The 127,773-nt window shown below is 49.7% G+C and overlaps 2 protein-coding genes across 8 annotated transcripts in view; both read right to left on the reverse strand.

The window, feature by feature from the left end:
* trim66 (tripartite motif containing 66) overlaps positions 1–1,576 on the reverse strand; it is a 29,124-nt gene extending 27,548 nt beyond the window's left edge. For 2 of the 3 annotated variants that reach the window (XM_002942863.5, XM_004913327.4), the window contains exon 1: positions 776–1,575. The gene's annotated coding sequence lies outside the window, so the exon portion shown is untranslated. Of the gene's footprint in view, positions 1–775 lie in introns of all 3 variants that reach the window. The other variant, XM_004913328.4, reaches the window with a different exon arrangement.
* A 9,160-nt stretch (positions 1,577–10,736) lies between these two features.
* dennd2b (DENN domain containing 2B) lies at positions 10,737–121,360 on the reverse strand. 5 transcript variants are annotated; one of them, XM_031899913.1, is made up of 22 exons: positions 121,209–121,360; positions 103,903–103,987; positions 71,420–71,524; positions 52,263–53,411; positions 48,850–48,986; positions 43,224–43,346; positions 38,456–38,592; positions 38,002–38,217; positions 36,883–36,979; positions 36,643–36,687; positions 36,375–36,559; positions 35,428–35,537; positions 34,984–35,053; positions 26,350–26,427; positions 24,829–24,969; positions 24,487–24,635; positions 16,608–16,785; positions 16,430–16,471; positions 13,773–13,884; positions 13,266–13,505; positions 11,703–11,789; positions 10,737–11,270 (listed from the first exon to the last, which is right to left on the reverse strand). In XM_031899913.1, exons 2-22 carry the CDS (start codon positions 103,929–103,931, stop codon positions 11,236–11,238), a joined length of 3,465 nt encoding a protein of 1,154 aa, XP_031755773.1. In that variant the 5' UTR covers positions 103,932–103,987; positions 121,209–121,360; the 3' UTR covers positions 10,737–11,235.
* Positions 121,361–127,773: the final 6,413 nt, after the last annotated feature.

Below are 127,773 nucleotides of genomic sequence, written 5' to 3' on the forward strand. Positions count from 1 at the left end.
CAGAATTGTAAAACTGATTTACTTTTTCTCTGTAATATTAAAACAGTACCTGTACTTGATCCCAACTAAGATATAATTACCCCTTATTGGGGCAGAACAGCCCTATTGGGTTTATTTCATGGTTAAATGATTCCCTTTTCTCTGTAATAATAAAACAGTACCTGTACTTGATCCCAACTAAGATATAATTACCCCTTATTGGGGCAGAACAGCCCTATTGGGTTTATTTAATGGTTAAATGATTCCCTTTTCTCTGTAATAATAAAACAGTACCTGTACTTGATCCCAACTAAGATATAATTACCCCTTATTGGGGGCAGAACAGCCCTATTGGGTTTATTTAATGGTTAAATGATTCCCTTTTCTCTGTAATAATAAAACAGTACCTGTACTTGATCCCAACTAAGATATAATTACCCCTTATTGGGGCAGAACAGCCCTATTGGGTTTATTTAATGGTTAAATGATTCCCTTTTCTCTGTAATAATAAAACAGTACCTGTACTTGATCCCAACTAAGATATAATTACCCCTTATTGGGGCAGAACAGCCCTATTGGGTTTATTTAATGTTTTATTGATTCTTTAGTAGACTTAAGGTATGGAGATTCAAATTATGGAAAGACCCCTTATCCGGAATACCCTTGGTCCCGAGCATTCTGGATAACGGGTCCTAAACCTGTATATGTTTCCTATTACTCGTCCCCCAGATGCCCAAGGTTTGCCCTACCTTAACCCTATCCTGCCCCTGTGCCTCTGTACAAGATTCCACCTTACCTGGGTCTCTCTGGATAATGGATCTTCCTCTTCCTCTCCTTGTTACAATGTATCACATGTGCCAGTTACAGCGCTACGATGTATCCCATTCCAGTAACGAGTCCCTGCCAGTCCCAGGTCGCCCTTTGCCCACTCGTTGGCCCTTTGCCCGCTCGTTAGCCCACTCGTTAGCCCCGGCAGCTTGCACCCAGCGCCTCTCCCAGCTCGGAGCGGTATCAGGCTGCCAGTAAGGGGGCCGGGAGTTGCCAGGCTGCTCCCCAGCGACAAGCTGTTTATACGAAATTGTGCCTGATGCAACCCTGGTATCCAAATAGCGACCCAGGGGGAAAACTCACGGCTTTGGGGAACTGGGGACCTGACAGCACTAGAACTAACAAAGTCAAACAAAGGCCCCCAAGAGCAGGAGAGGGTTAATTCTACCAGATGTCCCCCCCCCCAGCAGCTGCCACTTTCCCAACAGGAGGAGGTGTAAGTGCCACCAGTCAGCAGGCAGATAGGAGGCTTCAGCCTATTCTCTATCCGACCTTGGCAGCACCTACAGCAACAACAAGAGCGAGAGGCGCACGGTTTAACCCCTTCCATCCCGGCTGGAAGCGACAGCACCGCGCAGAATCCAGCACCCCCACTTTAAAGGGGTTTGTTTAGCTTTGAGTACTATGTACAGAGTGATATTCTGAGACCATTCGAAATTGGTTGCTAGGGTACAAATGAACTTAGCGACCAGGCATTGGACGACTGAGACTGATATATTTATAGGAGAGGGCCTAAAGAGAAAGAAAATTAATTAAAAAAAAAGTAACAATAATAATTTGAAAGCTGCAAAGAGACTGAAGAAGGCAAATAATTTAAAAACTATAAGAAATAAATAATGAAGACCAATTGAAAGGTTGCTTAGAATTGGCCATTCTATAACATTCAACTCCTGCCCCTTTGCCTCCTGCTGTTCTACTACAACTCCCAGCACACTGTACCCCTGCCCCTTTGCCTCCTACTGTTCTACTACAACTCCCAGCACACTGTACCCCTGCCCCTTTGCCTCCTACTGTTCTACTACAACTCCCAGCACACTGTACCCCTGCCCCTTTGCCTCCTACTGTTCTACTACAACTCCCAGCACACTGTACCCCTGCCCCTTTACCTCCTACTGTTCTACTACAACTCCCAGCACACTGTACCCCTGCCCCTTTGCCTCCTACTGTTCTACTACAACTCCCAGCACACTGTACTCCTGCCCCTTTGCCTCCTACTGTTCTACTACAACTCCCAGCACACTGTACTCTTGCCCCTTTGCCTCCTACTGTTCTACTACAACTCCCCGCACACTGTACTCCTGCCCCTTTGCCTCCTACTGTTCTACTACACCTCCCAGCACACTGTACCCCTGCCCCTTTGCCTCCTACTGTTCTACTACAACTCCCAGCACACTGTACCCCTGCCCCTTTGCCTCCTACTGTTCTACTACAACTCCCAGCACACTGTACCCCTGCCCCTTTGCCTCCTACTGTTCTACTACAACTCCCAGCACACTGTACCCCTGCCCCTTTGCCTCCTACTGTTCTACTACAACTCCCAGCACACTGTACCCCTGCCCCTTTGCCTCCTACTGTTCTACTACAACTCCCAGCACACTGTACCCCTGCCCCTTTGCCTCCTACTGTTCTACTACAACTCCCAGCACACTGTACCCCTGCCCCTTTGCCTCCTACTGTTCTACTACACCTCCCAGCACACTGTACCCCTGCCCCTTTGCCTCCTACTGTTCTACTACACCTCCCAGCACACTGTACCCCTGCCCCTTTGCCTCCTACTGTTCTACTACAACTCCCTGCACACTGCACTCCTGCCCCTTTGCCTCCTACTGTTCTACTACAACTCCCAGCACACTGTACTCCTGCCCCTTTGCCTCCTACTGTTCTACTACAACTCCCCGCACACTGTACTCCTACCACCCTGCCAGGGGTGTAACTACAGAGGAAGCAGATCCTACGGGTTTAGGGGGGCCCAGGGATGTAGGGGGACTGGTAAGGCCCAAATTACTGAACAATTTCAATGTAGCCCCAAATTGAATTTGCTGGGGGGCCCAGTAACATCTAATTGTGCCACCGCCCCTGTATATGCCTCCTATTGGGGTTCAGCAGAGAACCTGGCATTTCTGAGCTAAGTATCTGGTATAGTTTCATACAGTAACTTGCATTTCCCCATAGAATCCAGTAGGTTCCTATCCGAGCATCTAACCCTCTCCTGCCCGAGTCACTGCTTTTATTAACTAGTTGGCTGCCTGACCTACTGTAGGTATCTCCTGCAATGGCAATGTCTCCTTATACCGCTGCTGAGGGGTTAAATTGCATTGTTTTGCTAGTAGCATCTCCCATGGGTGCCAAACACTGTCAGACAAGTGAATTTTGCACCCGTTCCTTACAGACCAAATAAGAAGGATCCCGGTGTAACTACAATCCCAGTAATACTGCCCGGCCCATTCCTACTCCCAGAATCCTTTGTTACTTGCCGGGAACCAGCCGGATAATTACCCTCCCTGAGTATTTTTATTTTTTTTTGCTCTCTGCTTGCGACAATGATTCTCCGCACCCCCGGGACCCAATTAGAAATAGCAAGAATATATCTGAAAGTATCTAATCCAGAGAGAGATAAAATCATGCCGTAAATATTGTGAATTTTATTTAGATGCTTATTTCCAAATATGTGGGGAGGTTTGCACAGGGGATGGGGGCAGGCACGGGGGGCTTCAGTCTGGGTTCCCAGTCTCACAGAAAATATATTCATTTTATCTAATGTTAATAATGGCAAGAAGGGTTCCATTTATTATTTGGGTATATAGCGGGGTGACTGTTACCCCAATGTTTCTATATATCTGTAACCTTGTTATGGGCTAAGGGGGCCCAGCCTGAAGGCCAGTTAGGGGGGGATTTGGGGTGAGTGCTTATTTGTGCCCTGGGTACCCCTGGAACTATAGCGGGGTGACTGTTACCCCAATGTTTCTATATATCTGTAACCTTGTTATGGGCTAAGGGGGCCCAGCCTGAAGGCCAGTTAGGGGGGGATTTGGGGTGAGTGCTTATTTGTGCCCTGGGTACCCCTGGAACTATAGCGGGGTGACTGTTACCCCAATGTTTCTATATATCAGTAACCTTGTTATGGGCTAAGGGGGCCCAGCCTGAAGGCCAGTTAGGGGGGGATTTGGGGTGAGTGCTTATTTGTGCCCTGGGTACCCCTGGAACTATAGCGGGGTGACTGTTACCCCAATGTTTCTATATATCTGTAACCTTGTTATGGGCTAAGGGGGCCCAGCCTGAAGGCCAGTTAGGGGGGATTTGGGGTGAGTGCTTATTTGTGCCCTGGGTACCCCTGGAACTATAGCAGGGTGACTGTTACCCCAATGTTTCTATATATCTGTAACCTTGTTATGGGCTAAGGGGGCCCAGCCTGAAGGCCAGTTAGGGGGGGATTTGGGGTGAGTGCTTATTTGTGCCCTGGGTACCCCTGGAACTATACCATCTGTAACCTTATTATATAGTAAGGGGGTGAAAGAGGGCCAATAAGGTCACTGCTACAGAGAATACACTTGCCTGTATATAAGGCACTGCAGTATGTGTTGTGGCCGTGGAACAAATGAATATAATAATAATATGAATAATTAATAAATAAAGTAGTGCCAGCATTTGGCTCATAAAGGTTCTATTTATTAAATGTGAATTTGTTGCCACATGTTACATCATTAGCCCCAGGGTGGTTTCCGCTCCATACAGTTCAGGGGGCTGGGAGGACAATAGATTAATGTCTGGGGTAAATCTTGTGGGACCAACCTCTCCCCCCTGAGAATTCCTGTATCTGAAATAATAAACTTATTCACACACATGGGTCGGACCCTGGTAAAATCGCAGTTTGTGAACCGAGATACTTGGGGTACATAAGAAATTGCCCCTGTACAATATCCATCTGTAGGGGCTTTATTATTATCCATCTGCGGCCAAAGGGACATAATAACTGGCGGCGCTAAAACTGACAATTACTGAGAGATTTGTGCCTTTCTGCACTGACAGCCCTGTATCTCTGGGCTAATTAGTGGCAAATACTTTGCTGCATAGAAACCGGCTCTGTCCATACAGATTCCAAATTATTATCCCTTTTCTACTGAAATTGTAATGTATTTGTTGGAGGTCCCTGATCCCAGCAACCAAAAATATAACATTTTATATATAGTGACCCCCCCCCCTTAACTGCCCCTTCCCCAGTGTAACCAATCCCAACTGGGCCAGCCTTTCCCCATAACTGAGCCCATTCCCTTTATCAGCTTAGTCGCTCTTCCCTGTACTTTCTCTATTTCATTACTGCCCCCCCTTATATATTTATATATAGTGACCCCCCCTTAACTGCCCCCCCCCCCCAGTGTAACCAATCCAACTGGGCCAGCCTTTCCCCATAACTGAGCCCATTCCCTTTATCAGCTTAGTCGCTCTTCCCTGTACTTTCTCTATTTCATTACTGCCCCCCCTTATATATTTATATATAGTGATCCTACCCCCCTTAACTGCCCCCCCCCCCCCCCAGTGTAACCAATCCCAACTGGGCCAGCCTTTCCCCATAACTGAGCCCATTCCCTTTATCAGCTTAGTCGCTCTTCCCTGTACTTTCTCTATTTCATTACTGCCCCCCCTTATATATTTATATATAGTGACCCCCCCTTAACTGCCCCCCCCCCCCCAGTGTAACCAATCCCAACTGGGCCAGCCTTTCCCCATAACTGAGCCCATTCCCTTTATCAGCTTAGTCGCTCTTCCCTGTACTTTCTCTATTTCATTACTGCCCCCCCTTATATATTTATATATAGTGATCCTACCCCCCCTTAACTGCCCCCCCCCCCCCCCAGTGTAACCAATCCCAACTGGGCCAGCCTTTCCCCATAACTGAGCCCATTCCCTTTATCAGCTTAGTCGCTCTTCCCTGTACTTTCTCTATTTCATTACTGCCCCCCCTTATATATTTATATATAGTGATCCTACCCCCCCTTAACTGCCCCCCCCCCCCCCAGTGTAACCAATCCCAACTGGGCCAGCCTTTCCCCATAACTGAGCCCATTCCCTTTATCAGCTTAGTCGCTCTTCCCTGTACTTTCCCTATTTCATTACTGCCCCCCCCTTATATATTTATATATAGTGACCCCCCCTTAACTGCCCCTTCCCCAGTGTAACCAATCCCAACTGGGCCAGCCTTTCCCCATAACTGAGCCCATTCCCTTTATCAGCTTAGTCGCTCTTCCCTGTACTTTCCCTATTTCATTACTGCCCCCCCCTTATATATTTATATATAGTGACCCCCCCCCCTTAACTGCCCCTTCCCCAGTGTAACCAATCCCAACTGGGCCAGCCTTTCCCCATAACTGAGCCCATTCCCTTTATCAGCTTAGTCGCTCTTCCCTGTACTTTCTCTATTTCATTACTGCCCCCCCTTATATATTTATATATAGTGACCCCCCCTTAACTGCCCCCCCCCCCAGTGTAACCAATCCCAACTGGGCCAGCCTTTCCCCATAACTGAGCCCATTCCCTTTATCAGCTTAGTCGCTCTTCCCTGTACTTTCTCTATTTCATTACTGCCCCCCCTTATATATTTATATATAGTGACCCCCCCCCCTTAACTGCCCCCCCCAGTGTAACCAATACCAACTGGGCCAGCCTTTCCCCATAACTGAGCCCATTCCCTTTATCAGCTTAGTCGCTCTTCTCTGTACTCCGGTTCAGAAGCCCCCACATATTCTGCCCCCCCAAACACACACACAGAGGGCAGATATTTGTAGTTACCCTGGTTGGTAGTTTGTACCCCACTGGGAGGTAAGGGCAGCGCTGGACCTGCCACAGAAGGAGGGGAGACAGGGGAACAGCAGAGAATCCCTCTCTAGTCAGGGGGCCCAGACCCTCGGCCATATCCAGGGAGATATTATAGATACTGGTTTGCACTTTAATTGTAGTTTAATATCATGTTTACAATTTGCTCCAATCTAAATTCATTGCACATTCATTTGGCAAAAAGTATCCTTTCCTCACCCCAAAATCTGCTTTTGTTTGTGACGGTGAGTTCTCTCCCAGTACCTGAGGCGTTTATGTTATGTTTGTGCAAGAGCACTTCCTGTGTGATAGTGAGAGCACTTCCTGTGTGATGGTGAGAGCACTTCCTGTGTGATGGTGAGAGCACTTCCTGTGTGATAGTGAGAGCACTTCCTGTGTGATAGTGAGAGCACTTCCTGTGTAATGGTGAGAGCACTTCCTGTGTGATAGTGAGAGCACTTCCTGTGTGATAGTGAGAGCACTTCCTGTGTAATGGTGAGAGCACTTCCTGTGTAATAGTGAGAGCACTTCCTGTGTGATAGTGAGAGCACTTCCTGTGTAATGGTGAGAGCACTTCCTGTGTGATAGTGAGAGCACTTCCTGTGTGATAGTGAGAGCACTTCCTGTGTGATAGTGAGAGCACTTCCTGTGTGATAGTGAGAGCACTTCCTGTGTAATGGTGAGAGCACTTCCTGTGTGATAGTGAGAGCACTTTCTGTGTGATAGTGAGAGCACTTCCTGTGTAATGGTGAGAGCACTTCCTGTGTGATAGTGAGAGCACTTCCTGTGTGATAGTGAGAGCACATACTGCCCAACTGTCCCGCTTTCCGCGGGACAGTCCCGGTTTTGGCAGCGCGTCCCGCTGTCCCGGATAGTTCCATGAATGTCCCGCATTTCTGTAATGGGGGACATTCATGGAGCTATCCCGACAGCGGGACGCACTGGCTGCAGTCAGGCATTCCCCCAGTGGCTCCTCTCTATATGCGGCTCCTTGTTCTGTGGAGCCAGGCCCTTTTATAAGGTTGCGCCCGTGCGTATTGACGTCACACGCACACACGCACACACGCACACACGGGCGCAACCTTATAAAAGGGCCTGGCTCCACAGAACAAGGAGCCGCATATAGAGAGGGGACGCCGAAGAAGAAGCTGCAGCATCGGCAGCATGTATGGAGGCACTGTATGGGGGGCACCTGTGTATGGGGGGGGCTACTCTGTATGGGGGGGCACCTGTGTATGGGGGGACACTGTGGGGGGGGGCTACTCTGTATGGGGGGCACCTGTGTATGGGGGGGCTACTCTGTATGGGGGGGCACCTGTGTATGGGGGGACACTGTGGGGGGGGCTACTCTGTATGGGGGGCACCTGTGTATGGGGGGGCTACTCTGTATGGGGGGCACCTGTGTATGGGGGGGGCTACTCTGTATGGGGGGGCACCTGTGTATGGGGGGACACTGTGGGGGGGGCTACTCTGTATGGGGGGGCTACTCTGTATGGGGGGCACCTGTGTATGGGGGGCTACTCTGTATGGGGGGCACCTGTGTATGGGGGGGGGCTACTCTGTATGGGGGGGCTACTCTGTATGGGGGGCACCTGTGTATGGGGGGGGCTACTCTGTATGGGGGGGCACCTGTGTATGGGGGCTAATGTGTATGGGGGACACTGTGGGGGGGGCACCTGTGTATGGGGGCTAATGTGTATGGGGGGGACACTGTGGGGGGGGCTACTCTGTATGGGGGGGCACCTGTGTATGGGGGCTAATGTGTATGGGGGGACACCTCTGTATGGGGGGGCTACTCTGTATGGGGGGCACCTGTGTATGGGGGGGGCTACTCTGTATGGGGGGGCACCTGTGTATGGGGGGACACTGTGGGGGGGGGCTACTGTGTATGGGGGGGGCTACTCTGTATGGGGGGACACTGTGGGGGGGGGGCTACTCTGTATGGGGGGCACCTGTGTATGGGGGGGGCTACTCTGTATGGGGGGCACCTGTGTATGGGGGGGCTACTCTGTATGGGGGGACACTGTGGGGGGGGCTACTCTGTATGGGGGGCACCTGTGTATGGGGGCTAATGTGTATGGGGGGACACTGTGGGGGGGGCTACTCTGTATGGGGGGGGCACCTGCGTATGGGGGGACACTGTGGGGGGGGGGCTACTCTGTATGGGGGGGCACCTGTGTATGGGGGCTAATGTGTATGGGGGGACACTGTGGGGGGGGCTACTCTGTATGGGGGGGCACCTGTGTATGGGGGGCTAATGTGTATGGGGGGGACACTGTGGGGGGGGCTACTCTGTATGGGGGGGCACCTGTGTATGGGGGCTAATGTGTATGGGGGGACACCTCTGTATGGGGGGGCTACTCTGTATGGGGGGGCTACTCTGTATGGGTGGGGAACCTGTGTATGGGGGGGGCTACTGTGTATGGGGGGGCTACTGTGTGGGGGGGCTACTGTGTGGGGGGGCTACTGTGTATGGGGGGGCTACTGTGTGGGGGGGCTACTGTGTATGGGGGGGCTACTGTGTGGGGGGGCTACTGTGTATGGGGGGGACTACTGTGTATGGGGGACACTGTGTGGGGGGCTACTATGTATGGGGGGCTACTGTTTATGGGGGGGTACTGTGTATGGGGGGGCAAAACTGGTAGATAGTTAGAACTCACTTATGCCTTCTCTCTATATTTGTATTTTATATGTAGGAGTTGCTATATGGTTTTCCTTAGGTAGTACAGTATGAGGGTATAGCACATTTGCGTCTAATCCCGCCATTTCAACTATATAAAAGGAGTATTTTTTTTAAAAAATGGGGAGTGGCAATTGGGGCGTGGCCACACAAAGTGGGCGTGGTCAAAAAATTTGGCGAGCTGCGCGCGCTAAATATTTTTGTCCCTCTTTCCTTTTTCAAATGTTGGGAGGTATGAGAGCACTTCCTGTGTGATAGTGAGAGCACTTCCTGTGTAATAGTGAGAGCACTTCCTGTCCCCACAGACATTTACATGTACACAAACCACCATGCAGTTACATGAGATTCATTTTCTTCTTGTTTATATTCACTTGTCTGAAACTGAGCGCAAATATTTCCCCCGGTTAGAGATTTTTGTAATGCTGGAGCCATCTGCTGTATTGTACTACAGGCTATGGGCAAACTTAGGGGGCTGTTCCTGCTGAATTGTGCTTAGTACAGGAGAATCCCTATGTGCCATAGTTTTATGGTATCTCTCTGTACAGGCTATGGGCAAACTTAGGGGGCTGTTCCTGCTGAATTGTGCTTAGTACAGGGGAATCCCTATGTGCCATAGTTTTATGGTATCTCTCTGTACAGGCTATGGGCAAACTTAGGGGGCTGTTCCTGCTGAATTGTGCTTAGTACAGGGGAATCCCTATGTGCCATAGTTTTATGGTATCTCTCTGTACAGGCTATGAGCAAACTTAGGGGGCTGTTCCTGCTGAATTGTGCTTAGTACAGGGGAATCCCTATGTGCCATAGTTTTATGGTATCTCTCTGTACAGGCTATGAGCAAATTTAGGGGGCTGTTCCTGCTGAATTGTGCTTAGTACAGGGGAATCCCTATGTGCCATAGTTTTATGGTATCTCTCTGTACAGGCTATGGGCAAACTTAGGGGGCTGTTCCTGCTGAATTGTGCTTAGTACAGGGGAATCCCTATGTGCCATATTTTTATGGTATCTCTCTGTACAGCCTATGAGCAAACTTAGGGGGCTGTTCCTGCTGAACTGTACTGTATGATAAGCCAGTAGTTCCATAGGATAAATGGGAATGTCGGAGGAGTGTTGGCAGGAAGATAATATCTGTATATTCCCAGCGCTCACACTTTCTCCCGTTGCTCTGTGAGACTCTAAGCAACCCTCATTCAATGCTAGAGAGAGGCCTGCGCAAGTCTCAACCACCCACAATTCACAGTGTCATCTGGCCCCTCCTCCTGCGCACAAATGGGGGTCAGCCAGCCGGTTGCACATCAGCTTGGGGCCCCAGTTCTGTAACCCCCGGCCCAGAAAATATGCTAAAGGTTCAGCTATTAAAGGGCAAGTATAACAAAAATGAAATACCTGCAAAAAAAAAGTGCACATTTTTTTACCCACAATGCAACTGAGCAGCAAACGAGGGGAGTTTCTGTACACGGTTTATTGAAGGGTTGTACCTATTCATTGGCAGCACGGGGGGGACCGCACAATCATCGTCTCTGGGGGTATTTGGCGCAGTCCTAGTGCAGAAGGGGCAGAATACAGTTTACTGACCATAAAAAAAAAAAAAAAAAAGGCAAATTAACGACCTTCTTCATTAACAAGTGTAATTAGAGGCGGAGCCAAAGACAATCTAAATAACACGTATCCCTTCCATCGTCTGTTCCTCGGCGCAGTCGCTTCACATTCGCGCTTTCCGCAAAACCGACACGTTCACCACAGATTCCATAGAAAAAGCCTACGGCGCATTATTTACAATATGTATAAAGATCCGGCGGGGGCCTCAGTGATTCGCTCTTCCGAGGAGCTTTAACAGTGGTTTTAATTGGGGGCGGGACGTCCGGGACCCCCTGTCCGACCCCCACAGCTCTGTGCATAGTGCTATTAAGAGTCATTAGAACGGCCAGGAGGGGGCGCACTTCTCAGTTTTTCTTGTGAAGAAACTTCATTTTGTTGCCTGCAGGGAAGATAGAAAAAGTATCAGCTGCGGGGGCAACAGGCCACAATAGGGCTGTTCTGCCCCAATAAGGGGTAATTATATCTTAGTTGGGATCAAGTACAGGTACTGTTTTATTATTACAGAGAAAAGGGAATCATTTAACCATTAAATAAACCCAATAGGGCTGTTCTGCCCCCAATAAGGGGTAATTATATCTTAGTTGGGATCAAGTACAGGTACTGTTTTATTATTACAGAGAAAAGGGAATCATTTAACCATTAAATAAACCCAATAGGGCTGTTCTGCCCCAATAAGGGGTAATTATATCTTAGTTGGGATCAAGTACAGGTACTGTTTTATTATTACAGAGAAAAGGGAATCATTTAACCATGAAATAAACCCAATAGGGCTGTTCTGCCCCCAATAAGGGGCAATTTTATTCCGACTCACCAAGTCCTCTCCAAAACTTATTCACTCCACTCTGTTCTGTGTCCGGCAGCTCCTCCAAGTACTGCTCCACCCGCTGCTCAAAGAGACCTGCAATGAGAAAGGGAAATAAGAACCAGGTCCCAAAACGCTGATAAAAAAAACACAGGGCTAATGCTTTAACTGGGTTTAAATATGTGCCCAGTGGGACAGAATGCTCTGTTATACAGATAGCTAGAATCTCAGCCATAAAGCAGGGCAGGACTGCTGCTTACAATGGGGGGATCAGATAGGATCTGTGCCACTGTGACAGAATGCTCTGTTATACAGATAGCTAGAATCTCAGCCATAAAGCAGGGCAGGACTGCTGCTTACAATGGGGGGATCAGATAGGATCTGTGCCACTGTGACAGAATGCTCTGTTATACAGATAGCTAGAATCTCAGCCATAAAGCAGGGCAGGACTGCTGCTTACAATGGGGGGATCAGATAGGATCTGTGCCACTGTGACAGAATGCTCTGTTATACAGATAGCTAGAATCTCAGCCATAAAGCAGGGCAGGACTGCTGCTTACAATGGGGGGATCAGATAGGATCTGTGCCACTGTGACAGAATGCTCTGTTATACAGATAGCTAGAATCTCAGCCATAAAGCAGGGCAGGACTGCTGCTTACAATGGGGGGGGGATCAGATAGGATCTGTGCCACTGTGACAGAATGCTCTGTTATACAGATAGCTAGAATCTCAGCCATAAAGCAGGGCAGGACTGCTGCTTACAATGGGGGGGGATAGGATCTGTGCCACTGTGACAGAATGCTCTGTTATACAGATAGCTAGAATCTCAGCCATAAAGCAGGGCCGGGCTGCTGCTTACAATGGGGGGATCAGATAGGATCTGTGCCACTGTGACAGAATGCTCTGTTATACAGATAGCTAGAATCTCAGCCATAAAGCAGGGCAGGACTGCTGCTTACAATGGGGGGATCAGATTGGATCTGTGCCACTGTGACAGAATGCTCTGTTATACAGATAGCTAGAATCTCAGCCATAAAGCAGGGCCGGGCTGCTGCTTACAATGGGGGGATCAGATAGGATCTGTGCCACTGTGACAGAATGCTCTGTTATACAGATAGCTAGAATCTCAGCCATAAAGCAGGGCAGGACTGCTGCTTACAATGGGGGGATCAGATAGGATCTGTGCCACTGTGACAGAATGCTCTGTTATACAGATAGCTAGAATCTCAGCCATAAAGCAGGGCAGGACTGCTGCTTACAATGGGGGGATCAGATAGGATCTGTGCCACTGTGACAGAATGCTCTGTTATACAGATAGCTAGAATCTCAGCCATAAAGCAGAGCAGGACTGCTGCTTACAATGGGGGGATCAGATAGGATCTGTGCCACTGTGACAGAATGCTCTGTTATACAGATAGCTAGAATCTCAGCCATAAAGCAGGGCAGGACTGCTGCTTACAATGGGGGGATCAGATAGGATCTGTGCCACTGTGACAGAATGCTCTGTTATACAGATAGCTAGAATCTCAGCCATAAAGCAGGGCAGGACTGCCGGCAATTTAATGACTTACCTTTCGCCCGGCACTTTCGCAGTTCTCTATCCTGGATAAACCCAGTGAACATCTGAGACTCCATGAAGACCTCCAGGAAGCGGCGGATGCTCTTGGAGGCCACAGACTTGCGGAAAGTTTCCCTCTGAAAGACTCGCTCCCCTCTCTCGTTCTGCACCAGGAACAGGGAGTAATGGCCGATGGTCTCCACGAAGAAGCGGATAAAGACCTCTGAGACCAGGGCATTGAGGGAGTTGTACTCTGTATAGAGGGGAAGGGACACAGCGATGGGTTTGGGGGAAAAAAGATGAATTCAGTGAAACATGAGAATCCTATTCCCTCTGCAGCTTGTTGCTATGGTCAGTGACCCCGGCTACAGGAAAGCAGAATAACAAAGAAACCCCTAATGCATTTCTTGTGAATTTCCTATTTGAGAACCCCACAGTGCTTCCCTTGTACCGACAGGCCCTGGGACAGAGACATTTCCCATAATGCTTTACTGCTGCATTCTATGGAACAGACCCACACCTTCATCAGAGTCACTGTCAGAGTCCTGATTGATCAGATCATTTTTCCGCTCCAGGGCTTGTTCCAGGGCCGCTTGTAGCTTCCGGGGTAACAGGGAGTCTTCATCGTCCATCTGTCAGGGAGGAAGCACATAGAGCTGAGACTGAGATGCTTTATAGCACCACCTGCTGTCTGAGGGAGGCATTGCAACTAGCATTCTCTATCACTAAATTAAACCAGGGGGTTTTCACTATGTTTTGATTGAAGCCCCCATTTGGGGTCTAAATATAGATACACTGGGGTGAAAGTCACCCTGCTATAGTTCCAGGGGTACCCAGGGCACAAATAAGCACTCACCCCAAATCCTCCCCTAACTGGCCTTCAGGCTGGGCCCCCTTAGCCCATAACAAGGTTACAGATATATAGAAACATTGGGGTAACAGTCACCCTGCTATAGTTCCAGGGGTACCCAGGGCACAAATAAGCACTCACCCCAAATCCCCCCCTAACTGGCCTTCAGGCTGGGCCCCCTTAACCCACAACAAGGTTACAGATATATAGAAACATTGGGGTAACAAGTCACCCCGCTATAGTTCCAGGGGTACCCAGGGCACAAATAAGCACTCACCCCAAATCCCCCCCTAACTGGCCTTCAGACTGGGCCCCCTTAGCCCATAACAAGGTTACAGATATATAGAAACATTGGGGTAACAGTCACCCCGCTATAGTTCCAGGGGTACCCAGGGCACAAATAAGCACTCACCCCAAATCCCCCCCTAACTGGCCTTCAGGCTGGGCCCCCTTAGCCCATAACCAGGTTACAGATATATAGAAACATTGGGGTAACAGTCACCCCGCTATAGTTCCAGGGGTACCCAGGGCACAAATAAGCACTCACCCCAAATCCCCCCCTAACTGGCCTTCAGGCTGGGCCCCCTTAGCCCATAACAAGGTTACAGATATATAGAAACATTGGGGTAACAGTCACCCCGCTATAGTTCCAGGGGTACCCAGGGCACAAATAAGCACTCACCCCAAATCCCCCCCTAACTGGCCTTCAGGCTGGGCCCCCTTAGCCCATAACAAGGTTACAGATATATAGAAACATTGGGGTAACAGTCACCCCGCTATAGTTCCAGGGGTACCCAGGGCACAAATAAGCACTCACCCCAAATCCCCCCCTAACTGGCCTTCAGGCTGGGCCCCCTTAGCCCATAACAAGGTTACAGATATATAGAAACATTGGGGTAACAGTCCCCCTGCTATAGTTCCAGGGGTACCCAGGGCACAAATAAGCACTCACCCCAAATCCCCCCCTAACTGGCCTTCAGGCTGGGCCCCCTTAGCCCATAACAAGGTTACAGATATATAGAAACATTGGGGTAACAGTCACCCCGCTATAGTTCCAGGGGTACCCAGGGCACAAATAAGCACTCACCCCCAAATCCCCCCCTAACTGGCCTTCAGGCTGGGCCCCCTTAGCCCATAACAAGGTTACAGATATATAGAAACATTGGGGTAACAGTCACCCCGCTATAGTTCCAGGGGTACCCAGGGCACAAATAAGCACTCACCCCAAATCCCCCCCTAACTGGCCTTCAGGCTGGGCCCCCTTAGCCCATAACAAGGTTACAGATATATAGAAACATTGGGGGTAACAGTCACCCTGCTATAGTTCCAGGGGTACCCAGGGCACAAATAAGCACTCACCCCAAATCCCTCCCTAACTGGCCTTCAGGCTGGGCCCCCTTAGCCCATAACAAGGTTACAGATATATAGAAACATTGGGGTAACAGTCACCCCGCTATAGTTCCAGGGGTACCCAGGGCACAAATAAGCACTCACCCCAAATCCCCCCCTAACTGGCCTTCAGGCTGGGCCCCCTTAGCCCATAACAAGGTTACAGATATATAGAAACATTGGGGTAACAGTCACCCCGCTATAGTTCCAGGGGTACCCAGGGCACAAATAAGCACTCACCCCAAATCCCCCCTAACTGGCCTTCAGGCTGGGCCCCCTTAGCCCATAACAAGGTTACAGATATATAGAAACATTGGGGTAACAGTCACCCCGCTATAGTTCCAGGGGTACCCAGGGCACAAATAAGCACTCACCCCAAATCCCCCCCTAACTGGCCTTCAGGCTGGGCCCCCTTAGCCCATAACAAGGTTACAGATATATAGAAACATTGGGGTAACAGTCACCCCGCTATAGTTCCAGGGGTACCCAGGGCACAAATAAGCACTCACCCCAAATCCCCCCCTAACTGGCCTTCAGGCTGGGCCCCCTTAGCCCATAACAAGGTTACAGATATATAGAAACATTGGGGTAACAGTCACCCCGCTATAGTTCCAGGGGTACCCAGGGCACAAATAAGCACTCACCCCAAATCCCCCCCTAACTGGCCTTCAGGCTGGGCCCCCTTAGCCCATAACAAGGTTACAGATATATAGAAACATTGGAGTAACAGTCACCCCGCTATAGTTCCAGGGGTACCCAGGGCACAAATAAGCACTCACCCCAAATCCCCCCCTAACTGGCCCCACTGTTCCCTTTATCTCCATATTCCTCACGCCAATATAAGATAGTTACCCTTTAAGGGGAGGAGCTATAAGGAAGCAGGAGGGATAATAAAGCAGATAATATGACATTTTATCCCTATCATTAAATCCACTTACCTGCCGTAGAAAACGGTCAGAGCCCAAGTCCACCATCAAGGCCTTAAAGGGGAACAAATACAAAATCACTGTGTAACAGATAAATAGAAGGATTTCCTCCAAATACAGAAGAGTTGGTAGAATTTCTACAATATCTGAACCATCAGCGGAAAGAAGTGACTTTCCGCCCAGTACTCACCTCTTCCACGGGCAGCTCCTTCAGTTTGGGCAGAGAGCTGGACAACAGGCCGACCAGGAACGGCGTGGGGCAGCAGACGATGTCAATCATAGAGGAGGGCAGGACGGGTATGAAGGTATGTTGCCAGGAAAAGGGGTACAGCAGGGCCACGATGGCGTGGGAGCAGCTAGACAGGGTGCTGGGGGGCAAAACAGGAGGGTGAGCCTGTAGGTGGCGCTGAATAGCCCTGGGGGGGCAGCGATAGGGGGGAGAGGGCAGAGGGTCATACAACTTGTGCCCCCCAAGATGCATCTCTTTTCCCAAAGTCACCTTCGAATTAGCGTTTAGTATAATATAGAATTCTAAGCAACTATTCAATTGGTCATTATCTTTCCAACTTTCAAAATGGGGGTCACTGACCCCGGCAGCCAAACCCTATTGCTCTGTGAGGCTCCAGTTTTATTGTTATTGTTACTTTTTATTCCTTATCTTTCTATTCAGCCCCTCCCCTATTCATATTCCTGTGTCTCATTCAAATCACTCTGTGGTTGCTAAGGTAATTGGAGCCCTAGCAACAGGATAACTGACCCCGGCAGCCAAACCCTATTGCTCTGTGAGGCTCCAGTTTTATTGTTATTGTTACTTTTTATTCCTTATCTTTCTATTCAGCCCCTCCCCTATTCATATTCCTGTGTCTCACCCAAACCACTCCCTGGTTACTAAGGTAATATCGACCCTAGCAACCAGAAAGCTGCTAAAACTCCATACTAGAGAGCTGCTGAACAAAAATTGAAATAACTAAATAATGAAGACCAATTGCAAACTGTCATAATATTACTCTCTACATCATATACTTAAAGTTAACTCAAAGGTGAACAGCCCCTTGACTCTCGAGCAGCTGAAAGGGTTAATTAATGAGTCTCGGCCCCTCGGACTCGGGAGACAGGAGACGCGGCTAATGGGCCTCCAGCTGATTTTCTGGCACCGACGCTCGGCCCAGAGGAAGGAACGTTGCACTGGAACAAGCTGACTAAATATCCGCGTCCGTGGGTCAGGGAATGTGCTAGCTCTGCTCCAGAACTCACAGGCCCAGAACCGCAGGGCGGGCACCGGGGAATCCAAACACCATTTGTGGTCCGGAGCAACGATGGAAACCTGGCGCCGGAACCATGAGACACCAGGTGTGTAAATAAGCGCTGTATCCCCCCACTTCTCCCATAGCGGGGCGATCTGGCTCCGTCTGTACTCAGCCATAACCCCACTCATGTATTATATGGGATAATGTACCCCCTACTGTAAATGATAAGGATATTAGCAGTCACTGAGGGGTTCTGTGCCCCCCATATAAAGGCACAAGGCTGCAGGCTGAGTTATACAGGGAACTCTGAGTATCACTCATGTATTATAAGGGATAATGTACCCCCTACTGTAAATGATAAGGATATTAGCAGTCACTGAGGGGTTCTGTGCCCCCCATATAAAGGCACAAGGCTGCAGGCTGAGTTATACAGGGAACTCTGAGTATCACTCATGTATTATAAGGGATAATGTACCCCCTACTGTAAATGATAAGGATATTAGCAGTCACTGAGGGGTTCTGTGCCCCCCATATAAAGGCACAAGGCTGCAGGCTGAGTTATACAGGGAACTCTGAGTATCACTCATGTATTATAAGGGATAATGTACCCCCTACTGTAAATGATAAGGATATTAGCAGTCACTGAGGGGTTCTGTGCCCCCCATATAAAGGCACAAGGCTGCAGGCTGAGTTATACAGGGAACTCTGAGTATCACTCATGTATTATAAGGGATAATGTACCCCCTACTGTAAATGATAAGGATATTAGCAGTCACTGAGGGGTTCTGTGCCCATATAAAGGCACAAGGCTGCAGGCTGAGTTATACAGGGAACTCTGAGTATCACTCATGTATTATAAGGGATACTGTACCCCCTACTGTAAATGATAAGGATATTAGCAGTTACTGAGGGGTTCTGTGCCCCCCATATAAAGGCACAAGGCTGCAGGCTGAGTTATACAGGGAACTCTGAGTATCACTCATGTATTATAAGGGATAATGTACCCCCTACTGTAAATGATAAGGATATTAGCAGTCACTGAGGGGTTCTGTGCCCCCCATATAAAGGCACAAGGCTGCAGGCTGAGTTATACAGGGAACTCTGAGTATCACTCATGTATTATAAGGGATACTGTACCCCCTACTGTAAATGATAAGGATATTAGCAGTTACTGAGGGGTTCTGTGCCCCCCATATAAAGGCACAAGGCTGCAGGCTGAGTTATACAGGGAACTCTGAGTATCACTCATGTATTATAAGGGATACTGTACCCCCTACTGTAAATGATAAGGATATTAGAAATAGTGGAAATAGTGACACTGCATTAAACCCAATGGTGACGTGATTCTGCCGCTCGATGACCCGCGTGTGACTTTGCAGATTCCTACTGACTGTATATAAAACTCCCACTTATAAGTCTGGAGATAATTCTGTGGTTTTGACCACTTCCTACAGGAAGTGCAGTCGCCTTGGGAGGTTCCACCCACAAATGAACTGTTTTTATCCAGTACAAATTTCCCAGATTAAAGTTAATTTGTACAGAGAAAGGAGCTCAGGTAATGTTTAGCCACTGCAGCATAGGGATACCCCTGTATTAAGCACAATTCAGCAGGAACTGCCCCCTAAGTTTGCCCATAGCCTGTACAGAGAGATACCATAAAACTATGGCACATAGGGATTCCCCTGTACTAAGCACAATTCAGCAGGAACAGCCCCCTAAGTTTGCTCATAGTCTGTACAGAGAGATACCATAAAACTATGACACATAGGGATTCCCCTGTACTAAGCACAATTCAGCAGGAACAGCCCCCTAAGTTTGCTCATAGCCTGTACAGAGAGATACCATAAAACTATGGCACATAGGGATTCCCCTGTACTAAGCACAATTCAGCAGGAACAGCCCCCTAAGTTTACCCATAGCCTGTACAGAGAGATACCATAAAACTATGGCACATAGGGATTCCCCAGTACTAAGCACAATTCAGCAGGAACAGCCCCCTAAGTTTGCTCATAGCCTGTACAGAGAGATACCATAAAACTATGGCACATAGGGATTCCCCTGTACTAAGCACAATTCAGCAGGAACAGCCCCCTAAGTTTGCTCATAGCCTGTACAGAGAGATACCATAAAACTATGGCACATAGGGATTCCCCTGTACTAAGCACAATTCAGCAGGAACAGCCCCCTAAGTTTGCCCATAGCCTGTACAGAGAGATACCATAAAACTATGGCACATAGGGATTCCCCTGTACTAAGCACAATTCAGCAGGAACAGCCCCCTAAGTTTGCCCATAGCCTGTACAGAGAGATACCATAAAACTATGGCACATAGGGATTCCCCTGTACTAAGCACAATTCAGCAGGAACAGCCCCCTAAGTTTGCCCATAGCCTGTACAGAGAGATACCATAAAACTATGGCACATAGGGATTCCCCTGTACTAAGCACAATTCAGCAGGAACAGCCCCCTAAGTTTGCCCATAGCCTGTACAGAGAGATACCATAAAACTATGGAACATAGGGATTCCCCTGTACTAAGCACAATTCAGCAGGAACAGCCCCTAAGTTTGCCCATAGCCTGTACAGAGAGATACCATAAAACTATGGCACATAGGGATTCCCCTGTACTAAGCACAATTCAGCAGGAACAGCCCCCTAAGTTTGCTCATAGCCTGTACAGAGAGATACCATAAACCTATGGCACATAGGGATTCCCCTGTACTAAGCACAATTCAGCAGGAACAGCCCCCTAAGTTTGCCCATAGCCTGTACAGAGAGATACCATAAACCTATGGCACATAGGGATTCCCCTGTACTAAGCACAATTCAGCAGGAACAGCCCCCTAAGTTTGCTCATAGCCTGTACAGAGAGATACCATAAAACTATGGCACATAGGGATTCCCCTGTACTAAGCACAATTCAGCAGGAACAGCCCCCTAAGTTTGCTCATAGCCTGTACAGAGAGATACCATAAAACTATGGCACATAGGGATTCCCCTGTACGAAGCATGAGAGTTGCCCAGGAGTTTATGGGTGGTCAGTTTGGGGGTTGCTAGGGCGGAAGAATGTAACATTTGACCTAATGCTGACGCTCATCTGCTCGGAATGTGGGAGGAATGTAGCTCCCTGTCAGTCACTGATTCAGGACGGGGCGGCAGTGAGACAATGGGGGACGGGGCGGCAGTGAGACAATGGGGGACGGGGGGCAGTGAGACAATGGGCGACGGGGGGGCAGTGAGACAATGTGGGACGGGGCGGCAGTGAGACAATGGGGGACGGGGGCAGTGAGACAATGTGGGACGGGGCGGCAGTGAGACAATGGGGGACGGGGGGCAGTGAGACAATGGGGGACGGGGCGGCAGTGAGACAATGGGGGACGGGGCGGCAGTGAGACTATGGGGGACGGGGCGGCAGTGAGACAATGGGGGACGGGGCGGCAGTGAGACAATGGGGGACAGGGGGCAGTGAGACAATGGGGGACGGGGGGCAGCGAGACAATGGGGGACGGGGGGCAGCGAGACAATGGGGGACGGGGCGGCAGCGAGACAATGGGGGACGGGGCGGCAGCGAGACAATGGGGGACGGGGCGGCAGCGAGACAATGGGGGACGGGGCGGCAGCGAGACAATGGGGGACGGGGGGCAGTGAGACAATGGGGGACGGGGGGCAGTGAGACAATGGGGGACGGGGGGCAGTGAGACAATGGGGGACGGGGGGCAGTGAGACAATGGGGGACGGGGGGCAGTGAGACAATGGGGGACGGGGGGCAGTGAGACAATGTGGGACGGGGCGGCAGTGAGACAATGGGGGACGGGGGGCAGTGAGACAATGGGGGACGGGGCGGCAGTGAGACAATGGGGGACGGGGGGGCAGTGAGACAATGTGGGACGGGGCGGCAGTGAGACAATGGGGGACGGGGGGCAGTGAGACAATGGGGGACGGGGCGGCAGTGAGACAATGGGGGACGGGGCGGCAGTTAGACAATGGGGGACGGGGCGGCAGTGAGACAATGGGGGACGGGGCGGCAGTGAGACAATGGGGGACGGGGCGGCAGTGAGACAATGGGGGACGGGGGGCAGTGAGACAATGGGGGACGGGGGGCAGTGAGACAATGGGCGACGGGGGGCAGTGAGACAATGGGGGACGGGGCGGCAGTGAGACAATGGGGGACGGGGCGGCAGTGAGACAATGGGGGAACGGGGCGGCAGTGAGACAATGGGGGACGGGGCGGCAGTGAGACATTGGGGGACAGGGGGGCAGTGAGACAATGGGGGACGGGGGGCAGTGAGACAATGGGGGACGGGGGGCAGTGAGACAATGGGGGACGGGGCGGCAGTGAGACAATGGGGGACGGGGCGGCAGTGAGACAATGGGGGACGGGGCGGCAGTGAGACAATGGGGGACGGGGGGCAGTGAGACAATGGGGGACGGGGGGCAGTGAGACAATGGGGGACGGGGGGCAGTGAGACAATGGGGGACGGGGGGCAGTGAGACAATGGGGGACGGGGGGCAGTGAGACAATGGGGGACGGGGGGCAGTGAGACAATGGGGGACGGGGCGGCAGTGAGACAATGGGGGACGGGGCGGCAGTGAGACAATGGGGGACGGGGCGGCAGTGAGACAATGGGGGACGGGGCGGCAGTGAGACAATGGGGGACGGGGCGGCAGTGAGACAATGGGGGACGGGGGGCAGTGAGACAATGGGGGACGGGGGGCAGTGAGACAATGGGGGACGGGGCGGCAGTGAGACAATGGGGGACGGGGCGGCAGTGAGACAATGGGGGACGGGGCGGCAGTGAGACAATGGGGGACGGGGGGCAGTGAGACAATGGGGGACGGGGGGCAGTGAGACAATGGGGGACGGGGGGCAGTGAGACAATGGGGGACGGGGGGCAGTGAGACAATGGGGGACGGGGCGGCAGTGAGACAATGGGGGACGGGGCGGCAGTGAGACAATGGGGGACGGGGCGGCAGTGAGACAATGGGGGACGGGGGGCAGTGAGACAATGGGGGACGGGGGGCAGTGAGACAATGGGGGACGGGGGGCAGTGAGACAATGGGGGACGGGGGGCAGTGAGACAATGGGGGACGGGGGGCAGTGAGACAATGGGGGACACTTCTAGCCGCGCTGTCACTAATGGAGACAGATGGGTTTTGGTTACAGAGGGTGAAGGTTCCCTGACTGAGGCTTTTCCCACGTTCCAGGGGAGTGAGATCAGAGGGGAAAAGCTCAAGGCGGGGGGGCACTATGTCTATGTACCCCAATATGTCTGTACTTGGGGTGGGGGGCAAGTAGGTCAATACCACAAGGTACAAAGGTTGAAGGGGCTCAGGGCCTTTGTACCCACTATGCCAATGTACCCCACTATGCCAATGTACCCCACTATGCCAACGATCCCCACTATGCCAATGTACCCCACTATGCCAATGATCCCCACTATGCCAACGAACCCCACTATGCCAATGTACCCCACTATGCCAACGATCCCCACTATGCCAACGATCCCCACTATGCCAACGATCCCCACTATGCCAATGTACCCCACTATGCCAATGAACCCCACTATGCCAATGTACCCCACTATGCCAATGTACCCCACTATGCCAATGAACCCCACTATGCCAATGAACCCCACTATGCCAATGATCCCCACCATGCCAAAGTACCCCACTATGCCAACGATCCCCACTATGCCAATGTACCCCACTGTGCCAAAGTACCCCACTGTGCCAACGATCCCCACTATGCCAATGTACCCCACTATGCCGATGTACCCCACTATGCCAATGTGCCCCACTATGCCAATGTACCCCACTATGCCAATGATCCCCACTATGCCAACGATCCCCACTATGCAAATGTACCCCACTATGCCAATGAACCCCACTATGCCAATGTACCCCACTATGCCAACGATCCCCACTATGCCAATGTACCCCACTATGCCGATGTACCCCACTATGCCAATGTGCCCCACTATGCCAATGTACCCCACTATGCCAATGATCCCCACTATGCCAATGAACCCCACTATGCAAATGTACCCCACTATGCCAATGAACCCCACTATGCCAATGAACCCCACTATGCCAATGAACCCCACTATGCCAATGAACCCCACTATGCCAATGAACCCCACTATGCCAATGAATGGCGTAACCATTCTTTGCCAAACTGGCACAGATTACAGTAACCAGTACAAAAGCGGAGCAAACAATGTTCCCCATAAACGGGTTCCGTGCCCCCCGCGCCCCACTGGGGCCCCAATAAAAGCGGAGACTGTGAATTTTACTGAGTCACCAAATCCCATTCTCTTTCCTGTTGTGATTGAGATAAAGCCGAGCCAAAGAGGGCGGCCAAGGAGAAATATTGACTTTACCCCTCGTGGGGGCTACTAGCGGGCCGGCGGGGGGGGGGATACTGGGCCTCTGGCTGATAAAATCATCCCAGCAATGCAGTAAGGAGATACTCAGGCATCGCCCCGAAAGTAAACAGGCGCTTCCAGCGGATGCCGTGTTGTCTGTCTGCTGTAATTAGTGCCCAGCTTCTGTCCTGCCATGGGCTAAGGGCCCCCAGGGGCCCCACTGAAGAATAACAAAGTACAAAGGAACGCTCAACCTGCATTGCAAATTCCCATCATCCCACTGAGAAGCGAGTATTGCCCCTTCCCATAAGGCCCCACTTTATCAGCTGGAGGGCCCCACTGGGGCATTTATATCAGTTGTTGCCATGACTTGCAGTACCACTTGCCGCCAGCGAATCCTTTCCATAGGCAGCAATGGAACTGCGCCACCACTTATTTTCCCCATTTCGGGGCCCTACCTTAGCTTTTCTGCCACGAAGATGACGCGGCGCTCCAGGAGCAGCGAGGCGAAGATGCGGATGATTTGCCGGACGCTGAGGCACCTGAAAAGGCACTCGAAGTCGACGTGTTCTAGTCGCGAGTCCATCGGCCGCCGCAGCTCGATCACCTTGAACAGAAAACGGTTTCTATGTATAATAAAAAAACCAGAGCAGGGGGTGCCGCCTTCCCAGAATGCCTAGCGATGAGCGAATCTGTCCTATTTTACTTTGCCGAAAAATGTGCGAAACGTTGCGTCCATTTCGCAAAAAAATCCGCCAATGGAGAAATGCGGAAATTCGCCCCGAATCCATAACTCTCACCTCATTTCCTGCGCCGGGCAGGAACGTCTTCACGCGAATGGTCTTCCCCGGCGCCGGGAATGGAGACTCCATTAAACTCCGCATGAACGGGTACACGAGCGCCGCCGAAATCCCGCGCCTTCGCTCCACCTCATCCAGGATCTGAGAAGAACAGATAAAAAAAAGTGCAGTTGATTGGCCCGTTCCCTGCCGTAAGGGCAATGGCGAGCGATTCCTGATTGGCGGACAAATGCCCCGAAGCTGCGCCCTGTTGTGGCCGGTAAAAACCCAAAGGGAAACAGCAGAACTGAATGCTCTGGCAAGGAAAGGGTTAAAGCAAGAGTTTCCATTCTAATGTCAATAAATGGGCTTTATTTATATATATATATATATTAGGGATGCACCGAACCCACTTTTTTGGGTCGAACCCCCAAACCCACCCTGGCGAATTCTGCCGAATCCGGGATTCGGGGCATCCCTAGTATATATATATATATATATATACAGACCCCCAACTGCCACCCTAGGCACAGGCCCCCCTGGCACAGTTACCCCCCCCCCCCATAGACGTTGCACCTAAATACCCCTCCCAGCAGAGTGCAGGGGCAGTGAGACCACGGAGCGGCCCCAAATGGGTCCTCATACACCAATCAGGGCGACCCCTTTGGATGTTGCTGGACTGCAACTCCCAGAATCCCCTTCTGGAAGCAGTTTAAATGGCAGGAGCGATAACCATTTAACCCTTTTGTGGGGGTCTGTAATGTCACAGGGATACACTGATAACAAGATGCCGACGTACATGGGACTCTGGTTAAAGGGTTCACGTTCAAATTAAGCAACTTGTCAGTTGGTCTTCATTATTTATTTTGAATAGTATAATAGCAGCTTTCAAATGGGGGTCACTGACCCCGGCAGCCAAACCCTATTGCTCTGTGAGGCTCCAGTTTTATTGTTATTGTTACTGTTTATTCCTTATCTTTCTATTCAGCCCCTCCCCTATTCATATTCCTGTGTCTCATTCAAACCACTCTGTGGTTGCTAAGGTAATTGGAGCCCTAGCAACAGGATAACTGACCCCGGCAGCCAAACCCTATTGCTCTGTGAGGCTCCAGTTTTATTGTTATTGTTACTTTTTATAACTTATCTTTCTATTCAGCCCCTCCCCTATTCATATACCAGCCTCTTATTCAAACCACTCCCTGGTTGCTAAGGTAATTTGGACCCTAGCAACCAGAGAACTCCAAACGGGAGAGCTGTGGAACAAAAATTGAAATGATTGACAAACTACAAATAATAAAAAATGAAGACCAATTGCAATTATTCTCTACACCATAATAAAAGTTAACCCAAACCCCATTAAAGGAATAAACCAATCGCCATTACCCATGAGCCCCCCTGGAACCATGTATGAAATGGCTCATTAGAATCAGGGCAGCGTGTGTCTAATTAATCACTGCTAATTAGCCGACAGGGTGCGTTTGCTGTAGGGTTGAGTGGGCCCCTACTCTCTGTATATGGGATATATATATATACGGTACTTACCTTGGAAAAGAGGTCGAAGCAGCCAAGGCGGCTAATGACACAATAGACTTCTGGTAGTCGCGGCCCTTTCCCACTTGGCTTGAAAGAGAAACGGCAACTGTCAGTTTATTTACCCATTAAAGCGCCAATAATAAGCCCCTCCCCCTATAAAGAGATGTTTGCCAGATTGGGCCAATCAGGTGGGGCTGATACAGTTGTGTGACCCCCAAGCCAAGTATCATAGTAAGGCAATATGGTGCCAGGAGAATGGGCTGTAACTATAACATATAGGGGCTGATTTACTAACCCACGAATCCGACCCGAATTGGAAAAGTTCCGACTTGAAAACGAACATTTTGCGACTTTTTCGTATGTTTTGCGATTTTTTCGGATTCTGTACGAATTTTTCGTTACCAATACGTTTTTTGCGTAAAAACGCGAGTTTTTCGTATCCATTACGAAAGTTGCGTAAAAAGTTGCGCATTTTTCGTAGCGTTAAAACTTACGCGAAAAGTTGCGCATTTTTCGTAGCGTTAAAACTTAACGCTACGAAAAATGCGCAACTTTTTACGCAACTTTCGTAATGGATAGGAAAACTCGCGTTTTTACGCAAAAATCGTATTGGTAACGAAAAATTCGTAAAGAATCCGAAAAAATCGCAAAACATACGAAAAAATCGCAAAATACCGATCATTACGAAAAAAACGCAATCGGACTCCATTCGACCCGTTCGTGGGTAAGTAAATCAGCCCCATAGTGTGTGTAGTAAGGCAAGCTTGTGTTGGAGTAGCTATAACTTAGGGATAATGTGTGTAGTAAGGCAAGATAGTGTTGGGGGAGTAGCTATAACTTAGGGATAATGTGTGTAGTAAGGCAAGATAGTGTTGGGGGAGTAGCTATAACTGTGGGACAGTGTGTGTAGTAAGGCAAGATAGTGTTGGAGGAGTAGCTATAACTGGGATAGTGTGTGTAGTAAGGCAAGATAGTGTTGGAGGAGTAGCTATAACTGTGGGACAGTGTGTGTAGTAAGGCAAGATAGTGTTGGAGGAGTAGCTATAACTGGGATAGTGTGTGTAGTAAGGCAAGATAGTGTTGGAGGAGTAGCTATAACTGTGGGACAGTGTGTGTAGTAAGGCAAGATAGTGTTGGGGGAGTAGCTATAACTGGGATAGTGTGTGTAGTAAGGCAAGATAGTGTTGGGGGAGTAGCTATAACTGGGATAGTGTGTGTAGTAAGGCAAGATAGTGTTGGAGGAGTAGCTATAACTGTGGGACAGTGTGTGTAGTAAGGCAAGATAGTGTTGGAGGAGTAGCTATAACTGTGGGACAGTGTGTGTAGTAAGGCAAGATAGTGTTGGGGGAGTAGCTATAACTGGGATAGTGTGTGTAGTAAGGCAAGATAGTGTTGGAGGAGTAGCTATAACTGTGGGACAGTGTGTGTAGTAAGGCAAGATAGTGTTGGGGGAGTAGCTATAACTGGGATAGTGTGTGTAGTAAGGCAAGATAGTGTTGGGGGAGTAGCTATAACTGGGACAGTGTGTGTAGTAAGGCAAGATAGTGTTGGAGGAGTAGCTATAACTGGGATAGTGTGTGTAGTAAGGCAAGATAGTGTTGGAGGAGTAGCTATAACTGTGGGACAGTGTGTGTAGTAAGGCAAGATAGTGTTGGGGGAGTAGCTATAACTGGGATAGTGTGTGTAGTAAGGCAAGATAGTGTTGGGGGAGTAGCTATAACTGGGATAGTGTGTGTAGTAAGGCAAGATAGTGTTGGGGGAGTAGCTATAACTGGGATAGTGTGTGTAGTAAGGCAAGATAGTGTTGGGGGAGTAGCTATAACTGTGGGACAGTGTGTGTAGTAAGGCAAGATAGTGTTGGGGGAGTAGCTATAACTGGGATAGTGTGTGTAGTAAGGCAAGATAGTGTTGGGGGAGTAGCTATAACTGGGATAGTGTGTGTAGTAAGGCAAGATAGTGTTGGGGGAAGGAGTTGTAACTGTGGAACTGGGTGTATAGTAAGGCTCATATCACAGAGGGAAACTGCCATATTTGTTTCTAAGGGCCATTGGGGATTCTGGGAGCTGTAGTTCAGCAACAGCTGCATGCACTCCCTTCTCTATGGGAACTATAGCGCCACACCCCTGGCCCTGACTCCGACACTGGCTCGGGCGCAGGTAAGGAATCCAATCTCCATGGATACAAGCCCGATCCTATTGTGATCCCCCCCCCCGGTGCCTCGCAGGGACCCTGCTTTTGCCCATATTAGGCCGGGGAGCCGACAATTCAATCCACTTTGTTGTATTTTGGTTCAAAAGCCCACGGTTGTGTCAGAGCTGCAGGAATGCGGAGAGAGCGCCAGGGCCTTGGAGCGTCCCCAGGAACGAGATCTCGCCCAGCGCCAGATCCCCCGGTCACATTAAAGTGCAACAGAGACTATAAGCGCTCCGAGCTGGAACCCCACTCCGACCGGGGGCGTCTCCCCACATACAGGAATTAGGGGGGGGGGGGAAGTGCAAAATACATTTGCTACTGACTGCGACCTGAAATGAACACCAGGGGGCACTGCAGCCTCACATTCATTGTAATAGGACTGTAAAACTGCTAATCTCCTGAAAACTAGAAATGTAATGTAATGAATGGAGGTTGGGAAGAGCAGTAATTACATTCATTTCTTTGGAGGGTTTACTTGGCCTTTAATAGATACAAGGGATGGGCTGGAGCAGAACAAGAGGGGGGAAAAAACTGGGGCAGGGGAGGAATGCCCCGGGGCAAATCCTCTCACAAAGGGAATCTAAACAGCTCTCATAGACAGAGACTGGGGGCGGCAGATGTTTCTGTGCATCACCCCAGATACAGGAATTTGGGGGGGGAAATTGCCTACTGACTGTGACCTGAAATGAACACCAGGGGGCGCTGCAGCCTCACATTCATTATAATAGGACTGTAAAACTGCTAATCTCCTGAAAACTAGAAATGTAATGTAATGAATGGAGGTTGGGAAGAGCTTCGGAGGGTTTACTTTGCCTTTAATAGATACAAGGAATGGGCTGAACTAGAACAAGAGGGGCGGGGGGAATGCCCCGGGGCAAATCCTCTCACAAAGGGAGTCTAAACAGCTCTCATAGACAGGCACTGGGGCACGGGGCGAATGTCTCTCTGGCACCGACTTGTGAGAATTGGGATAAATCAGCGCTTTAAAAAACCGCCGACATCGGGAAATGGAATTCCAAAGAACGTCAGAAAAATCCCCCAGAAGTGGTTCTTGCGCTTGGCCAATCCGATGTCTCTGTTACACGTGTGACTTACGGTTTTACTGAGATTGGGCAATTTATATGACAGTTATGTGACCACTTGCCAGGGCAATAAAATCCCTTCCCCTGGCACCGAGACAGCACCGTGACGCACGGGAATAACCGAAACCTGTCTCTGCCTGTCCTACAGTCACAGCGCTCTATAGTTATACAGAGAGGGAATGTTCTGGGCACACAATAAGCTGTACCCCCATACTGTACTGTCTAAGGGAAACACTATGGCACCTCCTACCCATATGTATAAATACAAATATACAGAGAAGGAATGTTCTGGGCACACAATAAGCTGTACCCCCATACTGTACTGTCTAAGGGAAACACTATGGCACCCCCTACCCATATGTATAAATACAAATATACAGAGAGGGAATGTTCTGGGCACACAATAAGCTGTACCCCCATACTGTACTGTCTAAGGGAAACACTATGGCACCCCCTACCCATATGTATAAATACAAATATACAGAGAGGGAATGTTCTGGGCACACAATAAGCTGTACCCCCATACTGTACTGTCTAAGGGAAACACTATGGCACCCCCTACCCATATGTATAAATACAAATATACAGAGAAGGAATGTTCTGGGCACATAATAAGCTGTATCCCCATACTGTACTGTCTAAGGGAAACACTATGGCACCCCCTACCCATATGTATAAATACAAATATACAGAGAGGGAATGTTCTGGGCACACAATAAGCTGTACCCCCATACTGTACTGTCTAAGGGAAACACTATGGCACCCCCTACCCATATGTATAAATACAAATATACAGAGAAGGAATGTTCTGGGCACACAATAAGCTGTACCCCCATACTGTACTGTCTAAGGGAAACACTATGGCACCCCCTACCCATATGTATAAATACAAATATACAGAGAGGGAATGTTCTGGGCACACAATAAGCTGTACCCCCATACTGTACTGTCTAAGGGAAACACTATGGCACCTCCTACCCATATGTATAAATACAAATATACAGAGAAGGAATGTTCTGGGCACACAATAAGCTGTACCCCCATACTGTACTGTCTAAGGGAAACACTATGGCACCCCCTACCCATATGTATAAATACAAATATACAGAGAAGGAATGTTCTGGGCACACAATAAGCTGTACCCCCATACTGTACTGTCTAAGGGAAACACTATGGCACCTCCTACCCATATGTATAAATACAAATATACAGAGAAGGAATGTTCTGGGCACACAATAAGCTGTACCCCCATACTGTACTGTCTAAGGGAAACACTATGGCACCTCCTACCCATATGTATAAATACAAATATACAGAGAAGGAAATGTTCTGGGCACACAATAAGCTGTACCCCCATACTGTACTGTCTAAGGGAAACACTATGGCACCCCCTACCCATATGTATAAATACAAATATACAGAGAAGGAATGTTCTGGGCACACAATAAGCTGTACCCCCATACTGAACTGTCTAAGGGAAACACTATGGCACCCCCTACCCATATGTATAAATACAAATATACAGAGAGGGAATGTTCTGGGCACACAATAAGCTGTACCCCCATACTGTACTGTCTAAGGGAAACACTATGGCACCTCCTACCCATATGTATAAATACAAATATACAGAGAAGGAATGTTCTGGGCACACAATAAGCTGTACCCCCATACTGTACTGTCTAAGGGAAACACTATGGCACCCCCTACCCATATGTATAAATACAAATATACAGAGAAGGAATGTTCTGGGCACACAATAAGCTGTACCCCCATACTGTACTGTCTAAGGGAAACACTATGGCACCCCCTACCCATATGTATAAATACAAATATACAGAGAAGGAATGTTCTGGGCACACAATAAGCTGTACCCCCATACTGTACTGTCAAAGGGAAACACTATGGCACCTCCTACCCATAAGTATGAATACAAATATACAGAGAAGGAATGCTCTGGCACACAATAAGCTGTACCCCCATACTGTACTGTCTAAGGGAAACACTATGGCACCCCCTACCCATATGTATAAATACAAATATACAGAGAAGGAATGTTCTGGGCACACAATAAGCTGTACCCCCATACTGTACTGTCTAAGGGAAACACTATGGCACCCCCTACCCATATGTATAAATACAAATATACAGAGAAGGAATGTTCTGGGCACACAATAAGCTGTACCCCCATACTGTACTGTCTAAGGGAAACACTATGGCACCCCCTACCCATATGTATAAATACAAATATACAGAGAAGGAATGTTCTGGGCACACAATAAGCTGTACCCCCATACTGTACTGTCTAAGGGAAACACTATGGCACCTCCTACCCATATGTATGAATACAAATATACAGAGAGGGAATGTTCTGGGCACACTGATGCCTTTGGAGCAGTTAAGAGTAAAGAGTAGAAAGACAAACAAGTTGGGGCCCTGGGGGGGGGGATAAAATAAAAGTTTGAACTGTTTTGGTAGCTGAAATACAAACACTAATTGGGCCCAGTAACTGCCGGACACGCCCAGTGAGCGCTGTTTATTTCAGTGATTGGCGCACTCAGTAATTAATCAGAGAGTCACAGACACAATCGCATCACTGAATCTATTTCCCATTCCTCACACCACTAGGTGGCACTGTATAGAGCGAGGGAGAAGCAGTTCCCAGTTCTCACCACTGGGGGGTGGTATTGGGGAGAACTTTTTCCAATGCACCTCAAGTTGTTACTTACAGGCACAAGTCTCATCTGCACTGGGAAACAGATTCTCACGTGTTTGTACCAAAGCCGAGTCTGAATGAGCTCATCCCCCCCCCCCCCGGCATCACATGGTACAGCCCTATAAATATAATGCACCTGGGCAAGTGTGTGTCCTGAGGAACAGGAGGGCACCCCCAAACCGACAGAATGGGGAGACACAGAGGGACCCTGCCCAGACAGAGGGGAAGGTGAGGGGCACATACAGAATGGGGAGCCACAGAGGGACCCTGCCCAGACAGAGGGGGGGGCACATACAGAATGGGGAGACACAGAGGGACCCTGCCCAGACAGAGGGGGGGCACATACAGAATAGGGAGACACAGAGGGACCCTGCCCAGACAGAGGGGAAGGTGAGGGGCACATACAGAATGGGGAGACACAGAGGGACCCTGCCCAGACAGAGGGGAAGGTGAGGGGCACATACAGAATGGGGAGACACAGAGGGACCTTGCCCAGACAGAGGGGAAGGTGAGGGGCACATACAGAATGGGGAGACACAGAGGGACCCTGCCCAGACAGAGGGGAACATACAGAATGGGGAGACACAGAGGGACCCTGCCCAGACAGAGGGGCACATACAGAATGGGGAGACACAGAGGGACCCTGCCCAGACAGAGGGGAACATACAGAATGGGGAGACACAGAGGGACCCTGCCCAGACAGAGGGGAAGGTGAGGGGCACATACAGAATGGGGAGACACAGAGGGACCCTGCCCAGACAGAGGGGAAGGTGAGGGGCACATACAGAATGGGGAGACACAGAGGGACCCTGCACAGACAGAGGGGAAGGTGAGGGGCACATACAGAATGGGGAGACACAGAGGGACCCTGCCCAGACAGAGGGGAAGGTGAGGGGCACATACAGAATGGGGAGCCACAGAGGGACCCTGCCCAGACAGAGGGGAACATACAGAATGGGGAGACACAGAGGGACCCTGCCCAGACAGAGGGGCACATACAGAATGGGGAGACACAGAGGGACCCTGCCCAGACAGAGGGGAACATACAGAATGGGGAGACACAGAGGGACCCTGCCCAGACAGAGGGGAAGGTGAGGGGCACATACAGAATGGGGAGACACAGAGGGACCCTGCCCAGACAGAGGGGAAGGTGAGGGGCACATACAGAATGGGGAGACACAGAGGGACCCTGCCCAGACAGAGGGGAAGGTGAGGGGCACATACAGAATGGGGAGCCACAGAGGGAACCTGCCCAGACAGAGGGGAAGGTGGGGGGCACATACAGAATGGGGAGACACAGAGGGACCCTGCCCAGACAGAGGGGAAGGTGAGGGGCACATACAGAATGGGGAGACACAGAGGGACCCTGCCCAGACAGAGGGGGGGGCACATACAGAATGGGGAGACACAGAGGGACCCTGCCCAGACAGAGGGGAAGGTGAGGGGCACATACAGAATGGGGAGACACAGAGGGACCCTGCCCAGACAGAGGGGGGGGGCACATACAGAATGGGGAGACACAGAGGGACCCTGCCCAGACAGAGGGGGGGGCACATACAGAATGGGGAGACACAGAGGGACCCTGCCCAGACAGAGGGGAAGGTGAGGGGCACATACAGAATGGGGAGACACAGAGGGACCCTGCCCAGACAGAGGGGAAGGTGAGGGGCACATACAGAATGGGGAGACACAGAGGGACCCTGCCCAGACAGAGGGGAAGGTGAGGGGCACATACAGAATGGGGAGACACAGAGGGACCCTGCCCAGACAGAGGGGAAGGTGAGGGGCACATACAGAATGGGGAGACACAGAGGGACCCTGCACAGACAGAGGGGGGGGCACATACAGAATGGGGAGACACAGAGGGACCCTGCCCAGACAGAGGGGAAGGGGAGGGGCACATACAGAATGGGGAGACACAGAGGGACCCTGCCCAGACAGAGGGGGGGGCACATACAGAATGGGGAGACACAGAGGGACCCTGCCCAGACAGAGGGAAGGTGAGGGGCACATACAGAATGGGGAGACACAGAGGGACCCTGCCCAGACAGAGGGGAAGGTGAGGGGCACATACAGAATGGGGAGACACAGAGGGACCCTGCCCAGACAGAGGGGAAGGTGAGGGGCACATACAGAATGGGGAGACACAGAGGGACCCTGCCCAGACAGAGGGGAAGGTGAGGGGCACATACAGAATGGGGAGACACAGAGGGACCCTGCCCAGACAGAGGGGAAGGTGAGGGGCACATACAGAATGGGGAGACACAGAGGGACCCTGCCCAGACAGAGGGGAAGGTGAGGGGCACATACAGAATGGGGAGACACAGAGGGACCCTGCCCAGACAGAGGGGAAGGTGAGGGGCACATACAGAATGGGGAGACACAGAGGGACCCTGCCCAGACAGAGGGGAAGGTGAGGGGCACATACAGAATGGGGAGACACAGAGGGACCCTGCCCAGACAGAGGGGAAGGTGAGGGGCACATACAGAATGGGGAGACACAGAGGGACCCTGCCCAGACAGAGGGGGGGCACATACAGAATGGGGAGACACAGAGGGACCCTGCCCAGACAGAGGGGAAGGTGAGGGGCACATACAGAATGGGGAGACACAGAGGGACCCCGGCTGAATCAAATGTTTTCATCTCAGACTCACCAACAATCGCCGGCAGTATCCGAATCTCCGGCTGCCATCTTCCCCAGTGAGCATGAAGGAAAAGGTCTCGCTGTAAGGAGGAAGCAAATGATTGGTCAGTGATTTGCAGCTCAGTAACCAATAGGATAATTCCATCATTTGTGCCCTTCCTATGTGCTCTGGCTGGGGGGGGGGGGTAATAATGTACATTTCTCAGTATGTGGAACCAATAAACACAGTGCAAGGGGTACAGACTGGGGTAAGTGATCAACTGACTGATTGGAACTTGTGTTCTGGGCCGGGATTGGCTCCCGTACTGCGCATATTTCCATTGCTCGGCCAGACAATTGCTTCCAAGATTCCTGGCAAATAGGAACCAGCTGGGGCAGAAATATTCTACTGCTCGACGGCTGCACCGGGGGGGGGGGGGGGGGGGGTAGGTGGGCAGGGCTGAAAACTACTTACCTGTTATATTCCGACACCGGCGTCCAATCCCGCGCGTCGGGGAAACAGAACTGGGGGATGGCTTTGAGGCGTTCCTCCGCCTCTCGCACCTGCTTCGTCTGCCTCTCTAACTATGAGTAAGGAACACTCGCTTAGTAATATATAATAGCTATAGTACCTGGGGGCGGGGCCTGAGCGGGTAAAGGGGAACTAAACCCAAAGATTAAATGAAAGAAAATGCAAGTCTAAGTGGCGTTTTTGCATTGTAAATGTCATTGCTACTGATAGGGGATCTGCCTCTCTAACTATGAGTAAGGAACACTCGCTTAGTAATATATAATAGCTATAGTACCTGGGGGCGGGGCCTGAGCAGGTAAAGGGGAAGTAAACCCAACGATAAGATGAAAGAATAAAATCAGCACAAGTGTTGGTTATACGGCACCTTAGTAATATATAATAGATATAGCACCTGGGGGCGGGGCCTGAGCGGGTAAAGGGGAAGTAAACCCAAAGATTAAATGAAAAAAATGCAGGTCTAAGTGGCATTTTTGCATTGTAAATGTCATTGCTACTGATAGGGGATCTGCCTCTCTAACTATGAGTAACAAACACTCACTTAGTAATATATAATAGCTATAGTACCTGGGGGCGGGGCCTGAGCAGGTAAAGGGGAACTAAACCCAACGATAAGATGAAAGAATAAAATCAGTACAAGTGTTGGTTATACTGCACCTTAGTAATATATAATAGATATAGTACCTGGGGGCGGGGCCTGGAGCAGGTAAAGGGGAACTAAACCCAAAGATTAAATGAAAGAATAAAGTCAGTACAAGTGTTGGTTATACTGCACCTTAGTAATATATAATAGATATAGCACCTGGGGGCGTGGCCTGGAGAAGGTAAAGGGGAACTAAACCCAAAGATTAAATGAAAGAATAAAGTCAGTAGAAGTGTTGGTTATACGGCACCTTGGGGAACTGATACGTCACTTCGGGGATATACGTGTTTTTCATGGGTTTCTTCTTCATCGACACGACCACGAAATACTCGAACAGCTCCCGCTCCTGCCACTCGATGAGCTCCAGCTCCAGGGTGCGGTAACTGGGCGCCCGCTTCAGCATGGACTGGATGTGGACCAGGCGCTGTGTGTGCGCTGGAGGAGACAGCGGTCACATTGTGACTCTACATTCTATTAAGGTTAACTTGCCCTTTAAACACGGACCCCCATTGTCTCACCTTTGAACCTGTCGTCGGAGTCACTTTCGCTCTCGCTGTTTTCGTCTGCGCAGAAAGACAGGGTTACATTATGGGAAGCAGCGAAAAGGATGGGGGGCAATGTTTGGGGGCGCAACTGGGACTGAACCCCAAAACAAAAGCCACAGCATTTCTAGTTTAAATATCACAATCATGTGACTCTTGTTGGGACACCCGGGGACACGGCATGAGCCCCATGTTTCGGGGGGCTGGTCACTGTACCTCGCAAGGACGCCGTCTCCAGGTTGGACATAGACAGTTTCTTGAGTCGCTTCTTGCCCCGCTTGGCGCTGTAGATGGAGTTGATCCTCTGCACCAGCTTTGGGAGAGAGACATTTGCAGGAGTCAGAATCGGCAGCGACTTCAGTACCTCCTTCTGATTGGCTCTAGGAAGGGAGGGGTCTCGGCCACAGCTGAGTGGCCCCCCCATGCAATAGGGAAACGATAGGGGCCCCAGTTTAATTAAATAGATGAGACAGGAGGAGGGGCAACTCAAGCAGTGGGTGGAGCATGATGGCAGCTTACAGGGGGAGGGGCAGGGAGTCTGTGACCGAAGCAGTGGGTGGAGCTAGAACACTCTAATGGCAGCCTACTGGGGGAGGGGCAGGGAGTCTGTGACTGAAGCACTGGGTGGAGCTAGAACACTCTAATGGAAGCTTACAGGGGGAGGGGCAGGGAGTCTGTGACTCAAGCAGTGGGTGGGACTAGAACACTCTGATGGAAGCTTACAGGGGGAGGGGCAGGGAGTCTGTGACTGAAGCAGTGGGTGGAGCTAGAACACTCTAATGGCAGCTTACAGACGGAGGGGCAGGGAGTCTGTAACTCAAGAAGTGGGTGGAGCTAGAAAACTCTCATGGCAGCTTACAGACGGAGGGGCAGGGAGTCTGTAACTCAAGAAGTGGGTGGGACTAGAACACTCTAATGGCAGCTTACAGACGGAGGGGCAGGGAGACTGTGACTGAAGCACTGGGTGGAGCTAGAACAGTCTAATAGAAACTTACAGGGGGTGGGACAGGGAGTCTGTGACAGAAGCACTGGGTGGAGCTAGAACACTGTAATGGCAGCTTACAGGGGAACAGGCAGGGAGTCTGTGACAGAAGCACTGGGTGGAGCTACAACAATCTAATGGCAGCTTACAGGGGAACAGGCAGGGAGTCTGTGACTAAAGCAGTGGGTGGAGCTAGAACACTGTAATGGCAGCTTACAGGGGAGGGGCAGGGAGTCTATGACTGAAGCAGTGGGTGGAGCTAGAACACTCTAATGGCAGCTTCCTGGATATAGGAATACAAATCATGCATAAGGCAATGTATTGAATGTTGGGGGTCCCTGGTTGTGTTTTACCTTGGGGATCCTCCGTGACCTGCGAGTGGAGAGCATCCCGCTGGTGGTACTCAGACTGTCTTCATTCAGGCTGGATGGAGATGGCGGGATGGCGAGCTGGGCCAGTAGCAACATGTCGTCGTGGCTGTGGCGCTTGGGCAATCGCGGCACGTGGCGACTCTTTCGCTCCGACTGGCTTCCCACCCGTAAGGACTGGCTACTGCCCTTGTTGGGGAGCTTGTGGGGGGGAAACAGAGAGAGGTATCAGTACCTCTATGGGCCGCAGCATCAGCACCAAATGTGGTTAAAGGGTTAATCAGGGGGGCAACTAGCGCAGCCGTGGGTGGGAACGTAGGGGCTAATTAATAGGGAAAATATTCAGTATATACTGGGACTAATTAACCCCTGGAAGTTATGGGAGGCCCGAAAACTAATCTGCTGCGGGGCCCAGTGGCTCCTGGGAGTGGGGTCCTACCTGGGTGGGGGAGGTGTACATCCGCCACATCCTGCTGGGGGGCTCCGAGCAACTGTCAGGGGACGGCTGCGACTTCCGACTCACAAGCCTCCCCTTCGGATCCACATCTTCGTAGGGGTTCTCCTTGGGGGGGTCCCCTGATTTGTGCGGCAAAAAGGGACAAATAAACCGGCGTTTGGGTTTAAAGAAACCAGAATCTTGTGAAATAAACGAGAGCCGAGAGCGAAGATTCCACACTGACTCATTCTCCGTCTGTACATGGAATCTGGCAGCGACCCCCCAGCTCCCGTCTCTCCCCTCTCTCCCCTCTCTCCCCTCTCCCCTCTCTCCCCTCTTCCCTCTCTCCCCTCTCCCTCTCTCCCCTCTCTCCCCTCTCTCCCCTCTCCCCTCTCTCCCCTCTTCCCTCTTCCCTCTCTCCCCTCTCCCCTCTCCCTCCCCTCTCTCCCCTCTCTCCCCTCTCCCCCTCTCTCCCCTCTCCCCTCTCTCCCTCTCTCCCCTCTCCCCTCTCTCCCCTCTCTCCCCTCTCCCCTCTCTCCCCTCTCTCCCCTCTCTCCCTCTCCCCTCTCCCTCTCTCCCCTCTCTCCCCTCTCCCCTCTCCCCTCTCCCCTCTCCCCTCCCCTCTCCCCTCTTCCCTCTTCCTCTCTCCCCTCTCCCCTCTCTCCCCTCTCTCCCCTCTCCCCTCTCCCCTCTCTCCCCTCCTCTCCCCTCTCTCCCCTCTCCCCTCTCTCCCCTCTCTCCCTCTCCCCTCTCTCCCCTCTCTCCCCTCTCTCCTCTCTCCCCTCTCCCCTCTCTCCCCTCTCTCCCCTCTCCCCAGCTCCCCTCTCCCCTCTCTCCCCTCTCCCCTCTCTCCCCTCTCCCTTCTCTCCCCTCTCCCCTCTCTCCTCTCTCCCCTCTCTCCCCTCTCCCCTCTCTCCCCTCTCCCCTCTCTCCCCCTCTCTCCCCTCTCCCCAGCTCCCCTCTCCCCTCTCCCCTCTCCCCTCTCTCCCCTCTCTCCTCTCTCCCCTCTCCCCAGCTCCCCTCTCTCCCCTCTCCCCTCTCTCCCCTCTCTCCCCTCTCCCCTCTCTCCCCTCTCTCCCCTCTCCCCTCTCCCCCTCTCTCCCCTCTCTCAAATACACACGCATGGCAGGCTCACAGACTGGCCCCACCCACCGGGGACAGACACGCACAGGGCATGCTGGGAGATGTAGTTTAACCAAAACTGAGGGGGGGGCTAGTTGAGACTGGAAGTGAGATAGAAATATCACTCCCCCTACTATACCTGCTATCCCACAGCCCCAGTCCCTTCCCAGAGGCTATTATCCCCCCACTGTTACTATAGGCACCATCTCTCCCTACTATACCTGCTATCCCACAGCCCCAGTCCCTTCCCAGAGGCTATTATCCCCCCACTGCTACTATAGGCACCATCTCTCCCTACTATACCTGCTATCCCACAGCCCCAGTCCCTTCCCAGAGGCTATTATCCCCCCACTGCTACTATAGGCACCATCTCTCCCTACTATACCTGCTATCCCACAGCCCCAGTCCCTTCCCAGAGGCTATTATCCCCCCACTGCTACTATAGGCACCATCTCTCCCTACTATACCTGCTATCCCACAGCCCCAGTCCTTCCCAGAGGCTATTATCCCACTGCTACTATAGGCACCATCTCTCCCTACTATACCTGCTATCCCACAGCCCCAGTCCCTTCCCAGAGGCTATTATCCCCCCCACTGCTACTATAGGCACCATCTCTCCCTACTATACCTTGCTATCCCACAGCCCCAGTCCCTTCCCAGAGGCTATTATCCCCCCACTGCTACTATAGGCACCATCTCTCCTACTATACCTGCTATCCCACAGCCCCAGTCCCTTCCCAGAGGCTATTATCCCCCACTGCTACTATAGGCACCATCTTTCCCTACTATACCTGCTATCCCACAGCCCCAGTCCCTTCCCAGAGGCTATTATCCCCCACTGCTACTATAGGCACCATCTCTCCCTACTATACCTGCTATCCCACAAGCCCCAGTCCCTTCCCAGAGGCTATTATCCCCACTGCTACTATAGGCACCATCTCTCCCTACTATACCTGCTATCCCACAGCCCCAGTCCCTTCCCAGAGGCTATTATCCCCCCCACTGCTACTATAGGCACCATCTCTCCCTACTATACCTGCTATCCCACAGCCCCAGTCCCTTCCCAGAGGCTATTATCCCCCCACTGCTACTATAGGCACCATCTCTCCCTACTATACCTGCTATCCCACAGCCCCAGTCCCTTCCCAGAGGCTATTATCCCCCCACTGCTACTATAGGCACCATCTCTCCCTACTATACCTGCTATCCCACAGCCCCAGTCCTTCCCAGAGGCTATTATCCCCCACTGTTACTATAGGCACCATCTCTCCCTACTATACCTGCTATCCCACAGCCCCAGTCCCTTCCCAGAGGCTATTATCCCACTGCTACTATAGGCACCATCTCTCCCTACTATACCTGCTATCCCACAGCCCCAGTCCCTTCCCAGAGGCTATTATCCCCCACTGCTACTATAGGCACCATCTCTCCCTACTATACCTGCTATCCCACAGCCCCAGTCCCTTCCCAGAGGCTATTATCCCCCACTGCTACTATAGGCACCATCTCTCCCTACTATACCTGTTATCCCACAGCCCCAGTCCCTTCCCAGAGGCTATTATCCCCCCACTGCTACTATAGGCACCATCTCTCCCTACTATACCTGCTATCCCACAGCCCCAGTCCCTTCCCAGAGGCTATTATCCCCTCACTGCTACTATAGGCACCATCTCTCCCTACTATACCTGCTATCCCACAGCCCCAGTCCCTTCCCAGAGGCTATTATCCCCCCACTGCTACTATAGGCACCATCTCTCCCTACTATACCTGCTATCCCACAGCCCCAGTCCCTTCCCAGAGGCTATTATCCCCTCACTGCTACTATAGGCACCATCTCTCCCTACTATACCTGCTATCCCACAGCCCCAGTCCCTTCCCAGAGGCTATTATCCCACTGCTACTATAGGCACCATCTCTCCCTACTATACCTGCTATCCCACAGCCCCAGTCCCTTCCCAGAGGCTATTATCCCACTGCTACTATAGGCACCATCTCTCCCTACTATACCTGCTATCCCACAGCCCCAGTCCCTTCCCAGAGGCTATTATCCCCTCACTGCTACTATAGGCACCATCTCTCCCTACTATACCTGCTATCCCACAGCCCCAGTCCCTTCCCAGAGGCTATTATCCCACTGCTACTATAGGCACCATCTCTCCCTACTATACCTGCTATCCCACAGCCCCAGTCCCTTCCCAGAGGCTATTATCCCCCCACTGCTACTATAGGCACCATCTCTCCCTACTATACCTGCTATCCCACAGCCCCAGTCCCCTCCCAGAGGCTATTATCCCCCCACTGCTACTATAGGCACCATCTCTCCCTACTATACCTGCTATCCCACAGCCCCAGTCCCTTCCCAGAGGCTATTGTCCCACTGCTACTATAGGAACCATCTCTCCCTACTATACCTGCTATCCCACAGCCCCAGTCCCTTCCCAGAGGCTATTGTCCCACTGCTACTATAGGCACCATCTCTCCCTACTATACCTGCTATCCCACAGCCCCAGTCCCTTCCCAGAGGCTATTATCCCCCCACTGCTACTATAGGCACCATCTCTCCCTACTATACCTGCTATCCCACAGCCCCAGTCCCTTCCCAGAGGCTATTATCCCCCCACTGCTACTATAGGCCCCATCTCTCCCTACTATACCTGCTATCCCACAGCCCCAGTCCCTTCCCAGAGGCTATTATCCCACTGCTACTATAGGCACCATCTCTCCCTACTATACCTGCTATCCCACAGCCCCAGTCCCTTCCCAGAGGCTATTATCCCACTGCTACTATAGGCACCATCTCTCCCTACTATACCTGCTATCCCACAGCCCCAGTCCCTTCCCAGAGGCTATTATCCCACTGCTACTATAGGCACCATCTCTCCCTACTATACCTGCTATCCCACAGCCCCAGTCCCTTCCCAGAGGCTATTATCCCCCCACTGTTACTATAGGCACCATCTCTCCCTACTATACCTGCTATCCCACAGCCCCAGTCCCTTCCCAGAGGCTATTATCCCACTGCTACTATAGGCACCATCTCTCCCTACTATACCTGCTATCCCACAGCCCCAGTCCCTTCCCAGAGGCTATTATCCCCCCACTGTTACTATAGGCACCATCTCTCCCTACTATACCTGCTATCCCACAGCCCCAGTCCCTTCCCAGAGGCTATTATCCCCCCACTGCTACTATAGGCACCATCTCTCCCTACTATACCTGCTATCACACAGCCCCAGTCCCTTCCCAGAGGCTATTGTCCCACTGCTACTATAGGCACCATCTCTCCCTACTATACCTGCTATCCCACAGCCCCAGTCCCTTCCCAGAGGCTATTATCCCCCCACTGCTACTATAGGCACCATCTCTCCCTACTATACCTGCTATCCCACAGCCCCAGTCCCTTCCCAGAGGCTATTATCCCCCCACTGCTACTATAGGCACCATCTCTCCCTACTATACCTGCTATCCCACAGCCCCAGTCCCTTCCCAGAGGCTATTATCCCCCCACTGCTACTATAGGCACCATCTCTCCCTACTATAGGCACTATATCGCACTACCTATATTTGCTGAATTGGGGGGGTTCAGATTAGGGGTCGCAGTGGATTTATTTGGGGAGGGGGCAGCAGTCTAATGACAGGCGTTTCTCACCCGGCGCTCTAACAATAGGAAGAGACAGGCAGAGGGAGTACTTGGCCGCACTGCTGCGCTCCATATGGATATCGTTTGTTTCGATACATTGCGGCTCCAGTTGTTTCAGTCTGTTGGAAGCAACTGCCAAAAGTGAAGAGGAATTTTTGAGATTCCCCAAAAAAATTTGACCCTTTGCAGCCTCCTTACACGCGGTTGTTTGGGTTGTGAGTTGGGGGGCAGAGCAATGGAAGGAGGGGGCGGAGCTTCAGTTTAATATGGGCCATGACTGCACCAGTACGTTAATGGACCAGTTCCAGCCCCAGACTTACACCTGGACCCACAATACTCTATGGGACCTGACACACAACAGATTTACCCCCCAACATAAACCTACAAGTGCCTTCATTATAACCCCTAGGGTCACACTTTATGGCACGCTGCAAAGAAAGTCTGATGGCTTCTGTTAACTGCCAATCAGGGGAGATTTCCTGGGGTGCAACACCTCTTACACCCCAAATACATACCCATTATCTGCCCATTTGGACAGTAGCTACCAGTTGCAGTATTTACTCCTGCTTAGTCACTGCCAATTAGAAGGAACTTTTCCTCAGACTAGTAGCTTCCACTAACTACTAATAACTGGTAACTCCCAACATAACTCCCACTGAGTAGTATTTGCCACTTACCAGTAACTCTTGCTGAGACTGAGTACTGTGCACTCACTGTTTAACAGCTACCAACGACTAGTAACTCTCTCAGGTTAGTAACTACTTAGGGTAATTTTCACTCATACTGGAAACTAATTAATTTGTATTAGTAACTCCGACTGACAACTTACACTGACTCAGGCTAGTAACTACTACCAGCTAGTAATTCTCTCTTGTAATAGTAACTCCGACTGACTAGTAACACTGACTCAGACTAGTAACTACTACCAGCTAGTAATACTCCCTTGTATTAGTAACTTTCACTGACTAGTAACACAGACTCAGACTAGTAACTACTACCAGCTAGTAATACTCCCTTGTATTAGTAACTTTCACTGATTAGTAACACTGACTCAGACTAGTAAATACAACCAGCTAGTAATTCTCTCTTGTATTAGTAACTCCGACTGACTAGTAACACTGACTCAGACTAGTAACTACTACCAGCTAGTAATACTCCCTTGTATTAGTAACTTTCACTGACTAGTAACACAGACTCAGAGTAGTAACTACTACCAGCTAGTAATTTACTCTTGTAATAGTAACTCCCACTGATTAGTAACACTGACTCAGACTAGTAAATACAACCAGCTAGTAATTCTCTCTGGTATTAGTAACTCCTACTGACTAGTAACACTGACTCAGACTAGTAACTACTACAGGCTAGTAATTCTCCCTTGTATTAGTAACTCCCACTGACTAGTAACACTGACTCAGACTAGTAACTACTACAGGCTAGTAATTCTCCCTTGTATTAGTAACTCCCACTGACTAGTAACACTGACTCAGACTAGTAACTACTACAGGCTAGTAATTCTCCCTTGTATTAGTAACTCCCACTGACTAGTACCACTGACTCAGACTAGTAACTACTACAGGCTAGTAATTCTCCCTTGTATTAGTAACTGCCACTGACTAGTAACTCTGACTCAGACTAGTAACTACTACCGGCTAGTAATTCCCCCTTGTATTAGTAACTCCCACTGACTAGTAACACTGACTCAGACTAGTAACTACTACAGGCTAGTAATTCCCCCTTGTATTAGCAACTCCCACTGATACTTTTTGGTGTAATGTAAGAAGTGAAACACTAAGACAATTTGCAATTGGTCCTCATTTATTACTTCTTGGGGTTATTTGCTTAGAATAGGTCTATCCATCCCATAATAACAGTAGAAACAATGAGTGTAAAGGCAAACTTCCCCTTTAAAGAAACACCTATGTGACCTACCCGTGCAGGTATGTGGCACAGTGGCCAACCCAAACGACTGTAGAACCGGCTGAGACATAACAAAGAGCAGAGAAGGGCCCCGCCCTGAGTAAATACACCTGTGTCCCGGCACCTTAATCCCACGGGGAGTGCGGAGCTGCCATTCGTCTAACTGCCACCCCTGCCCCTGTGCACATACCAACTGCCCCACTGGGTGTAGATTCAGCAGAAGGGGGGCCCCCCGAGGCAGAACTATAGACAATAAATGGGCAGAGGGGCCACAGCATAGAATCCTGTATGGCAGCACCTCCCCCTCCCACGTAGCCCCCCGTATCCCCTTACAGCCCCAGGCAGGGGGATATTTCAGGCATGACTCACCTGGCCCACGGACCCCTGGCCGGAGGCTCATTTCTTTCCTACTGGGGTGATTCATCATTTTGGGTTAATTTGTAAATATTTGGGCCTGTAGGTCAGGGGCCCACGGGGGTTAAGGGCAATTGTTCTTTCATCTGTAATTATACCCCTCCCTTTCTCCTCAAAGTGCCCCCAGTAGCAAAGCCGGATCATATATAGGGGAAAGTGGGGCAATTAACAATAAGGGGTTCTTTTTCTGCCCAGTGCCCGAGCCTTCAGCAGTGAGGGGGGGGGCGGGAGTTGCACTTCAGCCTCTACAGAGGGACAATGATATAAACTGTCAATCAATGTGCTGCCAACTGCCATCTCTCCTACTGTCTGTACTTACTCTTCTGCCCTAGTGTCTCCATCTTACCCTACTGTCTCCATTTTGTCCTACTGTCCCCATCTTGCCCTACTGTCTCCATCTTGTCCTACTGTCTCCATTTTGTCCTACTGTCCCCATCTTGCCCTACTGTCTCCATCTTGCCCTACTGTCTCCATCTTGCCCTACTGTCTCCATCTTGCCCTACTGTCCCCATCTTGCCCTACTGTCTCCATCTTGTCCTACTGTCTCCATCTTGCCCTACTGTCTCCATCTTGCCCTACTGTCCCCATCTTGCCCTACTGTCTCCATCTTGTCCTACTGTCTCCATCTTGCCCTACTGTCTCCATCTTGCCCTACTGTCTCCATCTTGCCCTACTGTCCCCATCTTGCCCTACTGTCTCCATCTTGTCCTACTGTCTCCATCTTGCCCTACTGTCCCCATCTTGCCCTACTGTCTCCATTTTGTCCTACTGTCTCCATCTTGTCCTACTGTCTCCATCTTGCCCTACTGTCCCCATCTTGCCCTACTGTCCCCATCTTGCCCTACTGTCTCCATCTTGTCCTACTGTCTCCATCTTGTCCTACTGTCTCCATCTTGTCCTACTGTCTCCATCTTGTCCTACTGTCTCCATCTTGTCCTACTGTCTCCATCTTGTCCTACTGTCCCCATCTTGCCCTACTGTCCCCATCTTGCCCTACTGTCTCCATCTTGTCCTACTGTCTCCATCTTGTCCTACTGTCTCCATTTTGTCCTACTGTCCCCATCTTGCCCTACTGTCTCCATCTTGTCCTACTGTCTCCATCTTGTCCTACTGTCTCCATCTTGTCCTACTGTCCCCATCTTGTCTTACTGTCTCCATCTTGCCCTACTGTCTCCATCTTGCCCTACTGTCTCCATCTTGTCCTACTGTCTCCATCTTGCCCTACTGTCCCCATCTTGCCCTACTGTCCCCATCTTGCCCTACTGTCTCCATCTTGCCCTACTGTCTCCATCTTGCCCTACTGTCCCCATCTTGTCCTACTGTCTCCATCTTGCCCTAATGTCTCCATCTTGCCCTACCGTCCCCATCTTGCCCTACCGTCTCCATCTTGCCCTACTGTCCCCATCTTGCCCTACTGTCTCCATCTTGTCCTACTGTCTCCATCTTGCCCTACTATCTCCAGCTTGCCCTACTGTCCCCATCTTGCCCTACTGTCTCCCTCTTGCCCTACTGTCTCCATCTTGCCCTACTGTCCCCATCTTGCCCTACTGTCTCCATCTTGTCCTACTGTCTCCATCTTGCCCTACTGTCTCCATCTTGCCCTACTGTCTCCATCTTGCCCTACTGTCTCCATCTTGTCCTACTGTCTCCATCTTGCCCTACTGTCTCCATCTTGTCCTACTGTCTCCATCTTGTCCTACTGTCCCCATCTTGCCCTACTGTCTCCATCTTGTCCTACTGTCTCCATCTTGTCCTACTGTCTCCATCTTGTCCTACTGTCCCCATCTTGTCTTACTGTCTCCATCTTGCCCTACTGTCTCCATCTTGCCCTACTGTCTCCATCTTGCCCTACTGTCTCCATCTTGTCCTACTGTCCCCATCTTGTCTTACTGTCTCCATCTTGCCCTACTGTCTCCATCTTGCCCTACTGTCTCCATCTTGTCCTACTGTCTCCATCTTGCCCTACTGTCTCCATCTTGCCCTACTGTCTCCATCTTGCCCTACTGTCCCCATCTTGTCCTACTGTCTCCATCTTGCCCTAATGTCTCCATCTTGCCCTACCGTCCCCATCTTGCCCTACCGTCTCCATCTTGCCCTACTGTCCCCATCTTGCCCTACTGTCTCCATCTTGTCCTACTGTCTCCATCTTGCCCTACTATCTCCAGCTTGCCCTACTGTCCCCATCTTGCCCTACTGTCTCCCTCTTGCCCTACTGTCTCCATCTTGCCCTACTGTCCCCATCTTGCCCTACTGTCTCCATCTTGTCCTACTGTCTCCATCTTGCCCTACTGTCTCCATCTTGCCCTACTGTCTCCATCTTGCCCTACTGTCCCCATCTTGCCCTACTGTCTCCATCTTGCCCTACTGTCTCCATCTTGCCCTACTGTCTCCATCTTGCCCTACTGTCCCCATCTTGCCCTACTGTCTCCATCTTGTCCTACTGTCTCCATCTTGCCCTACTGTCTCCATCTTGCCCTACTGTCTCCATCTTGCCCTACTGTCCCCATCTTGCCCTACTGTCTCCATCTTGCCCTACTGTCTCCATCTTGTCCTACTGTCCCCATCTTGCCCTACTGTCTCCATCTTGCCCTACTGTCTCCATCTTGCCCTACTCTCTCCATCTTGCCCTACTGTCTCCATCTTGCCCTACTCTCTCCATCTTGCCCTACTGTCTCCATCTTGCCCTACTGTCTCCATCTTGCCCTACTCTCTCCATCTTGCCCTACTGTCTCCATCTTGCCCTACTGTCTCCATCTTGCCCTACTCTCTCCATCTTGCCCTACTGTCTCCATCTTGTCCTACTGTCCCCATCTTGTCCTACTGTCTCCATCTTGCCCTACTGTCTCCATCTTGCCCTACTGTCTCCATCTTGTCCTACTGTCTCCATCTTGCCCTACTGTCTCCAACAGCCAATGGCACACTCCCGCCCTACATTACGCTATTTTATTGCCCCGAGAACCCTTACTTGGTGGTCGCCATCTTGGAAATGTTATGAAGGCCTCTTCCAGGCTGAGAAAGGCTCATGTTATAATGTATTTGAGCTGCGACGCCCACATTATATGGATAAGGGATCTGTCATTCCAGACAAGGGGTCTTTCCAGAATAAAGCACAGCCCATTTTAAAGGGGAAGCAAACATTTTCCATAACACCTAGTTTTATTCTGCGCAACTTCCCGATATACACTGATTAAACATTTTTAGTTCCCACAATCCCTTGTTCGGACTCTTGAAACAACCAATCAGGAGTCAGCACCCCTCCAGCCAAGACCCATTTCCCACAATGCCTTGGGCTATCAGTACCTACCGACGATGTCTTCGTAGGCGTTCTCTTCTAAAGTGCTTTTGGGCCCGGAGCGGCGCTGCTTCTCGGTACCGTTCTCTACGGGGGGCGTTGGGCTCAGGGACTGGACACTCGAGGCGTCCTCCAACTCCAGGGATTTCCTGCAAAGCCCCCAAAAGGTTCCGGAGAGTAACGGGTTAATAGGGGCCGAAGAGCAAGTCATAAACCATATGTAGATACCAAGGTGAGGACTGTGAGCCCCCAACAGATATAATAAGGAAATGAATAGATCCACACAGTCTGCGGTTGGTTGTTGGGGTCACTGACCCCCAGGCAGAACTTCATATAAATTCATTGGACGTAGAAGTGAACTTCCCCTTGACTATCATAAAGCGAGAGCCCCTTATATATCAGATGTCTCAGCCCCCCCCGTAGCCAGGAGACAGCATGGAATCTTCCGGTTACTTACCCCCGACTTATACTATGGTATAACCCCATATGTAGCTCCCCCCCAAAGCGAATTGGGTATGTGGAGTCTTCCTTGTAGTGTGTATTTACCTGGGGGGGCGGGGCAAGAGCAGGAGAGGTGGGACCAAGAGTCAGAGGGTGCCCCCCTGTCTGCCCAGTGCTGTGTGGTCTCCTGTATGGCAGTTATTGGGGCATAATGAGATGGGGTCGGGGCAGGATCCTACCCTGGGGCACAATATAGAGAGGGTAATTAGTGAGCAGCCTTAACTGCCCAGAGGCGACTCAGTGGGGTAAGAGCCACAAGCCTTGGACCCGAGTGGCACCGAGTGTGAGTTCTGCTGCCCAGAGAGCCTGGAATTCAATCATTTGCTGCAGCCCCAGTACACCTGGCAGTATAAATATAGTGGCAATGGGACGTTTATTGCCCCAGTACACCTGGCAGTATAAATATAGTGGCAATGGGACGTTTATTGCCCCAGTACACCTGGCAGTATAAATATAGTGGCAATGGGACGTTTATTGCCCCAGTACACCTGGCAGTATAAATATAGTGGCAATGGGACGTTTATTGCCCCAGTACACCTGGCAGTATAAATATAGTGGCAATGGGACGTTTATTGCCCCAGTACACCTGGCAGTATAAATATAGTGGCAATGGGACGTTTATTGCCCCAGTACACCTGGCAGTATAAATATAGTAACAATGGGACGTTATTGCCCCAGTACACCTGGCAGTATAAATATAGTGGCAATGGACGTTTATTGCCCCAGTACACCTGGCAGTATAAATATAGTGGCAATGGGACGTTTATTGCCCCAGTACACCTGGCAGTATAAATATAGTGGCAATGGGACGTTTATTGCCCCAGTACACCCTGGCAGTATAATATAGTGGCAATGGGACGTTTATGCCCCAGTACACCTGGCAGTTAAATATAGTGGCAATGGATGTTTATTGCCCCAGTACACCTGCCAGTATAAATATAGTGGCAATGGGATGTTTATTGCCCCAGTACACCTGGCTGTATAAATATAGTGGCAATGGGACGTTTATTGCCCCAGTACACCTGGCAGTATAAATATAGTGGCAATGGGACGTTTATTGCCCCAGTACACCTGGCAGTATAAATATAGTGGCAATGGGACGTTTATTGCCCCAGTACACCTGGCAGTATAAATATAGTGGCAATGGGATGTTTATTGCCCCAGTACACCTGGCAGTATAAATATAGTGGCAATGGGATGTTTATTGCCCCCAGTACACCTGGCTGTATAAATATAGTGGCAATGGGATGTTTATTGCCCCAGTACACCTGGCAGTATAAATATAGTGGCAATGGGACGTTTATTGCCCCAGTACACCTGGCAGTATAAATATAGTGGCAATGGGACGTTTATTGCCCCAGTACACCTGGCAGTATAAATATAGTGGCAATGGGACGTTTATTGCCCCAGTACACCTGGCAGTATAAATATAGTGGCAATGGGATGTTTATTGCCCCCAGTACACCTGGCAGTATAAATATAGTGGCAATGGGATGTTTATTGCCCCCAGTACACCTGGCTGTATAAATATAGTGGCAATGGGATGTTTATTGCCCCAGTACACCTGGCAGTATAAATATAGTGGCAATGGGATGTTTATTGCCCCAGTACACCTGCCAGTATAAATATAGTGGCAATGGGATGTTTATTGCCCCCAGTACACCTGCCAGTATAAATATAGTGGCAATGGGATGTTTATTGCCCCAGTACACCTGGCAGTATAAATATAGTGGCAATGGGATGTTTATTGCCCCAGTACACCTGGCAGTATAAATATAGTGGCAATGGGATGTTTATTGCCCCAGTACACCTGGCAGTATAAATATAGTGGCAATGGGATGTTTATTGCCCCAGTACACCTGGCAGTATAAATATAGTGGCAATGGGATGTTTATTGCCCCAGTACACCTGGAAGTATAAATATAGTGGCAATGGGATATTTATTGCCCCAGTACACCTGGCAGTATAAATATAGTGGCAATGGGATGTTTATTGCCCCCAGTACACCTGGCAGTATAAATATAGTGGCAATGGGACGTTTATTGCCCCCAGTACACCTGGCAGTATAAATATAGTGGCAATGGGATATTTATTGCCCCAGTACACCTGGCAGTATAAATATAGTGGCAATGGGATGTTTATTGCCCCAGTACACCTGGCAGTATAAATATAGTGGCAATGGGCCGTTTATTGCCCCAGTACACCTGGCAGTATAAATATAGTGGCAATGGGATGTTTATTGCCCCCAGTACACCTGGCAGTATAAATATAGTGGCAATGGGATGTTTATTGCCCCAGTACACCTGGCAGTATAAATATAGTGGCAATGGGATGTTTATTGCCCCAGTACACCTGGCAGTATAAATATAGTGGCAATGGGATGTTTATTGCCCCCAGTACACCTGGCAGTATAAATATAGTGGCAATGGGATGTTTATTGCCCCCAGTACACCTGGCAGTATAAATATAGTGGCAATGGGATGTTAACTGCCCCCAGTACACCTGCCAGTATAAATATAGTGGCAATGGGATGTTTATTGCCCCCAGTACACCTGGCAGTATAAATATAGTGGCAATGGGACGTTTATTGCCCCAGTACACCTGGCTGTATAAATATAGTGGCAATGGGATGTTTATTGCCCCAGTACACCTGGCAGTATAAATATAGTGGCAATGGGACGTTTATTGCCCCAGTACACCTGGCAGTATAAATATAGTGGCAATGGGACGTTTATTGCCCCAGTACACCTGGCAGTATAAATATAGTGGCAATGGGCCGTTTATTGCCCCCAGTACACCTGGCAGTATAAATATAGTGGCAAAGGGATGTTTATTGCCCCCAGTACACCTGGCAGTATAAATATAGTGGCAAAGGGATGTTTATTGCCCCCAGTACACCTGGCAGTATAAATATAGTGAGTTACCTGCTTTGGCTTTTCCGGTGAGCGTCTTTCTTCGCCCTCCTTGTGACCGGGGGCGCTGGGGTAGAAGGGAGAGGGGGTGGGGAAACAGCCCCGGGGGAACCAGGCAGGCCATTACTGGGCTTGCTCCTGTGGTTCCGGTCGGCTTCATACTCAAAGGTCCGTTTGGGTTTGGGGACAGGGTTCACCTCGGGGCTGGGGCAATTGTTCGTCTTGTGGTTTTTATCAAGTGATTGTTCTTTGTCATTTACATTATGTACAGGTCCAACCTTGCCCCCCGTGTCAACGGAACCGTCTAAAGTACCGGACGTAATGGACTTCTTCCTGCCGGCCTCCACACTGTAACAGCTGCTGGGCAACTGGGGGAGGCCCCTGCCAGGGTTGTCCTTCAGGGCCCGCTCAATCTTCTGGATCCGGTTGAGCACCGCAGAAGAGTCCTTCCTCGAGTAGCCCCGGATGAACGCATTGGCCGGCTCGGTCCGGCTGGACCTCCTCTCGAACCGGTGAAGAGAGTCCCGATCCAAAGCCTCCTCCTCTTCGGTTTCTGGGTAGGAACACTCCGAAAACGTCTTGCTCATTCTCCGATAGCCTCTAAAGTCGAAGGTCTTCTCGCTGCATGGTGAAGTCAACATACTGGAGCCTCCTTCACTGGCAGAGAGGTCGCCCTGGTCTCCCCTGTCCACAAACAAGCTCAGTTTGGGGGTGCAATCCCTGCGGCACTCCCATTCTGAAATCTTACGCCGAATGTCGAGCGCTTGGCCGCGGGTTGGGGTCCTGTTGCCAAGGGAGCGGTTGCGCTGGTTGGCGGCAGATCCCAAGGAAAGCGTGCTCCGGTTCAACTGGACGCCCCCGACCCCATCCTTGGGCTCCTCAACGTTCTCCTTGTGGCTTGGACCCTTGAAGACGGAGAGCCTGTTGTCCAGGCAAGCGACGCTGACCGACTTGAGGAGGGCGTTGGGGGGATCGGCACCCGGGACCCTTAGGCGCCCGTCACGGACGCTCGACTCTCGTGGGGTCCAGTCCTTGATGACCAGCTTGTTACCACGGAGGCCGGGGAGGTTGGCCGATCGGCAGAATTCTTCGCTGTCGCTCAAGGGGTAGGAGGTGATTCTGACTGGCGACAGAACGGGCGGGGGGGACACTGACTGAGACCTGGAAATACAGAAAACAGTAAGTGCCCAAAGGGGAGGTAGGTAGGGGCAAATCCAAAGCAAACACCATTATCTGCTCTATAAGCATGCACCTGATTGGTCGATTTCACCTGGTATGGCTGCCCCCTGGCCACACAGCAGCGTAATTATAGGAACTGTGTTTGACTTCTGCGGGGCAATAAAGTGGGCACTGGATTTATACTAATATGTGTTGTGGGGCAATAAAGTGGGCACTGGATTTATACTAATATGTGTTGTGGGGCAATAAACATGGAGTGGGACTGGATTTATACTACTATGTGTTGTGGGGCAATAAAGTGGGCACTGGATTTATACTAATATGTGTTGTGGGGCAATAAAGTGGGCACTGGATTTATACTAATATGTGTTGTGGGGCAATAAACATGGAGTGGGGACTGGATTTATACTACTATGTGTTGTGGGGCAATAAACATGGAGTGGCACTGGATTTATACTACTATGTGTTGTGGGGAAATAAACATGGAGTGGGGACTGGATTTATACTACTATGTGTTGTGGGGCAATAAACATGGAGTGGCACTGGATTTATACTACTATGTGTTGTGGGGAAATAAACATGGAGTGGCACTGGATTTATACTACTATGTGTTGTGGGGCAATAAACATGGAGTGGCACTGGATTTATACTACTATGTGTTGTGGGGAAATAAACATGGAGTGGGCACTGGATTTATACTACTATGTGTTGTGGGGAAATAAACATGGAGTGGCACTGGATTTATACTACTATGTGTTGTGGGGCAATAAACATGGAGTGGGACTGGATTTATACTACTATGTGTTGTGGGGCAATAAACATGGAGTGGCACTGGATTTATACTACTATGTGTTGTGGGGAAATAAACATGGAGTGGCACTGGATTTATACTACTATGTGTTGTGGGGCAATAAACATGGAGTGGGACTGGATTTATACTACTATGTGTTGTGGGGCAATAAACATGGAGTGGGACTGGATTTATACTACTATGTGTTGTGGGGCAATAAACATGGAGTGGGACTGGATTTATACTACTATGTGTTGTGGGGTAATAAACATGGAGTGGGACTGGATTTATACTACTATGTGTTGTGGGGCAATAAACATGGGGGAGGGACTAGATTTTTACTACTATGTGTTGTGGGGTAATAAACATGGAGTGGGACTGGATTTATACTACTATGTGTTGTGGGGCAATAAACATGGAGTGGGGACTGGATTTATACTACTATGTGTTGTGGGGCAATAAACATGGAGTGGGGACTGGATTTATACCACTATGTGTTGTGGGGCAATAAACATGGAGTGGGGACTGGATTTATACCACTATGTGTTGTGGGGCAATAAACATGGAGTGGGGACTGGATTTATACCACTATGTGTTGTGGGGCAATAAACATGGAGTGGGACTGGATTTATACTACTATGTGTTGTGGGGCAATAAACATGGAGTGGCACTGGATTTATACTACTACGTGTTGTGGGGCAATAAACATGGAGTGGGACTGGATTTATACTACTATGTGTTGTGGGGCAATAAACATGGAGTGGGACTGGATTTATACTACTATGTGTTGTGGGGTAATAAACATGGAGTGGGACTGGATTTATACTACTATGTGTTGTGGGGCAATAAACATGGGGGAGGGACTAAATTTATACTACTATGTGTTGTGGGGTAATAAACATGGAGTGGGGACTGGATTTATACTACTATGTGTTGTGGGGCAATAAACATGGAGTGGCACTGGATTTATACTACTATGTGTTGTGGGGCAATAAACATGGAGTGGCACTGGATTTATACTACTATGTGTTGTGGGGCAATAAACATGGAGTGGGACTGGATTTATACTACTATGTGTTGTGGGGCAATAAACATGGAGTGGGACTGGATTTATACTACTATGTGTTGTGGGGTAATAAACATGGAGTGGGACTGGATTTATACCACTATGTGTTGTGGGGCAATAAACATGGAGTGGGACTGGATTTATACTACTATGTGTTGTGGGGCAATAAACATGGAGTGGCACTGGATTTATACTACTATGTGTTGTGGGGCAATAAACATGGAGTGGGACTGGATTTATACTACTATGTGTTGTGGGGCAATAAACATGGAGTGGGACTGGATTTATACTACTATGTGTTGTGGGGTAATAAACATGGAGTGGGACTGGATTTATACTACTATGTGTTGTGGGGCAATAAACATGGGGGAGGGACTAAATTTATACTACTATGTGTTGTGGGGTAATAAACATGGAGTGGGACTGGATTTATACTACTATGTGTTGTGGGGCAATAAACATGGAGTGGGGACTGGATTTATACCACTATGTGTTGTGGGGCAATAAACATGGAGTGGGGACTGGATTTATACTACTATGTGTTGTGGGGCAATAAACATGGAGTGGGACTGGATTTATACTACTATGTGTTGTGGGGCAATAAACATGGGGGAGGGACTAGATTTATACTACTATGTGTTGTGGGGTAATAAACATGGAGTGGGACTGGATTTATACTACTATGTGTTGTGGGGCAATAAACATGGAGTGGGGACTAGATTTATACTACTATGTGTTGTGGGGTAATAAACATGGAGTGGGACTGGATTTATACTACTATGTGTTGTGGGGCAATAAACATGGGGGAGGGACTAGATTTATACTACTATGTGTTGTGGGGCAATAAACATGGAGTGGGACTGGCTTTATACCACTATGTGTTGTGGGGCAATAAACATGGAGTGGGGACTGGATTTATACCACTATGTGTTGTGGGGCAATAAACATGGAGTGGGACTGGATTTATACCACTATGTGTTGTGGGGCAATAAACATGGAGTGGGGACTGGATTTATACCACTATGTGTTGTGGGGCAATAAACATGGAGTGGGGACTGGATTTATACCACTATGTGTTGTGGGGCAATAAACATGGAGTGGGGACTGGATTTATACCACTATGTGTTGTGGGGCAATAAACATGGAGTGGGGACTGGATTTATACTACTATGTGTTGTGGGGCAATAAACATGGAGTGGGGACTGGATTTATACTACTATGTGTTGTGGGGCAATAAACATGGAGTGGGGACTGGATTTATACCACTATGTGTTGTGGGGCAATAAACATGGAGTGGGGACTGGATTTATACCACTATGTGTTGTGGGGCAATAAACATGGGGGAGGGACTGTTCCCTATTGGCTGCTAATACGGAGACATATATTTAATTCATATCTTTCAAAACAAAAACAACCAATTGAAAAGCTGCTCAGACCAAGCCCACCAATGACAGGTTAAAGTCAATTTAGCAATATTTTTAACCATTTCTTATCCATTATCTGATCCTTCCCAGAGGCGCTGGCCCGGGGCACGGGGTGGGGGCAATAAAACTGTCGTTAGCCCAAATTATTTATATTTATAGCCCTGAATATTTCTTTCCAGTGTAAATAAAAACGATTTATTTTGTCAGAAGTGTCAGAATTTCCCGTAAAACTGCGAGAAATCACAAGGGAGCGAGAAAAAAAGCAGCGATTCTGCCTCTTTGGGTTCCTTGGATTCCTCAAGTCCCGTCGCTGCCAATTGTTATCTTTAGCTTTCAGGGCGAGGGCGAATTTGTATCTACGAGGTTTTGCCTAGCAACCGGGAACAACAATCGCTCTCCCTTTCCCTGAGCTCTGTCTGGGATTGAACTCTGGAACCGACTGCAGAGTCTTTTATATCCTTGTAAGTCACGATCTCCGAGATATTCCCAGGAGCGAATAAACACAGTGTCTGCCCCTATATATTAGGTACCTACCTAGTGCTACCAACCCCTATTTCTGTAGGGAAATGAGAGCAGGGCAGGCAGTAACCCTTCCAACACTTTCCCCTGTCTATGCCCCTATATATTAGGTACCTACCTAGTGCTACCAATCCCTATTTCTGTAGGGAAATGAGAGCAGGGCAGGCAGTAACCCTTCCAACACTTTCCCCTGTCTCTGCCCCTATATATTAGGTACCTACCTAGTGCTACCAACCCCTATTTCTGTAGGGAAATGAGAGCAGGGCAGGCAGTAACCCTTCCAACACTTTCCCCTGTCTATGCCCCTATATATTAGGTACCTACCTAGTGCTACCAACCCCTATTTCTGTAGGGAAATGAGAGCAGGGCAGGCAGTAACCCTTCCAACACTTTCCCCTGTCTCTGCCCCTATATATTAGGTACCTACCTAGTGCTACCAACCCCTATTTCTGTAGGGAAATGAGAGCAGGGCAGGCAGTAACCCTTCCAACACTTTCCCCTGTCTCTGCCATTATATATTAGGTACCTACCTAGTGCTACCAACCCCTATTTCTGTAGGGAAATGAGAGCAGGACAGGCAGTAACCCTTCCAACACTTTCCCCTGTCTCTGCCCCTATATATTAGGTACCTACCTAGTGCTACCAACCCCTATTTCTGTAGGGAAATGAGAGCAGGGCAGGCAGTAACCCTTCCAACACTTTCCCCTGTCTCTGCCCCTATATATTAGGTACCTACCTAGTGCTACCAACCCCTATTTCTGTAGGGAAATGAGAGCAGAGCAGGCAGTAACCCTTCCAACACTTTCCCCTGTCTCTGCCCCTATATATTAGGTACCTACCTAGTGCTACCGACCCCTAGAGGAAATAAAAGACCAACTGCAATTTATTGTCAGCATCATACAAGTCCCCCAATGCTCTTGTATAGCAACTGCCTGTGTTCCAATATCATTGGCCCTTCCGCCCCTGAAGCTTTGATCTACAGAGCCGAGTGTTCGACACCAGCCGACATCCCAAGGGGCCGAGTGATGGGGTCGCTACCTCGGAGCTTCTTTCCTGTTTCCTGTTTATATCAGGCCCCTGTCGGTTTATCAATAAGGGCCCCGCAGGCTGACGACAGAAGGGCCCAGAGACAATGAGATGAGCCCCTATTTCCGGCCGAGGCTGAATGTTACATCCAGACATTGGGGGCCCCTGTTTCCTGCTCTGGGGAGAAGCAAAGAGAAGACTCGGGGGCAGTTTCCAGCACAACCACTAGGGGGAGAAGCAAAGAGAATACTCAGGGGCAGTTTCCAGCACAACCACTAGGGGGAGAAGCAAAGAGAATACTCAGGGGCAGTTTCCAGCACAACCACTAGGGGGAGAAGCAAAGAGAAGACTCGGGGGCAGTTTCCAGCACAACCACTAGGGGAAGAAGCAAAGAGAATACTCAGGGGCAGTTTCCAGCACAACCACTAGGGGGAGAAGCAAGAGAATACTCAGGCGGCAGTTTCCAGCACAACCACTAGGGGGAGAAGCAAAGAGAATACTCAGGGGCAGTTTTCCCAGCACAACCACTAGGGGGAGAAGCAAAGAGAATACTCAGGGCAGTTTCCAGCACAACCACTAGGGGGAGAAGCAAAGAGAATACTCAGGGGCAGTTTCCAGCACAACCACTAGGGGGGAGAAGCAAAGAGAAACTCGGGGCAGTTCCAGCACAACCACTAGGGGAGAAGCAAAGAGAATACTCAGGGCAGTTTCCAGCACAACCACTTAGGGGGAGAAGCAAGAGAAACTCAGGGGCAGTTTCCAGCACAACCACTAGGGGGAGAAGCAAAGAGAAACTCAGGGGCATTCCCAGCACAACCACTAGGGGGAGAAAGCAAAGAGGAATACTCAGGGCAGTTTCCAGCACAACCACTAGGGCGGGAGAAGCAAAGAGAATACTCAGGGGGCAGTTCCAGCACAACCACTAGGGGGAGAAGCAAAGAGAATACACAGGGGCAGTTCCAGCACAACCACTAGGGGGAGAAGCAAAGAGAATACTCAGGGGCAGTTTCCAGCACAACACTAGGGGGAGAAGCAAAGAGAATACTCAGGGGCAGTTTCCCAGCACAACCACTAGGGGGAGAAGCAAAGAGAATACTCAGGGGCAGTTTCCAGCACAACCACTAGGGGGAGAAGCAAAGAGAATACTCAGGGGCAGTTTCCAGCACAACCACTAGGGGGAGAAGCAAAGAGAAGACTCGGGGGCAGTTTCCAGCACAACCACTAGGGGGAGAAGCAAAGAGAATACTCAGGGGCAGTTTCCAGCACAACCACTAGGGGGAGAAGCAAAGAGAATACTCAGGGGCAGTTTCCAGCACAACCACTAGGGGGAGAAGCAAAGAGAATACTCAGGGGCAGTTCCCAGCACAACCACTAGGGGGAGAAGCAAAGAGAATACTCAGGGGCAGTTCCCAGCACAACCACTAGGGGGAGAAGCAAAGAGAATACTCAGGGGCAGTTTCCAGCACAACCACTAGGGGGAGAAGCAAAGAGAAGACTCGGGGGAAGTTCCCAGCACAACCACTAGGGGGAGAAGCAAAGAGAAGACTCGGTGGAAGTTCCCAGCACAACCACTAGGGGGAGAAGCAAAGAGAAGACTCGGGGGAAGTTCTCAGCACAACCACTAGGGGGAGAAGCAAAGAGAATACTCAGGGGCAGTTTCCAGTACAACCACTAGGGGGAGAAGCAAAGAGAATACTCAGGGGCAGTTTCCAGCACAACCACTAGGGGGAGCATTAAGGGAAAAGAGAGAGCAGAAAAGAAAGGGTGTGAACTAACTGACCCCTCCTCCATTCAGAAGGGCGGGGCTTGAGTGAGCCCAGAACCAGGAAGTGAATCAGGTTGGAAGGGACAGAATGCAGGTAAGTACTATAGGTGTCTCTATTTCGTTTCAAGGAGAAGTAGCGCCAGGCGAACAAATCACCAGCCAATCAGAACACTCCCTTAGCTCACAGCCCTGCTTTACTACATGCACAAGCTTGTGATAATGTTGAATCAAAACTCCCAAAGCCTGTCTGAGGATTCTGGGAGTTGTAGTTAAACACATGTCAGGCTATAGGCATCTCACAGGTACATAAAGGGTGGGGGGTCACCTTTAAGTTAACGATTAGTATGTTGTAGAATGGCTAATTCTAAGCAAATTTTCAATTGGTCTTCATTATTTGTTTTTCTTACTTTTTGAATTATTCTCCTTCTGCCTCTTTGCAGCTTTCAAATGGGGGTCACTGACCCCGGCAGCCAAACCCTATTGCTCTGTGAGGCTCCAGTTTTGTAAGACCAATTGCAAACTGTCTCAGAATATCACCCTCAGCATCCTACTATAAGTTAACTTAAATCATAACCTCCATGGATTGGAGTCTCCCCAGCAGGGGGGGGGGGGGGGTGAGGGAATGATCACATGACAGGGTGGGGCGTGGGGATTAATGGGGGGCAGAGAGAGCGGGCACAGCGCCAGGCTGCTGACATCATCCTGGGAGATCCGAAATATAAAAAGCCCAAGTCTGAGCTAATATGGTAACGGCCGGGCAGGAATGTGCTCTGTACGTGTCAGAATGTTCCCCTTTGTATTAAAGCGAGCAAAAGGGGGGGCTCTCCAGAATGTATGGGAATTGGGGTCTCAGCCACCGCCACTCCCTCAGTCCGTGTCTGCCAGTCTGTAGCCTGGGTATTATGGGTTCTAGGTCTCCCAGCTTCATTCCTGTGCCACATCTAACACCTAGTACCTTGGTATCCAATTACAGTTCTGCATCTCCAAGTACCAAGGTTCTCTGTCTGATGGTACCAAGCGCATCTCCAAGTACCAAGGTTCTCTGTCTGATGGTACCAAGCGCATCTCCAAGTACCAAGGTTCTGTCTGATGGTACCAAGCGCATCTCCAAGTACCAAGGTTCTGTCTGATGGTACCAAGCGCATCTCCAAGTACCAAGGTTTTCTGTGTGATGGTACCAAGCGCATCTCCAACTACCAAGGTTCTCTGTCTGATGGTACCAAGCGCATCTCCAAGTACCAAGGTTCTGTCTGATGGTACCAAGCGCATCTCCAAGTACCAAGGTTCTGTCTGATGGTACCAAGCGCATCTCCAAGTACCAAGGTTTTCTGTGTGATGGTACCAAGCGCATCTCCAACTACCAAGGTTCTCTGTCTGATGGTACCAAGCGCATCTCCAAGTACCAAGGTTCTGTCTGATGGTACCAAGCGCCTCTCCAAGTACCAAGGTTCTCTGTCTGATGGTACCAAGCGCATCTCCAAGTACCAAGGTTCTGTCTGATGGTACCAAGCGCCTCTCCAAGTACCAAGGTTCTGTCTGATGGTACCAAGCGCCTCTCCAAGTACCAAGGTTCTGTCTGATGGTACCAAGCGCATCTCCAAGTACCAAGGTTCTGTCTGATTGTACCAAGCGCATCTCCTATTACCAAGGTTCTCTGTCTGATGGTACAAAGCACCTCTCCAAGTACCAAGGTTCTCTGTCTGATGGTACCAAGCGCCTCTCCAAGTACCAAGGTTCTGTCTGATGTTACCAAGCGCCTCTCCAAGTACCAAGGTTCTCTGTCTGATGGTACCAAGCGCCTCTCCAAGTACCAAGGTTCTCTGTCTGATGTTACCAAGCGCATCTCCAAGTACCAAGGTTCTCTGTCTGATGGTACCAAGCGCCTCTCCAAGTACCAAGGTTCTGTCTGATGTTACCAAGCGCATCTCCAAGTACCAAGGTTCTCTGTGTGATGGTACCAAGCGCCTCTCCAAGTACCAAGGTTCTCTGTCTGGTATTTGGAGATGCGCTTGGTACCATCAGACAGAGAACCTTGGTACTTGGAGATGCACTTGGTACCATCAGACAGAACTTTGGTACTTGGAGATGCGCTTGGTACCATCAGACAGAGAACCTTGGAACTTCGGGGTGCGCTTGGTACCATCAGACAGAGAACCTTGGTACTTGGAGGTGCGCTTGGTACCATTAGACAGAACCTTGGTACTTGGAGATGCGCTTGGTACCATCAGACAGAGAAACTTGGTACTTGGAGATGCGCTTGGTACCATCACACAGAACTTTGGTACTTGGAGATGCGCTTGGTACCATTAGACAGAATCTTGGTACTTGGAGATGCACTTGGTACCATTAGACAGAATCTTGGTACTTGGAGATGCGCTTGGTACCATTAGACAGAATCTTGGTACTTGGAGATGCACTTGGTACCATCACACAGAACTTTGGTACTTGGAGATGCGCTTGGTACCATCAAAGTTCTGACTGATGGTACCAAGTGCATCTCCAAGTACCAAGGTTCTCTGTCTGATGGTACCAAGTGCATCTCCAAGTACCAAAGTTCTCTGTCTGATGGTACCAAGCGCATCTCCAAATATCTCCTGGTCCCAAGTGAATCTCAAGATACCAAACTTCTGCACCTCCTGGTCTCAAGTGCATCTCAAGATACCAAGGTTCTGCACCTCCTGGTGCCAAGTGTATCTCAAGATACCAAGGTTCTGTATCTCCTGCTCCCAAGTGCATCTCAAGATACCAAGGTTCTGCATCTCCTGGTCCCAAGTGCATCTCAAAGTACCAAGGCTCTGCACCTCCTGGTCCCAAGTGTATCTCAAGATACCAAGGTTCTGCATCTCCTGGTCCCAAGTGCATCTCAAAGTACCAAGGTTCTGCACCTCCTGGTCCCAAGTGCATCTCAAGATACCAAGGTTCTGCATCTCCTGGCCCCAAGTGTATCTCAAGATACCAAGGTTCTGCATCTCCTGGTCCCAAGTGCATCTCAAAGTACCAACGTTCTGCACCTCCTGGTCCCAAGTGCATCTCAAGATACCAAGGTTCTGCATCTCCTGGTCCCAAGTGCATCTCAAGATACCAAGGTTCTGCATCTCCTGGTCCCAAGTGCATCTCAAGATACCAAGGTTCTGCACCTCCTGGTCCCAAGTGCATCTCAAAGTACCAAGGCTCTGCACCTCCTGGTCCCAAGTGCATCTCAAGATACCAAGGTTCTGCATCTCCTGGTCCCAAGTGTATCTCAAGATACCAAGGTTCTGCATCTCCTGGTCCCAAGTGCATCTCAAAGTACCAAGGTTCTGCACCTCCTGGTCCCAAGTACATCTCAAGATACCAAGGTTCTGCATCTCCTGGCCCCAAGTGTATCTCAAGATACCAAGGTTCTGCATCTCCTGGTCCCAAGTGCATCTCAAAGTACCAAGGTTCTGCACCTCCTGGTCCCAAGTGCATCTCAAGATACCAAGGTTCTGCATCCCTGGTCCCAAGTGCATCTCAAGATACCAAGGTTCTGCATCTCCTGGTCCCAAGTGTATCTCAAGATACCAAGGTTCTGCATCTCCTGGTCCCAAGTGCATCTCCAAGTACAAAGGTTCTGCATCTCCTGGTCCCAAGTGCATCTCCAAGTACAAAGGTTCTGCATCTCCTGGTCCCAAGTGCATCTCAAAGTACCAAGGTTCTGCACCTCCTGCTCCCAAGTGTATTTCAAAGTACCAAGTTCTGCACCTCCTGGTCCCAAGTGCATCTCAAAGTACCAAGGTTCTGCACCTCCTGGTCCAAAGTGCATCTCAAAGTACCAAGTTCTGCACCTCCTGGTCCCAAGTGCATCTCAAAGTACCAAGGTTCTGCATCTCCTGGTCCCAAGTGCATCTCAAAGTACCAAGTTCTGCACCTCCTGGTCCCAAGTGCATCTCAAAGTACCAAGTTCTGCACCTCCTGGTCCCAAGTGCATCTCAAAGTACCAAGTTCTGCACCTCCTGGTCCTAAGTGTATCTCAAAGTACCAAGTTCTGCACCTCCTGGTCCCAAGTGCATCTCAAAGTACCAAGGTTCTGCACCTCCTGGTCCCAAGTGCATCTCAAAGTACCAAGGTTCTGCACCTCTTGGTCCCAAGTGCATCTCAAAGTACCAAGGTTCTGCACCTCCTGGTCCCAAGTGCATCTCAAAGTACCAAGGTTCTGCACCTCCTGGTCCCAAGTGCATCTCAAAGTACCAAGGTTCTGCACCTCCTGGTCCCAAGTGTATCTGAAAGTACCAAGGTTCTGCATCTCCTGGTACCAATTGTATGACAGACAATGTGAAGTTGCCTCACTAACGAGTCCAGTTAATCACAAGGTCAGTTGGATCAGGGACTGTCTTTACTGTCTCCATCTTGTCCTACTCTCTACATGGTGCCCCACTGTCTCTTATCCAGCTGTCTCTGTCTTGCAGCTGTCTGTATCCTGATCTCTCATGGGGAAGAACAGGTTAATCTCACGTTCTCAGCACCGACTGCTGAATCCCCAGCGCAGAACACGAGTCCGTGAGTCTCCTGTCTAATTGTCTCCGTCAGTCTCTTCTCTCTCAGATGTTGTTTTTGAGCAATGGCCAAGCGTGACAGAGACGGGAAAGAGCAACACCAACCGCCACGAGGGATAAATAAATATCTAGAAGTTCTGCATTTTACAGACCCAGTGTTACAGGAACCCAGCAGGGAAAGTGGGGAGCGACGGCCCTGGGGTCTCAGGCAGTAACCCTTCCAACACTGTCCCCTGTCTCTGCCCCTATATATTAGGTACCTATCTAGTGCTACCAACCCCTATTTCTGTAGGGAAATGAGAGCAGGGCAGGCAGTAACCCTTCCAACACTGTCCCCTGTCTCTGCCCCTATATATTAGGTACCTATCTAGTGCTACCAACCCCTATTTCTGTAGGGAAATGAGAGCAGGGCAGGCAGTAACCCTTCCAACACTTTCCCCTGTCTCTGCCCCTATATATTAGGTACCTACCTAGTGCTACCAACCCCTATTTCTGTAGGGAAATGAGAGCAGGGCAGGCAGTAACCCTTCCAACACTTTCCCCTGTCTCTGCCCCTATATATTAGGTACCTACCTAGTGCTACCAACCCCTATTTCTGTAGGGAAATGAGAGCAGGGCAGGCAGTAACCCTTCCAACACTTTCCCCTGTCTCTGCCCCTATATATTAGGTACCTACCTAGTGCTACCAACCCCTATTTCTGTAGGGAAATGAGAGCAGGGCAGGCAGTAACCCTTCCAACACTTTCCCCTGTCTCTGCCCCTATATATTAGGTACCTACCTAGTGCTACCAACCCCTATTTCTGTAGGGAAATGAGAGCAGGGCAGGCAGTAACCCTTCCAACACTTTCCCCTGTCTCTGCCCCTATATATTAGGTACCTACCTAGTGCTACCAACCCCTATTTCTGTAGGGAAATGAGAGCAGGGCAGGCAGTAACCCTTCCAACACTTTCCCCTGTCTCTGCCCCTATATATTAGGTACCTACCTAGTGCTACCAACCCCTATTTCTGTAGGGAAATGAGAGCAGAGCAGGCAGTAACCCTTCCAACACTTTCCCCTGTCTCTGCCCCTATATATTAGGTACCTACCTAGTGCTACCAACCCCTATTTCTGTAGGGAAATAAGAGCAGGGCAGGCAGTAACCCTTCCAACACTTTCCCCTGTCTCTGCCCCTATATATTAGGTACCTACCTAGTGCTACCAACCCCTATTTCTGTAGGGAAATGAGAGCAGGGCAGGCAGTAACCCTTCCAACACTTTCCCCTGTCTCTGCCCCTATATATTAGGTACCTACCTAGTGCTACCAACCCCTATTTCTGTAGGGAAATGAGAGCAGGGCAGGCAGTAACCCTTCCAACACTTTCCCCTGTCTCTGCCCCTATATATTAGGTACCTACCTAGTGCTACCAACCCCTATTTCTGTAGGGAAATGAGAGCAGGGCAGGCAGTAACCCTTCCAACACTTTCCCCTGTCTCTGCCCCTATATATTAGGTACCTACCTAGTGCTACCAACCCCTATTTCTGTAGGGAAATGAGAGCAGGGCAGGCAGTAACCCTTCCAACACTTTCCCCTGTCTCTGCCCCTATATATTAGGTACCTACCTAGTGCTACCAACCCCTATTTCTGTAGGGGAATGAGAGCAGGGCAGGCAGTAACACTTTCCCCCATTCCCAGTAGCCGCTGATACATTATCAGGACATTCACCTCTTGGCTGGGAGTAAAGGACAAGAACCACAAACCCCCTCCCGCCCCCCCCCCTCCCAGCCACTCACACTCACTATACTCACCCTGTGATACTCGCTGGGGTCACCGGATAGTATCTTCCTCGGATTCTCCCCCACCCAGGCACATATACTGTCCCAATACCCACAGTCTGTGTTCAGTACTTCCGCGCCTGCCCTGCGCTCTAACTCCTACCTTGTGAGCGGCTACACCCTGTGCCGCTGTGTTACCTACAGACAGAAAGTTCCGTCAGGCTGGAAGCAAAGAGACCTGTCAAGGGGCGGTCACTGCTCCGGGGCAGCAGTCTCTGTGTGTGAGGTGAGGCTTAACCCTTCCTGTGCCATAAACACACCAATGGATCAGCCCAGATGTTACAACTGCGGGAGGGTTGTTGTGTAGTTAATACGGTTTTAAATAAAATAAGAGCTGCCATAGTGTTTCCCTTAGACAGTACAGTATGAGGGTACAGCTTATTGTGTGCCCAGAACATTCCTTCTCTGTATATTTGTATTTATACATATGGGTAGGGGGTGCCATAGTGTTTCCCTTAGACAGTACAGTATGGGGGTACAGCTTATTGTGTGCCCAGAACATTCCTTCTCTGTATATTTGTATTTATACATATGGGTAGGAGGTGCCATAGTGTTTCCCTTAGACAGTACAGTATGGGGGTACAGCTTATTGTGTGCCCAGAGCATTCCTTCTCTGTATATTTGTATTTATACATATGGGTAGGGGGTGCCATAGTGTTTCCCTTAGACAGTACAGTATGGGGGTACAGCTTATTGTGTGCCCAGAACATTCCTTCTCTGTATATTTGTATTTATACATATGGGTAGGAGGTGCCATAGTGTTTCCCTTAGACAGTACAGTATGGGGGTACAGCTTATTGTGTGCCCAGAACATTCCTTCTCTGTATATTTGTATTTATACATATGGGTAGGGGGTGCCATAGTGTTTCCCTTAGACAGTACAGTATGGGGGTACAGCTTATTGTGTGCCCAGAACATTCCTTCTCTGTATATTTGTATTTATACAGATGGGTAGGGGGTGCCATAGTGTTTCCCTTAGACAGTACAGTATGGGGGTACAGGTAGGTGTCTATTATGGTTTATTGTATTTGGTGGGAGCATTTAGGGGTTGTGTGGTTATGTTGGGGTCACTGATCTCTCCCTGACAAGTGGTTGCTGTTTGGCCTTTCATGTCTTGATAAATCCGGGAGTTTCCGCGACTGTCGGATGTAGAATTATTAACCCGGCCAATGACTTGATGTGATCATGTGACACTGTATCTGTGAGCGCACTGGTGCATTATGGGCAGCTGGATTCACTGTATCAACAGTTATGTACAAAAAGGCACTACGTTTGCCCAAGAGCAGTAACCCATAGCAACCAATCAGCAGGAAGCAATTTTAAAAGCATCTTATTGGTTGTTCAGGGTTCCTGCCCCAGGGGGGGTATATGGGGCTATATCTGCAAGGCTTGTTTGTGTCCCCATAGGTGCTGGTTAGAGAAGGGGCCCCTGGAAAGCCAGAAAAGCTGATCTTAGAGTGGCTAATTCTAAGCAACTTTTCAATTGGTCTTTTTTTTTATTATTTATTTTTTTATAGTTTTTATTATTATTTGTTACTTTTTATTACTTTTTTTTTCTATTCAGGCCATCTCCTAGTCTCTCATTCGCACCACTCCCCGGTTGCTAAGGTAGTTTAAGCCCTAGCAACCAGATAACTGCTCAAATTCCAAACTGGAGAGTTGCTCAGCAAGAAGTGAAATCATTTATAAAAACGCAAATAATGAAAAAATGGAGACCAACTGCAAATTGTCTTAGTGACCTTGCTGAATCTTGAATCACATGGGTGGGAGCTGCCATACGGTTATTTTTTCAATCCATCCAATAGAACAGGAGGCTTATTGGGGGGCCCTACACCCCGACGCTGTATATACCGTACGCTCAGGCTGGTGTTTACGCTACATGTAAATAACGAGGGCAATTACAACTTCAAACCCCCAGGGGCCCCATCGATGCTCAGGGGCCCCGGGTTAACCAGCCGCCGCTTAGTGACTTAATTGGAAGATTATGACACCATTGGCCCCGAGTGTAACGTTACACGGATGATTAAAGAGCCTGACACTAATTGCACAACTGTTCCACCCTGGTGGGGGGGGGGGGGTTGATTCCAGCAGGAACAGCCCAACTGACTCAGCAAATTAATGGACAAACAGGTTTAATGCCCGGGTTACGGTGAGGCCCCCCCAGTTGGTACCAACAGCCCACGCTCTAACACTTCCCACAATGCCTTGCGTGTTCTGCCATTGAAATTCCCACCAAGCAGTCTGTCTGGAGAGGAACCAATAATGTGGCTTGGAAGGTCCGAGATTCCCACGGAGCGAGGGGTTGGGGGACTCTGGGAATCCCACGGCCGGGGCCCTGCCAGGAACAATCCCACTAAGTGCATAATTGGCCCCTTACTGAACAGGGATTGGCCTCTTGGTTGAACTGAATGTAATGAGAAAAGGGCCACATTGGGCCCCATCCCCAGCAGCCCCCCCTTATGTATGCATGCTCGGGGGAGGGGCTGGGCAGGCAGCAGGGGGGCTCCTGGGAGCCCTGGTGGGCCCTGCACCTAGGGTTGCCACCTGTCTGATTTTGACTGGCCAATCGCCAATCACTGTGTCATAGCCCCGCCCCCTGACATCACTGCTTCATCCAGTGACCCCCCCCAGGCCTCCCTGCCCAGAGTTCCCGGGTAGGAGAGATGGCAACCCTACCTGCACCCCTCAGTCTGACCCCCCCTGTACTCATGGGCAGCTCCTACTTGCCCCCAGCTGCCCCCCCACAGCAGCCCCACTAGGTCTATAGTACAGCAGTACCCATATCAGCACTACCCAGGCCAGTACCCATGCCAGCAGTACCCATGCCAGTAGTACCCATACCAGCAGTACCCAGGCCAGTACCCATGCCAGCAGTATCCAGGCCAGTAGAACCCATACCAGTAGTACCCATATCAGCAGTACCCAGGCCATTAGCCAGGCCGGTAGTACCCATGCCAGCAGTAACCAGGCCAGTAGTACCCATGCCAGCAGTAACCAGGCCAGTAGTACCCATGCCAGCAGTAACCAGGCCAGTAGTACCCATGCCAGCAGTAACCAGGCCAGTAGTACCCATGCCAGCAGTAACCAGGCCAGTAGTACCCATGCCAGCAGTAACCAGGCCAGTAGTACCCATGCCAGCAGTAACCAGGCCAGTAGTACCCATACCAGCAGTACCCAGGCCATTAGCCAGGCCAGTAGTACCCATGCCAGCAGTAACCAGGCCAGTAGAACCCATCCCAACAGTACCCAGGCCAGTAGTACCATCCCAGCATTACCCAGGCCAGTAGTACCATCCCAGCAGTACCCAGGCTAGTAGTACCATCCCAGCATTACCCAGGCCAGTAGTACCATCCCAGCTGTACCCAGGCCGGTAGTACCATCCCAGCAGTACCCAGGCTAGTAGAACCATCCCAGCTGTACCCAGGCCAGTAGTACCATCCCAGCTGTACCCAGACCAGTAGTACCATCCCAGCATTACCCAGGCCGGTAGTACCATCCCAGCAGTACCCAGGCTAGTAGAACCATCCCAGCTGTACCCAGGCCAGTAGAACCATCCCAGCTGTACCCAGGCCAGTAGTACCATCCCAGCTGTACCCAGGCCAGTAGTACCATCCCAGCTGTACCCAGGCCAGTAGTACCATCCCAGCAGTACCCAGGCCGGTAGTACCATCCCAGCTGTACCCAGGCCAGTAGTACCATCCCAGCTGTACCCAGGCCAGTAGTACCATCCCAGCTGTACCCAGGCCAGTAGTACCATCCCAGCTGTACCCAGGCCAGTAGTACCATCCCAGCTGTACCCAGGCCAGTAGTACCATCCCAGCAGTACCCAGGCTAGTAGTACCATCCCAGCTGTACCCAGGCCGGTAGTACCATCCCAGCAGTACCCAGGCTAGTAGAACCATCCCAGCTGTACCCAGGCCAGTAGTACCATCCCAGCTGTACCCAGACCAGTAGTACCATCCCAGCATTACCCAGGCCGGTAGTACCATCCCAGCTGTACCCAGGCTAGTAGTACCATCCCAGCTGTACCCAGGCCAGTAGAACCATCCCAGCTGTACCCAGGCCAGTAGTACCATCCCAGCTGTACCCAGGCCAGTAGTACCATCCCAGCTGTACCCAGGCCAGTAGTACCATCCCAGCTGTACCCAGACCAGTAGTACCATCCCAGCTGTACCCAGGCCAGTAGTACCATCCCAGCTGTACCCAGACCAGTAGTACCATCCCAGCTGTACCCAGACCAGTAGAACCATCCCAGCTGTACCCAGGCCAGTAGAACCATCCCAGCTGTACCCAGGCCAGTAGTACCATCCCAGCTGTACCCAGGCCAGTAGTACCATCCCAGCTGTACCCAGACCAGTAGAACCATCCCAGCTGTACCCAGGCCAGTAGTACCATCCCAGCTGTACCCAGGCCAGTAGTACCATCCCAGCTGTACCCAGGCCAGTAGTACCATCCCAGCTGTACCCAGACCAGTAGAACCATCCCAGCTGTACCCAGACCAGTAGTACCATCCCAGCTGTACCCAGGCCAGTAGTACCATCCCAGCAGTACCCAGGCCAGTAGTACCATCCCAGCAGTACCCAGGCCAGTAGAACCATCCCAGCTGTACCCAGGCCAGTAGTACCATCCCAGCTGTACCCAGGCCAGTAGTACCATCCCAGCAGTACCCAGGCCAGTAGAACCATCCCAGCTGTACCCAGGCCAGTAGTACCATCCCAGCTGTACCCAGGCCAGTAGTACCATCCCAGCTGTACCCAGGCCAGTAGTACCATCCCAGCTGTACCCAGGCCAGTAGTACCATCCCAGCAGTACCCAGGCCAGTAGTACCATCCCAGCAGTACCCAGGCCAGTAGAACCATCCCAGCAGTACCCAGGCCAGTAGAACCATCCCAGCTGTACCCAGGCCAGTAGTACCATCCCAGCTGTACCCAGGCCAGTAGTACCATCCCAGCAGTACCCAGGCCAGTAGTACCATCCCAGCTGTACCCAGGCCAGTAGAACCATCCCAGCTGTACCCAGGCCAGTAGTACCATCCCAGCTGTACCCATGTAAGGAGAAAGGGTTGCCTACCGTTCCAGAGTGTCCCTGGGTAATTTACACCAGCCTGTTCTTTGAGCGATGGTGGCATTTTGCTTGGCAGTCATGGTCATTTCTGCCCTTGATGAACTGAAGTACCTGGAAGGAAAGTGAAAAAAGTGAGTTTCTCCGGAGTTTTCTTTCTCCCTGTGCATCTCGGCTTCCCCCAATGTGAGTGTCCTGCTAATGCCCGGCAGTCTCTATCCGGGGGTCGTTATATGCCCCTGAGGGGTGTGACCCCCGCTAGCTACTGGCTCGTTAGGATATTGCTCTGTCAGGCACATCATCGCTACATTTGATGTGTTCCCTAAACTTTAATGACCCCGCGTCTTAATGAGACTTTAAAGAACCACAAGAAACATCTGTCAAATTCCCAAAACATATTTAAATAAATACAAGTGCTCGGGGGCAGATTCCTCCTCACACCAGCACCTCCCAGTACGTCCCAGTACATCCCAGCACCTCCCAGTACATCCGTACTCCATCAAATCTGTCACCACTTTCTGCCTAATGTATAACCAACATCTACTTCATGTAACTTAACTTCTCTCTGGTATAACCCAACTTTACCTTCTACCTATTGTACCCCAACTTCTGTCCAATGTACCCCAACTTCTGTCCAATGTATCCAACTTCTACCCAATGTACCCCAACTTCTGCCCAATGTATCCAACTTCTGCCCAATGTATCCAACTTCAACCCAATGGATCCCAACTTCTACCCAATGTATCCAACTTCTACCCAATGTATCCAACTTCTACCCAATCTATCCAACTTCTACCCAATGGATCCCAACTTCTACCTATTGTACCCCAACTTCTGTCCAATGTACCCCAACTTCTACCCAATATATTTCAACTTCTACCCAATGGATCTCAACTTCTACCCAATGTATCCCAACTTCTACCCAATGTATCCAACTTCTACCCAATGTATCCCAACTTCTACCCAATGGATCCCAACTTCTACCCAATGGATCCCAACTTCTACCCAATGGATCCCAACTTCTACCCAATGGATCCCAACTTCTACCCAATGGATCCCAACTTCTACCAAATTTATTCTGATTTCTGCCTAATGTTTCCCAAATTTTACCTGCTGTATTTTCCCCTACCATATTGTAACCCTCTAATCTACCCCTCCCTGCCCCCTGTCAGACATATCCCGGTCTCTGCCAATGGAACGCTTCCCTCTCCCCTTCCCGTTCCCTAGAGACTCCGCAAGCTCAGCAAACACTCTCACGGCTTAAGAAACCACAATTGTGTTGATGCACCAAAGGGCGGGATAGTGTTTGGCAACGCGCACAGTTTGTAACTTCTTGCAACACGACAAAAACAAAACATTCCCCGTGTCACAGTTTGGTAGAAGGAACAGGCTGACATGAATGTTCTGGAAACCACACGGAGAGACTGATCTTTCATTAAACTGACAGATGCACCCCGTCCCCTTCCTCCCATTTGTTTCCCTACAGAGGGAGCTGAGATACAGATCATTATCCCCAAGGTTTGGGGGTGCAGGAGTATAGGGGGGCCAGTGGGGTCCCTGACTGATGTACAATATCAATATATGTATGAGATACAGATCATTATCCCCAAGGTTTGGGGGTGCAGGAGTATAGGGGGGCCAGTGGGGTCCCTGACTGATGTACAATATCAATATATGTGTGAGATACAGATCATTATCCCCAAGGTTTGGGGGTGCAGGAGTATAGGGGGGCCAGTGGGGTCCCTGACTGATGTACAATATCAATATATGTGTGAGATACAGATCATTATCCCCAAGGTTTGGGGGTGCAGGAGTATAGGGGGGCCAGTGGGGTCCCTGACTGATGTACAATATATGTGTGAGATACAGATCATTATCCCCAGGGTTTGGGGGTGCAGGAGTATAGGGGGGCCAGTGGGGTCCCTGACTGATGTACAATATATGTGTGAGATACAGATCCTTATCCCCAAGGTTTGGGGGTGCAGGAGTATAGGGGGGCCAGTGGGTTCCTGACTGATGTACAATATCAATATATGTGTGAGATACAGATCATTATCCCCAGGGTTTGGGGGTGCAGGAGTATAGGGGGGCCAGTGGGGTCCCTGACTGATGTACAATATATGTGTGAGATACAGATCATTATCCCCAAGGTTTGGGGGTGCAGAAGTATAGGGGGGCCAGTGGGGTCCCTGACTGATGTACAATATATGTGTGAGATACAGATCATTATCCCCAAGGTTTGGGGGTGCAGGAGTATAGGGGGGGTAGTGGGGTCCCTGACTGATGTACAATATATGTGTGAGATACAGATCATTATCCCCAAGGTTTGGGGGTGCAGGAGTATAGGGGGGCCAGTGGGGTCCCTGACTGATGTACAATATATGTGTGAGATACAGATCATTATCCCCAAGGTTTGGGGGTGCAGGAGTATAGGGGGGCCAGTGGGGTCCCTGACTGATGTACAATATATGTGTGAGATACAGATCATTATCCTCAAGGTTTGGGGGTGCAGGAGTATAGGGGGGCCAGTGGGGTCCCTGACTGATGTACAATATCAATATATGTGTGAGATACAGATCATTATCCCCAAGGTTTGGGGGTGCAGGAGTATAGGGGGGCCAGTGGGGTCCCTGACTGATGTACAATATCAATATATGTGTGAGATACAGATCATTATCCCCAAGGTTTGGGGGTGCAGGAGTATAGGGGGGCCAGTGGGGTCCCTGACTGATGTACAATATCAATATATGTGTGAGATACAGATCATTATCCCCAAGGTTTGGGGGTGCAGGAGTATAGGGGGGCCAGTGGGGTCCCTGACTGATATACAATATATGTGTGAGATACAGATCATTATCCCCAAGGTTTGGGGGTGCAGGAGTATAGGGGGGCCAGTGGGGTCCCTGACTGATGTACAAAATCAATATATGTGTGAGATACAGATCATTATTCCCAAGGTTTGGGGGTGCAGGAGTATAGGGGGGCCAGTGGGGTCCCTGACTGATGTACAATATCAATATATGTGTGAGATACAGATCATTATCCCCAAGGTTTGGGGGTGCAGGAGTATAGGGGGGCCAGTGGGGTCCCTGACTGATGTACAATATCAATATATGTGTGAGATACAGATCATTATCCCCAAGGTTTGGGGGTGCAGGAGTATAGGGGGGCCAGTGGGGTCCCTGACTGATGTACAATATATGTGTGAGATACAGATCATTATCCCCAAGGTTTGGGGGTGCAGGAGTATAGGGGGGCAGTGGGGTCCCTGACTGATGTACAATATATGTGTGAGATACAGATCATTATCCCCAAGGTTTGGGGGTGCAGGAGTATAGGGGGGCCAGTGGGCCCCTGACTGATGTACAATATATGTGTGAGATACAGATCATTATCCCCAAGGTTTGGGGGTGCAGGAGTATAGGGGGGCCAGTGCCGCAGAACAGTCACTATACATTCGCACGATCGTCTCACTGCCCCCCGTGCCCCCCGAGTTTCCCAGTGAGTTCAATGCTCTGCGTCCGTCACAGATTCGGTTCCCGGGGGAGGAAATTCCTTTGCCAAATGTTCCCAATATGAACTTTGGTTCAGCGGAATCTTCCATTTCTCCTATGGGGGGGGGGGGGCATCAGAGGGGGGGTCGGGAGAGGCCGGGGGGGGCAGTAGGTGACATACAGTTACAGGTCAGTGGGTCAGGGGCCCCGTGTGGCACCCACTAATATTTCCATTTTGCTGGGGGTCCCAGTAAGTTCCAGTTACCCCCCCAGAGATGGGGCTTATTTATAACGTGACAGTTGCTACAACCAATCGGCTTTAAATATTTAAACATCCCATCGGATTTCGTGCGTCACGGGGCCCCTTCTGGCTATTTTTGGGCTTCCAAAGGGGTTTTTTTTTTAAATGCAGGGTTTCTGTGTCAGGCTATTAATAAAGGAGTGTTTGGTTTCCATGGCTACAGGGTGAGGGGGGGTGCACTTCAGGCCCCTCATACAGTTTGAGATATGGAGATTTATAGTTCCGCTAGAGTCTGGCCTGTGGCCAACTGAGTGACATCTGCACGGCTGCCATGGGGGAGTCTGGGAAATGTAGTCCAACAGCAGCTGAATTCCCAGAATGCTGCCCGGGAACTCCCCAATATCCATTCACTGTGTCTGTCTGTCCCTTTCCCTTCCCTGCACTGCTGATTCTGACTCCTGATACAACTCCCCAATATCCATTCATTCCTCATTCTCACTGGGTTTATAGTTATGTGTAACTGTCACTGTGTCTGTCCCTTTCCCTTCCCTGCACTGCTGGTTCTGACTCCTGATACAACTCCCCAATATCCATTCATCCCTCATTCTCACTGGGTTTATAGTTATGTGTAACTGTCACTGTGTCTGTCCCTTTCCCTTCCCTGCACTGCTGGTTCTGACTCCTGATACAACTCCCCAATACCCATTCATTCCTCATTCTCACTGGGTTTATAGTTATGTGTAACTGTCACTGTGTCTGTCCCTTTCCCTTCCCTGCACTGCTGGTTCTGACTCCTGATACAACTCCCCAATACCCATTCATCCCTCATTCTCACTGGGTTTATAGTTATGTGTAACTGTCACTGTGTCTGTCCCTTTCCCTTCCCTGCACTGCTGGTTCTGACTCCTGATACAACTCCCCAATATCCATTCATTCCTCATTCTCACTGGGTTTATAGTTATGTGTAACTGTCACTGTGTCTGTCCCTTTCCCTTCCCTGCACTGCTGGTTCTGACTCCTGATACAACTCCCCAATACCCATTCATTCCTCATTCTCACTGGGTTTATAGTTATGTGTAACTGTCACTGTGTCTGTCCCTTTCCCTTCCCTGCACTGCTGGTTCTGACTCCTGATACAACTCCCCAATACCCATTCATTCCTCATTCTCACTGGGTTTATAGTTATGTGTAACTGTCACTGTGCCTGTCCCTTTCCCTTCCCTGCACTGCTGGTTCTGACTCCTGATACAACTCCCCAATACCCATTCATTCCTCATTCTCACTGGGTTTATAGTTATGTGTAACAGTCACTGTGTCTGTCCCTTTCCCTTCCCTGCACTGCTGGTTCTGACTCCTGATACAACTCCCCAATATCCATTCATTCCTCATTCTCACTGGGTTTATAGTTATGTGTAACTGTCACTGTGTCTGTCCCTTTCCCTTCCCTGCACTGCTGGTTCTGACTCCTGATACAACTCCCCAATATCCATTCATTCCTCAACCCCCAGGATTTGCATCCCGTTCCCCAGCATTTGATTGGACGAGGAACTGGCCTATCGAGTGCAGGAGGGGACAGACTTTACCCCGCAGCAAACGCTGAGCAGATTTTTCCCATGTGGCCTTGGGTTACATTTCCAAGGTTTATCTAATAGCCCCACTCCCTCCCATATTAACGGCCAATTAGTGCCGAACGCACGGCGCAGACCCCTCGGGGACACATAATATATCGCTGTTTAGCTTCCCCTTTCGACCTCTCCTCTAGGAAGTTACAGACGAGTCTAATGACATTAGCGCCTAACGAGCAGGGATATCCGCTGCTGCACCGTTACCATGGAAATGGCCTAATTTAATTAACTTACTGCGTTCTGTTTTTCAAAAACTTCACCCTCTGGGGCCCGTGTCCATGCTAATGTCCCCCCCCCCAGGGGCAAACCTACTATTAACTATTAGTCTGATGTAGAGAGTGATATTCTGAGATAATTTGCAATTGGTCTTCATTTTGTATTATTTGTAGTTTATAAAGTATTTCAATTTTTGTTTGCTGTTTCAGCAGCTATCTGGTTGCTAGGGTCCAAATTACCTTAGCAACCAGAGATTGGGTTGAATGAGAGACGGTAAATGAATAGGGGAGGGGCTGAATAGAAAGATCAGGAATAAAAAGTAACAATAACAATAAAACTGGAGCCTCACAGAGCAATAGGGTTTGGCTGCCGGGGTCAGTGACCCCCATTTGAAAGCTGCCGGGTCCTTGGGCATTTATACTCCTAGGCCCGGTTCTGCCAACATGCCCCAGGTACTGATGGGAGTAAAATGGTAACTGTAGCAGTAACCAATAAGCATTTAGCTTTCATTATCCCTAGTGGCCAGAATTGGTACTGCAGGCCTTTAGTATTTGGGGTTAGTAGTAGGTTAATGGGATAACCCTATGGAAATTAGATTGTCAGCTTTTAGGGGCAGGAAGTTGCAGAGAGGAACTGGTTGCTGGTGCCTAGTGGCCAGAATTGGTACTGCAGGCCTTTAGTATTTGGGGTTAGTAGTAGGTTAATGGGATAACCCTATGGAAATTAGATTGTCAGCTTTTAGGGGCAGGGAGAAATTCTGCCTAATATGTTGCCTCTATATACAGTGAATACAGTAACTGGAGACAACATTTACCCCATTGTAATTCGCCTGCCCATAACCTAGAATAATAAACGTATTATTCCAATCCCAGTTTGGGTAAGTTGCCCTTTAGTATCAGTCTTACATCTTCCTTCCTTCCTGAGGTTGAACTACAACTCACAGGATCCTCCAACAACCAAAAAGCCCTTGGCGACCGCCGCTGGGATACCGTAGCCCCTGCCGCAAAGGGTGCAGGGAGTTGCAGAGAGGAACTGGTTGCCCTAGTGGCCAGAACTGGTACTGCAGGCCTTAAGTATTTGGGGTTAGTATTAATGGGATAACCCTATGGAAATTAGATTGTCAGCTTTTAGGGAGAAGTGGGATACCGTCGCCCCTGCCGCTAAGGGTGCTGGGAGTTGCAGAGGGGAGCGGCGATCGTGTGAGTCAGACTTGGGCTCTTGTGTCAAGTTCCGACTGCCAAAGCCCTGGAAAAGCGCGGAGTCTGTCCAAATTTGCTTTTAATCAGTTAAACAAACCATAAAGCGACTCTTTTTTTTTTTTTGTGCGGGAGGCGGAGTCACGGCGAGGAAATTCATCTGTGACAGCGGCGAAGGGGCAGAAAAGGAGAAAAAGTCAGGATGTGTTTTTCCAAGGTTCTAGCTTTGCCAGATGTCCCTATTAGGCAGTAACGTCTCATTGTTACTCAGCAATCACAATAAATATCAGCCAGCGAGGGCCCATAATGCTTCGCTACATGCTAAAGGGCAACTAAACCTTCATTTGCTTTCTTTAAATTGCATTATTATTATTTATTTATAAAGCGCCAACATACCCCGCAGCGCTGTACAATAAGTGGGTTTCATACATTGGACATACAGAGTAACATATAAAGCAACCAATAACCGATACAGGAGGGGAAGGGAGCCCTGCCCAAAAGAGCTTACACTCTACAAGGAGTAACATATAAAGCAACCAATAACCGATACAGGAGGGGAAGGGAGCCCTGCCCAAAAGAGCTTACACTCTACAAGGAGTAACATATAAAGCAATCAGTAACCGATACAGGAGGGGAAGGGAGCCCTGCCCAAAAGAGCTTACACTCTACAAGGAGTAACATATAAAGCAATCAATAACCGATACAGGAGGGGAAGGGAGCCCTGCCCAAAAGAGCTTACACTCTACAAGGAGTAACATATAAAGCAATCAATAACCGATACAAGGGGTGAAGAGAGCCCTGCCCAAAAGAGCTTACACTCTACAAGGAGTAACATATAAAGCAATCAATAACCGATACAAGAGGGGAAGAGAGCCCTGCCCAAAAGAGCTTACACTCTACAAGGAGTAACATATAAAGCAATCAGTAACCGATACAAGGGGTGAAGAGAGCCCTGCCCAAAAGAGCTTACACTCTACAAGGAGTAACATATAAAGCAATCAGTAACCAATACAGGAGGGGAAGGGAGCCCTGCCCAAAAGAGCTTACACTCTACAAGGAGTAACATATAAAGCAATCAATAACCGATACAGGAGGGGAAGGGAGCCCTGCCCAAAAGAGCTTACAATCTACAAGGAGTAACATATAAAGCAATCAGTAACCGATACAGGAGGGGAAGGGAGCCCTGCCCAAAAGAGCTTACAATCTACAAGGAGTAACATATAAAGCAATCAGTAACCGATACAGGAGGGGAAGGGAGCCCTGCCCAAAAGAGCTTACACTCTACAAGGAGTAACATATAAAGCAATCAGTAACCGATACAAGAGGGGAAGGGAGCCCTGCCCAAAAGAGCTTACAATCTACAATGTCGTCTTCTCAACCTGCAGTTCGGCCTTAGTGTTACAATTGCCCTACAAGAGCCCAGTAGGGGGCAGAGTGCCTCAGGGAGGGAGGTTCAGTTGAGGGCAGATATGATGGGACTGCAGGGCCACAGCTCCCAGATAGCCAGGGGGCTAGTAACTGGGGACCCCTGGGGGAAGGCCCACGTGGCTCCAGGCAGTATTCACTGAACTACATTTCCCAGCAGCCACTGACAGGCACCGCGACTGGGAGTTACAGATCTGGAGCATTACAGATTCATGGGGTTCTGGATCGGCAGAGAGCAAAACGTTCTAGAGCCACATTCTAAAGATCAGGCATTTGTCCCACAGCTCACAATGAAACGACTGAGGCTGCAGATCCCAACGAGAGAGGGGAGAGAATAAACAAGGGACCACTGTTTCCTGGGATACTGAGATTTCCCTTATCCCTGTAAAGTCATTAGGCTGCTATTCCCCATAGTGATACAGTGTATCTGGGCTACTCCCCATAGTGATACAGTGTATCTGGGCTACTCCCCATAGTGATACAGTGTATCTGGGCTACTCCCCATAGTGATACAGTGTATCTGGGCTACTCCCCATAGTGATACAGTGTATCTGGGCTACTCCCCATAGTGATACAGTGTATGTGGGCTACTCCCCATAGTGATACAGTGTATCTGGGCTACTCCCCATAGTGATACAGTGTATCTGGGCTACTCCCCATAGTGATACGGTGTATCTGGGCTACTCCCCATAGTGATACGGTGTATCTGGGCTACTCCCCATAGTGATACGGTGTATCTGGGCTACTCCCCATAGTATACAGTGTATCTGGGCTACTCCCCATAGTGATACAGGTGTATCTGGGCTACTCCCCATGTGATACGGTGTATCTGGGCCTACTCCCCATAGTGATACGGTGTATACTGGGCCTACTCCCCATAGTGATACGGTGTATCTGGGCTACTCCCCATAGTGTACGAATGTATCTGGGCTACTTCCCATAGTGATACGGTGTATCTGGGCTTCACTCCCCATAGTGATACAGTGATCTGGGCTGACTCCCCAATAGTGATACGGTGTATCTGGGCTACTGGCCCATAGTGATACAGTGTATCTGGGCTACTCCCCATAGTGATACGGTGTATCTGGGGCTACTCCCCAATAGTGATACGGTTGTATCTGGGCTACTCCCCATAGTGATACGGTGTATCTGGGCTTACTCCCCATAGTGATACAGTGTATCTGGGCTACTCCCAAGTGATACGTGTATCGGCTACTCCCCATAGTGATACAGTGTATCTGGGCTACTCCCCATAGTGATACGGTGTATCTGGGCTACTCCCCATAGTGATACGGTGTATCTGGGGCTACTCCCCATAGTGATACAGTGTATCTGGGCTACTCCCCCATAGTGATTACGGTGTATCTGGGCTACTCCCCATAGTGGATACCAGGTGTATTCTGGGCTACTCCCATAGTGATACGGTGTATCTGGGCTACTCCCCATAGTGATACAGTGTATCTGGGCTACTCCCATAGTGATACGGTGTATCTGGCTACTCCCCATAGTGATACGGTGTTAATCTGGGCTACTCCCATAGTGATGATGACAGTGGTATCTGGGCTACTCCCCAAGTGATACGGTGTATCTGGGTACTCCCCATAGTGATACGGTGTATCTGGGCTACTCCCATAGTGATACAGTGTATCTGGGCTACTCCCCATAGTGTACGGTGTATCTGGGCTACTCCCCATAGTGATACGGTGTATCTGGGCTACTCCCCATAGTGATACGGTGTATCTGGGCTACTCCCCATAGTGATACAGTGTATCTGGGCTACTCCCCATAGTGATACGGTGTATCTGGGCTACTCCCCATAGTGATACGGTGTATCTGGGCTACTCCCCATAGTGATACGTGTATCTGGGCTATCCCCATAGTGATACGGGTATCTGGGCTACTCCCCATAGTGATACGGTGTATCTGGGCTACTCCCCATAGTGATACGGTGTATCTGGGCTACTCCCATAGTGATACGGTGTATCTGGGCTACTCCCCATAGTGATACGGTGTATCTGGGCTACTCCCCATAGTGATACGGTGTATCTGGGCTACTCCCCATAGTGATACGGTGTATCTGGGCTACTCCCCATAGTGATACGGTGTATCTGGGCTACTCCCCATAGTGATACGGTGTATCTGGGCTACTCCCATAGTGATACAGTGTATCTGGGCTACTCCCCATAGTGATACGGTGTATCTGGGCTACTCCCATAGTGATACGGTGTATCTGGGCTACTCCCCATAGTGATACGGTGTATCTGGGCTACTCCCCATAGTGATACGGTGTATCTGGGCTACTCCCATAGTGATACGGTGTATCTGGGCTACTCCCCATAGTGATACGGTGTATCTGGGCTACTCCCCATAGTGATACGGTGTATCTGGGCTACTCCCCATAGTGATACGGTGTATCTGGGCTACTCCCCATAGTGATACGGTGTATCTGGGCTACTCCCCATAGTGATACGGTGTATCTGGGCTACTCCCCATAGTGATACGGTGTATCTGGGCTACTCCCCATAGTGATACGGTGTATCTGGGCTACTCCCCATAGTGATACGGTGTATCTGGGCTACTCCCCATAGTGATACGGTGTATCTGGGCTACTCCCCATAGTGATACGGTGTATCTGGGCTACTCCCATAGTGATACGGTGTATCTGGGCTACTCCCCATAGTGATACGGTGTATCTGGGCTACTCCCCATAGTGATACGGTGTATCTGGGCTACTCCCCATAGTGATACGGTGTATTGGGCCATATCCCCATAGTGATACGGTGTATCTGGGCTACTCCCCATAGTGATACGGTGTATCTGGGCTACTCCCCATAGTGATACGGTGTATCTGGGCTACTCCCTATAGTGATACGGTGTATCTGGGCTACTCCCCATAGTGATACAGTGTATCTGGGCTACTCCCATAGTGATACAGTGTATCTGGGCTACTCCCATAGTGATACAGTGTATCTGGGCTACTCCCATAGTGATACAGTGTATCTGGGCTACTCCCATAGAGATACGGTGTATCTGGGCATAGTGATACAGTGTATCTGGGCTACTCCCCATAGTGATACGGTGTATCTGGGCTACTCCCCATAGTGATACGGTGTATCTGGGCTACTCCCCATAGTGATACAGTGTATCTGGGCTACTCCCCATAGTGATACAGTGTATCTGGGCTACTCCCCATAGTGATACGGTGTATCTGGGCTACTCCCCATAGTGATACGGTGTATCTGGGCTACTCCCCATAGTGATACGGTGTATCTGGGCTACTCCCCATAGCGATACAGTGTATCTGGGCTACTCCCCATAGTGACAATAGCTTAGTGATATTTCCCCTTTAAGGTCTCTCAAGGCCACTGGGGCAGTTTATATAAACAAGAGAAACCCTGATCTTTCACACAGAGGGGATCAGTGATCGCAGACAGAGTTGCTGTTATCCTTATTGCCCCCCCCCCCCCCCGGCTCAGTGGCCCCAGAACTGGGTCGGACCCAATCCCCCAATAAGCCCGGCCGCCCCGAGTCGCACACACACAATGCAGAGATTCCAGGAAAGGGAGATTGTGAAATCCCCAAACAAGGATCAAACCATCCGCGCTGCTGGCGTCATTGCTGAAATTGAAGCCACACGTTGGGCTTATTCACCCCCCGTTAGTCACCGGCCTGGAAGCCCCTCGCTCACTTCCAGTAATCGGCTGCGAGATCACGAGCAACAGATCTTTAATTTAACTTCTAGTATGATGTAGAGAGTGTTATTCTAAAGCAATTTGCAATTGGTCTTCATTTTTTATTATTTGTGGTTTTTAAGTTATTTAGGGTTTTGTTCAGCAGCTCTCCAGTTTGGAATTTCTGCAGCTATCTGGTTGCTAGGGTCCAATTTAACCTGGCAACCAGACAGTGGTTTCAAAGACAGACAGGAGTATGAATAGGGGAGGGGCTGAATAGAGAGATAAGGAATATAAAGTAACAATAACAATAAAACTGGAGCCTCACAGAGCAATAGGGTTTGGCTGCCGGGGTCAGTGACCCCCATTTGAAAGCTGCAAAGAGTCAGAAGAAGAAGGCAAATAATTAAAAATCTATAGAAAATAAAAAATGAATGGCAAATAAAAAGTTGCTAAGAATAAGCCAATTTATAACATTCTAAAAGTTAACCTGAAGGTTCAATAGGACAAAACGTAGAGTGTAAGCTCTTCGGGACAGGAACCTCCTTCCTACTGTGTCACTTGTTCCCTGTGTATTTATACTTATTTATTTTACTTTATAAAGTTATACATACAAAACAGGTGCCCAAACCCATCGGCAAAGGGTCGCCCAGAGCCAACCAATCCAAGTGATTGTCCAGCCAAGAAATATTTGGTGTTTCAGCAGCTCTCTGGTTGCTAGGGTCCAAATTACCTTAGCAACCAGGGAGTGGTTTGGATGAGAGACAGGAATATGAATAGGGGAGGGGCTGAATAGAAAGATAAGGAATAAAAAGTAACAATAACAATAAAACTGGAGCCTCACAGAGCAATAGGGTTTGGCTGCCGGGGTCACTGACCCCCATTTGAAAGCTGGAAAGGTACCACAGGGTACCCACTTTTCCTGCAGGTAACCCACAGGTACCCACTTTTCCTGCAGGTAACCCACAGGTACCCACTTTTCCTGCAGGTAACCCACAGGGTACCCACTTTTCCTGCAGGTAACCCACAGGTACCCACTTTTCCTGCAGGTAACCCACAGGTACCCACTTTTCCTGCAGGTAACCCACAGGTACCCACTTTTCCTGCAGGTAACCCACAGGTACCCACTTTTCCCGCAGGTAACCCACAGGGTACCCACTTTTCTTGCAGGTAACCCACAGGTATCCACTTTTCTTGCAGGTAACCCACAGGTACCCACTTTTCCTGCAGGTAACCCACAGGGTACCCACTTTTCTTGCAAGTAACCCACAGGTACCCACTTTTCTTGCAAGTAACCCACAGGTACCCACTTTTCTTGCAAGTAACCCACAGGTACCCACTTTTCTTGCAAGTAACCCACAGGTACCCACTTTTCTTGCAAGTAACCCACAGGTACCCACTTTTCTTGCAGGTAACCCACAGGTACCCACTTTTCTTGCAGGTAACCCACAGGTACCCACTTTTCTTGCAGGTAACCCACAGGGTACCCACTTTTCTTGCAAGTAACCCACAGGTACCCACTTTTCTTGCAAGTAACCCACAGGGTACCCACTTTTCTTGCAAGTAACCCACAGGTACCCACTTTCTTGCAAGTAACCCACAGGGTACCCACTTTTCCTTGCAAGTAACCCACAGGTACCCACTTTCTTGCAAGTAACCCACAGGGTACCCACTTTTCTTGCAAGTAACCCACAGGTACCCACTTTTCTTGCAAGTAACCCACAGGGTACCCACTTTTCTTGCAAGTAACCCACAGGTACCCACTTTTCTTGCAAGTAACCCACAGGGTACCCACTTTTCTTGCAAGTAACCCACAGGTACCCACTTTTCTTGCAAGTAACCCACAGGTACCCACTTTCTTGCAAGGTAACCCACAGGTACCCCACTTTTCCTGCAGGTAACCCACAGGTACCCACTTTTCCTGCAGGTAACCCACAGGTACCCACTTTTCTTGCAAGTAACCCACAGGTACCCACTTTTCTTGCAGGTAACCCACAGGTACCCACTTTTCCTGCAGGTAACCCACAGGTACCCACTTTTCTTGCAAGTAACCCACAGGTACCCACTTTTCTTGCAGGTAACCCACAGGTACCCACTTTTCCTGCAGGTAACCCACAGGTACCCACTTTTCTTTGCAGGTAACCCACAGGTACCCACTTTTCTTGCAAGTAACCCACAGGTACCCACTTTTCTTGCAAGTTAACCCACAGGTACCCACTTTTCTTGCAAGTAACCCACAGGTACCCACTTTTCTTGCAAGTAACCCACAGGTACCCACCCTTTTCTTGCAAGTAACCCAGGTACCCACTTTTCTTGCAAGTAACCCACAGGTACCCACTTTTCTTGCAGGTAACCCACAGGTACCCACTTTTCTTGCAAGTAACCCACAGGTACCCACTTTTCCCTAACCCACAGGTACCCACTTTTCTTGCAAGTAACCCACAGGTACCCACTTTTCTTGCAAGTAACCCACAGGTACCCACTTTTCTTGCAAGTAACCCACAGGTACACTTTCTTGGTAACCCACACTTGCAAGTAACCCACAGGTACCCACTTTTCTTGCAAGTAACCCACAGGTACCCACTTTTCTTGCAAGTAACCCACAGGGTACCCACTTTTCTTGCAAGTAACCCACAGGTACCCACTTTTCTTGCAAGTAACCCACAGGTACCCACTTTTCTTGCAAGTAACCACAGGTACCCAAGGTAACCCACAGGTACCCACTTTTCTTGCAAGTAACCCACAGGTACCCACTTTTCTTGCAGGTAACCCACAGGTACCCACTTTTCCTGCAGGTAACCCACAGGTACCCACTTTTCCTGCAGGTAACCCACAGGTACCCACTTTTCCTGCAGGTAACCCACAGGGTACCCACTTTTCCTGCAGGTAACCCACAGGTACCCACTTTTCTTGCAAGTAACCCACAGGGTACCCACTTTTCTTGCAGGTAACCCACAGGTACCCACTTTTCTTGCAAGTAACCCACAGGGTACCCACTTTTCTTGCAGGTAACCCACAGGTACCCACTTTTCTTGCAGGTAACCCACGGGTACCCACTTTTCTTGCAGGTAACCCACAGGTACCCACTTTTCTTGCAGGTAACCCACGGGTACCCGACCCAATGAAAAGATCCCATGGTATAACATGGAATAAATCCAATATGAGCTGCGGGCAGAGGGACAGTGTAAATATATATCATAGTAACATAGTAAGTTGGGTTGAAAAAAGACCTACGTCCATCATGTTCAACCATAATGCCTATATATAACCTGCCAATTTCTAGTTAAACTATCATGTTGAACTAAATCTCCCCTATAAAGAGCTGAGGGGCCCTGCAATAAATACAAATATTTGTAGGTTCACCGAAAGCCTCCCATTCGCCTGCTCCGCATTGGCCGGTGGTCAGCTGACCCCCACAGAATGCCCATGTAACAATAGAGGCCCAGAGCGGGCGCAGAAGGGCTGACTCAGCTCAGTTGCCCAGTGATTCAGGAAATCCTCTATTCCCCGTCTTTCAACGAGCGGCCGGCAAATTGCCTATATAAGGAACCCGCCGCTTCCCGTCCCTGGGAGCCATTCTTAGATATCCTGGAGGCTTAAAATAAATAGACTTTACGTTAAAAAGCTGTGGCTGCAGCAATAAAACATCAACCCCCCCCCCCTGCCCCCAGGCAGTTTGGGTAAAGTGTATTAAACACAGAAAAAGGGTTTTCATTCTTTAGAGCTTCATATCCCTATTAATCTTGATGTGTAAGAACTAAAACCATTGTATTCTACGGAGTGTGTCTGTTACCTGCTATGTAATGCCCTCCCTCAATGGGTGCCCCCACTGTCTCCCAGCAGCTGATTTATGGGGACTACATACTGTGTGTACCTGTAACAGTACATTATATTCTGGGGGTTCCAAAGGGGGCCCTACAGCAAGGTGCCCAGGGGTCCCAGTCTAATGGTCGGGCAGGATGAGGGTCATCTTGGGTGAGATTGGTGGTGTCTTTTTTAACTCATACACCATGATATATTGATGATATATTTCTATACAAGGTCAATAAATCATTATACAAATCATTATATACTGGCAACATATCTTCATCCAAGTTATTGGGTCGTTCTTCTCATACATGATACGATCTATTATTCTATCCGTGGGATAAAATAATGTTTTTCCCTAATTCACTCAGCGATATATTGATGACATATTTTTATCCATAGGCCGATATGAGCATTGATTGTTGGGATATTTGTAAAGGAGGCCATACTCGTTTAGATCCGCTCCTTTGGCGAGGTCACAAATGAGTGGATCTTTTCCCAATATGCCCAACTAACATGGGAAATTTGATCTTTGGCTCTAGGTCCAAACTGAGAACATCAATGAGCCGGTGTGGTCCTCAACCCGATACAATGGGAAAATCAAACCTGGGCAATTTTTGGCCAGATGTGGATCGAAGTGGCCCATCAGGGGACCCCCTATGATGTCTTTTAACCAGGTTCGGACTGGGGGGTGAAGGCCCTGAAAGTGCCCCCACCAGCCGCATCCCCTAACACCCCCCAAGGGGCCCCCTAACCCCCCTCACAGGGCCCCCCACCCGACGTTCTCCCCCAAGTGTGTAAATTTAACGCTTCAGGATAAGAGAGGTCGGGCAGGGGGAGCGCCGGCAAAGGGTCGGGTCTGAGCTGCCGGGGCCCACCGGGATTTTTCCTGGTGTCCCGTTGGCCCAGTCCGACCCTGCTTTTAACTAATACAGCCAATGATACATTTCTATACATGAGTGAAATTATAGGCTAAATGTATGGTATCTCTCATCTGGACAAGTGAAGATATATTGATGACATATTTCTACACATGGGCTAAAATGATGGCATTTTTTCCTAATACAGGTATAGGACCCGTTATCCAGAATGCTCGGGACCAAGGGAATTCCGGATAAGGGGTCTTTCTGTAATTTGGATCTCAATACCTTAAGTCTACTAAAAAATCAATAAAACATTAATTAAACCCAATAGGATTGTTTTGTATCCAATAAGGATTATATACTGTATATCTTAGTTGGGATCAAGTACAGGTACTGTTTTATTATTACAGAGAAAAGGGAATCATTTAACCATGAAATAAACCCAATAGGGCTGTTCTGCCCCAATAAGGGGTAATTATATCTTAGTTGGGATCCAGTACAGGTACTGTTTTATTATTACAGAGAAAAGGAAATCATTTAACCATTAAATAAACCCAATAGGGCTGTTCTGCCCCAATAAGGGGTAATTATATCTTAGTTGGGATCAAGTACAGGTACTGTTTTATTATTACAGAGAAAAGGGAATCATTTAACCATTAAATAAACCCAATAGGGCTGTTCTGCCCCAATAAGGGGTAATTATATCTTAGTTGGGATCAAGTACAGGTACTGTTTTATTATTACAGAGAAAAGGGAATCATTTAACCATTAAATAAACCCAATAGGGCTGTTCTGCCCCCAATAAGGGGTAATTATATCTTAGTTGGGATCAAGTACAGGTACTGTTTTATTATTACAGAGAAAAGGGAATCATTTAACCATTAAATAAACCCAATAGGGCTGTTCTGCCCCCAATAAGGCGTAATTATATCTTAGTTGGGATCAAGTACAGGTACTGTTTTATTATTACAGAGAAAAAGGGAATCATTTAACCATGAAATAAACCCAATAGGGCTGTTCTGCCCCAATAAGGGGTAATTATATCTTAGTTGGGATCAAGTACAGGGACTGTTTTATTATTACAGAGAAAAGGGAATCATTTAACCATTAAATAAACCCAATAGGGCTGTTCTGCCCCAATAAGGGGTAATTATATCTTAGTTGGGATCAAGTACAGGTACTGTTTTATTATTACAGAGAAAAGGGAATCATTAAAACATTAAATAAACCCAATAGGATTGTTATCTACTTGGGCTAAAATGAAGGTATCTTCCTCTCTTTCTTCCAATGACAGTGTCGATATATTGACAACAATTACAAAGTCTTTTTTTCCCTAATGCAATGATATTTCTATGCACGGGTTAAGACCATGATGTATTTATATACAAAGGAGGATATATTGATGACATATTGCTAAGCCTAAGCCATAATTATAATATATTAATATATTTTATTATTTCAGCTGTTCGGGGGAAGCATCTGAGAATCCCCACTCCTTATTTTTGGCCTGGGCAGCCAGATCCACCCCATAACCCATTGCTGTTCATGATAAAGATGTTAGAGACCCCCCTATTTCCGGATGCCCGCACTGAGCTTTGTTCCCGGCGCTTTTGCCAATGAATGATGAGAAAAGACAGAGGCCGGAGCGCCAGAAGCCGGTGCCACCTCCTCAATCTCTATAAACAGTCAAGTAAATATTGATGTTCCGCTAGGAGGGATTCCAGAGTATCTTTCCTAGAAGTAAATATTTTATTATTCCCTACAGATGATGGGAGGGAAGGGGCCCATCTGGTTATTTTTATGGACTGAACGAGGCTGAACTTTAAATGAAGTGTAGGGCAGGGACCTCAAACCTCAGAGCTGAGGGCTCATAAACCAATGGTACTGGCTGAGGGGGGGGTAAAGCCTATCCAGCCCATGTAGGTACCCAGGGGCCCCCCAGGACACAGAGACCCTCACTTAGATATATCATTTTTAGGTGCACCAAGTCTCTCTTGCTCCCCCATCGACAGCACCTGGATCAATGACCTGGAGGTCCTACCAGTATTTCTGGACAGGGGTCCCTATGTTGACTGTGTGCCCCCCTAGTATAGGTCAAATGGATACAGAATTGTGCCTCGTGTGGAACAGTTGCCCCTGTACAATAGGCACGGAGTAGCCCCACTCCATTTCTTTGTAAATGAGGCACCTGATCTCTAAATCAGAACATTGAATTCCAACGCAGGAACCTGAGGAGGACCTCTCGCATAACATCTAAGAATGGTCTTCAACTTCATACACCAGGACAAAGGAGACTTCATAACAACAATATAAAGGCCATTGTACAAGACCATTTCCAAAAACATTTACAGTGTCCCAGCTTTTTTGGGGGAAGGGTTTGTGCAATGAGCTCCAAACTTGGACCACAGAAAGTTGACAGTTAGGAACCAAGGAACTCCAGCCCTAGTCCTTTCAGCGGTGCACCCCATATAACAGGGTTCTCCAACCCTTGACATTAGAGCACAGATCTGCAACCCTGCACCTTAGATCAGAAAACTCCAACCATGGATCTCTGCATAGACACCCCTGTTGTTGTAGCCTGAAGTGATCTACAGTGATCTACAACCTACAACACTGAGCTCCAACCCTGCACCTTAGAAGAGTGAGCTCCAACCCTGGACCTTAGAAGAGTGAGCTCCAACCCTACACCTTAGAAGAGTGAGCTCCAACCCTGGACCTTAGAAGAGTGAGCTCCAACCCTGGACCTGAGAAGAGTGAGCTCCAACCCTGGACCTGAGAAGAACGAGCTCCAACGCTGGACCTGAGAAGAGTGAGCTCCAACCCTGGACCTGAGAAGAGTGAGCTCCAAGCCTGGACCTGAGAAGAGTGAGCTCCAACCCTGGACCTTAGAAGAGTGAGCTCCAACCCTGGACCTTAGAAGAGTGAGCTCCAACCCTGGACCTGAGAAGAGTGAGCTCTAACCCTGGACCTGAGAAGAGTGAGCTCCAACCCTGGACCTGAGAAGAGTGAGCTCCAACCCTGAACCTTAGAAGAGTGAACTCCAACCCTGGACATAAGAATGGGAATCTCAAACCTCAGACCAGAGATCTGTAGTCCAACCCTTGACCTCATAAAACGCACCTTTAAAACACCAAAACCATATCTAACCCAGTGCCTTTTAACTGAGCTCCATCCAAACTTGGGTTTCAGAACAAGTTCCTCCATCCTTCATCCTCAGAACAGGGATATGAGAGCCTGGTCTAATACATGGGCCAGTCACACTGTAATCTCGTGGGATGTCTGTGGTCCATTACTACTAAACTGCCCTTTGGCTCCAGGGAACTAACGATGGCTAACTCTAATTAATGCCTGTCAAACAGTTAATTACGTACGGTAATTATCACAAGTCAGTCCTGTAAATATTCTATAGATACAGAACTTGCCGGGCCCTCTGGGCTCTCTCTTGGGGTCGGGTTTTGTTGCTGTTAAAGCGCTGAGGTGGCGCTGATTGAAATTCCTTTACTTCTATGTCACCCAAACACGACGTGCCGGATCCCCATTGAGGCCAATGATGCCGGCGGCGCCTATAAGTCACATGCCCCCCGTCCCCCAGAGACAAGGGGCCCCCGTCCTGTAACAGAAGCCTGGGAATGAGTTGCTAGGGAAATGCTGCAGATGGAGACTGTCTAAAAGAGACTGCTTGGGCACTACTGCAGCAATCTCTACTTAACTGGCACCCACAATTCTGCTGGAATCAGGGGCTTCTGCCTCAGGGGCCCTTGCACCCCCCAATGGCCCCGCCGGCTTCACCTCCCCCCCTGCAGAGGCCCCCAACACCCTCCACCCTAGGGGGGATCGGATATGGGCCGCTGGGGCCCACCGGGATTTTTCCCAGTACCCCGGCAGCCCAGTCCGACACTGGCTGGAATTCTGGGGGGGGTGGTGGCTCAGTACTAGGCCCGGTCCCCTAGGGGCCCCGTATGGCTGGTAAATCACCTCCCTCCCTGACCCTCTCTGCTGTCAATCACCCTTTATAACTATGGGGTCACCTCTGCTCCGCCCATTTCCCCACCCATTTACAGACCCCATCCACCTTATCCCTGCTCAGCCCACCTATTTCCCCACCCCTTATATCATATCCCCGCCCCCAAATGATGTTACCTCCTGCCCCCAACCCAAAAGGCAGAAAAAGGTGGTAACCCTGGGTACAAAGGATGGCAGTTAGAAGTGTGCCCGTATGGGAAGGGGGGGTATTAAGGGCCTATAGTTACCCCACTGTCAATGTACATGCCGGGGTCTATTTTCAATCCCAGGGTGACATAGTAGTTGCGGTTGACAAAGGCATATGTTCAAGTTCAAGCAGAGCTGCTGGTCATCAAGGGGTTAATTCTAAGGTTTCTAATGGGAAACGGTGACAATTGGGACATTTCAGCCTCCCTGCCAGGACTTAAATTCTTTAATTACACACAATTATTTTGTTGGAGGTCATAGTTCCCCTTTAATTACCGCCCACATACGGCTCTCCCCCCATCATATTACTATAGCCACAAGCATTGCCTGCCCCATGAGCCCCCTGACCCAAGAGACGAAGGTGAAACCCATTTGGGGGGGTTTATATTTAGGGGGGAGGGCGGCAGCCGGTTCCAATTATTGGGAAAATTCCCAATTTCCCCTGAACAGCGGCGGATGACATCACAGCTTCTAGAACGCGGGGGGGGGAACCCGATGACATCACTTACGCTTCTATAACCCCCCCCCCCAGGTAGAGGATTCCAAAAGCTAAAGGAGATGCGTGAACGTGAAAGTAAAGGGTAAGTCACCCCAAGCAGATCTCCCAAAATTCTGGAATATATGTATGGGGGGGTGGGGGTGAAAGCTGAATTTGCCTCTTTAATTGGTTAATGCCCCCATATATTGATGCCCATTGTACTGTTTGCCCCAAACACTGGGTGTAAATCCAGCAGGCCAATCAGTGTGAAGCGCTAATCTAGGAACCAGGCTCGTTATGGACTCAGCAATGTTAATCAATTAGGGCCGGGGGGGGGGGGGCTGCACCTGGCCAGAACCTTCTACTCCTTCCAGGATAAATCAATTATTTTCCTATCTCCCTGCCAAGGTCAGTCAGTCCCTGAGCGGCAGTGAAAGAGCTGGCACTTGGCAAATATGGCAATTACCGCAGCTGCTTAAAGCCGCAGTGCCACCTGGCAGTGAGCGAGAGGATCCGGGCCACGTCACTGCCTACTGGGTCTCTGCTCCATGGTCCCACGTCCGACCCAAAAGCACCAACCGACGGGCAATACAGGACCTTCTGCCAAACTAACTGCCACCTAACACCTAACTGCCACCTGTCCCTCTCTGCCCCCTGGGGATCTGCTCTGTAGAACTGAACCCAGAGCTCTAGGTGAGACCTTACCCGGGGATCTATAAAGTGGTTCTGCCAGTACCGCCGCTCCCTATACGCAGAGTGCGCAATCTGCGTAGGGCACCAACTCCCAGGGGGGCACCCAAACAGTACCGCCACCCCCATACGCAGAGTGCGCACTTTGCGCAACAACATACCAAGTCTACGCCATCGGCTCCTTCTCTCCTATGCCGCGGCAACAGGCCTGTTTATAAGGTTGCGCCCGTGCGTATGACGTCACACGTCAGCGACGAGGCGCAACCTTATAGTAGTGCCTGTTGCCGCGGCATAAGAGAGAAGGAGGCGCCGACATCACTGGTCTGTTGGGGGCAATTGGGGGCACTTTGTGTGGGGGCTACTGTCTATGGGGGGTACTGTGTATGAGGCAATTGGGGGCACTTTGTGTGGAGGCTACTGTCTATGGAGGGTACTGTTTATGGGGGCAATTGGGGGCACTGTGTATGGGGGCTACTGTCTATGCGGGGTACTGTGTATGAGGCAATTGGGGGCACTGTGTATGGGGGCTACTGTCTATGGGGGGTACTGTGTATGAGGCAATTGGGGGCACTTTGTGTGGAGGCTACTGTCTATGGAGGGTACTGTTTATGGGAGCAATTGGGGGCACTGTGTATGGGGGCTACTGTCTATGGGGGGTACTGTGTATGAGGCAATTGGGGGCACTTTGTGTGGAGGCTACTGTCTATGGAGGGTACTGTGTATAAGGCAATTGGGGGCACTGTGTATGGGGGCTACTGTCTATGGAGGGTACTGTTTATGTGGGCAAGTGGGGGCACTGTTTATGGGGCAATTGGGGGTACTTTCTATGGGGGCACTGTGTGTGGGGGCTACTGTCTATGGGGGGTACTGTGTATGAGGCAATTGGGGGCACTTTGTGTGGGGACTACTGTTTATGGGGGGTACTGTGTATGAGGCAATTGGGGGCACTTTGTGTGGGGACTACTGTTTATGGGGGGTACTGTGTATGAGGTAATTGGGGGCACTTTGTGTGGGGCTACTGTTTATGGGGGGTACTGTTTATGGGGGCAATTGGTTCTATTTTGGCCCCTATAGTAGGTGTTTTTTTTTTAATTATTTTATCTTTACGTCCATAATATTTGGGGGAGGGGGCACTAAAGTGAATTTCTGCTTAGGGCACCCATTTGGCCAGCAGCGGCCCTGGGTTCTGCCATCTCTCTCTGCCCCCTGGGGATCCGCTCTGTAGAACTGGGCAAGCCAATAAATAACTGTAAGATTTTGGATCAGTATTTCCCATTAAGCAGAGGAATCTTTGTAGCTTCTGTGCTGCCTCGGGGCCTGGCAGGGAGAGGAATCCACTGCAATAACATGTCGGCATCTGAATTTGTGCCACTTACTTGGTCTGAACAAAAGCCTCGGGGTGAGCAGCCAATCTCATAGGGAGATCCGGGCACCCAGTAACTGCACACAATAAGCTGTACCCCCATACTGTACTGTCTAAGGGAAACACTATGGCACCCCCTACCCATATGTATAAATACAAATATACAGAGAAGGAATGTTCTGGGCACACAATAAGCTGTACCCCCATACTGTACTGTCTAAGGGAAACACTATGGCACCCCCTACCCATATGTATAAATACAAATATACAGAGAAGGAATGTTCTGGGCACACAATAAGCTGTACCCCCATACTGTACTGTCTAAGGGAAACACTATGGCACCCCCTACCCATATGTATAAATACAAATATACAGAGAAGGAATGTTCTGGGCACACAATAAGCTGTACCCCCATACTGTACTGTCTAAGGGAAACACTATGGCACCCCCTACCCATATGTATAAATACAAATATACAGAGAAGGAATGTTCTGGGCACACAATAAGCTGTACCCCCATACTGTACTGTCTAAGGGAAACACTATGGCACCCCCTACCCATATGTATAAATACAAATATACAGAGAAGGAATGTTCTGGGCACACAATAAGCTGTACCCCCATACTGTACTGTCTAAGGGAAACACTATGGCACCCCCTACCCATATGTATAAATACAAATATACAGAGAAGGAATGTTCTGGGCACACAATAAGCTGTACCCCCATACTGTACTGTCTAAGGGAAACACTATGGCACCTCCTACCCATATGTATAAATACAAATATACAGAGAAGGAATGTTCTGGGCACACAATAAGCTGTACCCCCATACTGTACTGTCTAAGGGAAACACTATGGCACCCCCTACCCATATGTATAAATACAAATATACAGAGAGGGAATGTTCTGGGCACACAATAAGCTGTACCCCCATACTGTACTGTCTAAGGGAAACACTATGGCACCTCCTACCCATATGTATAAATACAAATATAGAGAGAAGGGAAGCACTATGGCAGCTCACAGACAAGGCCTATCCCCCTATAACACACACAGGGTGTAGGTATCGGCACAGTATGTTCTGCTGGGGGGAACATGACAGAGATACATGTCACACAATGGGATAGTGTATCTCAATGAGACAAAATAACACTAGTGGGTCTGTGGGGGGGAGATAATGAGCTGAATGGGGACTTGGCTGAGACATTGGGTCGGAGGGTACAGGGGGGACGGGGGGGGGAGCCACAGGCTGGACCAATAGGATTCTCTGACCTTGGAGTGGGAGCTGGAAGCTAATGATACAAATGTAAGCAGAGTCAGATCAGCCAAGGCCTGTGGGATGCTGGGAGTTGTAGTCCAACATGTGCAACTGTACAGTGGTGCTACACTGCCACACTGCCTCACAGTCCCGCCCCAATGCCATTTACTGCACTAACACCAAGCGAGGTTGGGGGCAGTTTTCTGGGGGGATGGGGGCCCACCCCCTGCTTTACCCTCCCCCCCCCATACACACAAAGCCCTCACAATTCACCCCCTCTCTGACATGGATGTTTAACCCTTCCCTAACCACACTACCCTTGGGCAGTCAAGTCCATATAATCATCATTTCTTTGCCCAATAATATAACAGAATGCATTGCTGCACTCAATAGGCCACTTTTTTACATTTTACCTCCAGTTTCCCCCCTGAGATCTTCTGACAGCCGGAGGGCCCCACACCGGACACCCCCCTTTACTGACACACACACACTAGGATGAAGTTCCCCTTTAAACCCTATCCCATGAGCCCTCACTATTCACCCCCTCTCTGACATGGATGTTTAACCCTTCCCTAACCGCACTATGTTTGGGCAGTCAAGTCCATATAATCATCATTTCTTTGCCCAATAATATAACAGAATGCATTGCTGCACTCAATAGGCCACTTTTTCACATTTGACCTCCAGCTTCCCCCCCTGAGAGCTTCTGACAGCCGGAGGGCCCCACACCGGACACCCCCCTTTACTGACACACACACACTAGGATGAAGTTCCCCTTTAAACCCTATCACATGTGCCCCCCCCAACCCCCAGCCAGTCTCCCTGTTGTGTTTGCCTCCTTCCTGACTGCATTCTCCTGGGGGAGCAGGAAAGATCAGAGAGCCCGGTGCCAGCCAATCACAGCGCGGCCTCATTGTCCCAACAACACAAAAGACACTCTGTTTGGAAACCACAGGAACTTGTAATCTGTCCGTCTGTCCCCAAAGCAGCAAAGACTGACAGACAAAAAAACAAAAAAACAAAAATCTCAGATTGTCTGGGGCCCCAGCCATAACTATTTCACATGTCTCTGTTTGTTTATATCCCCAGCCCGGGGCAAAATTCCGCAGTTTAAAGGCCAAGCGCGCCCGCTGACTTTTCACGTCAATACGAGACATTTTTTGTAAAGTTTCTTTTTTTTTTTTTCATTGTTTAACTCCTACCCTGCCCCCCCCCCAGCCCCCAAAAGCCCCCCCAGGAACAATGCAGCCTGGCACTGAAAGGGTTACACTGGGACCCTCATCTCCCAGGATTCCTTTCAAGAGACACAAAAAGAAAAAAACATTGACTCCTAAAAAAAACTGTCAGAAGAGTCAGGAAAGGGAATTATTTGCCCCCCCCCAACTACATTTCTGCCCCCTTTCCTATGCCAACCCTGACATGGAGGGGTTAATTCTTTCAATACAGGTAAATAGGCGCACGTGAAGCCTCTCCTGTTCATTTGCACGAATGGGGTCATGGGAAGTTGATTGAGTTTCCGCACGTTGGTACGTGTTCAGGAGTCGCAACTGACAGTGCAGCACAGATACACACAGCAGGTATGGACAGAGGAAAGTAACTGTATGGCTGAGGGTGCCAATGTATATCAGTAATGAGTTGTACCCAGACCATGGCAGGTTTCTCCGGCCGCTACATTGTGTCAGTAAGGGCTGGTATGTGTTCAGGAGTCGCAACTGACAGTGCAGCACAGATACACACAGCAGGTTAGTACAGAGGAAAGTAACTGTATGGCTGAGGGTGCCAATGTATATCAGTAATGAGTTGTACCCAGGTCATGGCAGGTTTCTCCGGCCGCTACATTGTGTCAGTAAGGGCTGGTATGTGTTCAGGAGTCGCAACTGACAGTGCAGCACAGATACACACAGCAGGTATGGACAGAGGAAAGTAACTGTATGGCTGAGGGTGCCAATGTATATCAGTAATGAGTTGTACCCAGGTCATGGCAGGTTTCTCCGGCCGCTACATTGTGTCAGTAAGGGCTGGTATGTGTTCAGGAGTCGCAACTGACAGTGCAGCACAGATACACACAGCAGGTTAGTACAGAGGAAAGTAACTGTATGGCTGAGGGTGCAAATGTATATCAGTAATGAGTTGTACCCAGGTCATGGCAGGTTTCTCCGGCCGCTACATTGTGTCAGTAAGGGCTGGTATGTGTTCAGGAGTCGCAACTGACAGTGCAGCACAGATACACACAGCAGGTATGGACAGAGGAAAGTAACTGTATGGCTGAGGGTGCCAATGTATATCAGTAATGAGTTGTACCCAGGTCATGGCAGGTTTCTCCGGCCGCTACATTGTGTCAGTAAGGGCTGGTATGTGTTCAGGAGTCGCAACTGACAGTGCAGCACAGATACACACAGCAGGTTAGTACAGAGGAAAGTAACTGTATGGCTGAGGGTGCAAATGTATATCAGTAATGAGTTGTACCCAGACCATGGCAGGTTTCTCCGGCCGCTACATTGTGTCAGTAAGGGCTGGTATGTGTTCAGGAGTCGCAACTGACAGTGCAGCACAGATACACACAGCAGGTTAGTACAGAGGAAAGCAGTTGTATGGCTGAGGGTGCCAATGTATATCAGTAATGAGTTGTACCCAGATCATGGCAGGTTTCTCCGGCCGCTACATTGTGTCAGTAAGGGCTGGTATGTGTTCAGGAGTCGCAACTGACAGTGCAGCACAGATACACACAGCAGGTTAGTACAGAGGAAAGCAGTTGTATGGCTGAGGGTGCCAATGTATATCAGTAATGAGTTGTACCCAGACCATGGCAGGTTTCTCCGGCCGCTACATTGTGTCAGTAAGGGCTGGTATGTGTTCAGGAGTCGCAACTGACAGTGCAGCACAGATACACACAGCAGGTTAGTACAGAGGAAAGCAGTTGTATGGCTGAGGGTGCCAATGTATATCAGTAATGAGTTGTACCCAGATCATGGCAGGTTTCTCCGGCTGCTACATTGTGTCCCTAGAATCCCCCCGGGGGTGACAGCTGATGTCACAAATACCAAAAACAACTACCCTGACACCGTTACAAACCCAAACAGGAGCCCCAAAAGTTTCAGTGAACCCCCCCCCCCCCTTCCCACATGTATGGGGGGGGGCACCACTTCCAGCAAACAAAAGGCTTTTCTGCATTTCGGGTTAACCCCCCTATCAGCCTGCCCCACTGCCCCCAGGATGACATCACTAGCAGTTTAACCCCCTATGTGCCCCCCATTACCTCTCCGCCGGCGCAGCGATCCCCTCGGTTCTCCATCCTGAGCTTTGGATTTCGCAGACAAATTTAAATCCTGGGGGGGGGGGGGGGGGGTTCCCTGGGAAAGAATCAGCAGGAAGGTCCCTCCGACCGACTTGTGCCCATTCCGGCCGCTCTCTGAGCTTCCCTAGGGGCTGGGGAGTCCAGGGGGAGTTGCCATGGTGATGGACCCCCTTGTCTCTTGTATAAGGATTATTTCAGTGCGGTTGGTGAGCTCTCTCACACAGTCGGGCTCACACTGGGGAGGGATCCATGGAGCGGCTGCTGCTGCCTTTTCATCCGAAAGAGACTTTTTTTTTTCCTTTCTCTCTCACATTCCAATTCCGCTCCCTCCCAGCCAATCAGCTTGCACCTCTGCTACTCGTTGCCACTCTATTGTGCTTCCCCCCACACTGATTGGAACCAATCCCGAGCAACCTCCCAATACACATTCATTGCAACTTTTATCGCTACTGGAAGCGGCTGCTGATATTCGCTGCACTGCTGGTTCTGACTCTTGAAATAAGTTGATTAACTCTTTTTGTTTTTGTGCAGCAGGTTTCCCGTTTGGAATGTCAGCAGTTATATGGTTGCTAGGGTTCAAGTGTCCCTAGTAACCAGACAGTGGTGTGAATGAGAGACTGGAACAGGACTAGAAAGATAAGTAATAAAAATTAATAACAGACATACTGACACACTGCTGGGGGGGACAGACATACTGACACACTGCTGGGGGGGGACAGACATACTGACACACTGCTGGGGGGGGACAGACATACTGACACACTGCTGGGGGGGACAGACATACTGACACACTGCTGGGGGGGACAGACATACTGACACGCTGCTGGGGGGGACAGACATACTGACACGCTGCTGGGGGGGACAGACATACTGACACGCTGCTGGGGGGGACAGACATACTGACACGCTGCTGGGGGGGACAGACATACTGACACGCTGCTGGGGGGGACAGACATACTGACACGCTGCTGGGGGGGACAGACATACTGACACACTGCTGGGGGGGACAGACATACTGACACACTGCTGGGGGGGGCAGACATACTGACACGCTGCTGGGGGGGCAGACATACTGACACGCTGCTGGGGGGGGACAGACATACTGACACGCTGCTGGGGGGGACAGACATACTGACACACTGCTGGGGGGGGCAGACATACTGACACACTGCTGGGGTGGGACAGACATACTGACACACTGCTGGGGGGGGACAGACATACTGACACGCTGCTGGGGGGGGCAGACATACTGACACACTGCTGGGGGGGGACAGACATACTGACACACTGCTGGGGGGGACAGACATACTGACACACTGCTGGGGGGGGACAGACATACTGACACACTGCTGGGGGGGACAGACATACTGACACACTGCTGGGGGGGGACAGACATACTGACACACTGCTGGGGGGGACAGACATACTGACCTGGGGACACACTGCTGGGGGGGACAGACATACTGACACACTGCTGGGGGGGACAGACATACTGACACACTGCTGGGGGGGACAGACATACTGACACACTGCTGGGGGGGACAGACATACTGACACACTGCTGGGGGGGACAGACATACTGACACACTGCTGGGGGGGACAGACATACTGACACACTGCTGGGGGGGACAGACATACTGACACACTGCTGGGGGGGACAGACATACTGACACGGGACAACTGCTGGGGGGGACAGACATACTGACACGCTGCTGGGGGGGACAGACATACTGACACGCTGCTGGGGGGGACAGACATACTGACACGCTGCTGGGGGGGACAGACATACTGACACACTGCTGGGGGGGACAGACATACTGACACACTGCTGGGGGGGGACAGACATACTGACACACTGCTGGGGGGGACAGATATACTGACACGCTGCTGGGGGGGGACAGACATACTGACACGCTGCTGGGGGGGACAGACATACTGACACGCTGCTGGGGGGACAGATATACTGACACACTGCTGGGGGGGACAGACATACTGACACACTGCTGGGGGGGACAGACATACTGACACACTGCTGGGGGGGACAGACATACTGACACACTGCTGGGGGGGACAGACATACTGACACACTGCTGGGGGGGAAAGACATACTGACACACTGCTGGGGGGACAGATATACTGACACACTGCTGGGGGGGACAGACATACTGACACGCTGCTGGGGGGGACAGATATACTGACACGCTGCTGGGGGGGGACAGACATACTGACACACTGCTGGGGGGACAGATATACTGACACACTGCTGGGGGGGACAGACATACTGACACACTGCTGGGGGGGGACAGACATACTGACACACTGCTGGGGGGGACAGACATACTGACACACTGCTGGGGGGACAGACATACTGGCAGACTGCTGGGGGGGACAGACATACTGACACACTGCTGGGGGGACAGATATACTGACACACTGCTGGGGGGGACAGACATACTGACACACTGCTGGGGGGGGACAGACATACTGACACACTGCTGGGGGGGACAGACATACTGACACGCTGCTGGGGGGGACAGACATACTGGCAGACTGCTGGGGGGGACAGACATACTGACACACTGCTGGGGGGGGACAGACATACTGACACGCTGCTGGGGGGGACAGACATACTGACACACTGCTGGGGGGGGGACAGACATACTGACACACTGCTGGGGGGGGACAGACATACTGACACACTGCTGGGGGGGACAGACATACTGACACACTGCTGGGGGGGGACAGACATACTGACACACTGCTGGGGGGGACAGACATACTGACACACTGCTGGGGGGGACAGACATACTGACACACTGCTGGGGGGGGACAGACATACTGACACACTGCTGGGGGGGACAGACATACTGACACACTGCTGGGGGGGACAGACATACTGACACACTGCTGGGGGGGACAGACATACTGACACACTGCTGGGGGGGACAGACATACTGACACACTGCTGGGGGGGACAGACATACTGACACGCTGCTGGGGGGGACAGACATACTGACACGCTGCTGGGGGGGACAGACATACTGACACACTGCTGGGGGGGGACAGACATACTGACACACTGCTGGGGGGACAGACATACTGACACGCTGCTGGGGGGGACAGACATACTGGCAGACTGCTGGGGGGGACAGACATACTGACACACTGCTGGGGGGGACAGACATACTGACACGCTGCTGGGGGGGACAGACATACTGACACACTGCTGGGGGGGGGACAGACATACTGACACACTGCTGGGGGGGGACAGACATACTGACACACTGCTGGGGGGGACAGACATACTGACACACTGCTGGGGGGGGACAGACATACTGACACACTGCTGGGGGGGACAGACATACTGACACACTGCTGGGGGGGACAGACATACTGACACACTGCTGGGGGGGACAGACATACTGACACACTGCTGGGGGGGACAGACATACTGACACACTGCTGGGGGGGACAGACATACTGACACACTGCTGGGGGGGGACAGACATACTGACACACTGCTGGGGGGGACAGACATACTGACACACTGCTGGGGGGGACAGACATACTGACACGCTGCTGGGGGGGACAGACATACTGACACGCTGCTGGGGGGGACAGACATACTGACACGCTAATGGGGGGGGACAGATATACTGACACACTGCTGGGGGGGGACAGACATACTGACACACTACTTGGGGGGGGACAGACATACTCTGCCCCCCACCCACTGCATTTGTTTGCAATCTGTCAGAGACACGCCCTATTCCTGTTACATGTTCATCTTTTCCTGGACAGGAAGTGGGGTGTGCAGAGAAGAATATCCTCCCCCTGACACTCTCATGATCTCTGCATCTCTATAACGACATTCCACTAAATCCAACACCCCAACATCACACAAGCGCCTCTCCCCCACAAATGCAGATTTCCTAAATTGCCCCTTTTAAAGAAAAATTGGCATTTTAATAACCGCTGCATCCAATCAAATTCAAGGGCGTTTCTATTTGCCCCTTGTTACAATCTCTGCCCGGCAACCAAACAAATACCAATCTTTTAGCCGGATTTTTATTATCATGGTTTTTTATTTGTCGTTTAAATCAGCCCCTCCCCTATTCATCTCCCTTTCTTCCATTCCGACCTACTGCCTGGTTGCTAAGGAATGTGAGACCCTAGCAACTTGATAACAGTTTAATAACCCCAATGGATTCAGTAGAACAATGTCACAACTCTGCCCATTACATTGAAATGCCCACTTTTACCCCTCCAGAGGAGATGGAGGCAATTATTTGGGTATGGTTGGGGGCAACATTGGAGACTGACGGGGCAGTAGTGACAGATACATGGCCAATCAGATCATCAGATATTACCCAATCTGGCCATTCATGCAGGTGGGGGGGGGTGCAGCCCCTCTTTATGCCACCTGTACCCTAATTCAGACTTAATGCAACCTGATCACAGGAAATCTGCCCCCTTGGGGGCATTACACTCCCAGGCACTGGGGCAAATCTGCCCACATCAGCAGGATCTGAATTCAGTGTAGGGCTGATTTGCCCCCTACCCTTGGGGTGCCAACCACTGTGCCTACAACAGTCAGAGCCCCCATTTGCCCCGGGGTGCAGGGAGTTGCAGCACAGATGGGGGCAGTACAGGTACCTACCTTGGGTCGGGCTCAGTCAGTTCTCTCATTGGTCCCAATGCTGTCGGCAGCCGCTCTTGGCTCCGTGTATCTTCTCATCCTCCTCCTGCAGAACAGAGAAGGTTGGGGGTCAGGCCTGGGAAACAGTATCGGCCCCCGGGGGCCCCGGGCAGCGCACAATTACCCATTATTATCCCACGGACGGGCAGTCAGACTCTATTTGGAGAGCAAATAGCGCTCAGTACTCCCGCTGCTCACACCAATATTGACTGTAACAGAGGGGGGCAAGTCGGACCCCCGGCCCATGCTGAGACCCCGCAGCCCATCTGCTCAAGGGGCACCTACTTACTGTACTCAGATTAGTGATGGGGCAAGTTCCTGGCTACAGCATGGGAAAGTTTCATCGCACAGGGGGGCCAACTGTGCTGCCTTCTGCTACATTAGTTCAGCAGTCAGAATAAGCAGTGTTATAAACAGATAATGGAACAGGGAGCAGACACTCTAAACAGTGGGTGGGACTAGAACACTCTGATGGATCTTACAGGGGGAGGGGCAGGGAGTCTGTGACTCAAGCAGTGGGTGGGACTAGAACACTCTGATGGAAGCTTACAGGGGGAGGGGCAGGGAGTCTGTGACTCAAGCAGTGGGTGGGACTAGAACACTGATGGAAGCTTACAGGGGGAGGGGCAGGGAGTCTGTGACTCAAGCAGTGGGTGGGACTAGAACACTCTGATGGAAGCTTACAAGGGGAGGGGCAGGGAGTCTGTGACTCAAGCAGTGGGTGGGACTAGAACACTCTGATGGAAGCTTACAGGGGGAGGGGCAGGGAGTCTGTGACTCAAGCAGTGGGTGGGACTAGAACACTCTGATGGAAGCTTACAGGGGGAGGGGCAGGGAGTCTGTGACTCAAGCAGTGGGTGGGACTAGAACACTCTGATGGAAGCTTACAAGGGGAGGGGCAGGGAGTCTGTGACTCAAGCAGTGGGTGGGACTAGAACACTCTGATGGAAGCTTACAGGGGGAGGGGAAGGGAGTCTGTGACTCAAGCAGTGGGTGGGACTAGAACACTCTGATGGAAGCTTACAGGGGGAGGGGAAGGGAGTCTGTGACTCAAGCAGTGGGTGGGACTAGAACACTCTGATGGAAGCTTACAAGGGGAGGGGAAGGGAGTCTGTGACTCAAGCAGTGGGTGGGACTATGAGGCCCTAATTAATAAGTAGTTTCTGTATAAATTTGTAAAATACATTCCTATGTGGGGGTTCTGGGGGCCCTTTGCCCTGGGGCCCAGTAGCGTGTGGCTACTATTATCTATGTTAGATAGCCCCCCCCCCCCCGGTGGCCCCATTGTCCCTTCCCCTTGTCCATCTCTCAGCACCAGGTTCCGACTCAGTAGAAGGCCGGCAGTTTATTTGCTGTAGTTCCAGTATTATGTGAGTTCCAAGCCACAGACAAACAAATAACGCCCCCACCCCCCCCATCAGTGTAACCGGAGCCTCGGCCGGGGCCCCCCTAGGACATTATCTCAGCGGCAGAACACTTTGCCTTTAGCCCTGGGAGCTCCGCAGCTTGGAGAACTGATCCCTTCCAACATGGATCTGCTGCTCATTTAAAGGGGTAGTTCAACTATTCATTATAGAATACCCTATTCCTAGCAACTTTGCAGTTGGTCTTCATTATTTATCTTTTATTGCTTTTTAATTATTTGCCTTCCTCTTCTGACTCTTTGCAGCTTTCAAATGGGGGTCACTGACCCCGGCAGCCAAACCCTATTGCTCTGTGAGGCTCCAGTTTTATTGTTATTGTTACTTTTTATTCCTTATCTTTCTATTCAGCCCCTCCCCTATTCATATACCTGTCTCTCATTCAACCTACTGCCTGGTTGCTAAGGTAAAGAAGACCCTAGCAACCAGATAGCTGCTAAAATTCCACACAGGAGAGCTGCTGAAGAAATAGCTAAATAAGCTCAAAAAATTTAAAATGAAGACCAACTGCAATTTTTTTCAGAATATCAATGCCGATGCATTTCTTCCCAGGGGGGGAAAGGACAAGGTCTGACCCAATACCCAGGTACTCGTCTATTGTACCACCCACCCCATAACTCCACCCCTTTACGCCCATCCTAAACAGTCACAAGCCTCAGGTCTAATGGGTAGTACAAAGGATGCTGGGAATTGAAGTCGAGAGTTGAAGTTGCCCCTCCCCATCACCATGATGTGTAAGTTTTGGGCTAATAAATCCCCCCTGCATATGAATGAAATGGTACGTGCCAGAATGGAGGTGACTGCCCCCAGTGCTTTGGAAATGCCGTCTATTCTGGTCATAATTAGGGTTTACTTTCCCTTTATTTTTCTGTATATGACCAGTAGCACAAGTGGCTTTGGCTGTGTTGCATTTATTATCTGGGTATTGGAGTTTGCTGATATCAGTTGGAGCAGCCATGATGATTGCTCTGATAAGGGGGTCCGGCAACAGAATCTGATGAAACTGCGCCCCCCAGTGGCCAAAATGATGCGATGCAACTTGTGACTTTTGCCCAATGAAAAATTCTCGGAAATGAAAAAGTTTGGGTTTGGGCCCTTGTCTGAGTAGGAGACAGATTCCAGGCGCAGTTACAGTTCAACCCTGTGACACAGACAGTAGCTGCAGCTGAGAAAAGACTCAAATCTCAGAAAATATTGACCCCCTAAATTGTTCCACGGTGCCTGGCATTTGGGGCACAAGGGGTTAATTGCAGTCAGTGTTGAGACACCGGCGGCCGCAGAGCTTCCTGTCAGCCATTCACTGTTTCTAGGTTTGTGCCCTTTTTTGGTCTGAATGTGACCGACTGTACGTGGAGAATGTACAGAATCAGATGCCGAATTTAAATCAAGTCTGGGGGGGGTTCAGGAGTCAGAACCAGCAGTGACAGTTACACATAACTATAAACCCAGTGAGAATGAGGAATGAATGGGTATTGGGGAGTTGTATCAGGAGTCAGAACCAGCAGTGCAGGGAAGGGAAAGGGACAGACACAGTGACAGTTACACATAACTATAAACCCAGTGAGAATGAGGGATGAATGGATATTGGGGAGTTGTATCAGGAGTCAGAACCAGCAGTGCAGGGAAGGGAAAGGGACAGACACAGTGACAGTTACACATAACTATAAACCCAGTGAGAATGAGGAATGAATGGGTATTGGGGAGTTGTATCAGGAGTCAGAACCAGCAGTGCAGGGAAGGGAAAGGGACAGACACAGTGACAGTTACACATAACTATAAACCCAGTGAGAATGAGGAATGAATGGGTATTGGGGAGTTGTATCAGGAGTCAGAACCAGCAGTGCAGGGAAGGGAAAGGGACAGACACAGTGACAGTTACACATAACTATAAACCCAGTGAGAATGAGGGATGAATGGATATTGGGGAGTGAGAATGAGGGATGAATGGATATTGGGGAGTTGTATCAGGAGTCAGAACCAGCAGTGCAGGGAAGGGAAAGGGACAGACACAGTGACAGTTACACATAACTATAAACCCAGTGAGAATGAGGGATGAATGGATATTGGGGAGTTGTATCAGGAGTCAGAACCAGCAGTGCAGGGAAGGGAAAGGGACAGACACAGTGACAGTTACACATAACTATAAACCCAGTGAGAATGAGGGATGAATGGATATTGGGGAGTGAGAATGAGGGATGAATGGATATTGGGGAGTTGTATCAGGAGTCAGAACCAGCAGTGCAGGGAAGGGAAAGGGACAGACACAGTGACAGTTACACATAACTATAAACCCAGTGAGAATGAGGGATGAATGGATATTGGGGGAGTTGTATCAGGAGTCAGAACCAGCAGTGCAGGGAAGGGAAAGGGACAGACACAGTGACAGTTACACATAACTATAAACCCAGTGAGAATGAGGAATGAATGCATATTGGGGAGTTGTATCAGGAGTCAGAACCAGCAGTGCAGGGAAGGGAAAGGGACAGACACAGTGACAGTTACACATAACTATAAACCCAGTGAGAATGAGGGATGAATGGATATTGGGGAGTTGTATCAGGAGTCAGAACCAGCAGTGCAGGGAAGGGACAGACACAGTGACAGTTACACATAACTATAAACCCAGTGAGAATGAGGAATGAATGGACATTGGGGAGTTGTATCAGGAGTCAGAACCAGCAGTGCAGGGAAGGGAAAGGGACAGACACAGTGACAGTTACACATAACTATAAACCCAGTGAGAATGAGGGATGAATGGATATTGGGGAGTTGTATCAGGAGTCAGAACCAGCAGTGCAGGGAAGGGAAAGGGACAGACACAGTGACAGTTACACATAACTATAAACCCAGTGAGAATGAGGAATGAATGGATATTGGGGAGTTGTATCAGGAGTCAGAACCAGCAGTGCAGAGAAGGGAAAGGGACAGACACAGTGACAGTTACACATAACTATAAACCCAGTGAGAATGAGGGATGAATGGGTATTGGGGAGTTGTATCAGGAGTCAGAACCAGCAGTGCAGGGAAGGGAAAGGGACAGACACAGTGACAGTTACACATAACTATAAACCCAGTGAGAATGAGGAATGAATGGGTATTGGGGAGTTGTATCAGGAGTCAGAACCAGCAGTGCAGGGAAGGGAAAGGGACAGGAACAGTGACAGTTACACATAACTATAAACCCAGTGAGAATGAGGGATGAATGGGTATTGGGGAGTTGTATCAGGAGTCAGAACCAGCAGTGCAGGGAAGGGAAAGGGACAGGCACAGTGACAGTTACACATAACTATAAACCCAGTGAGAATGAGGGATGAATGGATATTGGGGAGTTGTATCAGGAGTCAGAACCAGCAGTGCAGGGAAGGGAAAGGGACAGGCACAGTGACAGTTACACATAACTATAAACCCAGTGAGAATGAGGAATGAATGGATATTGGGGAGTTGTATCAGGAGTCAGAACCAGCAGTGCAGAGAAGGGAAAGGGACAGACACAGTGACAGTTACACATAACTATAAACCCAGTGAGAATGAGGAATGAATGGGTATTGGGGAGTTGTATCAGGAGTCAGAACCAGCAGTGCAGGGAAGGGAAAGGGACAGACACAGTGACAGTTACACATAACTATAAACCCAGTGAGAATGAGGGATGAATGGATATTGGGGAGTTGTATCAGGAGTCAGAACCAGCAGTGCAGGGAAGGGAAAGGGACAGACACAGTGACAGTTACACATAACTATAAACCCAGTGAGAATGAGGAATGAATGGGTATTGGGGAGTTGTATCAGGAGTCAGAACCAGCAGTGCAGGGAAGGGAAAGGGACAGACACAGTGACAGTTACACATAACTATAAACCCAGTGAGAATGAGGAATGAATGGGTATTGGGGAGTTGTATCAGGAGTCAGAACCAGCAGTGCAGGGAAGGGAAAGGGACAGACACAGTGACAGTTACACATAACTATAAACCCAGTGAGAATGAGGAATGAATGGGTATTGGGGAGTTGTATCAGGAGTCAGAACCAGCAGTGCAGGGAAGGGAAAGGGACAGACACAGTGACAGTTACACATAACTATAAACCCAGTGAGAATGAGGAATGAATGGATATTGGGGAGTTGTATCAGGAGTCAGAACCAGCAGTGCAGGGAAGGGAAAGGGACAGACACAGTGACAGTTACACATAACTATAAACCCAGTGAGAATGAGGAATGAATGGGTATTGGGGAGTTGTATCAGGAGTCAGAACCAGCAGTGCAGGGAAGGGAAAGGGACAGACACAGTGACAGTTACACATAACTATAAACCCAGTGAGAATGAGGAATGAATGGATATTGGGGAGTTGTATCAGGAGTCAGAACCAGCAGTGCAGGGAAGGGAAAGGGACAGACACAGTGACAGTTACACATAACTATAAACCCAGTGAGAATGAGGAATGAATGGATATTGGGAAGCTGCTTAGAAATACAGTTTATTTCATTAGACAAAATCAGTTTTGGGTTGAGTTCCCCTTTAATGCCGCTAAAGGAATGAAGCGCTGATGTCCCTGAACATGAACCCGGTTCATTAGGGAGCGGCCTTGGGATACGCTGCCACCTAGTGGTCACTGAGATAATGCGAATTAGTACAATTAACCATTTTACACCAATTTTTCTATTTTATCTGGATGAACAATTTCAAGGAAATTCCCCCCCCACACACACACACAATCGCTCTGAGCTGCCGGGGCAATATGTGCTACTGTTGGGGGGGTTACTCACTGGATATTGGGCATTTGAGCCGGGAACCTCCTATACCAGGGAAGAACCAATCACCGATTATGAAAATGCAACAGATATTTCTGTACTGAGTTTCCCAGCAATTAGATTGCAAGCTCTTGGGGCAGGGACCCCCCCATTCCATGCCTGTATAGTTCTTCTTATTACAGTATTTAACCCACCGTGTCCCAGTAACAGCCCCACAAGTGTCCCTGTGTATATTACAATATAATATGCGCATTCTATTATGTACTTCCTTTCTGGCAAAAGCACAACAGCTCTGCCTTGCTTTATGGCAGGGATTTATAGATGTAATATAAAGCAAATGACCCCCACCTCCCCATAACTGCCCCCCCCCCTGCTAATCTTCCCCTTGCTCAGGATTTTGCACCGGGGGGGTTAAACCCCACGCACTCCTGCTCCAGTCACAATGACATCATGATTCTGGGGATAAATCCGGCGGAATTGGCAGCGGCTCCGGGCAGGAGAGAAATATCACATTCCCATATTGAATTCATTACTGTTCCCTCTAGGTGTTTATACAGCAAAGGTCTCCTATGGACTAAGCAGGGACCCTCTGTAGGGCTGACCATTGGGGGGGTCGGGGTTCCCTGTAACTCTGTATGGGGGGCACCAATCAGTAATACTTAGGGGGGTGTCAGGCTGTGTATAATACCCCCAGTGTAGAAGCAGCCGAGGTTCTGTTTCATTGTTACACAGCTGAGAATATCAAATATCAGACTGATACTGACAGTTACAGACAGACAGACTGATACTGACAGTTACAGACTGATACTGATACTGACAGTTACAGACTGATACTGACAGTTACAGACTGATACTGACAGTTACAGACAGACAGACACAGACTGATACTGACAGTTACAGACAGACAGACACAGACTGATACTGACAGTTACAGACAGACAGACTGATACTGACAGTTACAGACTGATACTGACAGTTACAGACTGATACTGACAGTTACAGACAGACACAGACTGATACTGACAGTTACGGACAGACAGACTGATACTGACAGTTACAGACAGACAGACTGATACTGACAGTTACGGACAGACAGACTGATACTGACAGTTACAGACTGATACTGACAGTTACAGACAGACAGACACAGACTGATACTGACAGTTACAGACAGACAGACTGATACTGACAGTTACGGACAGACAGACTGATACTGACAGACAGACCGATACTGACAGTTACTGACAGACAGACTGATACTGACAGACAAACTGATACTGACAGTTACAGACAGACAGACTGATACTGACAGTTACAGACAGACAGACTGATACTGACAGACAGACCAATACTAACAGTTACTGACAGACAGACTGATACTGACAGTTACTGACAGACAGACTGATACTGACAGTTACAGACAGACTGATACTGACAGTTACTGACAGACAAACTGATACTGACAGTTACAGACAGACAGACGGATACTGACAGTTACAGACAGACAGACTGATACTGACAGACAGACCAATACTGACAGTTACAGACAGACAGACTGATACTGACAGACAGACCAATACTGACAGTTACAGACAGACAGACTGATACTGACAGTTACAGACAGACAGACTGATACTGACAGACAGACCAATACTAACAGTTACTGACAGACAGACTGATACTGACAGTTACTGACAGACAGACTGATACTGACAGTTACAGACAGACTGATACTGACAGTTACTGACAGACAAACTGATACTGACAGTTACAGACAGACAGACGGATACTGACAGTTACAGACAGACAGACTGATACTGACAGACAGACCAATACTGACAGTTACTGACAGACAAACTGATACTGACAGTTACAGACAGACAGACTGATACTGACAGTTACAGACAGACAGACTGATACTGACAGTTACAGACAGACAGACTGATACTGACAGTTACTGACAGACAGACTGATACTGACAGTTACTGACAGACAGACTGATACTGACAGACAGACCAATACTGACAGTTACTGACAGACAGACTGATACTGACAGTTACAGACAGACTGATACTGACAGTTACTGACAGACAAACTGATACTGACAGTTACAGACAGACAGACTGATACTGACAGTTACAGACAGACAGACTGATACTGACAGACAGACCAATACTGACAGTTACAGACAGACAGACTGATACTGACAGTTACAGACAGACAGACTGATACTGACAGACAGACCAATACTGACAGTTACTGACAGACAGACTGATACTGACAGTTACAGACAGACTGATACTGACAGTTACTGACAGACAAACTGATACTGACAGTTACAGACAGACAGACTGATACTGACAGACAGACCAATACTGACAGTTACAGACAGACAGACTGATACTGACAGACAGACCAATACTGACAGTTACTGACAGACAAACTGATACTGACAGTTACAGACTGATACTGACAGTTACAGACAGACAGACAGACTGATACTGACAGTTACAGACAGACAGACTGATACTGACAGTTACAGACAGACAGACTGATACTGACAGACAGACCAATACTGACAGTTACTGACAGACAAACTGATACTGACAGTTACTGACAGACAGACAAACTGATACTGACAGTTACAGACAGACAGACTGATACTGACAGACAGACCAATACTGACAGTTACTGACAGACAAACTGATACTGACAGTTACAGACAGACAGACTGATACTGACAGTTACAGACAGACAGACTGATACTGACAGTTACAGACAGACAGACTGATACTGACAGTTACTGACAGACAGACTGATACTGACAGTTACAGACAGACAGACTGATACTGACAGTTACAGACAGACAGACTGATACTGACAGTTACGGACAGACAGACTGATACTGACAGTTACTGACAGACAGACTGATTCTGACAGTTACAGACAGACAGACTGATACTGACAGATAGACTGATACTGACAGTTACAGACAGACAGACTGATACTGACAGTTACAGACAGACAGACTGATTCTGACAGTTACAGACAGACAGACTGATACTGACAGATAGACTGATACTGACAGTTACAGACAGACAGACTGATACTGACAGTTACAGACTGATACTGACAGTTACAGACAGACAGACTGATACTGACAGTTACAGACAGACAGACAGACTGATACTGACAGTTACAGACAGACAGACTGATACTGACAGTTACAGACAGACAGACTGATACTGACAGTTACAGACAGACAGACTGATACTGACAGTTACAGACAGACAGACTGATACTGACAGTTACAGACAGACAGACAATCCTTAATTAATCATTTCTCCTGAATATTAAGGCGGAGAACCTCCCCTTTACAAACTCTCTTGTCCCCCGGCTTTAAAGGGGAAGTAAAGGCAAAAATGTCAAAAATGTCCATAATATTTAGCTGCTTCGCAGGTCATAAAACCCAGTCCCAAGGGGGCGCCCTATTATATCCCTGATCTCTTTCCAACATGTTCTGTTTCTTCCATCCCCCTGAAATCCCAGTCCCATTGGTTCAGCTGATGCAGAGACCACCTGGATACCCCCCCCCCCCCAAAGTCATTCCTGGCCACTAAGTGGGGGCAAAATGATAAAGAAATAGGAAAATTTGCCCCTTTTGCATTTGACTTTTCTTATCTCCCTTCCCATTGGCTGGGTCGGGGCAGTGGAAGCCACAGGTGGTTGGTTGCATCATGGAGTCTGGCTGAGCCCCTCGGCCAATGTGCACATTCCTGGGATTGGGGGGGGGGGGTTATAGAATTCCTGGAGGATTGGGATTTGCACTAAGAATTCAGCTTTTCTCCTTCTTTCTCTCTTTCTGGGGGGGGGGGCAGTAACGTTTGGTGGGGCAGGGAGGGGTACTAGGGCATTTCTACATTGATATAGTGCTGTTTGCTGGCTGGGGGGTGTATGTTGTTGCCCCCCTCCCTGCCCCTTCTTCCATACCTGCCCCCCCATCCCAAGGTGCAAGTTAGGGCGCCATGTTGGGCACAGGGTGCAATCCCTGTCTGTATATAATGGGGGGGGGGTGCAGTCGAAATGTTATGCTGGGGGGCCGCACCTTGCAACATTAACCCCAACCTCAACATTAACCCCTTTGTATCTATATGATATGGTACAATCCCCCCCCCCCCCCCCCCCCCCCGCACATAGAACAAACAGGCTTGTTTCATTATCGGGGGCTGTCGGATCTCTTTCTCTCTATGACTCATGGATTCTTTCCGAATTCTCCCGGGGTCCGAGCACAAATCCTCAAACAAAAAGCCTCAGATACTGGGAAGGGTTGGCTGCTACTGGGGTCCTGTTGGGAGGCTCTGCCCAGGGTTCCGCTGCTCTAAGGGCCACGGGGCCACTCATTTGCCGGCCATTTTCCACCAGTGTCTGCATTTATTTAGGGAACCGGCTGATACCGGACCCGGTTCTGGGCTGCTTGTTACTCATTGGGCCGAATAGATTAACTGTACGTTGCTAATTGGGACGGAGCCAGAGCATTCCTCTCTGCTGCGCAGACTTGTCCCACTGCAAATCCACTCGCCTAAATGCCCTCACCCAGAACCCAACAGCCCATGTAATGCCCAGGGCCGGGGGGGGGGGCCTTCTTCCTCTCACTGCTGCTTCCGACTACTGAGCATGTTATAGAGTCTGTGCCACCTTTCACCCAATCAGATACCCTGACAGTGCCCAGATCTGACTGGACAATCTAGTTGAATTTGACCTTACCAGCTCCTCAGGGGTGGTCTCAGCTGGTCATACAGATAACCAATCAGATCGCAGTCAGTCTGTCCAAAGGCCACGACCCACGAGGAGATCAGTGTATTGCGGTTAAATCTCGGCTACAGCCAAAATGCCACCAATAAAGTGAATTGTTTGGGAATTCAATGGTTGCCACTGTGTATGGACAGATTGGACAAGTTGGCCAATGTCCACCAACGCTTACGCTCTGACTGCAGCCGCAACAAAGTCAGGGAAATAAAAGTGTCTAGGGGATCTGCTCATTGGTTGGAATTGTTTCACCCAATCAGATACCCTGACAGTGCCCAGATCTGATTGGACAATGTAGTTGAATTTGATCAAAACAGCTCCTCAGGGGCGGTCTCAGCTGGTCATACAGATAACCAATCAGATTGCAGTCAGTCTGTCCAAAGGCCATGGGCGGCAAGGAGATCAGTCTAATGCAGTTAAATCTTGGCTGCAGCCAAGATGCCACCAATAAAGTGAATTGTTTGGGAATTCAATCATTGCCACTGTGTATGGACGGATTGGACAAGTTGGCCAATGTTGGCTAATGTCCATCAACGCTTACGCTCTGACTGCAGCTGCGACAAAGTCTGACGTGTGCAACGGCCCTCAATGTGACTGAACAATTGTGTCAGACAGGGAAATAAATGTGTCTGGGGACCTGCTCATTGGTCGGAATTGTTGACGCTTTTTTTTCCTACCTAGCAACGGAGAATGATGGGAAACAAACACCAAATCTGACTTGAGGGGGCAGGGGGTGAGTGTTGGGCAGTTTGGCCAGGCTGGGGGTGGGGTTTGTAGTTCTCACACAATATTCCCCTTGTCCCAAGGGCCCGGCACTGCCCAGTGTTACAGCCCCACATACAATGCCCTCCTTATTTGTGTCCCTGTCACTTCTGCCCCCGGGGGCATCACTGCATATTTACTCTCACTGCCCTGGAACCCTCAGCCCCCGACAGAGACCCCTCTGTGCTTCAGCCCCTTCACTCACACCATTTATTTCTCTCTAAAGCAACTGGTACTGACAGCCCAGGGCCTCCAGCTGGTGCAGAACTACAACTCCCAGAACTACAACTCCCAGAACTACAACTCCCAGAATCCCTTGACAGCCAGAAACTAGAGAGATAAATCTTGCTTTACAGGATGAATAAATCACCTACCCCCCCCCCCCCCCCCCCCCCTTATAAATAACAGTGATGTTACAGTAATTACCAGGGATTTCTGCAGGAAACATGAACAGCTCCCTCTGCTGCCCACAGTGAGAACTGACACTGACACCGGCTGCAGAGATCATTCTCTAACCCTGTCTGCATGTGCGACATCCCTCTTCCTACAGCTCTACCATTACATGTGCTGCACTTCTAATAGTTAATCATTCTCACTCAGGAGTGAATTAACTTGGTTATTGTGTGCCCAGAACATTCCTTCTCTGTATATTTGTATTTATACATATGGGTAGGGGGTGCCATAGTGTTTCCCTTAGACAGTACAGTATGGGGGTACAGCTTATTGTGTGCCCAGAACATTCCCTCTCTGTATATTTGTATTTATACATATGGGTAGGGGGTGCCATAGTGTTTCCCTTAGACAGTACAGTATGGGGGTACAGCTTATTGTGTGCCCAGAACATTCCTTCTCTGTATATTTGTATTTATACATATGGGTAGGAGGTGCCAAAGTGTTTCCCTTAGACAGTACAGTATGGGGGTACAGCTTATTGTGTGCCCAGAACATTCCTTCTCTGAATATTTGTATTTATACATATGGGTAGGAGGTGCCATAGTGTTTCCCTTAGACAGTACAGTATGGGGGTACAGCTTATTGTGTGCCCAGAACATTCCTTCTCTGAATATTTGTACTTATACATATGGGTAGGAGGTGCCAAAGTGTTTCCCTTAGACAGTACAGTATGGGGGTACAGCTTATTGTGTGCCCAGAACATTCCTTCTCTGAATATTTGTATTTATACATATGGGTAGGAGTGCCAAAGTGTTTCCCTTAGACAGTACAGTATGGGGGTACAGCTTATTGTGTGCCCAGAACATTCCTTCTCTGAATATTTGTATTTATACATATGGGTAGGAGGTGCCATAGTGTTTCCCTTAGACAGTACAGTATGGGGGTACAGCTTATTGTGTGCCCAGAACATTCCTTCTCTGTATATTTGTATTTATACATATGGGTAGGGGGTGCCATAGTGTTTCCCTTAGACAGTACAGTATGGGGGTACAGCTTATTGTGTGCCCAGAACATTCCTTCTCTGTATATTTGTATTTATACATATGGGTAGGGGTGCCATAGTGTTTCCCTTAGACAGTACAGTATGGGGGTACAGCTTATTGTGTGCCCAGAACATTCCTTCTCTGTATATTTGTATTTATACATATGGGTAGGGGGTGCCATAGTGTTTCCCTTAGACAGTACAGTATGGGGGTACAGCTTATTGTGTGCCCAGAACATTCCTTCTCTGTATATCTGTATTTATACATATGGGTAGGGGGTGCCATAGTGTTTCCCTTATACAGTACAGTATGGGGGTACAGCTTAGTGTGTGCCCAGAACATTCCTTCTCTGTATATTTGAATTTATACATATGGGTAGGGGGTGCCATAGTGTTTCCCTTAGACAGTACAGTATGGGGGTACAGCTTAGTGTGTGCCCAGAACATTCCTTCTCTGTATATTTGTATTTATACATATGGGTAGGAGGTGCCATAGTGTTTCCCTTAGACAGTACAGTATGGGGGTACAGCTTATTGTGTGCCCAGAACATTCCTTCTCTGTATATTTGTATTTATAAGGGAAAGTGCTCACAGACCCCCCAACCCTACGCATCTCCATCTCCAGTTCCCCCCCATTAGTCCTTAGACAAAACATGTTGATACTTTCCAACCATTGGCAGTTGGAGGCCTATAAAAGACCAAGGGGGGGGCAGTCGGGGAGCCCATACATATAAGGGAAAACTGAAGGAATTGTAAAAATGTCCCCAGCTAAGAGTTTCCATGAGACTTCAAAGTGAGAGTTCGGGATGCGCCTCTTGCTGTGTCTTCATATTACCCCCCACTAATAAATACACAGGGTCGGCATGACTCCTCCCACTTTCCCTATGTAAGACCGGATTGTCATTATTCTGCATCTGGTTAGTACCTTCCCAAAGGCTATCCAGGAGGGCTGGGCACAAGGGCACAAGCAGGGAGCCATTACCAGGCTGCCATTCAGGTATGCAATTAGTTTCCTTTGGGACTTGTTACCTGTAGGGCAAGATGGAGACAGTAGGGCAAGATGGAGACAGTAGGGCAAGATGGAGACAGTAGGACAAGATGGAGACAGTAGGACAAGATGGAGACAGTAGGACAAGATGGAGACAGTAGGGCAAGATGGAGACAGTAGGGCGAGATGGAGACAGTAGGGCGAGATGGAGACAGTAGGGCGAGATGGAGACAGTAGGGCAAGATGGAGACAGTAGGGCAAGATGGAGACAGTAGGGCAAGATGGGGACAGTAGGGCGAGATGGGGACAGTAGGGCAAGATGGAGACAGTAGGGCAAGATGGAGACAGTAGGGCGAGATGGGAACAGTAGGGCGAGATGGAGACAGTAGGGCGAGATGGAGACAGTAGGGCGAGATGGAGACAGTAGGGCAAGATGGGGACAGTAGGGCAAGATGGGGACAGTAGGACAAGATGGAGACAATAGGAAGATGGAGACAGTAGGGCAAGATGGGGACAGTTGGGCAAGATGGAGACAGTAGGACAAGATGGAGACAATAGGAAGATGGAGACAGTAGGGCAAGATGGAGACAGTAGGGCAAGATGGAGACAATAGGAAGATGGAGACAGTAGGGCAAGATGGAGACAATAGGAAGATGGAGACAGTAGGGCAAGATGGAGACAATAGGAAGATGGAGACAGTAGGGCAAGATGGAGACAGTAGGGCAAGATGGAGACAATAGGAAGATGGAGACAGTAGGGCAAGATGGGGACAGTTGGGCAAGATGGAGACAATAGGAAGATGGAGACAGTAGGGCAAGATGGGGACAGTAGGGCAAGATGGAGACAATAGGAAGATGGAGACAGTAGGGCAAGATGGGGACAGTTGGGCAAGATGGAGACAGTAGGACAAGATGGAGACAATAGGAAGATGGAGACAGTAGGGCAAGATGGGGACAGTAGGGCAAGATGGAGACAATAGGAAGATGGAGACAGTAGGGCAAGATGGAGACAGTAGGGCAAGATGGAGACAATAGGAAGATGGAGACAGTAAGACAAGATGGAGACAGTAGGGCAAGATGGAGACAGTAAGACAAGATGGAGACAGTAAGACAAGATGGAGACAGTAGGGCAAGATGGAGACAGTAGGGCAAGACGGAGACAGTAGGACAAGACGGAGACAGTAGGGCAAGATGGAGACAGTAGGACAAGACGGAGACAGTAGGGCAAGATGGAGACAGTAGGACAAGATGGAGACAGTAGGACAAGATGGAGACAGTAGGGCAAGATGGAGACAGTTAGGGATTCTAGATATAAACTTGGGATCAGAACGTGCGTCCAACAAGACACAAGGCAGGATTAATTACCCTCCATCAGAAAAGCTAATTAGGACTTTGGGTTCCTCGCGGTGCAGCTAAAAGTCAGAAGGTTAAATACTGATGTTTTCATGGGACTACGGGGCAACTGGGATACCCCCCCCTAACAGCTCCATATGGTATGCTCCATTACTGTATCAGGTGTTGGACTATAGGGGATGTTTTGGGCTACTTAAAAGCCACAACACTCCCCACAAGAGCTTGCAATCTATCCCATTTGGCCCCAGAGCTCTCCCTGAAGCATTTCCATACAAGACCCATTTCAGGTAATTAGCAGAACCCGTATACATGGCGGCTCCTAGCGACCTCATGTGACTGCAGGCTTGGGATTAAAGGGGAAATATGCCTCCTATGCACAACACTGCATTGCAAATGGAAATATCAAGCAGCTCTGACCATTAGAAAATGAAACCTATGGAGAATGTTTGTGCTTACCCCCCCCCCCCCCCCCCCCCACCAAGCATCTTTTATTTCCAAGCCCTGTGGCCCCTCTGCCCCCCCCCCCCCCCCCGCGCTCTAACACAACAGACGCGTAAAGCCTGGGAGAGCCATAAGATCGCATGGAATGCAGGACGCACAAATATGCAACTCCCTCCGCCCCTGTCACTGACCCACGGCGCAGAGTGATGTCACATTCACACACTCGGGGGGGTCTCTCCAGGAGGGCACGGGGGGCAATAAATGAAATCCTGGGTTATTTTCTGTATAAACACTGACATATTTCGATTGGTCAGTGTTAAACTACTGAACAGAAAGCTAAATAACTGAAAAAAACAACACCAAAAAAAAAAAGAAGACCAATTGCAAACTGTCTCAGAATTTCAACATCTACAGCCAATGAAAAGTTACATTAAAGGTGAACAAACCCTTTTATGACCCTCAATTAATATATAAGCATTATATATATACCCTAGAGCCGTGAATATTCTGTAAATGATATCCTTATAAACGGTGCTTAGTGATGTCATCGGCTATAATCGGAGCTTAATGATGTAATTTCTGTCACATGACTCACTAAAACTTGTATATTATAATAAATAACGTACCCCCTGTAGGTAAATATAAGGATAATACAAGTCCCCTCGGAGTTGTCCAAAGTTGTCAGGAGTTGCCGGAACTCCTTTTGTCTTATAAAATCCTTATATATTACAACAGGGGGTACATAATTCACTATATGCAGTGTGTATATATATATATATATATACTGACTTTAAATTACTATTCTCCATAACACACATATATATATATAGACAGAGGGTCAGTGCCTCTCATCCAGTAAAGGTATCTCTTGCCATAAATTCCCAGCATTCCAAAGCAGATAAACAAAAAGAATTCTGGGAGTTGTAGTCCAACAGCCTCAGGGGCACAAGGTTACAGTGTCAGCTGGTTCTGCCAGATAAATGGCAGGTAAATATCTATAGGTTTATAGATGATCGGTTGCAGTACCGCTTCTCACCAGTAGCAGCTAAAGGCCAGTGTTTCCCATAGGGCTGCAACAGAACAGCGCCCCCATGTGACTGGCGCCCCCTCTCAGCACTGATATCTGAAATGGAATCACTTCTCCCAGAGACCCTGATGCCCAAACTCCATAACTGTCTCCATAAAGTCCATTTAACAGGGTCGGATCTGTCGCTGCCAAACAATAGACTGTCTCCATCTCTCGCAGAGACCCCCAGTCTCCCTGCAATAGGGACAGACCCCCACAGGGCAGAGAATGAGGAATAAAAGCAAACAGGACTCACCCAGGTAAATACCCCCGATACTGAGCTTGGGGGGGATGCCGGGGAGCAGTTGGGGACCCCTCTCCTTATCGCAGGGTTTCGGTATCTCCCCCTCGTAGACCTTCCAGCCTCCAGCCTCCACCCTCCAGCCTCCAGCCCCGCTCTGATCTCTGCGCCTGAAACTAATTTTTGGAAGCTGAATGGGGGGAAAAATGCAAAGACAGGAAGTGAAGGAAAGAGCGACGGGGAGACGAATGTGAAATGTTAAACCAAAACCGCCAGGAGGTGGGGGGGCCGGCGGGGTACGGGCTGGGAAATGTGCTGTATCAGGAGTCAGAACCAGCAGTGCAGGGAAGGGAAAGGGAGAGACACAGTGACAGTTACACATAACTATAAACCCAGTGAGAATGAGGAATGAATGGGTATTGGGGAGTTGTATCAGGAGTCAGAACCAGCAGTGCAGGGAAGGGAAAGGGACAGACACAGTGACAGTTACACATAACTATAAACCCAGTGAGAATGAGGAATGAATGGGTATTGGGGAGTTGTATCAGGAGTCAGAACCAGCAGTGCAGGGAAGGGAAAGTGACAGACACAGTGACAGTTACACATAACTATAAACCCAGTGAGAATGAGGGATGAATGGGTATTGGGGAGTTGTATCAGGAGTCAGAACCAGCAGTGCAGGGAAGGGAAAGGGACAGACACAGTGACAGTTACACATAACTATAAACCCAGTGAGAATGAGGAATGAATGGGTATTGGGGAGTTGTATCAGGAGTCAGAACCAGCAGTGCAGGGAAGGGAAAGGGACAGACACAGTGACAGTTACACATAACTATAAACCCAGTGAGAATGAGGAATGAATGGGTATTGGGGAGTTGTATCAGGAGTCAGAACCAGCAGTGCAGGGAAGGGAAAGGGACAGACACAGTGACAGTTACACATAACTATAAACCCAGTGAGAATGAGGGATGAATGGATATTGGGGAGTTGTATCAGGAGTCAGAACCAGCAGTGCAGGGAAGGGAAAGGGACAGACACAGTGACAGTTACACATAACTATAAACCCAGTGAGAATGAGGAATGAATGGGTATTGGGGAGTTGTATCAGGAGTCAGAACCAGCAGTGCAGGGAAGGGAAAGGGACAGACACAGTGACAGTTACACATAACTATAAACCCAGTGAGAATGAGGGATGAATGGGTATTGGGGAGTTGTATCAGGAGTCAGAACCAGCAGTGCAGGGAAGGGAAAGGGACAGACACAGTGACAGTTACACATAACTATAAACCCAGTGAGAATGAGGAATGAATGGGTATTGGGGAGTTGTATCAGGAGTCAGAACCAGCAGTGCAGGGAAGGGAAAGGGACAGACACAGTGACAGTTACACATAACTATAAACCCAGTGAGAATGAGGAATGAATGGGTATTGGGGAGTTGTATCAGGAGTCAGAACCAGCAGTGCAGGGAAGGGAAAGGGACAGACACAGTGACAGTTACACATAACTATAAACCCAGTGAGAATGAGGAATGAATGGGTATTGGGGAGTTGTATCAGGAGTCAGAACCAGCAGTGCAGGAAAATATTGCAACAATTGGAACTTTCAGATTAATATGGGGTCACTGACCCTGGAACATTATTATTCCTTTATTCCAAGGAGCCAAACCCTACCTTCCTAACTGCTGTTGTTTAACTATAACTCCCAGCACCCACCAACACACAGAAGCAGGAATCCATCAGATCACAGTTTCTGGGGGGGCAGGATTCCTTTATTGCCTTGAACCCCCCAGTTTCACTGTCGCTGTTAGAAACAAACAGGTTGTAACCCACTCCTTACCCCCCCCCTGCCCCCCCCTGCCCCCACTGACCACCCCCCGCTCCCACTGACCCAGCAGCTGTTACTCTCATTCCCCCAAACCCACGTGTCTCACAGGGAGAGTAACTGGGCCCCAGACAATGACCAACCCAGACGCCCCCCCCAGGCCGGAGGGCCCCGCGCTGCAAACTCTATTTCCCAAGTCAGAAGAAAATTCTAAGAGACAAGGGGGTATTTGGGCCTCATAGGCTGGGGGGGGGGATTGATACCCCCGGAATTCTCTGGGACAAAATCAGGTTGTTGCGCTTCAGTTGTATACAGTGCAGCCTGGGGGGGTTATAACCCCCCCACCCCGAGAATGGAACTCCCTGGAATGTGAGGGGCACAAGGTTCCAATGATACGGCATTAATGGGGCAAATTCCTCTTCCTGCCCAAGGTCACCAGGTGGGACCCAATGTGCTGGGGGGGTCACTGCCTGTTATTTATGGCCCAACCTGCAGCACCGGGGCCCCAAGGTTAAAGGGCAGCTCAGTAGGGGCCCAATTCCCTTCCCAGAGGCTATTATCCCCCCACTGCTACTATAGGCACCATCTCTCCCTACTATACCTGCTATCCCACAGCCCCAGTCCCTTCCCAGAGGCTATTATCCCCCCACTGCTACTATAGGCACCATCTCTCCCTACTATACCTGCTATCCCACAGCCCCAGTCCCTTCCCAGAGGCTATTATCCCACTGCTACTATAGGCACCATCTCCCCTACTATACCTGCTATCCCACAGCCCCAGTCCCTTCCCAGAGGCTATTATCCCCCACTGCTACTATAGGCACCATCTCTCCCTACTATACCTGCTATCCCACAGCCCCAGTCCCTTCCCAGAGGCTATTATCCCCCCCACTGCTACTATAGGCACCATCTCTCCCTACTATACCTGCTATCCCACAGCCCCAGTCCCTTCCCAGAGGCTATTATCCCCCCACTGCTACTATAGGCACCATCTCTCCCTACTATACCTGCTATCCCACAGCCCCAGTCCCTTCCCAGAGGCTATTATCCCCCCACTGCTACTATAGGCACCATCTCTCCCTACTATACCTGCTATCCCACAGCCCCAGTCCCTTCCCAGAGGCTATTATCCCACTGCTACTATAGGCACCATCTCTCCCTACTATACCTGCTATCCCACAGCCCCAGTCCCTTCCCAGAGGCTATTATCCCCCCACTGCTACTATAGGCACCATCTCTCCCTACTATACCTGCTATCCCACAGCCCCAGTCCCTTCCCAGAGGCTATTATCCCACTGCTACTATAGGCACCATCTCTCCCTACTATACCTGCTATCCCACAGCCCCAGTCCCTTCCCAGAGGCTATTATCCCCCCCACTGCTACTATAGGCACCATCTCTCCCTACTATACCTGCTATCCCACAGCCCCAGTCCCTTCCCAGAGGCTATTATCCCCCCACTGCTACTATAGGCACCATCTCTCCCTACTATACCTGCTATCCCACAGCCCCAGTCCCTTCCCAGAGGCTATTATCCCCCACTGTTACTATAGGCACCATCTCTCCCTACTATACCTGCTATCCCACAGCCCCAGTCCCTTCCCAGAGGCTATTATCCCACTGCTACTATAGGCACCATCTCTCCCTACTATACCTGCTATCCCACAGCCCCAGTCCCTTCCCAGAGGCTATTATCCCCCCACTGCTACTATAGGCACCATCTCTCCCTACTATACCTGCTATCCCACAGCCCCAGTCCCTTCCCAGAGGCTATTATCCCCCCACTGCTACTATAGGCACCATCTCTCCCTACTATACCTGCTATCCCACAGCCCCAGTCCCTTCCCAGAGGCTATTATCCCCCCACTACTATAGGCACCATCTCTCCCTACTATACCTGCTATCCCACAGCCCCAGTCCCTTCCCAGAGGCTATTATCCCCCCCACTGCTACTATAGGCACCATCTCTCCCTACTATACCTGCTATCCCACAGCCCCAGTCCCTTCCCAGAGGCTATTATCCCCCCACTGCTACTATAGGCACCATCTCTCCCTACTATACCTGCTATCCCCCAGCCCCAATCCCTTCCCAGAGGCTATTATCCCCCCACTGCTACTATAGGCACCATCTCTCCCTACTATACCTGCTATCCCCCAGCCCCAGTCCCTTCCCAGAGGCTATTATCCCCCCACTGCTACTATAGGCACCATCTCTCCCTACTATACCTGCTATCCCACAGCCCCAGTCCCTTCCCAGAGGCTATTATCCCCCCACTGCTACTATAGGCACCATCTCTCCCTACTATACCTGCTATCCCACAGCCCCAGTCCCTTCCCAGAGGCTATTATCCCCCCACTGCTACTATAGGCACCATCTCTCCCTACTATACCTGCTATCTCCCAGCCCCAGTCCCTTCCCAGAGGCTATTATCCCCCACTGCTACTATAGGCACCATCTCTCCCTACTATACCTGCTATCCCACAGCCCCAGTCCCTTCCCAGAGGCTATTATCCCCCCACTGCTACTATAGGCACCATCTCTCCCTACTATACCTGCTATCCCACAGCCCCAGTCCCTTCCCAGAGGCTATTATCCCCCCACTACTACTATAGGCACCATCTCTCCCTACTATACCTGCTATCCCACAGCCCCAGTCCCTATAGTAACTGAGCCATAGAAACGCTCGCTCCCCACAGACACATATTTTTCCAGCACAAGGTAAATGTGTTTTGCTTCTGGGCCGTAATCCCATTAAGTAAATCTCTGCTATAAACTCCTGTCGGTCCTTGTGGGACTTCGCCGTTAATCGTTTGATATAAACACTCTCTGGCTTTGTAAATAAAAGATTTTATGGATTCCCATAAAGGCAACATTGGTGCTCGGAAATAAAAATAATGCGATTGGTAGGGGCCCCCCAGCTGCAACGGAACTACAACTCCCAGCTACTAGTGGCAATGTAAGGAGCAAGTGGGACAGATTGTCAGCCTTCCCTAAAGGGGAACTTAAACTTAAAATGGATAATAACTGCATGGAAAGGAATAATTCTAAAGGTGAACTTTCCCTTTAAGAGGCAGAAGACCCCGGTAGGGAGTGGGATAATGTGCAGGAGAGGAATTGAGAAAAAAGAAACTTCCCCCGAGTCCATGGAAGAGTCCGGAACAATCTGCGCAGCAGGAAATTCTTCCACGGCCCAAAATAAATAAAGTGGACGCTGCGCATTCCTCCTTATCTGAGCGGGTCCCTCGCCCCCCGTGTCATTGTCCCGCACTGGGGCCGAACCCCCATAACTGGGGAACCACTGAACCCTGGGTATTCCCAGTTTAACTGCCCTGGGGCAAGAGTGAGGCAAAAGCGAATGTTTCTCAGTGGGGCAAATAGGGTCAACTGGGGCCCCAAATGGGAGGAGATGTAGAAAGTAGGAATTAGGGATAGTCGAACTGCAACTCCCATCTCTCACTGACAGCCCAGCAGGGCATCAACCAATGTGTATTATCATTAAATACCCCCAAGGTTTGGGGGTGCAGGAGTATAGGGGGGCCAGTGGGGTCCCTGACTGATGTACAATATATGTGTGAGATACAGATCATTATCCCCAGGGTTTGGGGGTGCAGGAGTATAGGGGGGCCAGTGGGGTCCCTGACTGATGTACAATATATGTGTGAGATACAGATCATTATCCCCAAGGTTTGGGGGTGCAGGAGTATAGGGGGCCAGTGGGGTCCCTGACTGATGTACAATATCAATATATGTGTGAGATACAGATCCTTATGCCCAAGGTTTGGGGGTGCAGGAGTATAGGGGGGCCAGTGGGGTCCCTGACTGATGTACAAGATATGTGTGAGATACAGATCATTATCCCCAAGGTTTGGGGGTGCAGGAGTATAGGGGGGCCAGTGGGGTCCCTGACTGATATACAATATATGAGTGAGATACAGATCATTATCCCCAAGGTTTGGGGGTGCAGGAGTATAGGGGGGCCAGTGGGGTCCCTGACTGATATACAATATATGAGTGAGATACAGATCATTATCCCCAAGGTTTGGGGGTGCAGGAGTATAGGGGGGCCAGTGGGGTCCCTGACTGATGTACAATCTCAATATATGTGTGAGATACAGATCATTATCCCCAAGGTTTGGGGGTGCAGGAGTATAGGGGGGCCAGTGGGGTCCCTGACTGATGTACAATATCAATATATGTGTGAGATACAGATCCTTATGCCCAAGGTTTGGGGGTGCAGGAGTATAGGGGGGCCAGTAGGGTCCCTGACTGATGTACAAGATATGTGTGAGATACAGATCATTATCCCCAAGGTTTGGGGGTGCAGGAGTATAGGGGGGCCAGTGGGGTCCCTGACTGATGTACAAGATATGTGTGAGATACAGATCATTATCCCCAAGGTTTGGGGGTGCAGGAGTATAGGGGGGCCAGTGGGGTCCCTGACTGATGTACAATATCAATATATGTGTGAGATACAGATCCTTATGCCCAAGGTTTGGGGGTGCAGGAGTATAGGGGGGCCAGTGGGGTCCCTGACTGATGTACAAGATATGTGTGAGATACAGATCATTATCCCCAAGGTTTGGGGGTGCAGGAGTATAGGGGGGCCAGTGGGGTCCCTGACTGATATACAATATATGAGTGAGATACAGATCATTATCCCCAAGGTTTGGGGGTGCAGGAGTATAGGGGGGCCAGTGGGGTCCCTGACTGATATACAATATATGAGTGAGATACAGATCATTATCCCCAAGGTTTGGG

The sequence above is a fragment of the Xenopus tropicalis genome, chromosome 4 (assembly GCF_000004195.4).
Source record: "Xenopus tropicalis strain Nigerian chromosome 4, UCB_Xtro_10.0, whole genome shotgun sequence".
In the NCBI taxonomy this organism is placed as follows: Eukaryota; Metazoa; Chordata; class Amphibia; order Anura; family Pipidae; genus Xenopus; species Xenopus tropicalis.

Coding starts and splice junctions, on each gene's coding strand:
- dennd2b (XM_031899913.1), bottom strand. CDS start 103,931: ATGAGAGAACTGACTGAGCCCGACCCAAG. Junction 36,560..36,642: donor CTCCGACGACAGGTTCAAAG/GTGAGACAATGG, acceptor TGTCTCCTCCAG/CGCACACACAGCGCCTGGTC. Junction 13,506..13,772: donor TGACAGTGACTCTGATGAAG/GTGTGGGTCTGT, acceptor CCCTCTATACAG/AGTACAACTCCCTCAATGCC.